Consider the following 109,024-nt stretch of genomic DNA (forward strand, 5'->3'; position numbering starts at 1 on the left):
CACTTCAAAAATCTTTACCTATTCTATGCATTTTTATGTTCTGCTTTTTTAAAACAGAGTAATTGTGCTTTAAATGTATTATTTATTTGTAGTAGTACATTGATAACATTCACTTTATAATTACCCTCATATGTATCTAAAGAAATCTTGCCGGCATAGTCCATGTTATTGATTTTTTAAAATAACTTATTTTGGTTAAGTGTATCTACCAGATAGGCATTATAGCAGTCACAGCAGTGTTTGAAAAATGTAAATTTAGAAGACTTTTTATTAAATTGGAATGTATTTTTTTAAACTTTTATACCCACAGAACATGTAATTTTAAAATTATAAATAAAATTTGAATTACCAACTTAAAGATGTAGCAGCCAGTAGAAAACACTTCTTGATGTTTTTCTAAATATTAAAGTATTTAACTATTTCTATGTTAAATATACACTGATAAACAGAACACCTTGTTATTTAATTTGAAAACTCAATTGTTAAAAAGCCAGATAAATAATTATTTTTATATGAAAATTTCATTTTTTAAAGCTTTGTATAACAATTCAGAAGAATACCAAAAGAATTTGTGACAGGTATATATCTAGAGTAAACAGTCAAAAGAAATGTACTTTAAATGTTTTATAGGAAGACTTTGTTTGCTATATCATGTATATTGTATGAATTGAATAAGTTGTTCCAGAAATGTAAAAGTTTTATTAAAGAATTATAACCTTGGTGTCATGCTATTAATTATCATCATGATTTTAAGGATCACTTATTTTAATGTCATTGTTTTTAAACATGTTAAAGTATTGGACAATCAGATGTTATCCATAAATCCATGTAACAAATCCTTTTTGTGCAGAATTGAATTTTCCAGAATCTGAAATACCTTAAAGGCCAGATTTATTTTGTTATATAAATTTGGATGGGAATAGTTTCATCTCTGCTGTCTTAAATAGAAAATACTAAGCATTTATTTTGTCTGGATCTCCGAGTCCTAACTGTAAATCTCTTTTGTTGACTTTGCTGTGTTTAGTAGTGCTCTGTAATTTACGCCTTTACTTTAAATGACCCTTAACTTCAAATCTTTTTTGGGTTTTCATACCTGCTTTTTATAAACTCCTGGGATCTCTCTACACAGACTACCAGCTGTCATTCCCTTCTAAGTCTACTTGCCCCAATGTTTTTTAGGATTAAAAACAATCTTAATTTTAGTGCATGTGCCTGAATAAAATTTCAAGCAATCCATATGGATAGAAAATAAAAAGTAAAAGTGTGCCTCCCTGCCATTCACACCAATCCTGCTTCTCAGAGGTAACAGCCACTTTTTATTCTTTAGGTAGCTACTATCTCTACCACTTGATCTAGGTTTACTGTGCCTGTTTCTCGATTTGTCATTTAAGTAGTATCTGTTGATTGTTCACTATGAATATTAAGGAATGTCCATTCCTCCTCCCCATTTTATATTCTTTTGGTTTCCTTTATAACTAGTAATCTTTATTTCTTGATCCATCTGTATTAAACATTGTCTTTTGGCTTGCTACCATTGTGGAAATGACCAACCCTATACTTTCCTTTCAGCTCATTACTGCTTTTTACCTCCTAACTTCTCTAAGTTACACAATTAGTTTATTAATCAGCATTAATAGATGTATATTATTTGGGGGAACTATATTTGACTTAGGTTTTTCCTTTATATGTTTCTAAAAACTACAAATCAATAACTAGCCATTATGTGCTGGATTATGCAAAAGCATTTACTAGTAAGTCAGGTGATTTTGTCTCCTACATATCCAATCTTATGTCCTCAGATCTATGCTGATATATGCAGAATATTCCAAGCTAAAGGTCAAATGAGTTATTTTATCTGCTAGCCATCAACTCCTCCAAATCATGCTGTGTATTATTTGCTTCAGAATTGGGTCATGCCTTGGGGCACCTGGGTGGCTCAGTTGGTTGAGCACCTGACTCTTGATTTCGGCTCAGATCATGATCTCACGGTTTCTTGAGTTCGAGCCTTGCGTAGGGCTCTGCGCTGGCAGTGTGAAGCCTGCTTGGGATTCTCTCTCTCTCCCTTCCTCTCTGCCCTTCCCCTACTTGTGCCATCTCTCCCAAAATAAATAAATAAACTTAAAAAAATAAGAATTAGGTAATGGATTTTGCAGATTTTTATTTTTTCCTGGAGTAATTGCTTTTTTTTTTTTTTGACCAAAGTAAAATGCTTTCTTTACTGTAACAATTATTTTATCATGGTATTGGATTACCAGATTTGTTCAGAATGCTTTTAGCTCTCATCGTGGGATTCTTAAAGTATATGCTTGCCTTTATTTATTTTTCTTTGACAGAAGAAAAATATCTTCACTCTAACCCTGAGATCATCTTAAGTTTTTAAATCAACTTTATCGAATTTGGACAAAGTGGTTTTTAGCTATCATCCTAGGATATGTTTTCCTTGCATTCCTGTATTTGATTTTGTTTTACATCTTTTTTTTTAATTTAGTGTTTTTGCTTGCTGAAATCTATAAGTACTTCCCCCCACATATACACCTCCTGCCACCCCTCATATCTCCCACACCCCCCCACCACACTCACCAACCCCACACACAAGAAGGGTGCTTGAGAGAGAAAGCTTTGAGTCCTTGCATGTCTGACAAGGCCTTCATTTTCCCTGTACTTCGTTTTGATTTGGATCTACAGTGCCAGGTTCTAACTCACTTTCCTCGAGAACGTTGAAGGCATTTCTCTATTACCTTCTTTTTTTTAATTTAATATTTATTTATTTAGTAAGTTTATCTTTGACAGAACGTGAGTGAAGGAGGTGCGGAGAGAGAGGGAGACAGAGGATCCAAAGTGGTCTCTGCGCTGACCGTGAGCCCGATGGGGGGCTCAAATCCATGAACCATGAGATCATGACCTGAACTGAAGTCAGATGCTTAACCAACTGAGCCACTCAGGCGCCCCATTTTTAAGTAATTTTTACACCTAACATGGGACTCAAACTCATGACTTCAGGATCAAGAATCGCATGCTCTACTGACTGAGCCAGCCAGGCACCCCCTTCTCTGTTACCTTCTTACATCCAGTTTTGCAGTAGTCCAGGCAAGAAAGATGGTAGTTTCAGATCAGGGAAGTCAAGCATTAGAGGTGGTGAGAACTGGTTGTATTCAGGCTATGTTTTGTAAGTAGGAGCCCAAAGAATTTGCCAGTGGACTGTGAGAGAGTCTGTGAGTGAGTGAGTAAGGCCTGAGCAGCTGAAGGATGTAGTTACCATCAAATGAGATTGTGGTGACTCTACTGTATTTTTTAAATGAGCTTCTTGTAGTGGAAGTTGCTATTATTAATGTAGTGTTTATAATGTCCAGTTTAACTGTAAGTACTAATGCTTTGGTACCTGGTAATGATGCTCATAGAGTCACTTTTAGGGACTTGGAAAGTGATAATGTTGTATTATGTTTAATAATAACAAGTTTTAATTTGAATCTTACAGACCTGAGGACTTTGGTATGAAGAGGAATGCTCTTTTGCTCTTTTCTCAGCCCAGTGCTCACTTACGTTTGATAAGTATTGAAGTACCAGAAATCAGAGTTCTTGGTTGCTTTCTGGCTCAGCTAAAAACTGAGACTGGCTAATTCAGGCAGAAATGGGACTAATTTTAAAAAGTTTCAGAGGGAAGACTTTTAGGATGCTAAAAATGTTTTATAATTGGATTTAGGTGGAGACTTCACAGGTGTTTACATACCAAGTTCCATACTTAAGATTTTTGCCCTTTATATGAGTCATACCTCAATATTTTTTTAATGAGGAATCTGGAGGAATAGACTTGTAAAATAAGCAGAGCTAAGAGAGGCTAGGTGATCAGAATGACAGCAACTAGGGCTATGACTGATTAGGGTGCTGCTGTTCTCACCACTGGCACCAAACAATCCCGTGCACACCACTGGAATTAGTTTTGGGTTTTTTTTTTTTAACTGTTAAAAAATGTTTGTTTGTTTTTGCGAAAGAGAGAAGACCGAGTGGGGGAGGAGCAGAGAGCGAGGGAGACAGAATCCGAAGCACGTTCCAGGCTCTGAGCTGTCAACACAGAGCCCGATGAGGGGCCCGATCTCGCAAACCCTGAGATCGTTATCTGAGCCAAAGTCCGACGCTTAACCAACTGAGCCACACAGGTGCCCCTGGAATTAGTTATAGTGCATCGTTCCTGATTCAAAGTCCCTGACAGAAGCATCAGACTGTGCCCAGCTTCCAGGTGTCAGGGAGGGAGCAACTAGCTAGCATCCTTTCCCTGGAATTTACACAACAGTAAATTCTATGAATTTAAGAAGGGGCTTCAGATGCCAGGCCGCCTGACAGTGACAAATATCACACTTTCCTGGCTTCATCTTACCCTATTGCCCCCAAACTGGAGTCTTTCTCTCACTCCCCTTACCCAACCCATCAACAGTTCTATGACATATCCTGAAACTGTGCACTTACTTGTGTCACTACTACACCCTAGACCCAAGCCACCATCATCTCTCAATCTCTTACTGCTTGTTTCTTCTCTTTGCTATCACTCTCCTCTCTCCACACTCACAATCCATCCTGTCCACAGAAGCCAAAGTCATCTTTAAAAAAAAAGATAAACTGCTATATAATTTCTTCAGCCTCTTCTCTCAGCCTGAATTTCTTCAGTTCTCTTCTCTAGCAACACTGAGGACTTGATTGCTGCCTTAGGATCTTTGCACTTGCCATTTTCTCTTTGTGGAGTGTTCCTCATCCATATTTGACTTGAGTGGTTATTTTTTTGTCATTTCACTTGTCTGCTCAAATGCCACTTCAGAGGCTGCCTCTGAAAACCCAATCAGTAGCCTGCCTTGAAAACTGGGGGAGGAAGAAGGTAGAGATTTGTCGCTTGGAACAAGTACCAAATAGTTATGGTACTATTTGATTAAACGATGGACAGTTATAACTTTAGAAAATGTTTACCTTTAAACCAAATTTAAGAAGAAAAACTAAAAAAAAGCATATCTGCACCCTTACATATCTAGTTCACTGCCATCTGCCTAAGATTTGTAACAGAAGATGTTCAGTTAATTATTAATAAATGAATGAATACAAAAGGATTCTCAGAGAATGGTTGCCCTTTTGTCAGGAAAAGATTAAGGGCCATGAGATGCAATGTGTATGTAATTATTCAAATATTTACTGCTGAGTAGTAATTATTTGTGGTTAAGAAAGTTATCTTTTTTTTTTTTTTATGACTGTGTTTCTTGTGGAAGGGGGAACAGCCTTGGGAAAATTAGTAACTTAAAAATTTAGTGGGTTGGTAAATTTTAGGCAATAGTGTTTTTTTTGTTTTGTTTTGTTTTGTTTTTTTTGCTGCAGAATTGCAATGTTTCAATAGAAACAATTGTTTAAATATTATGTATATGAAAAAAGTGTTTCTCACCATAAGGAAGGTTGGTCTCTGAGAGAGCTTTTGTTAAAATGGGTCATTTATTTGTTTACAGAAATCATGAGCAAAAAAACATCCTGATTCATTTTAGTGTGCACTTTTTGTTAGAACTGGAAAAACCTATTTTCCATTTTAGTAAAAGAAAATATTTTCATAAAGTTGAATGAACCCTATAAGTAAGACTCTTATTAGAAAGAGTCTGCTATTAGAATAGCAGAGACAATTTGGGGGGACAGACACTACATTTAATGTTTTTTATCTTTCTCAATGTCAGGTGTTTGTTTTAAGCAAGGGAGAAAAATTCCTACATACTTCCCCTGGATGGGGTTAACTTAATCCTTATCTGTTTGATAAGGCCACTGGCATGCTTTTAAGTCATTTGAGTTAATCTGGGTTTTTTGTTGTTGTTTTGCTTAACGGAGGTATTCATGAAGTGAAAACTTGGTGTTGGCCTCAACATTCTACATACTTCTTTGACTGGAAACTCCTCTAAGGAGAGTTTAAAATTCCAACTTCGGAAAAATACAATGACCATTAAATTCAGAAAAGGGAAAGTGCCTCACATTCAAGACATTTTTGTGAAAGTTAGGAGAGACCGCAAGCCTGCAGCTCACTTTTTCTCATAGCTGCAGATACTGAACAGTGACCCCTTGTTCTTGACCTTTGTTCAAGAAAAGGGCTGCAGGTTGCCAACATTTGCAGTCTCTTTTTGACTAACTTTCCCCTGCCCTGTAGCCATTGTAATGCTCACGTTTTAACCTAAGGGCAAATTTGAATCATTAGGTAAGTGACAACAGCTTGTCTAAACTGGTAGATAAGAAATGTCAAAGCATAAGGTGCCATCTGTCCCAGGTTATGAATCTATGTTTGAACTGTACTCAGTGTCAAAACTCACCTGTAAAGTCAACCAAACTATAAAGGAAGGCATGTTATTGTCTTTTTTCCATTGACATCATTCATTACGAACGTTTTCAAATGTAAAGAAAAGTTGAAAATTATGCAGTGAATGCCCATATATCTACCAGCTAGATTCTATAATTGTAAGCCTTTTGTTACATTAGTTTGATCATATATCCATCTATCCACCATTATCTGTCTTAATTTTTGATACATTTTAAAGTAAGTCACAGACTTCAGTTTACTTCACTGTAAGTGTCATTTTGGAAGCCAAAAAAAAAAAAAATGGAGATGAACTTGTGTGATTATAATTAACTCCTAAAAGAATCACAAAATATGTGAATTTACCACAAAACCTAGATTTCATCATGGTTAGAGAGATCTAACATGGCTATTAATAGCCTCTAAATTAATGTATATTTTGGGTATCTTTTGATCTTTTCCATATGACTTTTAGCTATCCCAGACTACTATCATTCACAGACAACCTTCAGAATTTCTATCATATTCAAGTACCATGTGTAATATTTTCTTATTCTCTCTAAAAAATTTTATTTTCAGTTAAATTTATTTTTAGAGTACAACTTCATATTGCTATCATAAATGGAAAACCAGTATGATTTGTCATAAACAAGTTGGCCATATTTTTTTTGTATACACAAAAGTAAGTTCATATTGTATACCTTGGCTTGCATACTAAGGGAAATACCAAGTTATAGCCCCCATCCTTCCCCCTTTCCTTTCACAAATATTGGGGCACAAGAAAAGTCAAATCTGCTTTGGAGATTAGACACACAGATGATATTAGGCTGTTCTCTTTTTAAGGGACAAAAACACTACATCTAGACTTGCCTAAGCCTCATCTTGAGCTGACAATGGCGAGAGAGAGCAGGGTGAGGAAGGGTCTGTCTGAAGCCCATCTGAGATTGTGTCCCGAGTGGAACACATTCCTCATGAGCCCTGTGTTTGTCAACCCCAGCTGCTCTGCAGACCCCACACTGGCAGGAACAGAGCCAAAGCCTAATCCTTGCAGCTTGAGGTTTGGGGACCTATCAGAGCCATGGCTCTGACCATATTTTCTTTTTCATTTTGTTTCCTCTTATTGTTTTAACCCTCTCCTACCAACCTATCTTCCCCAAACCCCCTCTATGTTAACATAGGTGTGGTAGGAGACCAACAACATACCTATTTTTCCTTCCTGAAATTAGAACCAAGACCTAGGAGCCAGACATATGGAGATCAAAATACCAGATTTACCACGGATGAAGGTAAGCTCTAGAATATAACTTGGGTCTGTGACCAATTAGGCTTCTTCCTACATTACCTGTGATCCGATCATTCCCACCCAATCACTGTAGAGTTAGTTAAAAACAAGCCTCTCCTGGCAGGGGTACAACTTTTCAGTGCTAAAAAACAAAAAACAATTCAAAAATGTACATATTACAGATAGGCTGGCCCTGTGGGTAAGAGAACACAGAAGGCTCCCAGGCAAGCAAGCTCAAGTCCTGCTCAGTTTACCAGTCAGATGAGTCAATCTTTGTGACTTGGAGAACAGTTAAGTCAGGGAGGCAGAGAAAAGCTGGAAGCGATCCTCTCATACTCCTTCCTCTTGAGAAATGAAGTTACCTCCCTTTTACGGAAACAGGAGAGGTACAGGATGTTATTCCCTAACAATTACCTTCTATTGCTTCCTCCTATAGTGACCAAATGTCACAGGATGAACTTTGGGATCCTTTGTCAAATGGAACAGGAAATAGAAGTGTGTATTGGCAGCCAAAACCAACATGCAAGGATTTTCCAGGTAATTGCTAAGCAATGGCTGCCATTGGGCATCCTGGTCAACGGGCAAAGTGGCCAAAATTGGGCATATTCTTGCTTCTCTTGATAAAATTTTTTCCTCCTCAATCTGCTGTGGACATGTGCCAGCTCTGGTGCCTTGAGCCTCAGGTACCACGACCAGTCTTGCCTTTTCCCACTGTGCCCAGTAGCAGAATCTGCCTCCTCCTCTGCCTATAAGTAAAATTTACCTTCCATTTGGTTCTGTATAAATACGCAGTCTTATCATCTGATTAAGACACTAGGGTGTCGGGGTGCCTGGGTGGCTCAATTGGTTAAGCCCTGACTCACACGGTTCAAGGGATTAAGCCCCACTTTAGGCTCCATGCTGACGGTGCAGAGCCTACTTGGGATTCTCTCTCTCCCTCTCTCTCTGCCCCTCCCCTGCTCATGCTCTCTCTCTCTCTCTCTCTCAAAATAAATAAATAAATAAATAAATAAATAAATAAATAAATAAATAACATAAAAGCATTAATGATGGTAGGGTTTATTTATACTTTATTTTAAAATAGGAGTTTATTAAATGTAAAGAGTATGCATATGAAAATATTAGAGAAACTCTTTTGGTTTCTCTCTGTTTCTTCTGTTAACTCTCAGCTCCCTGGATGCTGCTGCTACAGTTGCATGTCATGTTTGCTTCCAAAAGACTGCCAGGTTTTTTATTAACCATCTCAGTTGCCCTCATCTGCTTAAATCCTCAGTCACCATGGAATATCAGTTAAGCCATTATCAGCTATATCCATAGTGCAATTACACAGGGCCTGAGTCACAATGGGGTTGAACTCTAGTAAATCACCTAGCGGAAACTTTATAAAAGTCAGAGTAAGTCAGAATTGCATGTGTAAATTAACATAAATATACATACAAAGGCCAAAGCAACCTTGAAAAAAAAATAATGACTTTGGAAGACCGACACTATCTGATTTTAAGATGTCTTTTAAAGCAACAGTAATCGCCCCGCGTCAGGCTCTGGGCTGATGGCTCAGAGCCTGGAGCCTGTTTCCGATTCTGTGTCTCCCTCTCTCTGTGACCCTCCTCCGTTCATGCTCTGTCTCTCTCTGTCCCAAAAATAAATGAACGTTGAAAAAAAAAAATTTTTTTAAATAATAAAAATAAAAAAAAAAATAAAGCAACAGTAATCAAGACAGTATGGTATTGGTGTCAGGATAGACAAATCTACAGAACATAGTGGAGTTCAGAAATAGACCCTACATATATGGTCCACTGACTTTTTAAAAAAATTTTATTGTTGAAGTATAATTGAAATGCAGTGTTATATTAGTTTCAGCTGTACAACATATTGATTTGACAATTCTGTATATTACTCAGAACTCACCACAATAAGTGTAGTCACCATCTGTCACCAGTGTTATTTACAATATTGTTGACTATATTTCCTATGCTGTACTTTATATCGCCGTGATTATATTTATTTTATAACTGAAAGTTTGTATCTCTTAATCCCCATCATCTGTTGTGCCCATCCTCACCGACCCACCTCGTCTCTGGCAACCACCAGTTTGTTCTCTGTATTTGAGTCATTTATTTGTTTGTTTTGTTTTTTAGATTCCACAGATAAGTGAAATCATATGGTATCTGTCTTTCTCTGATACACAACTGATTTTTTACTAAGGCAATACAGTGGAAAAAGGACAGTCTTTTTGAGAAATAGTGCTGGAATAATTGGATATTTATATGCAAACTCCCCCCACACCAAAAAAACATTGATCCATATATAAAAATTATACCATACGTGAAAATCAATGTGAAATGGATCATAGACTTAAACGTAAAGTCTGGAAGTATAAAACTTCTAGAAGAAAACCTCGGTTATGCAAAGATTTCTTAGAGAAGTCAACAAAACATAAACTATAAAAAACCAAATTGATAAATTGAACTTCATCAAAATTAAAAATTTCTGCCCTTTGAAAGACACTATTAAGAGAATGAGAAGATAAACCACAGACCAAAAGTAAATATTTGCATGTATCTGGTAAAAGATTTGCATCCAGAATATATAAGGAACTCTGAAATCTCAATTACTAAAAAAGCAAAAACAAAGAAAACCCTTCAAGAATAATGAACAACATATGTGAATAAATACTTCATGAAAGAAGACATGTGGATGGAAATAAACACATGAAAATAAGCTCAACATCATTAGTCATTAGGGAAATGCTAATTAAAACTGCAATGAGATACCACTGCACACCAACTAGAATTGCTAAATTTTAAAAGAGTGATCATACTAGTGAGAATGAGGAGGAACTAGAACTTTCGTACACTGTTGGTGGAAATATAAAATAGCATACCTACTTTGGAAACATTTGGCGATATCTTAAAAAGTTGAACACATATACACCATATGAGCCAGACATTCTACTCCTAGATATTTATCCAAGAAAAATGAAAACATATGTTCATAAAACAACTTGCACAGAAATGATCATAGAAGATTAGTTTATAGTAGCCCCAAGCTGGAAACCATGAACCCAAATGTCTACCAAACAAATTGTGGTATGTCCCTACAATGGAATACTATTTAGCAATAAAAGGTAATAGAATATTAATACACAAAACAAGAACGGATCTCAAAAGTGAAAAAATAAGACAAAAATAAGTTCATACCGTATGATTCCATTTATATGAAGTTATAGAAAATGCAAACTAATCTATAGTAATAGAAAGTTCTGATTGAACTAATATAATGCATGTTTGGATAATGGTTATATGGTTACATGGGTGTATACATAATTAAAAATTAAGTTAGCTGCACACTTAAAATGTGTGCTCTTCACTGTTTGTAAGTAATAGTTCAATAAAAAGAAGGATAATAAGAAATAACGAAATGCATGTTTCCTGTAGTAATTCCAACAATACAGAAGAGCGTGTAGTTGAAAGCCCATTCTTCCAAGCTCCTCTTGTCTTCTCCTCATCTCGTACTTAAATGCAATCCCACTCACCAGAGGTTTCCAAAATTCACAGTGTGATATTTATTAAAGACTTGTATCAAATTTTAAGATACATTTTTACTAATTTTACTGTGTTTTATATTGTAATAATTTGAATACATAGCTTATTGTCTTACTGGATTATATGCATTAAAAGCAGAAAATACAGTATGCTTCTTTATAATTCTTTTTTTCTTTTAATTTTTTAACATTTATTTATTTTTGAGAGACAGAGTGTGAGCAGGGGAGGGGCAGAGAGAGAGGAAGATGCAGAAACTGAAGCAGGCTCCAGGCTCTGAGCTGTCAGCACAGAGCCCAACGCGGGGCTCCAACCCACAAACCATGAGATCATGACCTGAGCCAAAGTCGGATGCTCAACTGACTGGGCCACTCAGGCACCCCTGCTTCTTTATAATTCTTAAACAAAGTAGGGATAGAAATAAATAAATATCCTATTTTGAGGTAATTGCCATAGTTATGGACACATTATAGGTAACTAACATTCACTGTGTTTCAGACAATCCATAGGGAGTTTTCTATGATGTATTTCACTTAATCCTCACGAGAACCAAAATGAGGTGGTTTTTCCAGTTACCTGCTGCTGCATAACAAACCATACCAAAACTTAATGGCTTTAAATAATGACAAAATTTACTTTGCTGACATGTTCACAAACCTGAGTTTAGACAGGTCTTGGCAGGAATAGCTCATGTCCGCTCCAATCAGCAACAGCCGGGGGAGCTTGACAGCTCAGGCCTGGAATTATCTGAAGGCTTGTTCATGCCACATGTACGGTGGTTGGTGCTGGTCACTGGCTGAAATCTTACTTGGGGTTGTCAACCAGAACACCTCCATGTGCCCTGTCCATGTAGCCTGGGCTTCCTCACAACATGGTAGCTGGGTTCCTAGGGTGAGTTTCCAATGAGAGAGCCAGGCAGAAGCTGTATCTGTGTCGCCCTTTATGACCTGAGTTCAGAAGTCATTCAGTGTCATTTCTGCTGCATTCTATTCTTTGAAGAAACCGCAAAGTCACAATTTCAAGGAGAGGGGAAATAGAGGCTATCTCTTGATGGGGCTATGGCAATGTGGGATGGGAAATTTCGCTGTGGCCATTTTTGAGAATTTATTTTGCCACAGCAGAAACTTGTCAAGGTTAAATTACTAAAGCTTGTAAGGGACTGAGTGCTCAGAATTGTCTCTAATTCCAAAGCTCTGATTAGGATCCAGATAGTTGTCTTACTTTGTGACTTTGAAAACTGTTAGTATCACATTGTCAATTCCTGTTATAGTCTCTAAAACAAATTCTTATGAGCACTGTTCATTTCCTATAGGAGGAATACATAGAAATCATTTTTTTAATGTATGTGGATATTGTTGCACTGCATTAGATGTTAATTCATTTTAGGGCATTTTGAAAATTCTTGGTAGCTTTATTTACTCATGGAACAGGAATAGCATCTTCCAGGAAGCAGAGGTGAGAGAGAGCATAGAATGTGTGGAAAACAGTGTGGACTGAAATGTCTGAAGGGGAAGTAGAGAAGCCAAACCTGTAAAAGAAGGGCTTAAAAAGCAAGCAGGGCTATGTTATCAATAAAGAACTTGCACCCTATCCGGAGGGCAAAAAGGGCCAGTTGAAACGTTTTAAGGAGGGAAATGATGGGGTCCAGATTTGATTTTTAAATGACCACTCTAGCGTTAGTATTGACTATTTAATAAAAGCATGGGATTTGGAGTGATATGCCAATCTCAATTCACCTGCTTACTGAACAAGCTGGAATTTGCTTGGAATCTAGTGTATGGTTTATAGATAGAGGTATTTTCCAATATAAGAAAGTTGTGTTTTCTTTTGATATCTTTAGTTATGTTTCTAGGGTCTTATTAGATGTGCACAGATTTAAGTCCAATTCCTGATTTCCAACTAACTGTTGTGCACATGCGTTCTAATGAGGCTGAGTATTCTCTAATCCACCTGCATTCATCATGATGGGCTCGGCTATAGAGTGGTGACAAATAAACCCTGATACATCAGTTGTTTAATACAATAAAGGTTTATTGACTGCTTGTGTAAAGTCTGAAACAAGTTGAGAAACTTTACATTATAAACATGGCGTCTGAAACACATAACAGTTGGATCCATTCAGTCCAGAAACTTCATTAAAAGTGAAAAATAATTATAGATCTAACTAATTTACTAAAGCCAAAATAAAGCAGACACTTGCTGTATATTAGATTTGACTTGGTGCTGTTTTCTTTCCTTTTTTTTTTTTTTTTTTTTTGAAAAAATTTTTAAAAGGATAATTATTCTTAAAAACATGGCTTCAGGGGTGCCTGGGTGGGTCAGTCGGTTAAGCGTCTGACTTTGGCTCAGGTCATGATCTCACAGTCCATTGAGTTCCAGCCCCGCATCGGGCTCTGGTCTGATGGCTCAGAGCCTGGAGCCTGCTTCCGATTCTGTGTCTCCCTCTCTCTCTGCCCCTCCCCCGTTCATCCTCTGTCTCTCTCTGTCTCAAAAAAAAATAAATGTTAAAAAAAAAATTTTAGGGGCGCCTGGGTGGCGCAGTCGGTTAAGCGTCCGACTTCAGCCAGGTCACCATCTCGCAGTCCGTGAGTTCGAGCCCCGCGTCAGGCTCTGGGCTGATGGCTCAGAGCCTGGAGCCTATTTCCGATTCTGTGTCTCCCTCTCTCTCTGCCCCTCCCCCGTTCATGCTCTGTCTCTCTCTGTCCCAAAAATAAATAAACGTTGAAAAAAAAAAAAAAACTTAAAAAAAAAAATGTTTTAAAAAATGGCTTCAGGGGGCGCCTGGGTGGCGCAGTCGGTTAAGCGTCCGACTTCAGCCAGGTCACGATCTCGCGGTCCGTGAGTTCGAGCCCCGCGTCAGGCTCTGGGCTGATGGCTCGGAGCCTGGAGCCTGTTTCCAATTCTGTGTCTCCCTCTCTCTCTGCCCCTCCCCCGTTCATGCTCTGTCTCTCTCTGTCCCAAAAATAAATAAACGTTGGAAAAAAAAAAATTAAAAAAAAAAATGGCTTCAGGGGACACGTGGGTGGCTCAGTCTCTTAAGGTCTGACACTTGATTTTGGTTGAGGTCATAATCTCACGGTTGTGAAATTAAGCCCCACATCAGACTCCATGCTGGGCAGGAAGCCTGCTTAAGATAAAATATTCTCTCTCTCTCTCTCTCTCTCTCTCCCTCCCTCCCCCGCCCCCGATCCTCCCCTCTCTCAAAATAAATACATAAATAAAATTTAAAAAAATATATGGCTTCAGGCTGGAAGAACTATTTTGAATTGACAGGGAAGAATGTGAAATCTCCTATTTTACATTTTCTTCCCTTCTCTTCTTTAAGAAAAAAGAATAAAAACAGCCCAGAATATTGCATGTACAAGTGACTTAGAGAAATCTTATCTTCTGTCCTTTTAAGTTTGGAATATTGGTATTATTGCAGGGAAACACAATCAGTTACCATACTGCATATATTTTCAATGTCATACTTGTGAATAAGAGAGCATTTGGAAGCAGTTACACTTATTTATTTTTTTTTTTAACCATCATTTCCCCAATAAACCTTTAAGGTTAGTTTCTTTGGTGTTTGGGATTCTACTCTGATGGTGTGCAGTTGTTTTACATGGCCTGTGACCCTCAAACAGCTCATCAGCCATGGAAGGAATGAATTCATCACACAGGGTTTAATTTGCCCTTCACTAAGATATTTAATTTCCGCCCTGGGAGCCTTGCTCAGTTACATGGTATCTAACCTGGTGATGGCAACCTAGCAACTGGGTGGAACGTGGCCTACCCCAAGCAACGCTCAGGGGTAGAGGGCACAGGGAAATGTTAATTATTTACAGTGGTGGATTAGTGAAGCTGTGGGAGTTTACCCAGGCCACTGACCACCATCTACTGGAGCCAATAGCTTTTTCATCTGAAGTGCACCCAGATGATATGGTTATGAGGACCCAAAAAATATGCTCGTTTAATTATACAACATTTCTGAGTGGGCAAAAAGCAGCTTATAAAGCTGAATGGTAATTAAATTTAACCTAAAAAATCAAGTATTATTAGAATGGTTAATTATCTAAGTAGCCATAGCATTTTAAGTTGTGCAAAAAATAGAGCTGCTGTTTAAATTTTAAATAGTATGTCCAACCTGTCTGGTCTCATATTAAAATGGTCAAGGCTAATACTGGACTAGGTGTGCAGAATCACTGCTTACAGCATATTTGAGTGTGAGAGACATTAGCATTATTGTTAACAATAATAAAATCAGAGATTATTACATAGGACCAAGAAGAAACACTATGTTTTCTCTGGGGTGTGTGTGTATGTGTGTGTGTGTGTGTCTGTGAGACAGAGTACCTGAGGCTAAACAAGAAAAGGAGGCAACACTTATTAAGCACCCACTGAGTGCCAGTTATTTTATACACATCACCTTTGGGTGAGGTAGCTATAATTATCCCCTATTTGCAGGTGGTATAACTAAGACTTAGGGGACAGTGCAGTTTGCCTAGGGTGATGAGGCTGGATCCCAAAGCCCTTTTTATTTTCACTACAACGCATGTCAGATCAAAAGACTGAAGTGCAGAAACAGAAGACTTACCACAGGGCAGTTAGGAAAGAGTGGGCAGCCGGGGAAAGGACTGGAGCCATGGGAACTGGAAGGAGGCACACCAGTTATCTCCATTTTCATTCATACCTAGTATTCCCACATCTTCTATTATAGGAGGTTAACTTCTCAGCTTGAGCCCCAGTGTGAACTGAAGAGCCCTCGGAGAGAACTCATCCCAGAAAAGGGGGAGACAGCACACTGCATTGGCCTGAGTTCCAAAGCCTCGGAGTCCGAGAAAGGTGAGCATTCTGAGTAGTCTGACCCATCCCATCCGAACCTTTTTCCTTCCCTCTCTCCTTCCATACACATCAGACTTGCAGTGAGGTCTAAAGGCTCTCCCTGGTTTCTTTCGTTCTCTTTACCAATAAATATCCTGTACATGTAGTCTTACCTTGGCATTAGCTTCATGCTGAACCTGAACTGACACAGAGTCATTGTCCCATCCCCTTTCTGCCATGGTACGGGCCATTAGGCAGCTCTAGTATATTGAGAGAAGGGAGCCTTGAGTGCCTGCTGGTTGTAGGCTTGTTTTTGAACATATGTGAGTCCTTCATCCCAGGAACTACAGGACACACCTGGGGACACTTTGAGATACCAGATAAGTGGGTGGGGCAAGATGCCATGAAACTTGGGCTGTGGCTGTTTGTGTGACCCCATTGGTGGCCATAGGCTGGTGAGATGATGAGGAAAATTAAGGTTATAAACACACAATAAAAATATCATACTGAACTGATGATAACTGCTATTATAAGCAAGATAAACATGAACCCCATGTTTAGTTTCTATAGCAAGAATATTATAATCATGTTGTACATGTAAATTAGGTAAAGTAGAGGCAAAAATTTACTGCTTGCTGTATGCTAGGCACTATACTAAGCTCTTTATTTGATAACCCTAAGGCAGACGCTTATTCAATATCCATTACCCCCTTCTTCTATGCTAATAAAACCCTCTTTTGTTTGAGAAAACAATGAACCAGCCCCAGCTAATGGCTTATGTCACACAATCATGACACTCCTGTTTTCCATGGTCCCAGCTTCTTCTGCCCTAAGAGGTGTCCACACAACTCAGTTCTGTCCAGGAGACCTGAGCAGAAGTCTGCTGGGGTGGAGACAGAGGACTGAGTCATGAAAATGCTTCTCCTAGAAGACTACAGTAGCAAATCCCTCACCCTCTTCAGATCTTTGCTCAAATGTCACCTTCCCAGTGACACCTACCCTGAACACCTGTTTAAAATTGTAGAGCCAGGCACAGCGTAGGACTCAAAACATTATGTTTTTCTTTGGGGCAAGACATGGAAAAAAAATAGGGAAAATTGCCAGAGAAAGTGCAGAATAGCAAGCACAAATGCCCCGGGACAGGAACATGCCTTGTATATTTGGGGAATTGGAGGGGGCTGGCATGACTGGGGTGCTGTGACGTAGGTGAGGAGAGAGAGATGAAACCAGAGTGACAACGGACAGCTTGATCGATCACACGAGGGCTTGCCGGTCCCAGTAAAGCCTTTGGCTCATGCTCTGAGTGAGCTGGGAAGCCAAGGAGGAGTTGAGAGGAAGAATGACAGCCTCTGCCTTTCATTTAAAAGTGCTGTGTGGCTGCTGTTGAGACAGATTGGAGGGGGCAAGGGTGGAAGCAAGGAGAACAGTTAGGAAGCTACTGCGAAAAGCCAAGCTGGTGATGGTGGTAGCTTGGATCAAGGTGGTAGCAAGGAAGAAGGAGAGAAGTGACCAGGTTCTAGATGTATTTTGAAGCTGTTGTCAACAGGATTTGCTCACGGATTGGGTATGGATTGAGAGAGGAGAAAAATGATGGATGATGTCTAGGTTTTTGCCTGAGCAACTGAAAGCAAGGTAATTAGGAAGACTACAGTGAGAATGGGTTTTGAAGGGAAATCTAGGCCCTCAATTTTGGACATGTTTAAATTTGAGATGTCTATTATATATCCAAGTGGAGACATTAAATAGTCAAACGGATATACAGTTCTTGCTTTTGTGGGAGAAGTTCATGCCAGGGATATAAGCAGTATCGGAAGCTATGAGATTGGATGGATTTACATAAGACATAAGTGTGGGTCAGAAAGCAAGCAAGCAAGCAAGCAAAGAAAAAAAGGGAGGAGTGTTGGGAGGGAGGGAAGGAGGGAGGGAGGAAGGAAGGAAGGAAGAAACAAAGAAACAAAGAAAAAAAAGAAAGAAGGACAGGGAGAGAGAGGAGGGTTGGGAGGGAGGGAGGAAGGAAGGAAGGAAGGAAGGAAGGAAGGAAGGATACATGAAAGAGAAAGAAATATAGTTCAAGTGCAAGGATGAGCCTTGGGACATTCCAATAATAATGATACTAACATGTGCTGGGTACCATCACCTTATCTGCAGGTCCTCATTTACCCCTTGTAAAAATGTTGCAAAGTAAATACCCTCACCTGACTGGATAGTAGGGGAATCTGTTTCTCAGAGATAAGTCATCTGTCCAAAGGCACACAGACGGTTAAGTGCTATTATCTACCTGACTTTGGAGATAAATAAATTTGAGTTTAATGTCCTCCAGTAACTTAAATACTTTGGCATCATCCTTTGTCTTGTATTCCCCATCCACCCAGCCTTTCAGGTCTATTTTCACAGTAAGCTTCCGTACAGCATGTGCTAATCCCTTACCTGGAACCACCACTTATGCCTCCTAATAGGATTTCCTGCCATTCACTTCTCCCCACCCTAATCCATCCCTTATCTTCCTAAAAATAAAGCTGATTGTGTCACCTTCCTGCTTAGCCCTTCTATTAATTCCCCATTATTTGCAAACTATAATTCAGCCTCTTGAGTTTAGGTCCTGGGAACCTTCACAATCTGCCTCCAAGCTACTTTTCCAGTCTCATCTCCTGCTACCCTCCCTGCAAACTCACCTCCCATGCCAGTTACTTTCCTGTGACATTGAACCTCTGGTTGAGACACACCAAGCTCTTTTGCAACTCTGTTTCACATGCTGTCTCCTTTTTGTGCCCATACTGGTTAACCATCCCCCCCCCCCCCCAGTACAACATTGACTGGAGGACAGACCGTGGGCACTGTGTCTTGTTCCACATCGTGGAAGAAAACTTTCAGTTTTTTGCCTTTAAGGACGATGTTACTGTAGGATTGTTTTAGATTCCCCCTTCTTTTTGTAACTGCTAGGAATTTATTGTTGTTTTGTCATGAACAGATGTTGAATTTTATCACGTGTTTTTCTGTGTCCATTTGGTATCATAAATTCTCTCCTTTAATCAGTCACTGACTTATTTTCTACTGTTAAATTAACCTTATATTCTTCGGGTAAACCCAACATGATCTTTATGTAGTATCCTTTCTTTTACATATATTTCTAGATTCCATTTGCTAATACTTTATTTAGCACATAGCCCTCCCATCTGTCAGGGGCCTGGGGAGAGCAGTGTTTGGAGGGGCAACCAAACCAACTTGATAATTGGGAGCAAAGTTTGATTTCCATTTCTCTCTGGGATCAGGGGCTCTAAATGGATGTCAAGGCCTGGGGGTGAAGGGGATGTCTGAAGCTCTGTGTTACTAGGGGAAAATGAAACTTTCATTATTGGTAACCTTCATATTCAGTACAAAGTTCGGTACACATTCAATCCAAAAATCAAAACAGATCTTGTTGTGATAAATCAAGTTTTAATTTTAGTGAAATAAAAGGCTAATACTTACAAATAAACCTATTCAATGTTTAATTTCCTAGCTCACCTTACATAAAAAATAATGAATAAAAAGAAAACAAAGTCCTACCAAGGCCCCAAACACCCCTGCAGAAAGCCTTTCTACATCAAGTCCATGAATGACATCGTCTCTGGCACTTTGATGAGGCCAAGGTTGATGAGGGTGTTCTTTTCCAGTTCTAAGTAATTGTCATAGTCTGCTTTCAATTCAGCCTCCATCTGTTCTTTTGACTTCTGATATGTTTTCTAGGGTGAAAAACCAAATCATGCCAATAAAACATTGACAGCTAGAAATACCAAAGGAAAGAAGGGGCTAGTTTTGAGCAGTTGGCATAGCCGCTGCTCTCTGGGAGGGGTTTGTGGGAGGGCATCTGTGGCACAGTAGGGAGAGTAGCTGCTGGCTCCCAAGGGGGAGTGGCAGAGATAGAGTGGAGAAGTGTGTGCACATTTCCGTGGCTCAGGAAGCCTCCTGCTGGAGGCCAGTTCTCCATCGTGGCCTGCAACTCTTCTCTAGCAGTGCTCCCATGAAGGTCTCCTCATGGAGAACTGAGAAGTGGGTAACACGTGGCCCTTTGACACCTCTCTCCAAAAATAAAAACAAAAACCCCTTTTCTAGTCTTCTTCCTCATGACTCTTGGGTCCCTTGTGTAGCCTGGAGTGTGGGTAATTGACTAGAGGTTGCAGAAGTCTTTTGAATTCCTCCCACTACCAAGTCCTGTGTAGGTGGCATAGCTTATGGATCACATGGAAACTGCTACTTTTTCCAGCTTTGGGTCTCCAGCTGAAATTTCAGTTAGAAAAATTCCCATTTTATGTGCTGTTAGAGCTGTGATTGCTATTATTTTTCAAGAGGTGAGCTGTATTCAGACTCGGTGTTTGCAAAGAGATAGGTGTATGGTTTTCCTCAGATTTGTGGATCAATGTGTACAACCCAATCCCTGGCAACGGCAGAGCATTCATTCAGACAAGCCTTGCTGGATGGATGTGTGTTCTTCCCGTGCCTTCTGCAATAATAGCAGCGAATGCTTACTACCGTTTTCTCTGTGCCGGTTCCTGGCTAAGTGCTATAAACATTTTAACTCATTTAATCTCTGCTACAGTCCTCTGAGGTTGTTACAGTTTGTTCCCATTTTCCCTTTTATCAGCAGTTGCTCCTTAGAAGATATTTCTCACAACATTAGTTGTTTTTCCTTGGTGACAATTTTCATGTTCTAAATGTAACAGAGGAGCCCTTTTAAACCCATTCACTTATCCCCAATCTAGTTCCAGAGAAAATTTGACAAGTGGTAGCTCTACTTAAAAGAAGGTACCATGGGGGTGCCTGGGGGTGGCTCAGTCAGTTAAGCGTCCAACTCTTGATTTCAGCTCAGGTCACAATCTCACCATTTATGCGTTTGAGCCCCTCATCAGACTCTGTGCTGATGGTGCAAAGCCTGCTTCAGATCCTCTGTCTCCCTCTCTCTCTGCCCCTCCCGTGCTCTTGCCCACGCTCTCTCTCAAAATAAATAAACTTAAAAAAAAAAAAAAAAGAGGGTAATATGTCAAATGGAAATGAACTCAGTTACAAGAAGTTGGAGAGGTTTTGGAAACTCAAGCACATCATTATACAATTTCAAGATATGATTATTATAATATTTAGGTGTTTTACAAGTATTTTATATGCAAATTAATTTTGGATTATCCACCAGTCTACTTGCTTCCACTGATGTGGATAATTAGGAGCTGTCGCTATGGTATTTAAACACTGACAATAATCATGGATAATTGCTGGCGTAAAGGAAGGTTGTCAGGTTATTTTACACAACAGAATTTCAATCGGTATTTGTGAGTGTGCAAAAGAACAGAAGAAGGCCAATTTTCTGTAGCAAGGGAAACAAGGGAAAGTTAATTAGTTGGTATTCTTTCATGCCTTGTGACCACTAAACCATGTTTTTGAAATGAGGCCCCCTGTTTTTATTACACTAACATGTGTCTAGCAATAAGTGATAACGTTAACATTAAAATTTCCACATGCTCATGCTTTTAATTGAGACCCAAGGTCTCACATGAATAACAGTGTTGGAGGAGGTTATATATTTGGCTATAAGGAATCTATAAATGGGATCAGTGGTGAAATTGCTGGTGACAAAAGGCCTAGGAAGGGAAGGAGCAAGAGAGAAGTAGAAATACAGACTGACATGACCCCTCGTGACAAAGAGAGAAGAGCTGAATTCACAGACTATTTCAAGGCCCCACTCCCAGTGGGTGAGGGGAGACCAATGGAGTGACAGAATTCATATCAAACAGAGGCTGGGAAACAGGAAGGTGAGGGGCTTCAGAGCTTCGGTTTCCTTTCTGGTAGAAGGATGTGTCCTCTACCAAATTCTCCTCTATCTCAAACTTTGTAGCTCCCATATATTGTATTATAGTAAAATTCATATCTATCTGTCTATATACTGGTTCCCATTTACTGAAAGTCTACTATTTGTCAGGTTCCTGAACTGAAAGCCTAATCCTAAAAGGTGGTTATCAGTATTCCCATTTTAAAAAGTTTATTTTATTTTATTTTTTCAATATATGAAGTTTATTGTCAAATTGGTTTCCATACAACACCCAGTGCTCATCCCAACAGGTACCCTCCTCAATACCCATCACCCACCCTGCCCTCCCTCCCACCCCCATCAACCCTCAGTTTGTTCTCAGTTTTTAAGAGTCTCTTATGCTTTGGCTCTCTCCCACTCTAACCTCCTTTTTTTTTTTTCCTTCCCCTCCCCCATGGGTTTCTGTTAAGTTTCTCAGGATCCACGTAAGAGTGAGAACATATGGTATCTGTCTTTCTCTGTATGACTTATTTCACTTAGCATCACACTCTCCAGTTCCATCCATGTTGCTACAAAGGGCCATATTTCATTCTTTCTCGTTGCCACATACTACTCCATTGTACTAAACCACTTGTACTAAACCACTAGTACTCCAATGTACTAAACCATTGTACATAAACCACAATTTCTTTATCCATTCATCAGTTGATGGACATTTAGGCTCTTTCCATAATTTGGCTATTGTTGAGAGTGCTGCTATAAACATTGGGGTACAAGTGCCCCTATGCATCAGCACTCCTGTATCCCTTGGGTCAATTCCTAGTAGTGCTATTGCTGGGTCATAGGGTAGGTCTATTTTTAATTTAAAAAAGTTTTTTTTTAATGTTTATTTATTTTTGAAAGAGCACGCGTGAGAGAAAGCATGTGCACGAGTGGGGGAGGGACAGAAAGAGGGGGGACAGAGGATCCGACATGCTGACAGCTCTGACAGCAGAGAGCCCTATGCAGGGCCCGAACTCACGAACTGCAAGATCATGACCTGAGCTGAAGTTGGATGCTCAACCAACTGAGCCACTCAGGCGCCCCGATACTCCCATTTTCAAGACAAGAACTGAAGCCTGGCAATGATACGAGCCTTGCTCCAGATCTCATAGCTGGTGGAACTGGGATTTGAGTAGTGGTGGAACTGGGATTTGAGCCCACGTGTCTTGATTCTTTCTGTATTCCACTCTTTTTGCGCTACCTGTTTTTCTTTTTATTATTTTTTTAAAGTAATCTCTGCACCCAGTGTGGGACTCGAACTCACTACCTGAGATCAAGAATCTGATGCTCTACTGACTGAGCCAGCCAAGTGTCCCATGTAGGACCTGTTTAATGTATTATTAACCAGATGTTGAAATTCTATATAATGAAAGATGCCAAATTTTGAATCATTATATCTATAAATCATATTAGGTGCCTTTGTATCTAAAGGACTTGGAAATAATGGAAAATTTCAGAAACTTAAGTTGAATAGAATCTAGGTAGTTGTTCAGTTGATAGCTATCATTCCTGGAAAACTAGGAAATCAGAGAAATACCCTCTTGACTCTCAAGAGAACAAGAGAAGAATGTGAAGAGGCATAATTTTCCTACTGAAACTGTGGAATAAGCCAAACGTACATATTTCCACTGGGGTTAGAGGATGGCAATGACTTTTGTTTCTGAAATTTCACTTACGGTTTTTTTCTTCTCAAGTTCCAGCTCCATTTCCTTCTTTTCTTGTTCGCGAATTTTCTTGCGCTGTTCTACATATTCCAGATGCTTGACTTCTCTTTCAAAGTAGTAGCTCATACTTGATGCCTGTTAGAAGCACAGGCCCGTGAGAGGGGAGCCCACATGGAAGTCCCCATATTCTTCACAGGCCTCTAGAAGAATTCCTGCTACTTTTAATTCATTAGGTGGCTTGCCTGCTTTGGGATACCACCCATAGGCCCATTGCCAGAAGAGCGAGCTCAATGTGGGGGCTACTGTGCTTGGGTTCAGGGCCCTGCAAATCGGAGGATTCCATGAAAGGAGTGGGGTGAGAAAGAGAGAGCAACAAAAAAATTACTATTTTGTAAAAGAAATACTCGGGGATTGATCTTTTCCCTTTTCTTGCTTCTCACTTCTAAACCTGAGGAAAGGTTCATATCGTCAACCAAACTTGGAAAACCCAGATGAGGTTATCAGTATAAACCCTAAGGGGACTGGAAGCAGAGCTGAGTTCCTGGTCCCCTGGAGGACTTAGTGTGTGCACATTAAGTACAGAAGCAGCAAAGTCAGGAAAGAGACCTTGGGCAAGGAGGCCAAGGGAGGGAAACTTTCTGCTTGCCAGGAACTAGGCTGATGTTGGGACTTGTAATGGATTGCAATCTCTATATTTAATGTTGGCTGTATATATATTTATGTATTTCTATTCTCTGATTTTCTTTTTATCTCCCAGTATTAACGTTACTTGAAACCTTTGGGTGGTGCCTATAGAGGGGTAGAAGACTGCCCCCTCAGCCATGCTGCCTGCAGTACAACAAGTTGGGGGGAGATGGGGTAGAGGTGGATGATGGAGAGATGTGTCAAAATGTTAACTGGGCCTCCAGGAAGGGATCACTAAAATAGGAGTCCCGTGCTTCAGTTACAACCTGAAAATGATATCTTATGAATCCCCAAATCAATTCTTTGCTTTAAAAATGTTTTTAATGTTTTTATTTATGAGAGAGAGAGAGAGAGAGAGAGCAAGGGAACATGATCAGGGGAGGAGCAGAAAGAGAGAGAGAGAGCCAGAGGATCTGAAGCGGGTTCTGTGCTGACAGCAGAGAGCCCACTGTGGGGCTCAAACTCATGAACTATGAGATCATGACCTGAGCCGAAGTCAGACGCTTAACTGACTGAACCACCCAGGTGCCCCAAATCAATTCTTTTCTGAATCTGGGCTTCATTTACTTGCCTTCTCTTTCAGCACATTTGTTTTTTTGTGGTTCCAAGCTATGTAATTCATACAACAGAAATACATCCCCTTATTTTGGATTGTACACTTCTTTTGTTTTCTCACAGAGCAAAAATGCTGTCATTTCTAAACACTTCTAAAACGTGCCTCAGCAATATCTGGTCACATAAATCCTCAGAGCCAAAAGTTACTAACCTCATTGGTGGAAGGGTGACTTAATGTCCAAGGAATTTCCAATATATGCAGGGTTCCATAATAATCAGCTACGGCTATAAATTGCTGCTTAGCTGAAAGATCCAGAAAATGGGGGAGAAAACAACTCAGCAGTCAGAAATCCATACTGGAGGTTAAACGGGAAATGTGTTTTGGTGTTGTGGTCTTCCAAATGACCTGCTGTGGTTACAGTAATCTTGGCATCTTCATCAGACATTCATGACTGAGGACCATATTAACGTATAAAAATCATCTTTTCCAGTTGATGAAATGAAAGTGGAGACCCTGAGCCTTTGTCGGCCACCCTGCCCACTTCAAATCTTGTCTTCTTGGTGCTTATGTAAGGAGTGTGGCTCCTCACTGAGGTTGACCTCTGTGTGGCTGGGCCACTGGGCAGACTTGAGAAGTGGAGATAACACAGGGAAAGATTTTCAAAGAAAAATCATGAAGCCAATTTTCACCAAAGACTCAGTAAGGGCTAAAGGATACCACTATAAACACAAAGAATGTTTTCAAGAATTTTAATTTTCTATCTTATCATATGTTTTTTTTTTCTTTTTCTCATTCTCAGAAGGTTTGGTTTAAATTGTTAAATCCTAGACTCATAATCCCTGGATATGTACAAAAGCAATGTTTTGTAGCAAAGATGAAAAAAAAAATACTCTGATGACACATATGACTAAGCAATAGCTGGACTGTGACATTCTAGAAATTTTGAAGACTGAATTTTTAATGTAATATTTCAAAGAGAGAAATGGATGGAAAGACAATTTTATGCCTGTACACCTTTGGAAACAAAGGGAAACTTTTATTTTTTTATTTTAGAGAAAGAGAGAGAGAGCATGCTAGTGGTTGTGAGGGGCAGAGGGATAGAGAGAGAGAACCCCAAGCAGGCTCCATACTCAGTGCGGAGCCTGATGCTGGGCTCTTTCCCATGATCCTGGGATCATGACCTGAGCCGAAATCAAGAGTTGGATACTCAAATGACTGAGCCACACAGGTGCCCTGAAACTTTTTTTAAAAGTGGCAAATATATTGGGTTTACATAGAAAGTAGTGCTTGGGTAAAACAAAGAAATTAGGACAAAGGATATCAATTCCAGCTTTCCAAGGAAACATCCTCGAATTTCTGCTTGCTTTGTTATACATGTTTTTTCCTCATAATTAGTTTAAAGTTGAAGTTTAAATAGATAAATGACCCCAGAGAGTCATTTGATCTCATGAAAAGAATTGCTTGATATTGTCTAGGGAAAAGCCCCCAAAATTATAAAATATTGAAAATTTATGGCATGATGAGAAAACAAAGATACAAGAATGATTCCATTTGGGAAAAAAAGCAGCAAAAGGTAGCAAAGATTTATGGATCATCCTGTCTCACCTGGAGAAGATAAGGATGCTCTTCATTATGTGGTTCAAAATCAGCCTCTGCTTGTCATACTAAATATGCCTCAGAAATAATCATTGATGAAGAAAACAATGAGAGAAACTCAGGTTGTATCCAAAGTTTGAGTGCAAGAGGAAAGGGGAAGGAAGGGAGGAGAAAGGATGGGGTGGGATGGACAGAAAAACAAAAACCTGAGAAAAAAAGATCGGAGACTTTCCAGATGAATGTCAAAATGTTCCTGAGTTACCCCCCAAGAAACAAAATAACTTAGGCCATTTAATCAGAATTAACATACCAGTAAAAGTCCAGGGTTTGATGTAGGTGATCATGGTTATGCAGATGTTTTGTGACTGGGCTGGCTCATGGGTTTTCTCCAGAAGGTCCCAGATATCGATGTATCCATCTTCTCGGCCAATATAGAAGACTCCAGGCCTTGTCAGGGACCAGTGGCCTGCTGTGTACCTTTTTGGTGCACAGCATGACTGAAGGAGGGGTCCAGTCTTTAAACAAATTTTTAAAAAGACACATGAAAGCTTTTGTTATTACCTAATGTGTATTCATAATGATTTCCTTTAAGTACACTCAGATGACTATGATCATAGAATAGCAGAAATTATGCCCACTCAGAACTCTCATTTCTTTTTCTTGTAGGGTTTTACATAATGCCAACTCTTTTCCTTCCTGTGTATTTTTTGATGATTTTTTTTTTTTTTCTTATTTGAGTTGCTTTTTAGAAAAGATCAAACCTTCCAGTCGAGCCGGAGATTGGTGGATGTTAGATAAATAAAGGTTATAAGGAAATTTTGCTTATGCCTTTATTTTGCTGTTGGGTGTCTGTTTCCCATGGAAACAACTTTGGCAGCAAGAAAAAGAGCAAATAGAAAGTCAGTTCCAGCTGTGCGCTGCATCCAATGCCTTATAAATCCTATTTGGAAAAGACTTTAGACCAGCAAAGCATTACAAGATCATCTTCTCTTTTCTTTACCATGGACAATTTGTCCTCTTTGGGGGGGTTTCATACAGAGAAAAAATCAGAATGTGCTTTCTTCCCACTGTCCTGCTCCACTTGGCGATTAAGTGTACCCATTTACCTCCTTATATCTGAAGAGACTAAACTAAACCGTGGGGCTGTTTCCTCCCGTCCAAGACATGTATAAGAAACTTTCTTGTGGAGAATGAAGAATGTCTCAGATTCATGGACTCCTTAGAGGTGACACTCCAATTCTGTTCTTGCCCACCTCGCCCAGCTCCTTCCATTTCTGTGGGTAACCAGTTCCTGACCCCTGAATAGTCTATGGACAATCTTGCCTAAATTTTCTTTTTCTTTAATTACAAAACTGATACTTTGTCACTGTAAAAAAAAAAAAAATTGAACATATGGAAGTACATTGGTATAAAGTAGAAGTCCTTTTGTGGATGGTTGCTTTAAGTAGTTTACAATTATTTCAACGACAAACTGATACATATGTTCACACAGTTATTTGTGTAAGTTAGAGTTTGAGAAGTGAAAGAGTTAGGTCAAAGAATATGTATATGTATATTTTATCACTTTATGTAAAGAACATATATATTCTTGGGGCTCCTGGGTGGCTCAGTCGGTTAAGCATCCAACTTCAGCTCAGATCATGATCTCGCAGTTTGTGAGTTTGAACCCCGCACTGGGCTCTGTGCTGACAGCTCAGAGCCTGGAGCCTGCTTTGGATTCTCTGTCTCCCTCTCTGTCTGCTCCTCCCCCACTCATGCTCTGTCTATCTCTGTCTCAAAAATAAATAAACATTAAAAAAATTTTTTAAATAAATAAAAAAATAAAAAAGAATTTACATATATTCTTTATTAAAGAATATATGGATATTTTTATTCATTTTATTCAAAGAATATATATTCTTTGCTAAAGAATATTTGTATAAATATAAATTTATTATTATGTATGTGGTTATTTTTCAAAGAATATATATATATTACAGCTATGAAATAAAAAATATATATTTCAAATTTTGATAATCTTTTTTTTAAGTTTACTTATTTATTTTGAGAGAGAGAGCATGAGAGGAGAAAGGGCAGAGAGAGGGAGAGAGGGAATCCCAAGCAGGCTTTGTGGTGTCATTGCAGAACCTGACTTGGGGCTTGAACCCATGAGTCATGAGATCATGACCTGAGCTGAAATCAAGAGATGGATGCTTAACCGACTGAGCCACCCAGGCACCCCAGATTTTGATAAATCTTCTTAAATTGCACACTGAAGGGACATGCCATACTGATTTTCACACACCCTTGCTTCACTGGATTTTATCAGTCTTTCCGGTTTTTGGCAATTTAATTTCTATTTGCCTGGAACCAGGCCCTCTCCTAATCCTGGCTGCCAGAGTTCTGGCACTGGCCCACTGTGGCCCATGCATGTGTCTGGTCTCCCGGCAACAGACAGACACCTTAGCTTGCTTACTCCCACTTTCTAAACCTGTGGACGTATTCCTGGTGCAGAAGCAAAATTGACAGACCCAATGCTTCTCCTTGGACTTCAGACAGTAACTAGCATTCCACTGTGTATTTTAAGGGGGAGGAAAACCATAAAGCCAATCAACCGCCCACAATACATATTGTGAAGAAAAGACTGTTAGATCTTAGCAAAAGACGTAAATATTGTTTCCTTCCCTCAGGAAAGAAAGGCAAATTGTTGTGTTTTCAAAGGGCTTACAGTGGTTCTGTTGACAAGCTGGACCCCAAGCCATCTGTTCTAATTTCTCTAAAAAGTATCCCCAGGGCTCTGTTATGTCAGAACAGTCTGTTGTTCCCATTGTCTTTCTCAGTAACAAAGGACCTCACACCCACTCTTCCATTTTTCAGGCAACTTACCGTAATACCTTCTTTCCAGATGGCCAGGTTCCATCCTCCAATGGTGAGAATAATGTCCTTGTAAAAAGGTGACCTCTGAACAGTGTGGACAGCTCCATCATGGACAGCGTAAAGGTTCACTGGCTTCTTTGCTGTTGGTGTGAAAAAGGCCATTTCATCGTTAATAATAGTGTTTACATTCCCGCATGATGGATGGTCAGGCCTCCAGTAGACGGACAGGTCCTGATTAATGGGCTCCAAGAGTAGATAACCAGAGGTCAGTTGGTGTAAATGAATCTGTCAAGGGACAGCTCTTCCTCTTTTTATGGAAAGTCCAGAGAATTTCCATCAAGGTCATTTTTCCAGTTCAAAGGAATACTTCATGTTCTTATTTATTTATTCATTCATTCATTTAGTTGCTCAAAATATATTTGTGGATTGCCTATATGTACCTATAGGTACTGTAGATGGCTGGGTAAACAATGGTTAATAAATGAACGTGATACCGCCAGCATGGATCTTACAGTCTAATGGAAAAGACAGATACTCAATAAACAATATCCAATATCCAATAAACAAATCCCAAAGTATATAATAAAAATACGTTAAAAGTGTTATGGGGGGTGGGGGGGAAATTACAAGATAGATAACAAGGGACATCCATAATTTGAACTGAATGATCAGAAAAGACTTCTCTGAAGATGAGTCCTTTAGTCCTTTGTAGCACTTTGGTGTGGGAACATTTTAATGTAGAGGAATATTCCAGACTGGGGGAACAACACACACTGAAGTCCTGTGGAGAGAAGTGCTTAGTGCCTTTATAAATTTGAGGAAGACAGTAAGACTGAAGTCTGGTAATCCCAGCATGAGACATATGAAACAGACAGGAACCAGGAGGGTCCAGACCATGCAGGCCCTTGTAGGACAGGAGTTTAGATTATATTCTAAGCATAATGTGTTTCAAAAAAGGCCTTTAGGCCCAGAAGACAGTCTGACTGATTTCCAAAGATTCTCTGACTGCTGTGAAGAGAATGGATTAACAACAGGTAGAAGAAAAGAGGAGACCCCATAGAAAGTAGTTCTGGTGAGAGAGCATGGTGGCTTGATGAAGGTACATGGAGAAGAGTGGATGATCAAGAAATATTTGCAAGCTGGAACTGACAAGACTTAGAGATGGCTTGAGCAGGATGGCTGAGAATGACTGGTTTCTGGCAGGAGCAACCAGCTCAGTGGAGTTTCCATTTATTGCCACTAAGAAGACTAAAGGGGAAGCAGGTTTGGACATTAAGATCAAGAGTTCCAGGGGCGCCTGGGTGGCTCAGTTGGTTAAGTGGCCGACTTCGCCTCAGATTATGATCTCGAGGTCTGTGAGTTCGAGCCCCATGTCTGGCTCTTTGCTGACAGCTCAGAGCCTGGAGCCTGTTTCAGATTCTGTGTCTCCCTCTCTCTGACCCTCCCCCATTCAGGCTCTGTCTCTCTCTGTCTCAAAAATAAATAAACGTTAAAAAAAAATTTAAAAAAAAAAGATCGAGAGTTCCCTTTAGTTTCTGCTCCAACCCGGGGGTCCTCCTTTCCCCTCGGGTGTCTACCCCACCATTGCTTGGGTCTCCTCTCCCCCAGGCCTGGCTGCAGAGCTGGCTCCTCCCCACTCCTTGCTGCCCACACCCACCACAGGGATGGCCACAAAGATAAGAGCCTATCTAGGCCAAACCATGATGTCTGACTACTTTATATCCAAATCATGAACTTATTGTGAATCCCATCATATTGATAGCTATGTGAAAGCTGGATTTTTTTTTTCTCAGAACCCCATGGAAACATTAAGCAGAAACACACACACACACACACCTACTGAATCTTGCTCATAAAGTAGAATTTCAAAGAGATATTTGTCCACTCATATTCATAGCAGCATTATTTGCAATAGCCGAAATGTGGAAGCAACCCAAGTGTCCGTAAACAGATGAGGGACTAAACAAAATATGACACACACATACAATGGAATATTATTCATCCTTCCAAAGGAAGGACATTCCAACATATGCTACAACATGGGTAAAACTTGAGGATATTCTGTTTAGGGAAAGAAGCCAGTCACAAAGATACTGCACGATTCCACTGACGTGAGGTATCTACAGTAACCACACTCATAGAGACAAAACATAAATGGTGGCTGCCAGAGGCTGAGGGGAGAGGGGAATAGGAGCTAGTGTTTCACTGGTGCAGAGTTTTAGTTTTACAAAATGGAAACAGTCCTGGAGATTGGTTGCACAACAATGTGAACGTACTCAATAGTACATTATAAACTTAAAAATAGTTAAGATGGTAAATTTCACATTTATGTATATTTTGCCACAGTCTAAAAATTATTATATTATTATTATATCTTTTCCTTCCCTTTGTCCTTTTAAGGACCTTTAGTTCCATTTAGCAATGAATAGAGCTGTCCTTAAGTTATTAACTGGAGTACCAGCGGCCCCAGGCCAAGTTGCTATGAGGAAATTACAATAAACAAAGAAGTAGTTTCCAGAATCATTATCTAATGCAGGATTCAGGACAGTGATGTGATCAAGAGCATAGAGCGCCTAGGTTCAAACCCTGGCGATGCTACCCCATAGGGTTGCTGTGAGGATTAAGTGAACTAATCCATGGAAGGTACTTGGAAGAGTGCCTGAAACATGGCATGTGCCCATTTGTGAGTAGAGCACATGAAACAATTATGTCAATTGTCATCATTCACCTGCATTTTTTTTTTTTCTGGCTTGTCACTTAGATCATCTGGAAATTTTGTTTGATTTGGACTTCTTTATCACACTTATCTCATTCAGGGTAATATATCTTTCAGAACCTTTTTCTTAGAAGAGGAAATTCTCCTTCCTGCCTTGTTGATAAGAACATGGGGTTCCTAGCAAATCAAGAAGGACTGGGTCCCAGTAACGGCCTCATCTTTACTCAGGTATACTCCACGGTGTTTACGAAAAACATTAGGCTGGTAGCTCCTAAGGAAAACACTGCCAGCTCACAGAATGTAATTAGGAAAGCAGTGCACAATTTAGAGAGTCTATACATTGAATTTCTCTGAATCTAACCATTATTCAATGGGAACAACAGTGTTGTTTGGCTTTCCATGTTACAAAATGCTTGACTGATGATTTTAAAGTATTTTAAAATATTGTGATGATTTTAAAGTAGACTTCAAGTAAGTGTTTAAAGCTATTTCCCGCTTTGTTGTTGTTGTTTGTTTTTGCAGTGAACTATATGTCAAGAAATTAAAAGCAACTCTTCTTCTTCTTTACTAACCCACATCCCATTGGTCACAAAATCCTGCCATGGTGACTGCTAACTCTCTCTTATATTTCCTCTGCTGCACATCCCTGTTACCATGCCTGTACTTAGTCCTCTCTATCTCTCATCTAAATTATTGCTCGTGGTCATCCTACTTCTACTGTAAGTCACACCAATAAATTAATCCAGCTTATGCTTTCCTGCCAGAGTGATTTTCTGATTATACTGGTGGCACCAGGATAAGGTTCAGAGCTTATTAGGCACTCAAGGCTCTTAGCCATTTGGACCCAATTGTCCTTCCTGGTACCTCTCCTGCTGCCCTCTCTATGGGCTATGCTTTGGCTAGAACATCACCCTGTTTCCTAATTGTCCACTGCTCTTTTGGGCTTCCATGTTTTTGCATTTATTATTCCTTCTACTTAGCATGTCTTTCTCCAACTGGAAAATTGCAATCCACCCTTTAAGATCCAGTTCAACTATCTCTCTTCAGTGGAGCCCTTTCTTAATAGCACAAAAGAGTTGGTCCCTTTCTGGGTTCCCATATCACTCTGTGTTTGCTTCTAACCATAGCACTGACAGTGTAATGTCATCATTTGTTTATATTTTTGGCTTTTCTAATAGATCATGGAACTCCTCTGGGAGAGGATAATATCTTGTTCATCTTTTTTTTTTAATGTTTATTTCTTTTGAGAGAGAGAGAGAGAGAGTGAGTGCTCACACACCTGGGCAGAGGAGGGGCAGAGAGAGAGAGGGAGAGAGAATCCTACACACCATGAGATTATGACCTGAGCCAAAATCAAGAGTTGGATGGTTAACCAACTGAGCCACACAGGCGCCTTGCTATCTTGTTCATCTTTGCATCCCCAGTGTCTGGCACAGATTAGGTTATCATTAATGAATTGATGAATGAATGAAAGTAAGAAAGAAAGAAAAAACAACATCAGTAAGTTTCAAACATAAACTCTTGGGTTTCTAAGTTTATTATCATTGGTTATTCTATAAATGGAATAAAATCCATTTGAAATAAATAACTAGCACTTTTTGTCAGGGTTCACCTCCAAAGCAGTTTAAGAATCTGACTCTATGGTAAGACCCCAAGAAACTCTCTGAGATCAGATAGAACACCAGTGCATAACCAATTCATGGCATCAGGGTCTCGATTTGTGTCCCAGCAGGGCAGTAGAGACAATTGCTATGTGCATGCAATACGTGCACAATTAATATTCATTACTTATTGAATAAACAGGTACATGAATAAGCATACAAGTAGCTGAATGTAATTCATTACATCTGATATATAATTTTGAGTTCAACTTTTAAATCATGGAATTCAAAATGAATAGAAAGTGGAAAATCAATCTCAGTTCTACAAGCATTTGACCTTTCCTTGGGGCACATCTGATTCTCTCTCAATGCCCCACTCTTACCACTGACACACATTTGGGTTTCTGGCCGGAAGTTCTAGGTCAGAAAACTGGGAGTACTTTTGTTTCCAGGTTAATATGGCTACCCTGGAGGCAGTGCTGGGAAAGCAAGCCTTCCCAGGTCTAAGGCAGACTCCACTCTGCCGAGCCAGACTCAGTAGATAGAAGTGGAGGGAGTGAAGTTTGAGGCAGAGACCTGAGACCCAGCAGTTGTCCCCTGCAGGCTGTATCTCTGACCTCCGACTCCTTTCAGTCACTCACATGCCCACTGTCCTAACCTCCGGTAGGACTGACCAGTACCCCTTGTGCAAACCTAGCCTGGCTGCTCCACCTCACTGCTCCATGGTAGTCTAGCAGTCCCAGCAGCTGCCTCTTCCTGTGCTTATGGTTATTCCACATTTTGAAGTGTGGCTCGAATAAGTTTTCATGCCAAGGAAAAATCCAAGCCTTTAAATAAGTAGTTGTAATTGTAGCAAACCTCAAGGCTCTGAGCTTTGACAGGGAGCTTAGCTTATTGGGGAGCCTGAACTCTTGATTCCTGCTCAGAACTATGCGTGGCCCCCATATGTCTGCTCAGCTGCCCAGAGTGTGGGGCCCTGGGAACGGAGGAACACATGGACAGCACCAGTCCCGGCCTGAGAGCAGAGTCCTACTGCTGCTTCTTCATACTGTTCTGAAGTTGTCAAGATCATTGTAAACTTAGCTTATAATTTCACATCGGTTAGTATTTTTCATGTAGATGAGCTACCAAATTGTGGAATTAAGACGGCAATTAATTAAAAATTAAGATATTTTAAATTATCTTAGTCATTTAAGCATCAATAGATCAGTACTCCTCAAATTTAGAGGTGAAAACAAATTACATGGTGAATCTTATTAAGAATCTATATTTAGGGGCATCTGGTTTGTTCAGTCAGTTGAGTGTCGGACTCCTGATTTCGGCCTCAGGTCATGATCTCCTGGTTGGTGGGGTTGAGCCCTGTGTCGCCCCTGCACTGACAGTGCCTGTTTGGGATTCTGTCTCTCTCTCTCTCTCTCTGTACCCCTCATCTCTCTCTGTCAAAATAAATAAATAAAAACTTTAAAAAAATCTGTATTCAGTTCTAGCAGGCGTAGGGTAGGGTCCAAGTTTGTGCGTTTCTAACAGACTTCCCAGTGAGAAAAGTGCTGCTATCGGAGGCCCTCGCTTAAGTAACAAGTCCAGAGACAGGACCTCAGGTGCCTGCCCTTCTCCCATTAGCAAGGCCAGGGTTACTCAGCACTTTGTTCAAAGGAATAACTTATTCATAACACAGGAATCATCAAAACTTACCCATCAATCGGCCAGTTTCAGGGTCTCTTTCCATTTTCCAATCTGTATATATCACTCCACCTTCCTAAAAATATTACAGGTTCCTGATGAGTACAAAGACAACCGAAGGGACTAAAGATCTCTTATTCATGTGCTAAGGTGGACTGTGACCCAAACAAAAACAAAGCTGCAGGCTAACATAATCAAATGATAATTTGACACAGTGCAGGGAAGGCTTAAACATTTTTTACATTGAACAAAAAAAGGAATTTGTTACATTTTTATTTACACATAGTGAAATGGAGAACACAGGCATTTATGGAGATAATCTATGTACACAAGTTCCAACTACTGAGTTCTTAAACTTTTGTTAATTGGAAATTGTCCACTGGACTGAAAGCTCCAGGAAGGGATCTGGTGTGACTTATTCAATGATTTGTTCTCAGCATGATACAAAGTCAGTATTTTAAAAGTTTTGTGGAGTAAGAGGAAAAAGGAAATATAAATTCATAATATGGTGTCATTACCTTTTAAAATTGAGAACAGGAAGCGAAGTTCCACTTAAGTAACATAACTAGTAATAATATATATTCCAGCTCTACTTATGGCCATTTTAAGGAGTGGGGAAGTCATAAGAACCTGGTGTAAAGAAGGGACAGAAACAACCACACAAATGGAAAAGATGCAGCACTAGTGAATGGCAGAGGTGGGAGAGGTTTAGAGAAAAACATTTAGTCTCATGCCTTTTCTTATAGAAGGAGCACAGAGACTCAGAGAGGTGAAACAATATAGTCAAGGTCGCCCAGATGCAGTTTCCTAATTCCAGTGTTTTTCTCACTGGATAGTAAGAGGAAAACACAGAGAAAGGTGTATAAAAAGAGGGGTTGAGAGGACTCGAAGGATGGCTTGGGACGTGTAGGCGAGGGAGAGGAGAGGGGAAAACACTGGAGTACGCAAAGTGAAGTATGCTCCCTGGGGCCAGGGTCTACTCATTCACTCCTCTGTGCTTTTGTTCACTAACTCATGTAACAAACAAGGACTGTGCTTCGTGTTGCAAATTCAGAGTCAAAAGATAAGTCTTCCTTCCATTCATGCTGCTCAGAGTCTGAGGGAGCAGAGACCGGCAGACGTCTGGTGCACACGCCTAGCCTGTTGCCCGTGGCACATCACCCGCAGTTACCATTGATTGAGTGCATAGTGCTTGCCAGAGTTGTTAGGAGCTTTCTGTATATGACCCAGCCCTTGCCAGAGTCCTATAGGAGAGTTATGAGTACCTCCTGGGTCTCACAACTGATACATGGAACACTGAAACCGAACCAAGTCAAAGAGGAATAGAATAACTTGGATCAGGTTAATAAATTGATGTTAAATGCCCATTATATCATTAGCCACCTCGCTGGGAACCTTCACGTCCTTCTCCATCCAGTTACCTGGTTCTGAGAATTCTACTCCTCCTACCCCTGTGTTGACATTCTTGGCCCACTGCTCATGCCCTCTTCATCTCTGGTTGACCCACTTGAAATCACTGCCTCTCTGGCCTCTGCACCTCCCTGGCTCCATTTCCTCCTGCTTCAGCCCTGTCCTGGCCAGTCTAGATCCCAGAGGGGTCTACCTCATTCTCTCTAACCAAAATCAGCCACGTCAAGAGTTGGTAGAAGAGCATTCTACTGGAATGTCAGCCCATGAGGTAGGGAATTTTGTCTGTCTTCCCACAGATATATTCCCGGGGCCAAGAACAGTGCCTGGCATATAGTAAATGCTTAATAAATATCTGCTGAATGATGGGTGAAGTTAATCCTTTCAAGGACAAGGGCTTGAAAGGCAGGGAAGAGTTTGGCATAGAAAAAGAGAAAAATCAGAGCAGCTGGAGAGAGAGAGGGAGAATGGTGCAGACGGGGGTGTAGAGATAGGAAGGAGCTAAGTTATGCAGAATCTTGTAGGCCACAGTGTGAAGAGTTTGGATTTTATTCATGGTTGAATGAGTTGTCACCGAATGGTTTAAGCAGAGGATATCATATTTTAATTTCTATTTTAAGATCTCGTGGTCATTCGTTTTTCTAAAGCTGTCATCGCCCTGCTTTAAAAACTCTGGTGTGCACAGAGATAATTCTATGATTCTACTTACATGAGGTGTCTGGAATAGTCAAATTCATAGAGCCAGAAAGTACAATGGGGGTTGCCGTGGGCTGGAGACAGGAGTGAATGGTGAGTTATTGTTTTAATGGGTACAGAATTTCAGTTTGGGATGATGAAAACATTCTGGAGATAGACGGATGCTCAATGATATGAATGTATCTAATAGCACTGAATTAAACACTTCAAATTTATTAAGATGGTAACTTGTTACTTATATTTTTCCAGAATTAAAAAAAATTAGAAGCCCAAGTTATAAAAATTGACAGCCCAAGTTATAAAACAAGTATTTGTTTGGTAAGTGCCCCATTGCTTACCAAATGAAATTCAAATTCCCTAACATGGCAGAAAAGGCTCTTTGACTGGATCCCAACCTAGCATTCGAGGTATAGCATTCCCTCTTGCACAAATGATTCCACTGTCTCCAGACAAACCCCAGACTCCCATAATTCCAAAGCACTGTTTAGGCTGTTACTTCTGCTGGGAATTGTATTCTCATCCTGGTATTTCAGATGCCTCCTCAACCTGCAAAGTCCTAGCTAACAGTCTGGATTCCCCAACCTCCCCTGTCCTCTTCCCGTGGCTTCTGGATGGGCACTGACATGGGTAATGCTATTAATGTGTCTGCTCCATAACTAGGCAGTGAGTGCCCGGTGGACAGGGACTATGCTATTGATTCATGTCTGACCCAGGGCCTAATGCTGTGCCTGGTGGGCATTATGCTTCTGAGAACTGGTGTAATCTAATCTTCTCATGATACTAAAGTGTGAGCTCAGACTGCATTCCAGCGAGACTGACCTATGGCATCTTTCCATGGTTTAGGAGAAAAACCCTTTATTTCAGAGAAATAGAGTCATGAATGAAGATTATTAGGACTAAGTGAGATATACTTTGGAAAATACCTGGCACAGACCCTGCTATATAGAAAATGTCCAATAAATGTAAGCTCACTTTGGCTATTATAATAAGTGCCAAAAAATGGCAGCCATTATCATTATTATATCCGGTTGTTACTTTTGAATTGAGTGAGTTTTGCACTGTTTTTCCTGCTACATTTTGCTAGCTAACAAAGCAATAAATTTTCTTAGTAAATCTCTAACACTTAGCATGGTTTCTTCCATATGGTGTAGGTGTTCAATAAATATTTGCAGGTTGATCAATAAATCATTAGTAAAGAAGGTCATGCTGGGGCGCCTGGGTGGCGCAGTTGGTTAAGCGTCCAACTTCAGCCAGGTCACGATCTCGCGGTCCGGGAGTTCGAGCCCCGCGTCAGGCTCTGGGCTGATGGCTCAGAGCCTGGAGCCTGTTTCCGATTCTGTGTCTCCCTCTCTCTCTGCCCCTCCCCCGTTCATGCTCTGTCTCTCTCTGTCCCAAAAATAAATAAACGTTGAAGAAGGTCATGCTGAATTTTATAGATTTTTTTCACATTTGTCAGAAACATTTTAAATATGAATTTATGAAGCATGAAGATTTTAAAAATTCAGTGCAAATAAGTATATTAAAATATGAAAATGTTATAGATATTGTAAGCCTTCATAAAGCAAATGTACAATAGAGGTTATAATGAAACAGAGTAGACAAGTGGTTGCCAGGGTCTGGGGGGTGGGAGAAACAGGAAGAGGTTGGTAAAAGGGTACAAACTTCCAGCTGTAAGGTTAGTGAGTTCTGAGGATATAAGGTAAAACATGGTGACCACAGTATAACACTGTATTATATAATTGAAATCTGCTAAGAGAATATAACTTAAATGTCATCACACACACACACACACACACACAGGCACAAAGATAAATATGTGAGGTGATGGATATGTTAATTAACTAGATGGGGAGGGAAGGCTTTCACAATGTATATGTACATCAAATCACTATGATGTACACTTTAAATATCTTACAATTTCATGTCAGTTATGCCTCAATAAAACTGAAATTAAGGCTATAAGAACATATATATACACATACACACATATATATACATATATACATACATGTAAATATACATATATATAACATGTATAAATAAGAGAGCAGATAATTCTAACTCACCTCTGTTCCAACAAAGAACTTTGTGCAGAAGTCCTCTATAGGCTTGAGATTGTTGGCCAACGCACCTTCCAGATTGTGGTATGGGTTCATCTCTCCTGCCTTCACTACTTTGCTCTGGGCTAATATTTTATCTTTCAGAGGAGTATGAATAGAAGGAGCACATATTTACAGTGAAAGACCTTTTAAAATATAGTTAGTTTATATTTTATGCCCCTTGCCACACACATCTGCCCCATTCTCTCCCCAGTGTGGCGGGCATAAGTATGAGCATCTTTAGACTTCTAATTTAGCAGTGGAATGTGTCTTTCAAACCAAAGCATATGCAGGAACCCTTGCATGTGAAATCTGTCAAAACCTGCATTGCTGTGATTAAAGGGTTTCCTGGTGGGAAGGAGGAGACCCCTCCACCTACTTTCAGGGGCTCTAAAAAGTTCCACAGCACCCAGTTTAAAAAACAGTTCTACATTATTTATATCATTTCAGAATAATTTACAGTAAAAATTGGACATAAAATATATCCTCTGGATTACATTACTTTTGATACTCTCAGTAAAACTCTCTACTGAGAAACTCATGTCATTTTTATTCATTTGGCGTTGTATGGAATTTTTTCAAATAACTCATGATTAGACTTTTAAGTATCAAAAATGATCTAACTTCAAAAAATAAATCCATCTAAATGTATTACTTGTTTTCACAAGCACAGCACATGCATGGAACATAATTTAAAGTTTTCTGGTTAGCTCATGTTTATTACTTAAGAACACCAGGGATTGTACCTCATTATCGCTGTAACTACACATGCAAACAGAGCATAGTTAATCTGGAGGCTAGGGGCGCCTGGGTGGCTTGGTCGGTTAAGCGTCCGACTTCGGCTCAGGTCATGATCTCACGGTCCGTGAGTTCGAACCCCGTGTAGGGCTCTGTGCTGACAGCTCAGAGCCTGGAGCCTGTTTCAGATTCTGTGTCTCCCTCTCTCTCTGCCCCTCCCCTGTTCATGCTCTGTCTCTCTCTCTCTCTCAAAAATAAATAAACGTTAAAAAAAATTAAAAAAAAATCTGGAGGCTAAAATTCCAACACCATCTGGGCCTTCTTTCTTTTTAAAACAAAAGTCTTTTTTAAAAAACAAACATGTCATCTTGTTTTAAAACAAAAGTCTTTTTATGAGCTAAAATTAATAAATGTTATTTACCGAAGCTTTGGAAAACAGAGGAAAGCATGAGGAAAATAAGAAAAACCATCCATTATCATATTTTCCAGAGATAACCACCATTAAAATGTCTCCCTACAATTACATTTCTGTGAATATATATATTCTGTGAATATATAAAGGATTTTCTTTTAATTGGGCATTTTAGCGTTTATCCTGTTTTTCTATTCTCTTAAAGATATTATCTTGGGCATATTCCCAGGTCACTTATTAGTTTTTTTAAAATGTGACATTAAATTTCTAGGAGAGGTGGTAGAGAAATATATCCTCATCCTACCCTACTCCCCACATCTTAATACATCATCATCTGGATTATATCAACCATGGGAATACTAACAAATGAACATAAGAACCAACCAACAAACATATAAATGAAAACTAAAATAGAAGAAAACCTCAGCTACACTAAAAATATATATAACATTAAAAAAACCTATGACATAATTCTGGACAAAAGTGAGAAACAATTATGATTTTGTTGGTACAATCAACCAGTGCTTCCTTTGTTAGGGATCTACATGCTTTGGGCAGTCTCCCTTCCCAAAAGATAAGACATCAAAAACAAGTAACAATGTAAGCCAAACATGAAACCGGACTTGTAAATAGCTGTATTACAAAGTGCCAATCAACATGTCAAGAAATAACTAGGTACATTTAATCACATTGTTCTTACTAAAAGATATTATTCATATACATTTAACATGAGGAAAAAGGCATTTTGTATCCATTTAATGTATAAAATTAAAATCATTAAAATATTTCAAATTCGTCACTCTCATTTCAATGTCTGTTTTTCTCTTTCTAAATAATACACATTAATATATTAGTAGAGTAGAACGTGTATATAATTGGTAAGTAAATACATGTTTGTTGGCAATATGTGCTCAAAAATTTTTCCTGATGGGATGCAAGATGGAAAAGTCTGGAGCCCTCTGGTCTAACAAGGAGAGCCTGATCCAGGGGTCACTACCAGTAACACAAAGGAAGAGGCAAAGGTGAGATATGCTATAACGGAAGATCTAATTCTCCTAAGTGAGAGACTGGATGTAGGGACCGGAGGAGAGAGACAGGGATGACTCAAGTTGTGTTCTGGACACACGGACATTGAGGGAGTAGTTTGGGTTTAAGCCCAAGAGATAGCAAGAAGCAAAGTGGGGGATTCTCAGCAGATTAAGAGTAGACCCAGTTACTGAAAGGAGTGAGGAACGTGGAAAGCATACCGCTGAAATTTGAGTTTGAGGCATATCCACGCTGAGAGGGCAGCAGAGAAAGAGGGCAGAGGAGAGAAACTGAAGAAGTATTAGGAAAACCACAAAAAAGGCAGGAGCTCTGAGAAAAGGGGCTACGTTGATAGTGTTTAATGTGGTGGAGTTAAAGAGAATGAAGCCAGACAAAAATGTTGTCATCAACTGTGTTTACTCAGACTTGACTGGAATAACTTGCATATTTATTAAAATCAACATCATCCCCGTGGATTTTCCATCCATGGATTTCCATCACCAGGGCCCAGCATAACAGTAGCAGCTAACACTTACTGAATGCTTACTACATGATTACATGCCAGGTACTGAACTGTGTGCTCTACATGCACCATTTCATTCAATTCTCGCAATAACTCCTAAGGTAGTTAAGAATTAATTCTCCTTCAAGGATGATAAAGTGAGGCTCAGAGAGATTAAGTAGCTTGCCCAGGCCTCATATACAGTGGCTTACATTTATTGTGGGTTGACAAAGAGCTGTTCTTAGAGCTGTATATATATTAACTCATTTTATCTTCTCAATACTACATGAAGTCGTTACCTTCATTATTTGCTTCCGTTATCTTCATGTATCTCTTTTCAAATAAGTTTTTTTTGTTGTTTGTTTGTTTGTTTGTTTTAAAATAAGGCACAGAGAGGTATAGTAATTTGACCTGGTCAAATAATAAATTGTGGCTTTGGGGTTTAAACCCAAACTCCGGAATCTACATCCTTAACCACTATGCCACAGTGCTTAGGAGAATATAACGGAGGCTCTGAAGGCAATTACAGAGTAGGAATTCCAAAAACTTTTAGAGCAAAGTCTTCCGCAAGAGAATAAACAAAAAGAACATCTTAAAGTGACTACTCAGAAGGGCAGACTACTAAGGATCTAATATGGCAGGCAAAAGCCAAGTAGCCTACAGCCACTAGGTGGCAACAGAGTACCAGACAATGCTCCTGAGAGTGCTCCCCAGGGTGTGCCAGTGGAATAGCTGAACTTGTGATTCTTGGTGGAAAGGAGGGGGAGGAGAACCAATATAGACAATACACAGAACATGGTCAAGAAGCATATGACCATGTGTATTCTAGTCAATAGGTTCAAGTCTGGCCAGAGTAGGTGGATAGTTGACAGTGTGTCGTAAGGAAATTCAAAATACCATAATGAGATCTCAAGTCAAGTTCTGAGAGCTGGCCATCTACACAAGAGGCCAGTCACAACCCACGGTAACTGCCTTTAGTGATAAGAGGAGTGTGTTAGTAAGATCCATTGAGACTACCAAGTGAAATTTAATTTTCTCCAGGATTTGTGGTACTGCCTGCCAACACAGACTTCTGAATACACGTAAAGGGACACAGCCAATTAAAGTCTCAGCTGAGAATTGAAAAACATGTTTGTCCGTTCCCTTTATGAACTGATTTAGCCAAATTTATCAGGTTAAATATATTCTAAGAAAGAGAGATATATTTCTCTAAGACATATCCACAAAAAAAAAAAAAAAAAAAAGAAAGAAAGAAAGAAAGAAGAAATATCCACCAAGTGACTTTGTCTGTAAAGAGAACATTCATTTGATGGGGAGAATTTCTGTTTGATGACATTGGGGGCATGTTTCAGGATTTGTTTTAAATAGGTCGTTTCTTAAGTGGATGTAGATATGTATCTATCCCCCCAGAATGTAAGCTCCATGGAAGCAGGGAATTGGCTTTTCCCAGCTATATCCTCAGAGCCTGTCACTTTGCAAAAGTTTAATAAATGTTTTGAATAAACACAGATATAAATATAGAGATAACAGTGTAAAAATTGTTCTTTAAAAAATTAAGGTATTACAATTACTAAATCACAGCCAAGTGGAGTTTATCCCAGGAATGCAGGGCTAGTTTAACATTCGGATATTAAAATAATTTACCATATTAATAAGCTTAAAAAGAAAAAAAGCATGATCATCTGCAAAAATGCAGAAAAATCTTTTGACAAAATCCAACATTAACTTGTGTATAAAAGGGAACTTCTTTAACCTGATAAAGGCTTCTACAAAAACCCTACAGTTAACATCATACTTACTTGTGAAAGACTAAATGCTTTCTCCCTGAGATCTGGATTAAAACAAGAACGCTCTCCCCTAGAGGTTCTAGCCAGTGTAATCAGGTAAGGAAAAAAAAATCATACAAATCAGAAAAGAAGAAGTAAAACTGTCCTTATTTACAGATGACATTATCATCTATATAGCGAAAATCCAAATGATATTATCATCTAGAGAACCTAAATAAATCCTCTACAAATAAGCCATGATAACTAATGTGATTTTAGGAAGACTGCAGGATACAAAATCAATACTCAAACATTAATTGTATTTTTATACACTGGTAATGAACCATCAAAAATTAAAAATTTGAAAGTAATATTTACTAGAACACCAAAAAATGTGAAAGACTTAGAGACACCTATCACAAGAAGCAAAAGCCCTGTACACTGAAAGGTATAAAATATCAGTGAGAAATTAATGACCTAAATAGATGGAGAGATATACTGTACTTATGAGGTAAAAGGCTTTATATGGCAGACACCAAATTCTCATAATACTGATTTACAGTTTTGACACAATTCCAATCAAAGTCAGAGCAGGCTTATCCAAGACAAAAGATACAATATCCACATGGGAAAGAAAAACCTATAATGGTCAAAAACTATTTTGAAAAAGAAAAAAAAAAGTTGAAAGCACTAATTTCAAGGCTAATTACAAAGCTACAGTAATCAAGACAATGTGGTATTGGTGTAAAGATAAGTCATACAGATCAATAGAACAAAATAGAGAGTTCAGAAATGGACTCACACATATTAGGACAGGTGATCTTTGACAAAGGTGCAAAAACCATCCAGTGGAGAAAGGACAGTGTCTTCAACAAATGGCACTGGAACACTACACGCAAATGAACTCCAATCCATACTTTGTGCAGAGAAAAAAATTATCTCAAAAAAGATCATCAACTTAGTTATAAAACTCCTGGAAAAAAAGTAGCCCAAACTTGGGTTAAATTCAAAACCAAAATCATGACCCACAAAAGAACAAACTGATAAACTGGACTTCCTCAAAATTAAAAACTTCTGCTTTTCTAAACACAGTGTTAAGAGAATAACACTTAATATTTCACAGACTGGGAGAAAATATTTGCAAATCACATATCTGATAAAGGACTAGTATGCAGAATATATTAAGAGCTCTGAAAACTCTGAAATAAGAAAACAAACAGCACAACTAAAAATAGATCAAAGATATGGACACTTCACCAAAGAAGATAGGTATACAAATGGAAAAAAATACATGCAAATATACTCAACATCTTCAGTCATTAGGTAAACGCAAATGAGATATCACCACACATGTTTTAGAATGGTTAAGGTAAAAAGACTAGCCATATCATCTATCCATGAGGATGTGGAAAAACTGGAACTTTCCCTCACTGCTCGTTGGAATGTAAAATGGTGCAACCACTTTGTAAAACACTGTGGCAGTTTCTTAAAAAGTTAAACATACACCTGCCATATTATTTAATCATCCCATTCCTAGGTATTTACCCAAGCAAATAAAATCATATGTCCATACAAAGGCTTGTATATGTATATGTATACGTATACGTATATGTATATGTATATGTAATAGCCCTACACTGAAAAAGACCCAAATGCCCATCAACAGGTGAATGGATAAACATGTGCAGTATATCCATATGATGAAATATTACTCTGGAATAAAAGGGAATTAACTATTGATGTATACAACAACATAGATGAATTCCAAAATCATTATACTGACTGAAAGAAGTCAGACTCCCCCCAAAACGCATGCAGTCTTTGAATTACATAAAGTTCTAGAAAATTGCAAACTGATATAGTGAGAGAAAGCAGATCGGTGGTGGTCTGGTAGGTGGAGGTGGGGGAGGTGCTGGAGGGAGGTGTTAAAAAATGCATCTTTATGTGAGTCACCTTTAGGAAGTGATGGATATGTTCATTATCTTGATTATAGTGATGGTTCCATGGATTTTTAATTTGTCAATACATATCAAATTGAATAATTTAACATGTACATTTTATTGTATGTCAGTTATACCTCAATAAACTTGTTAAAAGTGAGTAAGAAAAAAAGCACACTTTAAAAGATACAGTAATGTCCTTACTAGTAGTTGGATAAAAGCAGTAACATCCTCATGATCATCTTTTTTCATTAATTTAAAGAGTAAGGTATTTAATGAGTTACTCTTTACAAGTTACATTAACCTCTCTCAGTTTTGGTTTCCTTAATTATAAAATGGTAATGAAAACTCCCAGTTTGCAGGATTGTCATGATCATTGGCATCTGTTTTACTCATTGTTACACTCCTGGGGCCTGGCATAAAATGAGAATTTTATAAATAACTGTTAAATGAATGAAACCATGTGCAATATTAGCTAGCACACTACCTGACTCACGGCTGAAATTCAATAAATTATAGCCAATAGCTGAATACAAAGAAGTGGAGAAGAGAACCCAACTTCGATTCCCTCTGGAATCTGGAATTTGGGCCTTTGCAGGCCCAAATACATAAAAATATGAGATGTTTTAATACTGCTTAGAAAATGTCCATAAAAATATAATGATTCCTTTGTTTGTTGGTTGGTTGGTTTTTAGCATGAGGTCTTGAGTTGTATCTATGAAACACACAGCTTCAAAGTGAGTTTTGCCCAAGCTGGGTATTAGATATATATTTTTCTGAGATATTCTATCATTTAACTGAACATTCAACAACTTATAAATGGAAATCCTTTTGATAAGGCAAATATTTGGAAAGTACTTCAGTTTCTAGTGATTCTTGTACATTTCCATTATGCATTGCTCTCAGGGTGGGATATTCATGCATACCTTTATTTTAATAGCTTTGACATTTATATGTGTACCCTTCAATTATTTCAGCAAAGGTGTATGGGTTGAGATAGGTTAAAAAGTCAATTGTTATTTCTCTACTCTGTTTTATGGTGGTGCTGTACAAATATTAATTTTTCTATTATGTTCTGATTGGGAATGGTAATTTATTTCTTACATTTCATAACTTACTTTGCTAGACTTGAGATATGTTCCATTTTATACAACTATTCTTTGAGCACATGCATACTTATTAAGACAGTTTTGTAAAAATTTTTTAATGAGTTTTCAAACATATATAAGTGTACTCAACAAATGTTTATGAAACTAAGCTGAACTGAATCATGTGAAATCTTTGTGTGTATATAGGCAATTTTAATGTGTTGGCTGTAGTTATTAGAGCCATTATAAAGTTCCATATTGGAGAGTTTGAGTTTCTGTATTCTTTTTACAAATCAGACTATCTTGGCAACCGTCTAACTCACTGTAGACATAAGGAACCACTAATACTCAAACTATTACATGCCTTTTTAAAAATGTTTTTTAATTTATTTATTTTGAGAGAGGGAGGGAGAGAGAGAATGAGCGGGGGAGGGGCAGAGAGAGGGAGGCAGAGAGGATCCTAGCAGGCTCCACACTGTCAGTGCAGAGCCCATCTCGACTTAAACTCACCAACCCAACCCTGAAGTCATGACCTGAGCTGAAACGAGGAGTCAGCCACTCAACTGACTGAGCCACCCAGGGACGCCCTCATGCCTTTTTAATAAGCAAAGGCAGTTACCTTGTGCTTTGTAAAGGAGATGGTCCTCACTCAGGCTGATCTTGGTTGGGCAGTGGTCTAAACTTGTTTCACCTTTAGACAGCCTTATCTTTTGGGAGAACATATAAGAAAGATTATTTCTATATATCCTGTGGGTGATTTATTCTTGCTTTTCCCTTCTGCCCCCAGATGGCTGTTTTCCACCTCCCTCCCCTTGTCCCTTTTCCATTCTCTTTCAGATTTCTGGTTGCTTTTCCCCAGGGATAGTGTCTAAACCACAGTTTCTAAAACCTTGTGACCCAAGGGTGCTTGTCCAGGAGCTCCTTTCCAAATCCCAGGCTCGTGTGTTTAATTTCTGAAAATATTGTGCATTCTGTTTCATAATATATCCTTTTTGGTTTTAATATAAAATAAGGGCTTATTCTCCTGTTTCCTAAATCTTTCAGTTAAACGAACCTCCAGAAGGTTGTGTGGGGTCTTTTCATCTGCCTGGCACTGCTGAGTCCATTTGGGGACACACATGCCCCTGAGCTCCAGAAGTGGCCCTGAGTCTGCACCAGAACAGGATATTTTTCCCTCACAGCATCTGCCCCACGTTTCTCCATCATGATGTTTGTCTACATGCTTACAATGACTCAGGTGAGTCTTTGTTTGCACATTTCTTTTAAAACTATTTAGAGTTCAAGTAAATCCTACCACAGAAAATTCCTAACCCTCTCTTTCTAATTTCTAATCCCTAATCCCAGCTACTTCAGGAATATTCTCACCCCTCTGTGCTCTCTCTTCCATTTGGAGCAAATATATAATAATGTAATGTAATGTAATGTAATGTAATGTAATAATGACACTTGTACAACAAAGGGAAAAAAGTATTAAGTTTGGAATTAGAACTACACATTCTAAAAAAGGAAAGTCATCAATATCGGAAGCTCATTCATACTTTCCATACATATTCCATCCACAGCCATATCTTTCTCAAATTAAAATTGCTTTTCTTCAAACTCTGCTTTTCAAGAAAAGTGCAAGCAATTTCTCTTTCAATTACTTTCAGTTTTGTTTGCTCATGGGTATTAAAATACTGTTTCCTACTAGATGCGAAACATGCATAATTTTGCCTACATTAGGGGCAAAATTAGCATTTCTAGCTAACGGGAGAGCCTACTGATTTACAGAGAACTGCTCATGCACATGAATAGTTATTATACAAATCATTGATAAGTTGCAGCTTGCTAATACATGAACAAATGTCAATCTTGAGTTCACAAAAATTGTGATTTTGGGCTTGACCTAAGCAGGCATCATAATAATCCTCAGTGAAAGAATCAGTTGGTTAAATGAATACGTAAATTATAAAGTCTTATGCTAATTTGAGCTCCTCCACTTTTAGAGTGTGTGTATATATGTATGCAAATGCATGTACACAATACGAAGTATATATAAGCTAATAGAATGGACTAAACTGTGTGTTACTCACCTTAATGAGGGGTTTCCAGGAGAGATCTAGATGCAAAAAAGTAGATGGCACATCAAAAGGAATTTCAATACTTTCTTCTTTCTTTTTCTCTATTGGTGGTGGGGTTAAAGCTTTCTGTGATCTGATATCCCAAAAACATATTGTGCTTTAAAAAAAATTCACATGTTATTTAATATAAATAAGAGGTATAGCCTGAGAACTACCATACTTCCTGCTGTTACACATTAGCAATGTAATCATGGCTGTATTATAATACTTCTGAAAGTAAGATTTTTATGAAATGCCACTGTTTTGCATCTTATAGAAAATTATACAGTTTATAAGGTTATTTCATGACTTTGCTAGTATTAACACAAATATTATAGGAGAATTGAGTTTGGAGACTGACACCATCTTTTTTTTAACATAACAACTTTATTGAAATCTAACTCATATAGCACAAAATTCACCTATTTAAAGTACACAATTCAGTGGTTTTCAATTTTTCACAGTCAATTTTACAAGATTTTTGTCACCCCAAAAAGAATCTTGTACAGATTGGCAGTCACTCCTCATTGCCCCCAGCCCCTCCCACCAGCCCTAGACAACTACTCATCCACCTCTTGTCTGTATAGACTTGTCTCTTCTGGACATTTCACATAAATGGAATCAGAATATGTGGGCTTTTGTGACTGGCTTCTGTCATTTAGCAGATTTTCGAAGTTCATGTCAGCACACCATTTCTTTGTATTGCCAAATAATATCCCATTGTATGGAATATACCAGTTTATTTATCCATTCACCAGTTGATGGACTATTATGAAGAATGCTGCTCTGAACATTTGTGTATAAGTTTTGTGTGGATTCCTGGTTGCATTTCTCTTAGGTATACACTGAGGAGTGTAATTGCTATGTTATATGCTAACTTCTGGGTTTGATCTTTTGAGGAACTGCTAGATTATTTTCCAAAGCAACTGCATCAGTTTTACGTTCCCATCAGCAATGTGTGAGGATTCAAGTTACTCCACATCCTTGCCAACACTTGCTACTTTTAGTCTTTTTTATTATGGCCATCCTAGTGGGGGAAGTGGTGTCTCATAAAAATTAATTTAGATTTGGGGCACCTGGGTGCCTCAGTCGGTTGAACCTCTGACTTCAGCTCAGGTCATGATCTCACAGTTCGTGGGTTCCAGCCCCATGTTGGACTTTGTGCTGACAGCACAGAGCCTGCTTTAGATTCTCTGTCTCCCTCTCTCTCTCTGCAACACCCCCCCCCAATAAATAAACATTGAAAAAAAATTTTTAATTGATTTAGATTTACATTTGCATGTGCTTTGGAAGTAATATGTAGGAAATCACTCTCTAATCCAAGGTCATGAACATTTATGCTTATGTTCGTTAATGTTTTCTTCTAAAAGCTGCATGGTTTCACATCTTACATTTAGATCTTTGTTCAGCTAATTTTTGTATAAGGTGTGAGGTAAGGGTCCAACTTCATTCTTTTGCTTGCACATATTCAGCCAAATGTCTCAGCACCATTTGTTGAAAAGATTAGTCTTTTTCCATTAAATTGTCTCAGTACTCTTGTTGAAAATCAGTCATCCATAGACATATGGGTTTATTTCTGTACTCTATGATTTCTGTGTCTGTCTTTATGCCAGTGTCAGTACATCTGTCTCTATAGTTATAACTTTGAAGAAAGTTCAGAGATCAGGAAGTGTGAGTCCTCCAACTTTGTTTTTTATCAAGATTGTCACTTTGGCTATTTTAGGTCTCGTTGTGTTTTGTTTTGTTTTGTTTTTGCAATCTTTTTTTTTATTTTTAATTTTATTTATTTATTTATTTTTAAATTTACATCCAAATTAGTTAGCATATAGTGCAACAATGATTTCAGGAGTAGATTCCTTAGTGCCCCTTACCCATTTAGCCCATCCCCCCTCCCACACCCCCTCCCCTAACCCTCTATTTGTTCTCCATATTTATGAGTCTCTTATGTTTTATCCCTCTCCCTGTTTTTATATTATTTTTGTTTCCCTTCCCTTATGTTCATCTGTTTTGTCTCTTAAAGTCCTCATACAAGTGAAGTCATATGATATTTGTCTTTGACTGACTAATTTCACTTAGCTTAATACCCTCCAGTTCCCTCCACGTAGTTGCAAATGGCAAAATTTCATTCTTTTTGATTGCCAAGTAATAATCCATTGTATATATATATATATATATACCACATCTTCTTTATCCATTTATCCATTGATGGACATTTGGGCTCTTTCCATACTTTGGCTATTGTTGATAGTGCTGCTATAAACATGGGGGTGCATGTATCCCTTCAAAACAGCACACCTGTATCCCTTGGTTAAATACCTAGTAGTACAATTGCTGGGTCGTAGGGCAGTTCTATTTTTAGTTTTTTGAGGAACCTCCATACTATTTTCCACAGTGGCTGCACCAGCTTGCATTCCCACCAACAATGCAAAAGAGATCCTCTGTCTCCGCATCCTCACCAACATCTGTTGTTGCCTGAGTAGTTCATGTTAGCCATTCTGACAGGTGTAAGGTGGTATCTTATTGTGGTTTTCATTTGTATTTCCCTGATGATAAGTGAAGTTGAGCATTTTTTCATGTGTCAGTTGGCCATCTGGATGTCTTTGGAGAAGTGTCTATTCATGTCTTTTGCCCATTTCTTCACTGGATTATTTGTTTTTTGGGTGTTGAGTTTGATAAGTTCTTTATAGATTTTAGATACTAACCCTTTATCTGATATGTCGTTTACGAATATCTTCTCCCCTTCTGTCCGTTGCCTTTTAGTTTTGCTGATTGTTTCCTTCGCTGTGCAGAAGCTTTTTATTTTGATGAGGTCCCAGTATTTCATTTTTGCTTTTGTTTCCCTGGCCTCTGGAGACGTGTTGAATAAGAAGTTGCTGCGGCCAAGATAAAAGAGGTTTTTGCCTGCTTTCTCCTTGAGGATTTTGATGGCTTCCTGTCTTACATTTAGGTCTTTCATCCATTTTGAGTTTATTTTTGTGCATGGTGTAAGAAAGTGGTCCAGGTTCATTCTTTTGCATGTCGCTGTCCAGCACCACTTGCTGAAGAGACTGTCTTTATTCCATTGGATATTCTTTCCTGCTTTGTCAAAGATTAGTTGGCCATACATTTGTGGGTCCATTTCTGGGTTCTCTATTCTGTTCCATTGATCTGAGTGTCTGTTCTTGTGCCAGTACCATGCTGTCTTGATGATTACAGCTTTGCAGTATAGCTTGAAGTCTGGGATTGTGATGCCTCCTGCTTTGGTTTTCTTTTTCAAGATTGCTTTGGCTATTCGGGGTCTTTTCTGGTTCCATACAAATTTTAGGATTATTTGTTTTAGCTCTGTGAAGAATGCTGGTGTTATTTTGATAGGGATTGCATTGAATGTGTAGAGTGCCTCGGGTAGTATTGACATTTTAACAATATTTGTTCTTCCTATCCAGCAGCATGGAATCTTTTTCCATTTTTTTGTGTCTTCTTCAATTTCTTTCATAAGCTTTCTATAGTTTTCAGTGTATAGGTTTTTTACCTCTTTGGTTGGATTTATTCCTAGGTATTTTATGGTTTTTTGTGCAACTGTAAATGGGATCGATTCCTTGATTTCTCTTTCTGTCGCTTCATTGTTGGTGTATAGGAATGCAACCAATTTCTGCACATCGATTTTATATCCTGCAACTTTGCTGAATTCATGATTCAGTTCTAGCAGTGTTTTTGTGGAATCTTTAGGGTTTTCCATATAGAGTATCATGTCATCTGCGAAGAGTGAAAGTTTGACCTCCTCCTGGCCAATTTGGAGTGAAAGTTTGACCTCCTCTTGCCTTTTATTTCTTTGTGTTGTCTGAGTGCAGAGGCGAAGACTTCCAATACTATGTTGAATAACGGTGGCGAGAGTGGACATCCCTGTCTTGTTCCTGACCTTAGGGGAAATCTCTCAGTTTTTCCCCATTGAGGATGATATTAGCATTGGGTCATTCATATATGGCTTTTATGATCTCGAGGTATGATCCTTCTATCCCTACTTTCTTGAGGGTTTTTATCAAGAAAGGATGCTGTATTTTGTCAAATGCTTTCTCTGCATCTACTGAAAGGATCATATGGTTCTTGTCCTTTCTTTTATTGATGTGATGCATCACGTTAATTGTTTTGCAGATATTGAACCAGCCCTGCATCCCAGGTATAAATCCCACTTGGTCGTGGTGAATAGTTTTTTTAATGTATCGTTGGATCCGGTTGGCTAATATCTTGTTGAGGATTTTTGCATCCATGTTCATCAGGGATATTGGTCTATAGTTCTACTTTTTAGTGGGGTCTCTGTCTGATTTTGGTATCAAGGTAATACTGGCTTCATAGAATGAGTTTGGAAGTTTTCCTTCCATTTCTATTTTTTGGAACAGCTTCAAAAGAATAGGTGTTAACTCTTCCTTAAATGTTTGGTAGAATTCGTCTGGAAAGCCATCTGGCCCTGGACTCTTGTTTTTTGGGAGATTTTTGATTACTAATTCAATTTCCTTATAGGTTATGGGTCTGTTCAAATTTTCTATTTCTTCCTGTTTCAATTTTGGTAGTGTATATGTTTCTAGGAATTTGTCCATTTCTTCCAGATTGCCCATTTTATTGGCATATAATTGCTCATAATATTCTCTTATTATTGTTTTTATTTCTGCTGTGTTGGTTGTGGTCTCTCCTCTTTCATTCTTGATTTTATTTATTTGGGTCATTTCCTTTTTCTTTTTGATCAAACTGACTCATTGTGGTTTTAATTTGCATTTCCCTCATAGGTAATGTTGAACACCTTTTCATGTGTTTATTGGCCATTTGCTATTTTGGGAGGAGAAATGTCTATTGGTAATCTGCTCACTTTTACATTGGGTTTTTTGACTTTTTGTTGTTGAGTTGTAAGAATTTTTCATATTCTGGATAGAAATTTCTAATCAGATATATGATTTGCAAATATGTTCTTCCATTCTGTGGGCTGTCTTTTTTAACTTTTCAATAGTGCCTTTTGAAGCACAAAAATTTTGGTGAATTTCCATTTATCTTTTTTCTTTTATTGCTTATGTTTTTGGTGTCATGTACAAGAGATATGATATATAAATATATATTATAAACATATAATATATAATGTAAATTAATATATCATATAAATATATGTATATTTACACAGGCAATGTTGGATTTAATGTGCTTTGTGCATAGTAAGCATCCAATAAAGGTTATTTCTCATCTTTTTTCTCCTTCCTTACAGATTGACTATAAAAATCAAATGAGATAATGTATGCGAAAATTCTTTATAATGTTCCACACATTATATATAAAGTATTATTTTTAGTGTAATGAACTTGGTAACACATTTATAATGATACTTGTACACTATTTTAGTATAAAAGTGCCTTTGTGTTAATTATGTGAAAACGTGTTGAGGATGGCAAAGAATATTCTGTATTAGCTCCCTGATTTCTATCACTGAGGTTATGAAGAAACTGATTAATAAATTTAAGACATTATTAAAGAATTTAGATGTGTAAGTTAAAGTATTTAGATAAACAGATAGTAATTCAAGTAAGACTAACAAAACATATTCATTTATGTGACTTAATATTAATCATTTATTCATCTTAATAATGAACAGTTAAAATTCATGAAAGTATTAATCATTTTTATGTTGTCAAAATATAAATCCTTGGAGAACACCACAAATGACACAAAAAAATCTGCTTTAAACTATAACTATAGTTGTTTTAAAACTGTTTTTCCAAATTACAAAGATCTTCTTAAATCTCATTTATAGCATTAATTTGCATTATCCATGAAATGATTTTGCTAAATACATGTAACTTCAGTTGGACTTTCTGCATGAATCAGTCACATATTCTTTTTCTTTTATTAATTTATTTTTTAAATTCCAACATAATTAATATACAGCGTTATATTAGGTTCATGTGTACAAAGTAGTGATTCAACAATTCTATACATTACTCAAGGCTCACTAGGATCAGTGTGTTCTTAATCCCCTTCACCTAGTTCATCCATCCCCTCTCCCTCCTCCGCTCTGGTAACCATCAGTTTTTCTCTATAGTTAAGAGTGGTTTTTTGGTCTGTTTGTTTATTTGTTTGTCTCTTTTTTTCTTTGTTTTGTTTCTTAAATTCCACACGAGTGAAATCATATGATAATTGGCTTTCTCTGACTGACTTATTTCACTTAACATTACACCTTCTAGATCCATCCATGTTGTTGCAAATGGCAAGATTTCATTTTTTTCTAGTGGCTGTGTAATATCCCATTGTTTAGCCATATTTTTTATTAATGGAACCTTATTTTATTTTTTTAAAGTTTATTTATTTATTTTGAGAGAGCGAGAGTGAGTGTGAGTAGGGAAGGGACAGAGAGAAGGAGAGAGACAGAGTTCCAAGCAGGCTGTGTACTGTCAACACAGAACCCAACTTGGGACTTGGTCTCATGAATCCTAAGATCATGACCTGAGCTGAAATCAAGAGTCAGATGCTTAACTGACTGAGCCACTCAGGCATCCTGGGACCTTATTTTCTCTTATTCTATATTATAAGACCTTGGCATGGCTGAAGTATAAAGATTAGAACTGGTAAGTTTTCCAAATAACTAAAAGTTAGCTTTTCTAAATGCATAAACTTTTTAAAAACAACTTTTGAAGGAATTATTCCTAGACTCTTCTAGAATATTTCCAAATTCAAGGGCCATCATTATAACCAACAATCAAGGACCTGTGTCTTAAATATAAAACGTGTAATATTTTAAGTCTGTTCAGTGCTTCTAGATGTTTTCCAAGGCTACCGAACAACAGTATAGCTTTGCATTTTGTTGTTTATAATCAATATCATACCATAAACACTTCTCCATGAAATCATAACAATTTTAATTGTTGTGTAAATATTCCATATGATCCTACTGGTGGCCCTTTTGGGCAATAATCCCCCCACCCCCATGCCCTTTTACTTTTTAGCAGGAACATTCTAATGGTCCTTTGGGGAACTGCCCTTCCCCATTGCATGCGGTCAGGTTGGAGTTGTCACTCAAGGTGCCCTACCATTACCTCCCTGGCCAAAGGGGTGAATTTGATGGAAAAGAAGCCAAGTTAGAACAATCAGATGGAAGGAGCTAGGCATTCATTCCAGCTACCCAAATCCATGGGGTTTTTTCTGAGGCCTGAGTCTGCTCTTTTTTTGATTCCGCAGTATCATTACTGACTACCTATATATAGTATAGGATATTGGTGTATGTACACCTCACTATATGTATAGTGAGTTACTGGTAGATAATGTGTTTGCCTTCAAAGTCTCATTTTCTCTATCCATAAGTATTTTTCAGGGTAGTTGTAAATATAAAAATAGTTAACTTATTAGTATTGACATAAACTTCCAATAAATTGATTTTATCCCCTTAAGTTAGCCATAGTCAATTTCTTTTGCCTGCAGTCACAGAACCTTACCCAATATGTGTCCATAGGATTAATCATGTCTCCCTGACCCTTTGCCCATGGCTGCTGTTAATGTTACATATACCTTCATCTTCCACTGCATAGCTGTCAACTTCTATGCCTTAAAGTGTCATTTATTCTATTGGGGTTAAAGCTTTTTGGAATGGACAAGTTTTGCCAGTATTTGGATGCTAGATAAATAATATCACTCTTCATATTTCCTATTTCATTGTGAATTTTTAGTTTCAGAAATTGGGAGATGTGATTTTATTTAAATGAACATTCTCCGGCATAGTTATCAAATTGTTTATTAAAAAAAAAACTTTTATAAATATGCAATAAAAATGTAAAACTTCTGGGGTGCCTGGGTGGCTCAGTTGGCTGAGCGTCCAATATCAGCTCAGGTCATGATCTCATGGTTCATGGGTTTGAGCCCCACATCAAGCTCTGTGCTGACAGCTCAGAGCTTGGAGCTTACTTGGGGTTTTGTGTCTCCCTCTCTCTCTGTTCCTCCCCTGCTTGCACTCTGTCTCTCTCTCTCTCTCAAAAATAAATAAAGATTGGGGCGCCTGGGTGGCTCAGTCGGTTGAGCGTCCGACTTCGGCTCAGGTCATGATCTCACCAGTCCGTGGGTTCGAGCCCCGCGTCGGGCTCTGTGCTGACAGCTCGGAGCCTGGAGCCTGTTTCAGATTCTGTGTCTCCCTCTCTCTCTGCCCCTCCCCCACTTGCACTCTGTCTCTCTCTGTCTCAAAAATAAATAAACATTTAAAAAATAAATAAATAAATAAATAAAGATTAAAAAAAAATTTTTTTTAACGTAAAACTTTTCCACTTTCAAAAAGAAGCTTTCCCAATTAACTGTTGTAATCTTTGTGAGATAAAATTGAATGTAAATTTACAAATATGAGAATATAAAGAAGCAGCATAACTATGGATAATGTTATACAACATTAACAACCATGAAGCCTCGTTAATTCTTTTTACAACATATTTGTATCTATAAAAATATTTTTTCAACCAGCAATAATCTCTTCTGTCCTGTTATTATATCAGGTTTAATTGCTACAATAAAGATTATTTAAGGAACAGAAGAAGATAATGATTTTAGAAGCATCTAGGGAAAAAAAGGATATATAGTATGAAAACATTTTAGGTAATGTTTAAAATAAGACTGTGATACTGTGAATTGTAAGATACATAAATTTGATCTTCCTCCAGGATTCTAGCAGAGAGCTTCTAAAACCCTTGGAATTTCCTAGATGTTTGAGGGTAGTAAAGGTGCCTTTTGTTATGTTAATGAGGTGACCTTTGGAAAACACCTAAGGATGGAGGCTGGTTGCCAGTGGAGGCAACCTTGCAATTAGAGAGTTGGAATTTTCAGTTCACCCCCTGACTTCCGGGGCGGAGAGAGGTGCGGGAGTTCAGTCACCAATGGCCAATTATTCTATCAATGGTATCTGTGTAATGATGCCTCCGTAAAACCCCAAGAGGACAGGCTTCAGAGTTTCCTGTTGGTGAACACATGGAGACTGGGGACAGTGAGCACCAGAGAGGGCATGGCAGCTCCTAGCTTTTTCCCCATACCTTGCCCTAAGCATCTCTTCCATCTGACTGTTCCTGAATTACATCCTTTTATAATAAGCCAGTAATCTAGTAAGTAAATTGTTTCTCTGAGTTCTGTGACCTGCTCTAGCATATTAATCCAACCTGAAGAGGGAATCTTGGGAACTTCCAATCTACAGCAAGTCAGTCAGAAGTACAGGTAACAACCTGGGCTTGTGACAGGGGGTGGCGAGGGTGGGGGGTGGAGAGAGCAGTCAGGTAGGACTGAACCTTAACCTGTGAATCCGGGCAGATAGTGTCAGAAGTGAATTGAGTTGTAAGACACCCAGCTGGTGTCCAGAGCATTGCTTGCTAGAACTGTGGGGAAACCTTCCTCCCCACCCCCACCCCCCCATGTTGAATTGACCCATGAACACTAACAAAGACCTACCAATCAGCCGAACATGTGACAAGTTGACAGCATATTCCACTTCGATTCTCAAAGACAGAACCCATTCTGTTAATCTGTTTTTTAAAAACATAAGAAGTAAATTCCGTGTACCTAGAACAGTAATGACTTTTCTCATAGCTTTTTACTTTTTAAATAATTTCAGGTTTTAATTTTTATTAAAGCAATATAACACTGTCACAGAAATATGGAGAATAGATTTTAAAATAAAATATAATTCTGCCATACATTTTTTCCAGTCTTTTTTCACAGAAACATTTTTACGTAGTTTTAATTAGCATGCGTAAAAATTTCTGTCCTTAGATTTTTCAGTTGATATCATTTGAACATTTTCCTATGTACTCATAAATCATTTTAATAGTCTTATAACATATAGATGGTGTATCATAATTTGATGATCCATTATAATTAGAATCGTAGGTTCTTTTGTTTTTTACTATTAATGGTGGAATGAAACAGGAGGTTTTATGAGATTGTTAAGCAGATAAGGTCAGTGGAGAAGAAACTTAGTGTTACATTAGATACCCACAGCCACCTAGCACAGTTAATGGCTCCTCAGGGTCCTAGAAGGTCCCAAATTCCAAGCAGCTAGCTTTGAAACGAGGTGAAAGGTTGTGTGGCAATCTATGAAAGTGCTGCTCTTGAATCCATAGGGAAACATGACTTTCCCCGGTTCCCTACTTTCCTGATGAGCAAAAAGTAAACAAAGGCAGGGGCTCTAACAGCAAATAAGCAGTGAGAGTAGGGGTGGGAGGAGGGAGACAGGTGCTGTATTGCTGCGGCCGGTAGACGGCACAGGAATTTAGACCCTGGAAAGCTGGCTGAGGCCCCCACGGTCTGAACCCTCTCAGGTTCCCAACTGCTGCCAACTTCTACTCAGATCTGATAAGCAACCCAGAGTCTGTGCGCCTCTCCCTCTGCTGAACTTTCGCTGCGGTATGAAGTACAGGGCGAGAGCCCAGAAGCGTGCTTGCCTGGGCTTTTATGTTTTAATGATTTTAAAAACAGCAACAACAGGGGCGCCTGGGTGGCGCAGTCGGTTAAGCGTCCGACTTCAGCCAGGTCACGATCTCGCGGTCCGTGAGTTCGAGCCCCGCGTCGGGCTCTGGGCTGATGGCTCAGAGCCTGGAGCCTGTTTCCGGTTCTGTGTCTCCCTCTCTCTCTGCCCCTCCCCCATTCATGCTCTGTCTCTCTCTGTCCCAAAAATAAATAAACGTTGAAAAAAAAAATTTAAAAAAAATAAAAATAAAAAAAATAAATAAAAACAGCAACAACATAGTATAATATTATAGACATTTGGAAAGTAGGTTTTAAAATCAAATATAATTCTAACTATATTCTTTTCCCGTCTCTTTTCATGAATACATTTTGACACAGTTTGTTAAGATGTGCGTATAATTTTGTATCTTGAGGCACGAGTTGGATTATTTCTTTTTTAAAAAAATATTTTTAATGTTTATTTTTGAGAGAGAGAGAGAGAGGGACAGAGCATGAGTGGGGGAGAGGCAAAGAGAGAGGGAGACACAGAATGTGAAGAAGGCTCCAGGCTTGGAGCTGTCAGCACAGAGCCTGATGCGGGGCTGGAACCCACGAACCATGAGATCATGACCTGAGCCGAAGTTGGACACTTAACTGACTGAGCCACCCTCAGGCGCCCCTGAGTTGGATTATTTCTTATGAATATGAATTCCCACAATTTGAATTACTGTTCAAAACGTTGAAAATTTGGATGATTTAAGAACCACATTGACTAATTGTATTCCAAAAGTTTTATGTTGGAACCAGCAATGTTAGAGTTTACTGGTTTCACCATTGTATCCTTTTAATTTTTTTTTTATTTTTTTATTTTTTTTTTCAACGTTTATTTATTTTTGAGACAGAGAGAGACAGAGCATGAATGGGGGAGGGTCAGAGAGAGAGAGGGAGACACAGAATCAGAAACAGGCTCCAGGCTCTGAGCTGTCAGCACAGAGCCCGATGCGGGGCTCAAACTCATGAACCGTGAGATCATGACCTGAGCTGAAGTCGGACGCTTAACCGACTGAGCCATCCAGGCGCCCCTCACCATTGCATCCTTTTTAACACAGGGTATTATTATTTATTAAATTTATTATTTATTATTTATTACTTATTAAATTTTTATTGAAAAATAAATAGGTCCAGAATAGTATATTATTGTTGCCTTATAATTAATTTCTTTGATATTAAAAAGCCTGAATGATTTTTGTGTTTATCTACTAATTGTATACAGTTAGTATACAGTATATTGTATATAGTTATATTGTATAGTATACAGTATATATTTTATTTACTGGAAATTTTGTATTTACCATATTTGAGACCAATATTTTCCATTTTGTTGTTTGCTTTTTATTTTTTAATTTAGAAATTTACACGTGTATGTTTTGAATTTCTTTCAACATTAATTAGCTTAGAAAACTGTCCTCGATCTAGAAATATGCTATTCTATGATATTCTATTTTGATGTATTACATTTTTCCTGTGATTTACTATTTTTATTTAACTTTATAATCATCTGAATTAATTTGTGTATATGGTGTGAGCTGAAATGAAGTTGGGGCCGAGAGTTCCTTCCATTACCATATGTTAAACTTCTATAGGTAATAGAAACTATCTGGGCTGTTTGTTTTGGTCCATTATGAGTCTTAAAAGTATTGTTTGTTTGCATAATCCATTTGAATACATTGAAAGGCGAATTGCCTTTTATAACTTTACTTTCTCATCATATGCTTTGATATTCTGAAAGTACATGGGAGACCCTCAGGGTCTCCGAGGGAGACATCTGGGGAGCTTACCAGTTTCCAAATTCACTGACACCAGACTTGGTGAGTCAGGTACAGAACTACGAAACCAAACTGCACTGCGGATGCTGGGCAGTCAGCTGGACTCACTCACTGCATGACCAGTTCTCACCCACCAGTTCAAAGGTGCCTTGGCAAAATAGCACATTATTATATGTCACAGCGCTTCAGAGTCGCCTGCTCCAACTAGCTGAAATCGTCACTTATTTTTTTATTAAAAAAATTTTTTTTAATGTTTATTTATATTTGAGAGAGAGAGACAGACAGACAGAGCTTGAGCAGGGGAGGCGCAGAGAGCCAGAGACAGAATCCGAAGCAGGCTCCAGGCTCCAAGCTGTCAGCACAAGAGCCCGACAAGGGGCTCGAACTCACAAACGGTGAGATCATGACCTGAGCCGAACTCGGATGCCCAACTGACTGAGCCACCCAGAGGCCCCTGAAATCATGACTTTTAAACCCACAAAGGCTAAGGGTATAAAATATTTGCACTCTATTTGTACGTATCAAACTCTTATCTTCTCCACTATTGTATATCAGTGTTGACCCCATCTACATCATTCAGTGGTTTATAAACCATTGAAGTTGAAACTTTGGCCTTATTCTGATCTCCAAGTCAGGTATTGGCCAGGCAACACTGACACAACCATTTGACGCCTGCTTCCCGGTTATTTCATGATTTAAATGTAAATGAATTGTTGACTTGAATAAAATCTTTGAATGAAGATCTTCCGAGAATGTACAATCCAGCAGGAGAGAACTATGAAACCATCAAGACTCACCTCAAATGTGTCAGACAGCCAGTGTATATCTGTAATTACTTTCTTATGACCATTTTCTATCGAGGAGACTGCGCAGTGTCTGATATACATCGCTTCTTTATTACTGTCTGGTTCAAGGAGAAACATGGGCTGGAAAAACGTCAAGAGAACGTTACCTGCTACTTTCACAGAGCTGATGAGTGAATTCATACTTTACTAGTTATTCCATCTACAACTAGTTAACTTGGAGAAATACTAGTTCAAAGAAAAACATAAATTAGTGTTTCTGCATATCCTATATTAAGGTAATAAGATTATGTACTTTCCCTTCAGCTTAATCTTAAGCTTTCAAACTTAACAAGAATTATTGACCCACCCCCTACAGAATCAGTGAGACCCCATTTCCGAAGGAGTGTTTCGTGCACGCACAGAAGGCCACGTCCCGCCGTGTCTTGGTGAGAGGCCTGTTGCTGCTCAGGCTGAAGAGCTGGGGTAGAGCTGTGCAATATGGTGGGTCCGTACTGTGTCAGGAGCCGAGGAATCTTTCCTCAACCCTCGTGGCAGCATCCACAGCTTCGCAAAATCACAGGATATTATTATCAGAAAGACTGTAACCCCTTCGTTTCACACATGAGAAAATCGATGCTTGCTGGGGTGAGAGGGCCTGTCTGAACTCACACGACTATCATCCGGAGCCTAGATGCATGGCCCTTCTGTCCCGTGCTCTCTCCATGACATCATTGTGGGCAAGTCACCTGGTCCCTTTATTTTATTTGACAACAAAAATAACCTACCATCCTCAGATAGACCAAGAGACTTGTTTTACTGACTTCTTAAACAAGGGCCTACATAAAGGTGATTCAGAACATGTCCACAAACGGATGTGAAGGCGTGGGAAATAATACTTTTTCCTCCCGCTCTGCTGAGACTTCGTTTAGCTTGGCAGTTCTGTTATGTGCTTTTTGATGAACTCCTGAATCGGAAAAACTTGTGAGGGAAAAGTTCTAAAAAGCTAACCTTGAGCGTGGCTTTTTTGCTTCTGCTACCTCCTGTCTTGATGTTTTCTATGCGATCTGCATGTGCAGTAATATCCCACAGGACAATCTAAAACGGAAGTAAATGTTATTACAACATATTTCCAGGAAATAGCTAATTGGGTTTTAAGATTTTTTTAAGACCTATTGGTATTGGCATACAATCCGATAAATCAATGACCCTGAAGGATAATCAAATTTAGCCTCTATCCTTAGTAAGTCAGCAACTTTTAATAGGGAAAAGAATGTTTTCTCCTCTAAAAAGTATTTTTAGGGGCACCTGGGTGGCGCAGTCGGTTAAGCGTCCGACTTCAGCCAGGTCACGATCTCGCGGTCCGTGAGTTCGAGCCCCGCGTCGGGCTCTGGGCTGATGGCCCAGAGCCTGGAGCCTGTTTCCGATTCTGTGTCTCCCTCTCTCTCTGCCCCTCCCCCGTTCATGCTCTGTCTCTCTCTCTGTCCCAAAAATAAATAAACGTTGAAAAAAAAAATTTTTTTAAGTATTTTTAGCACTTTGATTTTGGTGCTTCTGCTTGTGTTAATAAAGGCTAGTAGTTTTTTTTTTTTTAACTCCAAGATGAACGGTATGTAATTTCCTCTGCTTTGGGAAGACTTCTTCCTCTGTCTTTGGGAAAGTGCTGTAATTGTGGGGAGAGATGTTTTACCTGTTCTTCAGAAGCACAGATACCCGATTGTCCAAAAAGGCTGGAAAATGATGATTTCTACTTAATTGAATATTCTAGCCAACTCCAAATTTGCGTATACACGGTTCATCATTTTTGGAAAAATGAGAATAAACTGGAATGTGCAACACTAAATTAGAATAATTTTCCATGATTAAAAGTCATTTCAACACACTAAAATGTTAAAATGTCAGGATTACAGAATTGCGGGTTATTTTATTTTCATCATTTGCTTTTCTAAAATATTCTCTTTTTAAAAAGTTTTTATTTATTTCTTTAATCTCTATAATCTCTACACCCAACCTGGGACTCAAACTCAGAATCCTGAGATCAGGAGTCCAGTACTCTTCTGACTGAGCCAGCCAGGCGCCCCTTTTCTAAAATATTCTTAAACAAAGTCGTATCACCTTCATAATGAGCAACTGAAAGCATTTCAGGATTGACAGGGCTATGGGTCATCATTCCGACCACCAATTATTGTTGAACAAAACTGAGGGGGAAATTTTATTTTCCGGTTGTTTTGGTTTTGGATAAATGGTCATGGATGTTGTAGACATTTAAATTTTCAATCACAAGGAAGTTTTCCTAGCCACACAACAGAAGACCATATGCCCTTAATGGTCACACTCACTGGGTCACAGTGAATTTAAATTATGATCATAAAACAACTTTAAGATTATTGTTTTGCTTTATTAGAGAAACAGGCAATTGGAAGACAGGATCTAAATTTCGTATAACTTAGATAACTTGAAAGGAAAAGAAGAGAGGCTCCTAGGTGGCTCAGTCAGTTAAGTGTAGGACTTCAGCTCAGGTCACGATCCTATGGTTCGTGAGTTTGAGCCCTGCGTCAGGCTCTCTGCTGTCAGCACGGAGCCCGCTCCAGATCCTCAGTCCCCCTCTCTCTCTGCTCCTCTCCCCGCTCCTCTCTCTCAAACAATAAATTAAAATATTTTTTAAAGAAAGGAAAAGAAGAAAAAAGCAAATATGGTATCAAATTATATATATGTCAGTTCAGTAATAAATATATGTTTTTCCAGTGAATTTCTGTTCAAATTCTGGACCAGTGCCTGACTGCTATCACCAGGGAAATGTTAGAAGAGGACTCATAACCAAGAGGTATTAATATTAGCTTGTGTTTTTTGGTCTTCTGTGGAATCTTGTACAATGTTCAGTTCTATTCCAACAATACAAACAGATTTGACCCGATTTTGTTACAGTTATAAGTAGATTATCCGGGACACTGAGAGCCCTGATACCATGTCTAACACATCTGTATACCCCAGTTCTTGGCACAATATTGGCATGCTTTCCTTCTGCTAAATTGGCTCCTTATGTTTAAAAAAAAAAAACCTACCAATATTATCTAAATTAACAAATAGCTGGGGAAAAAATCCATAAATACCTGCCCATTTATGCAGCCTCCAGCAATGATATTAGGGTCACTCGGACAGAACTTGAAGCAGAAGATGTCATCTGGGCTCTCCAGCATTAACTAAAGTAAACCCCCCAAATTCAAGAGAGAGTGAGAAAACCTATTAAGATCATAGTGAGAAAATAATATTGAGACAATCAAAAGTTGAATTTTATAGCTATCTATAAGAAATGTGGACATAGAGTCTATTCCCAGAATCCTACCTCTGGACGGGAAACTGCTTTTGCTAAATTGTATTGTGCATGTTGGCTACGTGTATGAGAGAGCTATATTCTCAAGGGGCCCAGGTCTCCCCTTCCTCCACCTTCCATGGGTCATTGCTGGGAGATGTTTTAATTTTTTTATAAACAAAAAGACTAAGCTTAGTGTTTCTGAGAAGTATGAAGGTAAGCTCTGTGAGGACAAGATATTTGTCTGTTTTGTTCCCCGCTGTCTAGCTGGCCTGGCACAGAGTGAGCACTCAAAAAGAAAATTCGTTGAATGAGAAAAAATAAAGGTGTTGGCCACTGATAATAGTTCAAATTTTAAAATAATACCAAACACAGAAGGTGAACAAACTCAAGTGCCTGGAGGGTAAGAAGGAGGCCCTGTAAGGAATAGGTATATTAAATCTCTTTGGCACCTGTGTTAATATGTTACCACCAAGCAAAATCCTTGCATGGTTACTGTTCTTCTTTAAACAAAACCATCAGAAATATGGGGCCCTGGGGTGCCTGGGTGGCTCAGTCAGTTGAGTGTCCAACTTCTGCTCAGGTCATGATCTTGCAGTTCGTGAGTTCGGGCCCCATGTCAGGCTCCGTGCTGACAGCTCAGAGCCTGGAGCCTGCTTTGGATTCTGTGTCTTCCTCTCTCTACCCTTTCCCTGCTCATGCTCTGTCTCTGTCTCTCAAAAATGAATAAACGTTAAAAAAAATTTTTAATAAAAAAGTTAAAAAAAAAGAAAGAAGGGGCCCAGAGGCCATTGGTTTGCCACCCCTGAGCTAAAGGTTTCAGACTGGAATTGGAGCTAATCATCTTTGTTTATTTGACACTCTGTGGATTCTAGAGAAAACTCTACTTCCAAAATAAATTAAAAAAAAAATTCTCCTATAGTTTTGATAGAACAAAACAAAAGAAATCATTTGTATTATTTCTTTAATAAATAATTTGCTTGTTTTTTAAAAAGCTAGTCTTTAAAATAGAGGAAAAGGTCCTTCTTTCCTCCTTTTTGCCTGAAAGTTCAGCCACACTTCCACATTGTGGACTGGTGAGTAATTCTACTCCACTAGAAAATGTTAGAAAACCCCAGTGAGAGAATGGCATCATTTTTGTGGTAAGTAGGCTGACAAGAAAGAACCAGGGATCTGCTATTTTGACCTCTAGGTCTATAATAATTAAAGTACCCCAATCTATTATAGTAAAACTGCCTGAATTCAGATGAATTAGGGAAGAAGGAAGGGAGGAAGGCTAGGTTTTATTAGGGAAAGACTTAGTTATATAATACTTTATAGAAACAAAATATTATATTTAAGTACATTAAAAAAAACTTAATCTAACACTATAAAGCACCCTAAATAAAACTGTTTTTGACCAGATGACGGAAACAGAACCCTGTGGGGCAAACCCAGGCCTCAGCCTTATTTGGGTTGATTTGTGCGTTTGGTTTGGTTTTAGTTGAACTATTTAAAAGTTGGGAGATTTCACTCAAAATTTCTGATCTGGATTCCTTTGACAAGTTCAACACCTGGCAACAAGAGAGCTGAAGAGTCGCTGTGCCCACAGATGGGCTGTAAGCTTTCTGGGGCCATGGTCCCCACCCCCGCCCCGCCCCCCTGTGTTTCCCACACAGGTGTCTGTACTCATTACCATCACCTACTGGTGACCCTCAGAACTGAGGAAATTCATGTGAAATTAACATTTATTTGCATTTGAACAAATAGTGTTTAAAGGAAGCCCATAAAAGAGTTTGCTTTTTAAGAATGGTTTAACGTTCCTCTTAAAATCTTTTTTGAAAATAACATACTGATTTGTTCAATAAACTGTAAACTTTAGTCTTGCTCAAATTGATGACAAATTCTGAATCGAAGAAAGCCTAACTTCATAAGGGCTTACCATATTAAGTAACTATAAAGTACTTTGCAATTAAAACTGCTAAAGATAAACGTGAACATAGTATTTGATATTTTTAGACTATGTGGGCAACTCTCCTCAATTACCTGAGGATGTATGGGATCGGAGAAACTCCAGAAAAGAATTAGTGATGGCTGCAGCAATAATTTACCAGAAAAGTGGACTCTGTCTTCAAGGGAGAGTCTTACAGCCACTGACACAGCTATTAGCCCTGATTGAGACACAATTAGAAGTTAAAACCTGCAGCAACTGTACATGGAGAAGTGTTTGTAGGTTTTATTGCTCTACATGGTCACTATTCATTTCCACTTTGATGAAACAAATATATTCAATAAGAGACCAAGAGTCTCTTTGAGCTCTACTGTGTAATACGGTGGCCAGTAGCCACATGTTGCTAATTTAGCACTTGAAAGGTGGCCAGTCCAAATTGAGATGTACTGTTAGTGTAAAATAAACAGTAAACTTCAAAGATTTAGTAAGAAAAAATTTTTGTGTGTGAGAAAAAGGCCAATGTGGGAAGAGGAAAAAAGAGGGAAAAGACATTTTTCTCTGCTTAGTTGCATTTGCACATGAGGCTACCCCCCTTGGCTGCTGAGTGATTTAAAGGAGGTGTGTTTGGGGTGCCTGGGTGGCTCAGTTGGTTCAGCAACCTACTTTGTAGCTCAGGTCATGATCTCAAGGTTCATGAGTTCAAGCCCCACATCGACTGGCTGCTGTCAGTGCAGAGCAGGCTTTGGATCCTCTGCCCCGCCCTCTCTGTCCCTCCCCTGTTTGCACTCTCTCAAAAATAAGTAAACATAAAAAAAATAACAAAGGAGGTGTGTTTCCTCTCTTGCCCTGTAATCAGAGAGGAAGAGTATCAGGAGGAATGGAGCTAGCCTTGGGAGTCCCAAGAGGCTGAGGCAAATCCAGATTCAGCATTTCACCAGCTGGGTGACCTGAGACAGTCACTTCCCTGGCGTGAGCTTGGTTCTGTCCTTGTAGAGGCCACAGTGAGGTGCTGGGAGAACACAGGACTGCAGGATGCCAAGAAAGATCCCGGCAGGTGCACTCAGCAATTGGAAGTTGTCTTACTGAAACTGAGATACTTAGGTAGTGTGTAATTTTACATAGAAAAGCAAAAGACTTTCCTTGCCCTCACCAAAGAGAACCACAGTCACGGTCATCTCACCATAGATAGTCGGATGCCATGAGATGGAAGTGACCATATTCTCTGTTAGGTTATGAAGGTCGGTAAAGGACTGGTACTCTTTCAGGTGGGTATCAGTTTTGTCTCCAAAGGTGCCTTCTTCTTCTGCCAGGCACTTCCAGTCATCAATAAATGTGTTCATGATTTCATTTTGCTGCAGGGCTATTTCAACACTATTTTGTTAGGACAAAACACACACACACACAAGATGTTGGATTATAGTATTCAATGATAGGTCTTTCGGCAGCTCCTCCTACTTCATTCATACGGAAAAAAACCAAAATATCCTCAATTATACTTGGTAACTAATGATTACCCCATGTGAAATATGTGGCTTAAGAGAAAGAAACCTCCTGTCTGTGTGTTACTCAAAACTTCTAGTGCCAGGATGTTGTTGGCTGATGGCCTGGAACACCTTCGCCATCTGCAGACGCTTCCCAGCCAAGGCTGTGCTCTCCCGGGCCAATGACTGAGCTGACAGCTGCAGGGACACCGTGCCTGCCAAGCTCTGCTTCCTGCAGGACTTCTCCAACAGGCTGGTTCCCTCTGGAGCTTCCTGCTGGGGTGGGCTACGACTTGGCTGAAGCTTTCCTTGCCCAATCCTGCTAACTTTATTTATTATTACTTTTTAAAGTTTACTTATTTTTGAGAGAGAGGGAGAGACAGACTGTGAGCAGGGGAGGGGCAGAGGGAGAGAGAAACCAAAGCAGGCTCCCAGCTCTGAGCTGTCGGCACAGAGCCTGATGTGGGACTCGAACCCACGAACCTCGAGATCATGACCCGAGCTGAAGTCAGACACTTAACCAACTGAGCCACCCAGGGGCCCAACCAATCCTGCTAACTTAAAAAAATTTTTTTGTTTTTTACACAGTGGGACCCTCAGTAAACCTCTGTTTTACACTCGGTCTCATTTGCTTCCTGAAAAACCCAAACTGACAGAAAATGCCATTTTCTTAGCCATATTTGGTACCAAATGATCATATGTACTAATTTGTATACAAATATATTATTAGGATTTTATATATATATTTAGGATTATACATTAATCAGGATTATAATATATACATATTGTATATATATTGTACATATATTGTACACATATATAATGTATATAAAATGTAAAACAAGTAAGATTCTCAAGGGAAGCTTTGGAATTTAGAAGTATGCTGTATGTGCATCTGTGGTGGTGGTTTTAGTTATCACAAAGTCCTGGAGGCACAAATGTGTTTCATTCCATTGCTAAACCCGCAATACAGGAGACAAGCCCTAAAACAAAGACCTATCCTGCTAACAATGCTAATATTGACCCTTTAAGAACATTCTGAGTGCCAGGCTCATATCTTTTTTGTTTTTTCAATGTTTATTCGAACTGTGAGATCATGAGCTGAACCCAAACTGGAGGCTTAACTGACTGAGCCACCCAGGCGCCTTTAGGCCCATCTTTTAATAGCCTAGGGCCCTGGCTTGACAGGCTCCTGTCTTAAAAGTTATAGGAGCTCCCAAGTTGGCGAAGGCAAGAAAGTGCGGGGAGGTTGGCAGGCCCCCCCTCCCCCCCTCCCACCCAGACCCCCCCTCCCACCCCTGATAACTTGTCCTATGCAACTCTTCCATTTGGCCACTCCTGAGTCGCATCCTTTACAATAAACTGGTGATGGTAAGTGAAGCGCTTTCCTGAGTTAGATGAGTCATTCTGGAGAAGTATCAAACTCATTATAGCTGGCTGGTCAGAACTATGTGTAGCACTCCTGGGACTTGAGACTGGCAGGCGGTGAGACTAAGCCCCTTAACTTGGGGAGACTGCACTAACTCCGGAGAGTTAGTGGGTATCAGTTTTGTCTCCAAAGGTGCACAGTATATATGAGCACAGTATGAGTTCGAGAGTTGGTGTTGGAAAAGATACCATGTATTTGGTGTTGGGGGAAAATAAAACCCTTGTTCGGTGCCAGAGGTGGTGTCAGGAAGAACCCTAGAGTCCCTTTTTCCTACTTCTTCACATGTTTAGTGACTTTACATATTTAACGAAACTGGACATTATAAATGATGTATTGTAGAGACTCTGGGTTCTCTTTTGTTCCTCTGAAAAGTGGAGTTTGTTCTATAATGTAGTTAACTTGGCTGGACTCAAACTCTAAATTTTGTCCTCTCTGTGTAGAATAGTAGCTGAAATCTCTGCTTAATTTTTCAGCTTCTAGATGCTGGTAGTTCCTTCTGGACTCTCCTGGGGTTTCCCCTAAAAATGAGTGTGTTAGTCTGCAGCCTAGGATCTTGTTAGACTTTTTATGTGGAACTGGGGTCTCAGCTTGTCTGAGGCTACCCCCTTTCCATGACTTCCCCCTGACCATTTGGTTATTCTGTCACCAACAGACCTGTATAAGCCTGGGTTTCTGTCACTTGAGCCTCCTGTGGATTAGGCAATACTTAAAGAAAAAACACTGCAAATGTGCACATCTCATCCTTCTCCCCTCCAGTTTCTGCTTACTTTAGGTCACTTTCTTGAGCCTTCAAATAGTTGTGTGTGTGTTTCTGTGTAACTCTTGTTTTCTAGATCTTATAATTATTTTCTGTGAGTTTGACCAACTTATCCCACCATTACTTAGTCACTTGTTTTTTTATTTTTAATTTTTTTAACGTTTATTTATTTTTGAGACAGAGAGAGACAGAGCATGAATGGGGGAGGGGCAGAGAGAGAGGGAGACACAGAATCGGAAGCAGGCTACAGGCTCTGAGCCATCAGCCCAGAGCCCGAGGCGGGGCTCGAACTCTCGTACCGCGAGATCGTGACCTGAGCTGAAGTCGGACGCTTAACCAACTGAGCCACCCAGGCGCCCCTAGTCACTTGTTTATAATATGAAACTGAGGTATGTTCTTGAAAGAAGTAGTATTATAAACAAACAAAAAACGAAACCAAAAAACAGTTACTATAAGTTTCTGTCATGTTTATTGCTCCTGCATATGCTTAGGTTTGAAAACCCAGCTCATTCACATGACCTCTGGGACTCCCACAATTAGAATGCCACCAGAGGTTTTACCTAATGACTGATAGTCCAAATAGCTTGTTTTTTTTAATAGGTGTGGTAAGCTGAAAGAGTGGCTCTTGAATATGAATGTTCCAAAATAAGAAAAAAAAAAAAAAAAAAAACTCTCCTGGGGTGCCTGGGTGGCTCAGTGGGTTAAGTGTCCAACTTCGACTCAGGTCATGATCTCGCAGTTCGGGAGTTCAAGGTTCATGTTGGGCTCTGTGCTGACAGCTCGGAGCCTGGAGCCTGCTTCGGATTCTGTGTCTCCTTCTCTCTTTGACCCTCCCTTGCTCACGCTCTGTCTCCCTCTCAAAAATAAAAAATGAACACTAAAAAAAAGAAAGAAAATCCCCTCCTTTATTTAGACAATTAAATATAAACTCTAAATATTATAATAGATTCTCCTAAAAATGTAATTAAGCAGGACAACCATTTAATACCCCTGCCGTTAAGAATTAACACTACTGTTCACTGCTCAATTGAATACTCTTGGTTAAACTCATCTTCCCAATGATGCTACCGGCATCATCATGATCACCTGGAGTTTGCTGAAAGTGCAGTCACAGACACCACCTTGAATTTACAGAGACAGAGCCTGCAGTCTAACAAGATCCCCAGGTGATTCATATACGCATTAACGTTGAAACACCCTAGGTAGGGTAGGTTCACAGCCTGGAGCTTCAAGTAGAAGCGTTTGTTAGCATCTTCAAAATCTTGGGTTTGGTTTTGTTTTTTGTTTTTTGTTTTTTTTTCTCTGTTTCAGGCTGAATGAGAAAGGAATTTCCAAGAGAGGAGCTACAAACAGGGGCCTTTGCTCTGGCTTCCTGATTCTTCCCTCTTAGCTCAAGTTAGGAAGTAATTCACAAGGGAGAAGTGAAGACAGCATCTTTTCGCTGGTTTCGTTTCTTGATTTCCCTGCACCCCAGTACGTGGTTTCTGAGGGTGATGCAGTGAAGGCTGGCAAAACCGTTGTCTGAGTTAAAGCCTGTAAGTACTTTTCTTTTAAAGGGTTTCTCTCTCTCCCCGCCCCCACCCCCAAATGAGCTGTTTCCCAGTTGCTTGAGAATTCTTCTGTCTCCTTTCTTATCATTTCTTTCTTTTGCAAAATACTGTTTCCCTCAGGTTTGTTATGAGTAAAATTCAGAAAGAACTCATTTCTAAAAGGGCACTCTTCCCAGAACAAAACCAGGCTTATATTAGCCTTTAAAAAACTGAATAAACCTTAAACAGTTTTAGAGTGGGAAACCTGACAGTGATATATGTACATGGGTTTATTTATTCTTGACCAGGACTACTGTAATTCCTATGCCAATTTTCCTCTTTTTTCTTATGGTTCCGGCTTCTCCTTCCCACGTCTCAGGGAGGGAATCATGAAGCTGTTCACTATCCCTCTCTAAGCATGGCAACTGAAATAAAAGAATAAAGGGTCTAAAGATAATACACAATGTGGATAATTGAGAATTGGCTATAGGCCACTTATACCCTTGAGATGGATTGTACATAGACTTCTCATTTTTAATATTCTTAGCTGGAAAAAATTTAATCACTAAAATTTGAAATGGGGAAAGAGAGACCTTAGGTTTTCTTGTTTGTTTCTCATTGTCCCATAGGAAAAGTACAGCATGCTTCCCATAAATGAATGAGTGGCAAATAGTTAATGCACTCTCTGTTCTTTTGTTTTTGTTGTTTTGTTTTGTAGCTGAGCAGAAATACATTTAATTATGTTGCTAGACAAGAAAAGGAGGCTTACTTCAAAGTCAGGCATAGCCGCACCTGATTTTCATTTCCCCTCATCAAGCAACAGAGTCCTCAAAACAGCAACCCCCTTTTAAAAGCATTGAGCCCCTGGCAATTTCGGGAGGTTTCATGGAATTATGCCTGTAGTGTGTCCCCCTAGCCTTGCCATGAGATATACAGGATGTAATTCTACCAGTTTTTCTGTATCTTTAATATCTTCTCCAGAGACCTGCTAGAACTGAAATTCTGTGAGGAGAAACTGTGTTCGTGCCTCTGGGTTTCTGGCTCTTTGTTAAAAGGCATTGTATTTGCTTTGCTGTCCTTAGCTTTGATTCCATAGTCCTTCTGGTGGCTGGCACAATGACACAGCAGGCGAGCCAGCTAAAGTGTATGACGAGTTAGCAAGGGACAGCCTGTCAAACAGCTGTTAGTCGTTAGGCATTGATGGAACATCTCTCTTTCTCTCTTTGCTCCACCTTTTAACAAACTTCACAAGAAGCCTTGACCCAGAGTAAACATAGCTATACATATATATTTTGTCTAGTTTAATGCACTCTCTTTGCATCATTGGGGAATTTTTGAACCAAACTCCCCCTAGACATAGGACACAATTTTTGAGAGTTGTTGGAATTTTCAGGATATTTAAACAGTGGGAAAATTAATGCTGTTTTCTTAAAAGTGAAAAAGCGAAACATGGGCTGTGTATGAACTTGACCAACAAATTTTTAATTTTGGAAAGAAACGGAAACCAACCTACAGGGTACCACTGGCAGACCTGTCCACCACTGGTTCCGCTCCTCTGAACTCCAATATTGACTTGAGAACTTGTCAAGCTCTTTCTCTCATTTAGAAATCCCAGGTTCCTAGTAAGTGTGTGTGTGTGGGGGGAGGGGCTTTCTGAAGACACCTCTCTCAGATCCACTAAGAGTGGAATCAATGCAGGAATTAGGGGTGAGGAATAAGATGTACAAGGATACATCTGAATCGACTTCAGGTTATTAACAAAGATCAGCATCGTCATGAACAGTATATGTCTCCTCATCTTTGTAATCATACAAAAGTAAATGAAGCAAAGAAGGGGAGTAAGGAGGAGAGAAAAAAGACTTAAATAAAAGAACCATGGTATGGGGTGCCTGGGTGGCTCAGTCGGTTGAGTGTCTGACTTCAGCTCAGGTCATGATCTCGTGGTTTGTGGATTCAAGCCCCGTCCGTGTTGGGCTCCGTGCTGACAGCTCACAGCTGGAGCCTGCTTCAGATTCTGTGTCTCCCTCTCTCTCTGCCCCTCCCCTGCTCATGCTCTGTCTCTCTTTCAAAACTAAACATTGAAAAAAAAACTATGGTAAATAAATAATTGTTAATTTTCTGTTAGGAAAACATCCTCACACACCCAACTGTATACATCTCCTAGGTCCACACTGGTGACAACAGAAAGGAAGGAAAGACTGAGGATTTGTCATATGCCCATGCATATCTGATAACTTCATATTTTCTATCGAGACACCATGTATGGAGTTGCTTTTAAGACCTATCACTATAAGTACACATACACATTTTATGTCTTATTTTAAAATTTTAAGGTACAATTTTTACCTTATAGATGCATTATTAAGAAATTCAATCAAAGGCTTGGATTGTCCGAATATCTCTTTTTCCTCCTCTGAAAATTCTCTTGGATAATATTGTGTACTGGCATTTTTGGGATATGTCCTAATACATTAAAAGATGATAGAATACCAAAAATTAGATCAAAGAAAAGTAAATATAGGTTGTGACATGTCAAAGGTTTCTTTCTGTGACAATAATAAGATACTATTTTATATTTAAATTCTATATATTGAACTTTTTCTTTATCCTAGACAGTGGATATTGACTGCCTTTTTGAAATACTTTGAATATTTATGTATTTGTTTCCAACATAATCAAGAAGTGTTTATTTTTTAAAATCTTTATTTAGATATTTTTAACTTATAGAAAAGTTGTAAGAAGGATCTAAGGAAGTCCCAAACACTCTTCACCCAGATTCATCAGTTAACAATTTGCCACATTTGTTTATCATTCTCTCCCGATTTGGTTCATTAGATCAGTGTTTCTTAACCAGTACAGTCCTACCCCAACCCCACCCCATGGGAACATTTGGTCACATCCAGAAACATTTTTGGTTGTCACAACTGGGATGTGCTACCTGCATATAGTGGGTAGACTCCAGAGATGCTGTTTAATACCCTACAATGCACAAGACAGCCTCCCACAAAAGAGATTTATCCAGCCCAAAATGTCAGTAGTGTTTGAGACTCAGAAATTCTGCTCTAAATATACAAAACTAGAAACAATTTGCATTCCAGAAATGATGGTGACATGATCTTCCTCCAGTCTGCCCTCAGTGCTCACCTCCACCCTTGAACATATCATGCTATTGCATTTGGGCACTGGCAGTCTCACCCACTAGAGTGGGTGAGCTCCTTGATCTTTTGGTATGGGGTTATAGAAAGGTCGGATGGTACAGTCATTGAGAGTGTGCACTCTGGTGATAGGCTGCCTGGTTTTGAAGCTTGGGTTTATCACTTACAAGCTTTGTGACCCTGAGCTAATTATTTAACCTCTCTGTGTCTGTTTATTCATCTCTACATGAAACTTTTAAAGTACATAGCACATAGAAGCATTGTAAATTGAATGTGTTAATACATGCAAAGTTTTTAAAATAGTGCCTAGCACATTTTAAGTGTCCAAAAAAACATTAGGTTATATTTAATCTGTGTTGAACAAATGTCAGTGAAACATCTCTGTGAGAGGCAAATATATTAAGTGAAGAGTAATCAAACAAGGAATAAAGACAGTTTTGCTTATGTTGAATAAATCATTTTTTCCCCTCCTAGTTAGCTCAGTATCAGTAGCAGAAGGCAGAGTGATAGAAAGAAAGAATGTTGGTATTGGAGCCAGAGAGACTTGGGTTCATATCTTAACTTCACCTTTTTTAATTTAAGTTTATTTATGTGTTTTGAGAGAGAAAGAGTGTGTGTGTGTGTGTGTGTGAGAGAGAGAGAGAGAGAGAGAGAAAGGGAAAGAGAGACATAGCACAAGCAGGGGAAGGGCAGAAAGAGGAGAGAGAATCCCAAGCAGGTTCCAGCATTCAGCGCAGAGCCCCATTTGGGGCTCAATCCCACTGGGATCATGACCTGAACTGAAATCAAGAGTTGGACACTAAACAGATTGAGCCACCCAGGTGACCCTTAGCTTCACCTTTTCATTTCTAGCACATATTAGTATCTTCTGGATAGGATTAAGTAAGAAATTTTATGGCACCTGTTGATCTCAGCAAAGAGGCACCCTAAGAGTCGCTCTTACTTTAACATGTGATTTGTTTTGTTATTTCTCAGCAGATCTGTTTGTGATTGCTTCAGATTTAAATTATGTCCCAAACATTGAACTTTCATTTCTCACCTCACTTTGCCTCGGCTTCTTGATTTGTAAAATGGGGATAGTGCCTACTTTAGAGGGCAGCTGTGAGAACTCAGTTGCTGTATGCCAAGCGCTTAGAAGAATACCCAGAACACTATGAACATTTGCTTTCACTGTAATTCCTCTTTGAACCTCACCATTGACCTTTCTTTACTTCTATCACAATCCTTTATCTCATCCTCTCCACCCCAAACCAGCTACCCTTCCTCATTTCCTGATCTTCCTAAGGAGAACCAGCATTCTCCCAGCCACCTAAATTGAACATTTTGATTCTTTTTTTTTTTTCATCTTATTGGTCAAGACCTTCCCTTACTTCTCATTTATTTACTCCATCTGTATCACTATAGCTGTCTGCTTGTATCGGTCTACATTCAGTGAGCGCCTGCTAAGTCTCAAGTCCTATGATGGGGTTCCTGTTGTTGGAAGTTCACTGTCCTTTCCTGAATCTGCCTCCTGAGTCTACCTCGGCTGACTCATTCTTGTCACTTTTCTGTTCCCTGGCAGAAACATAGAAGTCTCTGGCTGGCTTGGCTTAGTGTATCACCACTCTCCTTCCTGTCTCACCCCCACATCTTGGTATTTATGAATCTCTGGTGTCCTAATTCTCTGCCCAGACTTGACTACTGATCCTGTCTTTATTTTTACCTCCTTTAATTCTGACCTGTCTCTTTACCTGACTGCCTTGTTTCTGGCCCATTTCTTATTCAGACCCCTGGGATCTATGTATATGTGCCCTGACTTTACCAGTGCATTTTTATGGCTTCTGACTTGGTTTATATAAATTTGAAAAGCGTGTTTTTTAGTTCACTCTACACTCCTGATTCCTGATTCTCCTCGTCATATATTTCATATAGGATTTCAGCATATTTCACGGCTCTCCTCTTAACACTGAACTCATCAGGCATCTGTTCTGTACATTCTTCTTTAACTTGATCCATCTCTTCCCCCTTCTTCCATTCCCTGTTTCCCTCCATCTGATAAATGGGTTTTGGGAAATATCCTAGGAGTTGAGGATGTGGAAATAAATAAATCGGACAAAGTTCCTGTCTCATGGAGCTTGAATTTTAAGGCAGGGGCAGGAGGGAAGGTGAGAGAAGAATGACAATGACAAACACATATCAAGTGGTGATAATAACGTGAAGAGAAATAGAGTTAGGGGGTGGATAGTAATGGCGGTAGTTGCTTTTATAGATGGCCCCCAACTTATGCTTCCTTCCACGTGTGATTTTTCTTTCCTACAGGATGGTGTGAAAGCAATATGCATTCAGTAGAAACTGTACTTTGAATTTTGAATTTGATATTTTCCTGGGCTAGTGATATGCTGTATGATCCTCTCTCGTGATGCTGGGCAGTGGCAGCGAGCCTCAGCCCCCGGTCAGCCACAGGGTCACGAGGGTAAGCAACCCATACACTGACAGCCATTGTGTACCCACACAATCATCCTGGTTTTCACTTTCAGTATTTAATAAATTACGTGAGATAGTCAACACTTTATTATAAAATAGGTTTGTGTCAGGTGATTTTACCCAAATGTAGCCTAATGTAAGTGTTCTGAGCACATTTAAAGTAGGCAAAGCTATGACGTTTGGTAGGTTAGATGTGTTAAATAAATTTTCAACTTAGGATATTTTCAACTTACCATGGGTTTGTTGGGACATAACCTCATCATCTGTCATGGAAGATCTGTATATAGGAATTTCAGAGAATGCCTCATTCAAGCAGAAATCTGGATGGAGGAGGGAATGAGCCCTAAGGATGTCTGGGAAAAGAGTAGCCTGGAAGCTATGAGTATGATTGGTGAATTGAAGGAACAAGGAAGCCAGTGTGGCTGGAATAGATGAGGGAAAACAGGCAGAGAGAATCTAGACCATGTGCAGCCTTGTAGGTTCCTGTAGGATGGGAAGCCATTGAAGGGTTTTGATCAGTGACGTTATCTTACATTTTAAGAGGATTACTCTGGCTCTCTATGGAGAATAGAATGCAGAAGGGAAAGAGTGGATAGAAGTAAGCCAGTTAGGAGGCATTACAATAACCTAGGCAAGTGGTGAAGATGGCTTAGTCCAAGGTGATAGCAGTGGATATATTTTGAAGATAGACCCAAGAAAATCCAAAGTTTTGGGTCTGAGTAATTACAAGAATATCATTGTCATTTACTGGGATGAGGGAAATTCAGTGAATCTCAGTTTTAGAGTTAAAAGGAAAACATTTGTTGTTGGGCATGTTAAACTCAAGAGACATATTAGAAATTCAAGTAAGTAGATAAGTAAATGAGTTCAGGTAAGAAATTGGGGCTGAAGGCATAGACCTGGGAGTCCTTAGCAATAACAGACAATAGATTAATATCATAGGACTCTATAAATTCACCCAGGGATTAAGTATAGTTAGAGAAAAAAAAAAAACATCAAAAGGAGTAAGCCTTCGGGTCCCCTAATATTTACAGGCTGGGAGGAAGGGATCCAGTAAAAGAGATTGGGAAGGAGCTGCCAATAAGTTAGAATGGGTACAATGAGTGTCATCCATAACACTTACTGGAAAGCTGTGCTTTAAGGAGAAATGGTCAACCACGTTAAGTAGTGCTGAGAAGTGGAGAAAAAGAAGGTCTGAACATTGGATTAGGCAATCAGACAAGTGGAAGTCTTTGGTGACCTTGTGAAGACTGGCATGGGCTCAAAACAAAATGGCTGAAGAGAGAGTGGAACTAGAGAATACGGACAAGGAAGAGTTTTGTTATAAAGAAAAGCAAAGACCTTGGAATAGCTAGAGACGTCAAAAAAGTTGGGTTTTGTTTGTTTTAATGATGGGAGTTATGGCATTTTGTATTTACACATGTCTCCTTTCCACCCTTTCTTCCGTGCCTACTGCCACCATCTTAATTTAGACACTGGCCACATTTTGCCTGTTTAACTACAATGGTCTCCTACTTGGCCAATGTTCTCAACTCCAGGCTTTTTTTCCCTCTGCTCTCATCTTATGCTTGACTCATCTTATTTAAATAGCCCTATCATCCTGCCTCTCCCTTGCTTCAGAACTTTCCAAAGTTCCTTACTGTATGCCACAGGGAATCCACTTCTCTGTCTGCCTCTGCTACTCACTCTACTCTCCCCAGGCTGGTGTCCTTGTTGTCCCATGCAGACTCTGGTCTTCCCACCCCCTTGAACTGTTCAAGTCTTTTTAAAAATTTGGGCTGTTTTTCCTTTCCCCATATCTCTAAACCATATTCAGCATCTGTGGCTTATCTTCCATAAATCTAAAATTATTTTAAAATAAACAGTATTTTTTAAATCCTAAAAAAAAAAAATGCATGGTTTAGCTAAGTATATTTTCAGACTTATACAACCTTCAAAGACTAACTCAAGTCCCCAAAGCATTCTTTCAGCAATCCATTTCACATCAGTTCACTCACTGGATTAATTTTAATGAAGAGTTTGATGTGTGAAATGATCTGGGTAGTCTCAAAGTGCTCTGGATCCAAGGCAGGCAGACAGGGAAGCAGAGGAGTACAGTGTGTGTCATCAGCGCTACAGTAAAGATCCCTCTAAACTCTAGCGGGGACCCAGAGGAGGGAGAGATCAACTCTACCAGATGTTTCCAGGAAATCACAGAGGAAGGGGCACCGAAGTGGACCTTGAAGGGTAGAGAGGTGTTCTCCAGGTTCGCCATTTTATACAGAGGAGCAGCATGGGCAAAGGCAGGGAGATATGGAAGAGCAGATATTCTGGGAGCTGGAAGCAGCTCATGGAGGCAGAGCATAAAGAGCTTGTTTCAGAACAGGGGACAAGGCTGGAGTGGCAGGCAATGCCTTGTAATGGAGGAAGGAGGACCTAATGCCATCCTAAGGGCTCTGGATGTGGTGGGGTGCTAAAGAAGAGATTTAGGCAGTGACATAACACAATCTGATTTGATATGTAAGAATGACCACTTAGGTGGTGGAATAGAGCAGTGAGGAGGAGAAGGCGAGAGAAAACCAGGGCCCTTCTCTGGTTGTCTGGTTGTTGATTATTAACAACATTAGTTATTTTCCCACTCCATAGTGGTTACAGTCTTATATACTTGTATCTCATTTTCCTATTGAGATTTTAAAAGGTGTTGATGAGTAGATCTTCCTGAATTGAGTCACTCTGTGAAGACCTAGGTCATCACTGTCAAGCCATTTCTATTTATGATAAAGTCTTTCAAAAATAATCACAGATGTTGCTAGATTTTACTGTACTTGCCTTTGAAAATATACAACCCCATCACATACTTACCATCTTGTTTGAGTACTTGTGTCCTTGACTTTGGGGACGACTTGCATGCCAACATCTTTCTCAAGTTGCTTAACGATAAAATTTTTATCTGGGTAGGCTGTACATTCAATATAGGCATCTTTTACGCTGGAAGCATTTTGGTCCCTGAACTTAACTGGCGCACCAAATTCACTTCGTTTTCGAGAAATCATATATGTAATCTGCAACACGTGTAAACAGTAAAAGGAACATAATCAAGTCCCTGGAAAAATGGATGTGGGGTAGACAATACTGGTGCTCTGCTCAGATCCTCTAAAATCTCTCCCTCTACTTTCTGTTTACCTCTCCACTTCTGTGTTTTCCATTTCCAGGGCCACCACCTACTGTTCTTCTGCAGAGCACTGCTCTGGGGCTACTGGGACCACGTTGGTACAAAGGTACAAAGAATAGAGACTGCCAGTTTACATCTTGACCACTGTTGGACTGGCAGGAGACATATGGAAGCCCATCTCCTTTACTTGTGTTTGGGACAATTCAGGTGTAATTTACACCCAGAGTTCCCTGAGGGGTTCAAGCTAAAGCCTTTCCTCTACTGGACTTTTGCCTGAGATAGCATCCTTTGTAGGACTTCTGCTATGTCCGTGTCCTGCTGCTTTTCCTATTCTTCTATGGAACTTTCATAATAAATCACCCACACGCAAATGTTCTTTTCAGGGGCTGCTCTGGGTATGCGTAGGGCTGCCATAACCAAGTGCCACAGTCTGGGTGGCTTAAAACAACAGGAATTTATTTTAACTATTTTCATAGGTGTGGAGGCTGAAAGTCTGAGATCAAGGTGTTGAGGGGTTGGCTCCTCTTAAGGGCTCTGAGGGAGAATCTGTTCCTTGCCTCTCTCCTAGCTTCTGAAGATGGCCAGAAATCCTTGCTGTTCTCTGGTTTGTGGATATATCACTCCGGTTTCTGCTCCCTTCTTCATGTGGTGTTCTCTCTGTGTCTTTGCATAGCCATCTTTTTAATAAAGACTCCAGCCATATTGGATTAGCATCCCCCGGTTCCTAAATAGGGTAATATTCTGAGATAGTGGACATTAGGACTTCAGCATATCTGTTTTGGGGACTACAATTCAACCCATAATACCCACATATCCAAAACAATAACCATTCTTCTATCAAAGGAAAAGCCACATCCGTGCTGGCAAACATAGCAAACCTTCCAGATCCCTCAGGAATAAGTGTTGTTGAGCATTACAGAGAGGTAATGCACTGAAGATCATATCAGCCCTCTGACCTGCTTTGCAGATTCCTTAACCGATTCTTCATCAATTTCTTTTTCACTGCCCAAAGAAACCCATGGTTTAGAGATAGGTGGTTTATAAATATATAAATCTTCAGAAGTATGCTCTTTATATTCTTCCTGTTCTTCTGGTACTTCTGGGCGCTAGAGTAAAATAAATAGCACTCTAAAATACATGACCCAAAGTAGATTATAGCTGCATGCACCTATTCTGCAATAAACTTTACACTTGTATAAATTCATTAAGCACTTACTTATTTTCTTTTGTATTTGTTCATGTTTTTCAATTAGGAGAAGAAAATTAAACAAAAGGGAAAAAGCCCATTTAATCTTCACAACAGCCCTGGAAATAGATCCTGTTGGTGCCACCACTTTGTGGACTAGTGGTTCAGTAACTTACCCAAAGTCATGGAGATGGCAAAAGGAGAGCCAGAAATACGGGTCAAAGAGTAGCCAAGAGCAATATTACTCCAGATTCATTGTTTCTACTCTCATTGGGTCAATGAAGGGCACATAAGTGGAGTACATGTTACTCTGAGATATTTGATTTAGTTCATCTGACATTTACTGCTTACCTACTCCAGGTACCTACTCTAGGCCCCAGGGAAAGAGAGCAGAACAAGAATAATCATAACCATGTATAGATCTCCCCCAGAGGTATTTCTTTCTTCTGACAATCAACAAAATGCAAGGACTGGGGGTTTGCTTACATTTAAATAGTTTTCTTTGCCTTCTTCTGTTCCAATAAGATAAAAGTTAAGTCCATATCTGAAGTCTTTGTCATAAACAACCAGAAGCTCATCTCCAGGATATTCCTACAGGAATATAATCAAAAGGGAAGGTCAGTTTTCATTCAGGTTATTCATACACAAAACTGTTATTTTTCTAATCAATCATGAAAGATAGCCAGAGTGCTAATCTATGGCTCATAATCCCAGATTGCACACTTATTTTATATAAATTAACAAAGCTCTTAAAACTAAGTGGTTCTAGGGAAATTTACCATGCAATTTTATTTCTAATGGGGAAAAAAAAGCATTCCTTGTATTTGGTATTGATACTCTGTATGTTTGGAGACATATCAGGACTAAGATTATGAATAAAAAATTAAAGCAACACCTGGGTGGCTTAGCTGGTTAAGCATCTAACTCTTGATTTCGGTTCAGGTCATGATCTCATGATTTGTGGGATTGAGCCCCGCTTTGGGCTCCATGCTGAGTGTGAGGCTGCTTAAGATTTTCTCTCCCTCTCCCTCTGCCCCTCCACTGCTTGTGCTCTCTTTCTCTCTCAAATAAAAAAAAAATTAAATCTGTATGGGAAAATAAGGGTAGATTCCTATTCTAGTTGAAATTGGGAAGGATGAACTTTTCTGGGTGTAAAGTAATAATCAGTCACTGATAGGTGTTTGCTTTTCACAGATCATTGAGCAGGATCCCAAAGGAGGTATGGACAACCTAGCATTTGCTCAAAGTAATGGAGGTGGGGAATACCAGATTTGAACTCAACAAGCTCTCTAACTTTTATTATTATGTATCAGAAGCCTCTTGGGTGGGACTGAAAAATAAAGAGAGATGTTGTACTTACCTGGATAACTTTTTTGACTGGGTAGAAATCAGACACTGCAGCTCTGTTTTTAAAGTCTGCTAAAATATCTTCTTTTTTGATAAGTTTATAAGGTTTTTCATCTGTGACATCTTCATCTATTCGGCAGTTAAATATTTCCTGGGTCTGGGTAGTTAACACTAAAGGATAAATTTCTGGATGACCTGGGGAAGGAAAAGTAGACTTGGGACATTAAATATTACCACTTAAGATATTAAGAGGCAACATGCAATTGTTTGCTTTAAATAATTGTCTTGGCCAAAATTTTGAAAGGCTTTTTTTTAATGTTTATTTATTTATTCTGACAGGGGGCAGAGGGGCAGAGAGAAAGGGAGAGAGAAAATCTGACAGTGCAGAGCCTGACGTGGGACTTGATCCCACAAAATTCGAGATCATGACCTGAGCTTAAATCAAGAGTTGGATGCTCAACTGACTGAGCCACCCAGGTACCCCTCATTGTTCTTTTTTTCTTTAAGTAAGTATGTCCATTACAGAAAATGTAAAATAAATAAATAAATGAAAAGAAGAAACTAACAATTACCCGGAATTACTACCTCTCAAGTGAGAACGTCTGTTAAGAGTTTGCTCTTTTTCCCCTCTCTCAATCCGTCTTCTCATTGTCTTATCCTTCTTATCACCATCAGCTTCCACAGTCCTAGTCTCAGCTCTGCATCTACCCCCAAAACTCCTTCCCCCACAGGGTCCCAGAGCCCACCCCCTTCTTCTCCAGATCCTACACACTTGGGTGTCCTGACATCTTTTCTCCTACTGTTCAACAGATGTGCCAACAAGGGGAGAAATGCATGTGGCCTCTAAAATGGAGTTTGGGGCTTACTTTCCCATAGAAATATTTATCGCCCTGACCAAAAGAAATACTTACCTCCCATCCTAGTGGCTCTATGATACAATTATCCAGGTAATTTAGGAGGGTTTTAATGACTGTGTGCATAACATTGATGATATGTGGAAATATATTCCAAATAGCAATCAGTTGGTACAATAAACATTTGGAATACAAATTGTTCACAAATTAGGAACAAACTGCCATTTTTATCTCCCTGAGAGTTGGAAATGGGGGAAGCTGGGATCCAAAGTAAGGTCCCTGCACTCTTAGTACGATGCTATACTTTCTCTGTGTGAACACAGAGCACTGGAGAGGGTCCTGCTCCTTCCTCCACACCGTCAGGGAGGTAACAGAGATTATATTCCATAGGATGCAGTGAGCGGCATTTATTTCCCTAGAAGCCTGATAGAGCAGGAGCCAAAGACAGACTTCAGCTCTATGTAACTCACTCCTCAGAGTCTTACTGTGTGTACAGGGAAGAGCCCTAACAACACAGACCATAGCTGATACATCAATTGCCCTACATATTGAAACACAGGTAATTTAAATAACTACCATGTATTGTTTTTTTTTACATTTTGGTTGCTGTTTACTTTTTAAAAAGCAGTTTTATTGAGATATAATTGGCAAACAATAAACTGTATATGTTTAAAGTCTACAATTTGATAAATATATGCATATACCCATGAAACTACCACCACAATTGAGCTAAATATACCCATAATCCCTAAAAGTTTCTTCCTGTCCCTCCCTCTGTACCCCTCCCCCTTACCCCTAGGCAATCACTGATTTGTTTTCTATTACTATAGCTGAGTTTGCTTTTTATGGAATATTATAAATATAATTACACAGTATGTATTGTTTTGTTTTGTTTTATACAGAGCGCAAGTAGGGAAGAGGGGCAGAGGGAGAGAGAGAGAGAGAGAAGAGCGAGAGAATCTTAAGCAGGCTCCACACTGAGCATGGAGCCCCATGTGGAGCTTGATCCCACTACCCTGGGATCATGAGCTGAGCCAAAACCAAGAGTTGGACGTGGGGTGCCTGGGTGGTTCAGATGGTTAAGTGTCTGACTTAGGCTCAGGTCATGATCTCGTGGTTTGTGGGTTCCAGCCCCACATCGGGCTCTGTGCTGAGAGCTCAGAGCCTGGATCCTGCTTCGGATTCCGTGTCTCCCTCTCTCTCTGCCCCTCCCCTGCTCACACTCTGTGTGTGTGTGTCTCTCTCTCTCTCTCAAAAATAAACATTAAAAAAAAAAAAGAGTTGGATGCTTAACTGACTGAGCTACCCAGGCATCCCTACATAGTGTGTAATTTTGTTTATCTTCTTTTATTCAGCATAATTATTTTGAGTTTCATTCATGTTGGTGCATTTAGAAATGGTTCATTCCTTTACATTTCTGACTGGCGTGCCATAAAAGAAAAGATCAACTAGGCAAAGATTTCTTAAGATTTATGGCTTTGGATGTTGTATCTAGGATATCTTTGCCTAATCTGAGGTCACAAAGATTTTCTCCTATATTTTCTTCTAGAAGTTTTATAATACCTGGTTTTATAGTAAGGTCTATGATCCATTTTAAGTTAATTTTTGTATATGGTATGAGGTACAGATTAAAGATCTTTTTTTTTTTTAAGTGTAGATATATAGGTGTTCCAGCATCATTTGTTGAAAAGACTATCCTTTCTCCACTGAATTGCCTTTGCACTTTTTTTTGAAAATCTGTTGACCGTATATATGTCAGCCTACTTTGGGAGTCTTCATTCTCATTCATCGATCTATTTCTTTATCTTTATGGCATCTTTTAAAAATAGCAGCAACAGTTAACATGAACCTTCTTTGCAACATCCCCATAAAAGGAAGTGTGTGGGTACCACCTAATTTAAGTTCTGTAACCATCTCCAAAGTATTGCTACCTTGTTTTTCAGATGAGAAAGCAGAGGCTCAGAGAGGGGAAGTCATTTGTGACCACCCAGTTATTAAGTGGAAGAATTATGAATTGAGACAGGTCTGATTCCAAAACCTGTACTATTAATCACTAGTGGTAAACAGAATAGAGCCGCCCCCCTGCCCCACCCCCTAAAGATGTCCATGTCCTAATCCCCGAAACCTGTGAATATGTTACCTTATATGACAAAAGGGACTTCCAGATGTGATTAAGTTAAGGAACTTGAGATGAGGAGACCACTGGGCCCCTGAGAGGGACCCAAGGTAACCACAAGGGTCCTTATAAGAAGAAGGCAGGGGGACCAAAGTCAAGGAAGGAGATGTGACAAAGAGGCAGAGGTCAAAGAGATAGAAAGATTAGGAAATGCTATCCTGCTGGTTTTGAAAGTAGTGGAAAGTGGCAACAGTCGATGAATGCAGGGGGCTTTTAGCTGAAAAAGGCAAGGAAGTGGATCCTCCCCTCAAAGCCTCCAGAAGGAACCAATCCTGTTAATACGTTTCCTTTAACCCAGTGACAGTAATGTCAGACTCCTGGTTTCCAAAACTGTAAGATAATAAGCCATTTAAATATTCAGTGTTTTAAGTCAATACATTTGTGGTAGTTATAGCAGCTATAGACAACTAAGACACCACTGATACTCTAACCTGTATTAAAAAGCATGACTTATAATTTGGGGTAAATTATTTAACTTCTGGGAATCACAGCATCTCTGTCTCTGTAATGGCCATAAACAATGCTTACTTCACAGAGATAAACGGATGAGAGGGGTGTGCCTGGCACAGAGCTGTTGTTCTGTAAATGTTAGCTCCATGTAAAAACTACATTTATTCTCCAGGAACCTCTAGACATTGCCCTGTAGACCCTTAGACAACAGTTTTTTAGTCTGTCTGTTGATCCTTGGTTCTTAGAAGGAAAGGGAATCCTAATTCCCTGAGGCATGAGCCACAAGCGCTGAGTGACAGTTGACAATGTCAGGACCCCACAGCAAGGAATTCAGAGGGATCCTTATGTTTCCCTGAGGAAGATCTGGGGGAAGAAGAGAGATGTTCTAGTATAAGGTAAATCAAAACCTATCCTCAGGTCTCACTGCTGTGTACTGAGGTGTTGTTTTTTTTTTCCTCCTTAAATAAATCCATTTTTTCTCCTTAAATAATCTATTTTTTAGTCCATTTACTTTCTGCTGAAACCCTGTCATACCCCATTCTCATGTTTGTGGACTTCCTTACCAGTTAATTCATGTAGTCAAGAAATATTTACTGGGCAACTACTATGTGAAAAGCACGGTGTTGGTAGTAGGGTTGGACTATCTAGAGGAAGGGACAGAAATTAGGCAGATATACTCAGAAATACTTAAGTACAGATTGTGACAAGTGCTATTTAGGAGAAAACAGGGTGAAAGTAGAACTTAGAATGAAGAGAATGGGAGTGGTGGTGGTCTATTTAGATGAGAAGAATAGAGAAAGCCACTTATTCAACAAATCAGCAAATATTTGTCGAATGGTTATTATGTGTCAAGATCTGCTGAGCAAGAGCGTTTCTGTTCTCCTGGAGTACTTGTGTTCGTGTGTGTGTGTGTGTGTGTGTGTGTGTGTGTGTGTGAGAGAGAGAGAGAGAGAGAGAGAGTGAGTGAGTATACCCCAGGGCCAGCCAGGTGTGTGTGAAAATAGGTTATAAATGCATAAACAAATAAATACAGCCCATCTTCATTATTCACAGATTTTATATTTGCAGATTCACTTGCTAAAACTTATTTGTAACCCCAACATCAACAGTCACAGTACTTTTTGCCATCATTAGCGGCCATGCTTATAGTGGCAAAAACTTTGAGTTGCCTTATGTGCACGGTCCCAGCCGAGGTCAAACACGGTGATGCTCTGCCATCTTGTGTCAGCTGTCAAACAGTAAACAGATGTCCTTCCCGCTGTCTATTTAGTGCCACATTCTTCCTATTTTTGTGCCTTTTTAATTGGCAATTTTTGCCAGTTAAAATATCTCCCAAGCGTAGTGGTAAAGTGCTGTTCAGCATTCCTAAATGCAAGAAGGCTGGGATATGCCTTGTGGAGAAAATACGTATATTAGATAAGCATTGCTCAGGCACGGGCTATAGTGCTGTTGGCTGTGAGTCCCATGTTAACGAATCAACAATATACATTTAATGAGGTGTCTTTAAACAGAAACACACATAAAACAAGGTTATGTATTGACTGGCTAATGAGAATGTTGTGACCAGAGGCTGACAGGAACCTCTCTGTATTTACCCTAGGAGCACTAGCTCAGTATTTGCTAATTCAGTATTCGCAGCAACTGTGCAGAACTTCCAAGAAAAACAAGACTCAGCTGTACTTTAATTTCAGCCTTAGGCTAAGTGCTAAGAAGGCAATAACATGGTGCTAAGTGAAGAAGAGGACAAGAAAGGCCTCTGGCAGGAGTGGGATTGGAGTCTAGATCTGAATGATGAAAAGGAGAGAGTTGCATAAAGATCTGGCAAAAGATCTATCCAGGTATCAGGAGCAGCAAGAACAAAGGGCCTGAGGCAGGAATAATTTTGGTATGCTCTGTGCTAAGCAAGGCTGGTGGGCTGTAGGCAGGCAGGTGTGGTGGTTGGGAGTGGGGAGAGGATGGAGTAATGGTCAGAGAGGAAGGTGGAGCCAGGACCACTATAATGATAGAGTAAAGCCATGGGAGAGTTTAAGCAGGAAAGAGACCTGGCCACGTGGTGTGCAGAATGGATTGAAGGAGGCTGAGTGGAGGCAGTAATAGCAGTTAGGGGCTAGGGAAACAATTGGAGTGAGAGATGTGGGGGTCTGGACTAAGGTTGCAGAGGTGGAGATAATTTGAAGTGGATGGGATATACTTTAGAGGCGGAATTGACAGAAGGAGAATGTTTAGATGGGAAAGTGTTAAGGGGGAGAAAGGCGTCAAAGATGACTTCCAAGTGTCTGGGTGGTACATTCATTAATTCAGTAAGTCATTTATTGGGCAGTGTGCCCTGTTCCAGTGCCATTTACTGTCAGCTGACATCCTCTCACCATCTCCCCACCTCCACCCCTCTACCAACCTGGCTCAAGTCTCCACCATCTCTTTCCTAGATTGCTGCAAAAGCTTCCTGACTGCCCTCTGCTTCTGTCCCTGACGTTCTCAGCTGAGTAGCCAGGGTGACACTTTAAAAACAAGTCAGATTAGGGGCGCCTGGTTGGTTCAGTCGGTTAAGCGGCTCAGGTCATGATCTCACAGTTTGTGAGTTCGAGCCCCACATCAGTCTCTGTGCTGACAGCTCAGAGCCTGGAGCCTGCTTCAGATTCTGTGTGTGTCTCTTTCTCTGCTCCTCTCCAGCTTGCACTCTGTCTCTCAGAAAGAAGTAAACATTAAAAAACTTTTTTAAATAAATTAAAAAAAAAAAACAACAACAAGTCAGATCCCACCACTCCTCTGCTTAAATACCGCCAATAGCTCCTACCCTACTTGACTAAAAGAACCCTCAGAACAGCCTTCAAGGCTTTTAGATCTTCCTTCTCCCTAACCCTCACTGTTTCCTCTCTGTTTCTAAACATGAAGTGCATCACCCAAGTCAAAACTAAGAGGAAAGTTTCAATAGCAACAACCAATACAAAAGGTCCTACTGGAATAAGATTATTTAGCCTCTGAAAGAAGGGATGGCATTAATTTGGTTGGCTAAGTTCTAGTTTATTTGCTTAAAAACCAGCCTCTTTACTTGAAATAGTGGAATCTTACCATGAAGTGCAGATAAATATTGCCCATGAGCCAGAGTCTTAAAAAATATTATTCTAATAAAAGCAATAGCTTGCAGACTCACAACAGTTTAGAGTCTCTTTAGTAACCACACCATATTCGATTTGTAAGAGACTGCTAGGCTCAAGTCTATTTCTGTTTGAAATTCTCTCTTCCACTCTTACTGTTTATTCTTTCTGTAACATTTTTCATTTTAGATTCTAAATTACATAATATAATTTTAGCCCATGTGTATCTTCAACACGTCGATTTGTATTTTTGTTTGCTTATTGCATTTTAAAATATCATAAAACTAGGAGCATAAATTCTAAATTATACTTCCACTTACCCATGCTCTCCATAGTAACAGGTTCCACTTCTTCTCTGTCTAGAATATAATGAAATGATGTCAAATTTACATTTTTGACACAGAAGCGTCTTAATTTATCACAATCTTTTACCAAGCCTCAAAGCACAAAACATAAACACAAGTACACAATGAAGTTTTAAACTATTTTATAAATGCTTAAATAGAATTTGAATAATTATCTTTTTTCACAGAATTATGTCTTCATGAAATGCTATGGCATATAATGGATGTTGCAATGAAATGAATTAAAAGAATAAATGTCTATACTCTAAATTCCACATGTGTTTGACTTTATGGCAGCGAACATATTTCCTTATTTGATACAGAAAACCACAATCATTTTAGCTGCTAAGATATATACATATTCTAAATCCATAAAAAATCCCATTAATGAAAAAACAACCCTACCAGGTAATATCTGTTTGGTTTTGCTCCGTTTTGTGTTTTTGTGGCCACCAGCACTCTTTTGTTTTTGAGATTTTGGAGCCATGGTTCTGACTTAGGCTGTATAAAGAGATAATGTCATTAGTAAATTCTGTTTTACAGTTTCAAATAGTCAGCATTACCATTTAGTAAAACATGAGAAGAATATGTTTTCTAAGCTTTACCTTTAGCTAAATCAACGTGTATCTTCATAGGATGGGTGTTCTGTGACCAAAGGTTTATCGCAACAACAATCTTACTGGTAAGGTCTTGCCATTCCAAGGGAGCCATTCAGCTGAAGCAAATGGAAGTGACCTGCCAGCCCTTCAAGGCTTCAGGGCCCGCCTCTCGCTGCTGTTCCCATTCCAGGGAGTTAGTGTCTGCTGCCCTCTGCCCAGCTCCCCACGGGCCTCAGCAACGAAGGCAGTCTCAAAGTCCACGGGCCCACAACATACATACATGTTCATAATTTTTAAAATTTGTATCATTTAAGCAGTACTTTTATCCTAGCATGTGGACCTCTACCCACTGTGTCCTTCTTTGTGCTGTCAGAGAGTGCCTCCAAAGGTTCTCTGTGGAACTGATCATCAGTTTTGGCTGAGGTCATTTGCTATCACATCAAATCCTTGTCATCTCAATGGTCACCGCTGTCTCATCTTGTTAGATGGTTAGGAGCACAATTTCAGGAGCCTAAGCAGCAAGGTTGAAAAATAGACTTTGCCTTTTAGCAGCTGTGTGATCCTTGGCAAACTAAATACCATCTGAGTCTCAGTTTATTCATGTTTGTTTGTTTTTTTCAAGTTTATTTATTTTGAGAGAGTACGTGCGCATGCGAGCTTGGTCAGGGGAGGGGCAGAGAGACAGGGAAGGAGAAAGAATCCCAAGCAGGCTCCTCCTGGTCAGCGCAGAGCCTGATGGAGGACTCAAACCCATGAACTGCGAGATCACGACCTTAGCTGAGATCAAGAGTCAGACGCTTAAGCAACTGAGCCAACCAGGCATCCCTTAGTTTATTCAGGTTTAATGGGGATGATGACAATAAAACCTACCTCATAAGGCAATTGTGAACATATAATGAAATAAAATTGCATTGACCTTGACTCAGTCATGTCAATCAGACTGGCTTGCCTTGTTTTATAAACAAACACAGACTGAAAATTATTTCATAAACCCCAGTCAGAATATCCTGAGTTTCATTTTCTTTCTAGCTCCTTGATTACTGAATCTGGTCCAAAGTGTGGGTTTGTGTTTGTGATATACATTTTTCACTTCAGACCCTTCACATGTATTTTTTCAAAAGGTAATAGTGATACCTCACGTTTGTTGAGTGCTTACTATGTGCCAGGCACAGTTCTAAGTACTTCACGTGTATTACTTATTTAATTTGAATCACCCTTTTAGGTAAGCATTTTATGAAAAGTGTTCTCTTCATCCTCATTTTATAAGATGACAACAGAGGCCGGGAAACTTGCCTGAAGGGATACACAGAGCGTGAGCGGTAGAGTCAGGGTGAGAGCACCCCCAGTGTGGTCCCAATGCCCCCAATTTTCATCTTTGCACAAGACTATCCCTTGGGTTTCAGTGGTAACTGTTTGCTGTGTTTCATCACAAATGAAATTCTTTAAAATCATTGCCTTTACCTAGAAAGGTGTGATGTTATGATTTAATCAGCATTTTATGATTCTGACAACTTGGGAATTCCTACTTTTTAAACCCCCTGCAATGAATGGTTCCGATCCAGCTTTTTAGACTGTCAGGTATCCTCAATCCCATTTCTCAGCCTCACTATAATTTCAAATCTTGGACCTAGTACTTTATTCAGAAAATTCTTTATCAGTGTACCCCTCTCCATATTTTATTCCAGCAGCATTTGACTTAGAATACTCAAGCACGCCTGGGTGGCTCAGTTGGTTAAGCATCTGCCGATTTCTGCTCAGGTCATGCTCTCACAGTTTTGTGAGTTTGAGCCCTGTATTTGGGCTTTGCACTGTCGGGGATTCTCTCTCTCCACCCCTCTCTCTGCCTGCCCCCCATCCCCCACCCCCGGGCTCAAGGTCTCTCACTTTCTCTGTCTCTCTCAAAACTAAATAAGTAAACTTTAAAAATAAGATGCTCAAAACTCTCCAGATACCAGCTGGACTCACCCTAAGCACATAGACAACACACATACCATCACCACCACCACCACCACTATTCATTCCACAAATATTTATTGAGCAATTTAGATGCACCAGATGCTGTCCTCGGTGTTAGGAATACAGCAGTGAACAAAATAGGCAAAACCCTTTTTCTGATAGAGCTTACATTCTAGAGGAAAGAGAGCAAACAAACGAGCAAAATCATCAGTATTTTATACGGTCGTAACTGTTACAGAGAGAAGTCAAGTAGTAAGGGGAGAGGAATTGTAGGAGTAGGGAACTTGCAATTTTATATTGGACTATCAGGGAAGACATCACTGAAGTGACATGGGAGCGAAGACCTAAGAAAAGGGGGGGTGGGGTGAGCCAGAAATGCAGATATCTGGGGACAAAGGGTGTTTCCAGGCAGAGGAAATAGTAAGTGCAAATGTTCTGGGGCAGGAATATGCTTGGCACATTTGGAAAACAGCAGGAAGGCCATAATGGCTGGAACGGAGTGAGTAAGGGAAGACCAGGAGATGAAGTTGGTCAGAGAGGTGATGAGGTAGGTACACAGTAGTCAGCTTTGCGATGGCCATAAGTCTCAGTAACAAGCAGCCACAAATTTCTTCTTTGGCTCTGTGTTGTGGCTGTGGGTCAGCTGCTGCTTCAAGTCTTATTCTGGGACTCGGGCTGGAGGAGCGGCCCCTGTGTGACAGCCTCTACTTTCACGGCAGAGTAGAAGGCAAGAGAGCTCCCTGAGCTGTGTAATGCCTCCCGAATCTTCCCCGTGGCACTGGCACACTGTCCTCTCTGCTTATATTCCACTGGTCCAAGCAAGTCACACAGCTAATCCCGATAATGGGGAGGAATGCACACATGATCCTTGTGCAGGGGAGGGAGGTAAGAATTGGCGCCAAAATAGTTGTGGACAAGTATGTAACATGCCACAAGGGGTCTGGGTCATGTGTAAGGACTTTGCTTTTACTCTGAACGGGGGGGGGGGGGCGGGGAGCTATTGGATGGTTTTGAGCTGAGTTTCTTTACCTGATCTGAGTCACATTTTAACAGCCCTGTGGCTGCTGTGTTGTGAGGACTGCAGCGAAGAAAGAGTTGAAGCAGGGAATCCAATTAAGGAACAGTCAGCAATCCAGGGGAGAAGTGATGGCAGCTTAGATCAGGGAGGTGAGTGTGGAATGCAAAGTGGTTGGGCTCCGCACATATTTTGTAAGTAGAGCCAATGGGATTTGCTGACGACTTGGATATAGAGTCTAAGAGAATAAACAGGACCAAGGATGCCTGCTACAAGTTTGACCCAAAGGATTGAAAGCATGGGACTGCTGTTTATTGAGATGGGGATCCCAGGGGAGGAGTAGATTTGAAAGGGAAAGTCAAAAACTCAATTTAAGGCATGTGAAGTTAGTCTGTAGACTGCGAACTCCATAACTGGCACAGCGGACATTCTAAAAAAATGCTGGACTAATGATTCCTTGGTGTCCCCTTTCCTTCTGCCATCTTAGCATATGGATTTCCAGTCTGGACAAAAGGCTTTTGCCTGAGATCTGTGGAATCACCTGTATGCATGCTGTTTTAGTTTTCTATTGCTGCTCTAACAAATTATCAGAAACTTAGTGTCTTAACACAAAACTCATTACCTAACAGTTCTGTAGCTCAGAAGTCTGACATGGCTCTCACTGGGCTAAAATCAAGGTGTCACAAGACTGTGTTCCATTCATTCTAGCATCTTATGGGAGAATCTGTTTCCTTGCCTTTTCTGACTCAAGAGGCCATTGGTATTTCTTGGCTTGTGGGCCCTCTTCCTCCATCTTCAAAGCCAGCAACGGTGGGTTAGATTTCTCTCACATAGCATACTCTGACCTTTTCTTCTCCCACTTCCACTTATTTATTTTTTTAGTGTTTATTTATTTTTGAGAGACAGAGACAGAGCATGAGTGGGGGAGGGGCAGAGAGAGAGGGAGACACAGAATCTGAAGCAGGCCCCAAGCTCTGAGCTTGAACTCACAAACCATGAGATCATGACCTGAGCTGAAGTCAGACGTTTAACTGACTGAGTCACCCAGGTGCCCCTCCCACTTCCACTTTTTTTAAAAAAAGTTTATTTATATATTTTGAGGGAGAGAGAGAGACACACAGAGAGAGCGAGCAGGGGAAGGGCAAAGAGAAAGGGAGAGAGAGAATCCCAAACAGGCTCCGTGCTATCAATGCGGAGCCCAATGCTATGCTCGAACTCATGAACAGTGAGATAATGACTTGAGCTGAAACCAAGAGTCAGATGCTTAACCTACTGAGCCACCCAGGTGTCCCCCCACTTCTACTTTTTTAAGGACCCTTGTGATTACACTGTGCCCATCGAGTTAATATACTTTATTTTGTGGTCAGCTAATTAGCAGTTTTAATTTCATCTGCAACTTTAATTCCTGTTTGCTATGTATGTTAAAATATTCACTGTTTCCAGGGATTAGGAGATGCCGCGTTGGCATTAAGCTTGAATATATAGGTATCAATCTAACACAATCATCCCAAGAAATAGTCTAAGTAATCATATGTGCCCACTTTTTTCAAAGGCTGCTATTAAACGAACTGTGGGTAATCTGGTTCAGTTTCCAATATGCAGGGGAAAACAAAGTCAATTTCCCAGCAGTACATTAGGTAACAAAACTGGGTTAAACAGTAAATGTGTGTGCTTCCTTACCAGAATAGCTCATTTACTATTTTCACAAATATTAACTCCTGTGTCTAACATATTGTCTAGTGACCAAGGAAAAAGGAAGACCAGGTTGTTCTATAGGCTTTTAGGTCCTAATCATTCTTAATTAAAAGCACAGTATCTAAGCTGCATCATAGATGGAAAAATTCATTAGCTGAGGCCAGCCTGTTGAATATAGTCTAAACTGAAAAGAAAATTATTTACTTTGGGAGTAGCTACTTTACATTGTATTTGCGTCTCAGGCAAAATTTCATAGTTTATTTTAGTCACTTTAAATAATAGAAACCCTACCAATATTGTGTCAAGAAAACAAATCCATTTTAACTGAAGATCTCTAGATGAAATGTATGAAGTACTCTACGTCACTTCAAAAGAGACACTTATTTATTCGACGTTAATTTCTTATGCAGATTTTCTTTTAAAAAACAAATCCCAAATAAAAGACGTTACTTTAAGGATGCGCGACAGGACGGCGGCTCGCCGCCAGGGGGAGCCGGGACAGCCGTTGCGGGGCGCGCTCTCGAGCTGCAGCGGCCCAGGGTGTCCTGTCTGGGTGTCCCATTGGTGCCCACACGGGGAAGAGGCGGTGGCGGTTCGCGGTGGCCACGGAGCGCGTTTGAGCCGGGACCGGGCCGAGGTTCTCCGCCCACGGAAATGAGCCGCCAGGCTGCACCAGCATTCCCTGCTGGAACCTCCAAGTGTGCAGCGTCCCAGAGGGTGCCTGCCCTGACTGGCACAACTGCATCCAAGAATGACCGGGCGGGTCTTTTTGAGTGTCCTGTCTGCTGTGGCTACGCGCTACCACCCATTCTTCACTGTCAGAGTGGCCATCTCGTTTGTAGCAACTGTTGCCCAAAAGCTCACATGTTGTCCAACCTGCCGGGGCCGTTGGGATCCCCTCGCAACTTGGCCCTGGAGGAAGTGGCCAGTTCCCGTGCTTTCCCGCCGTAAATATGCCTCTCCTGGAGGAGCGATACCTCTGCCCCACACACAGAAAGCAGACCATGAAGAGCTCCGTGAGTTTAGGCCTTGTTTGTGTCCGTGCCCTGGTGCTTCCTGCAAATGGCAAGGCTCCTTGGATGCTGTCAAGCCCCTATGTGATGCATCGGCAAAGTCCATTACAGCCCTACAGGGAAAGAATATAGTTTTCCTTGCTACACTGGTGCTGTTGACGGGATGATGATGCAGTCCTGTTTTGGCTTTCACTTCATGTTAGTACTGGAGAAAAAGGAAAAGTCCGACGGCCACCAGCGGTTCTTTGCACTTGTATAGCTGATAGGAACACGCAAGTATGCTGAAATTTTTGCTTATCGACTTGAGCTAAACGGTCCTAGGCGGCGATTGACTTGGGAAGCGGCCCCGCGATCTATTCCTGAGGGAATTGCAACAGCCATTATGAATAGCGACTGCCTAGTCTTTTGACACCAGCATTGCACAGCTTTCTGCAGAAAATGGCAACTTCGACATCAATGTAACTATTTCCATGTGTTGAAGTGGCAACCAAACATGTTCTGGCCAGTGTTTAAAACCACTGCATTCAGTTTCACAGAGAATAAGGCACCCGTCTGCCTGCCAACCTGAAACTTTTGATAGGTGGAAGCTAGACATGTGAAGGTAAATAAAAAGGCTGTTAAATACAGGAAACAGTTGCATGTAATAACACTAATTAAAAATAAGTCTACAGTAAACCACTGAAAAAGTATGTGTGTGTGTGTGTATATATATATATATATATGTATATACACACACACACACACTCATACATACACACTCAAGATGGGTACCTTTGGATTAAGAAAGGAAGCACTGTAAAATAATTCTGAATTTGTGTTATAGATTGAGTGTACTGTACCGGGTTTTTGTTTTGTGTGTGGGCACCTGAGCTTGTGTGTGTTTCTTTATCTGACAAGCCCTGTTGAGTGCTCTTGGACCACTGCTTTTCCCTTTGTGAGTCAACACATAGTGCTGCTGTATGTGTATATATTTTGTGTGTGTATTTGCTAATTTTTTTCTAGTTCTTCATTATATTTGATTTCTGTAATTCAGGTTTTTCTCACCTTTTTTGTATCTTTTTAAAGTTAGTGTCTTTGATATGCATAATTGCTTATGGTAAAGTTTCTACATATGTGTTCAGTATGCATTTTCTTTTCCCCCATTAATCAGTTCATTAGAAATATTTATTTAATTTTTTTAATTTTTTTTAACGTTTACTTATTTTTTGAGACAGAGAGAGACAGAGCATGAACAGGGGAGGGCCAGAGAGAGAGGGAGACACAGAATCTGAAACAGGCTCCAGGCTTTGAGTGGTCAGCACAGAGCCCGACGCGGGGCTCGAACTCACGGACTGTGAGACCATGACCTGAGCTGAAGTTGGACGCCTAACCGACCGAGCCACCCAGGCGCCCCTCATTAGAAATATTTTAAATTCAACTCTTTTTTGAAGATACAAATTCCAGAAAGGAAAGGTAACATCAGAATAATTATCAGAAGGTATTTAAAGCAGTTATAAGATGGTCTCTGTCTCTTCTCTCTCTCTTTCTTTGTCTCCAGTCGAGTCATATCTTTGAACTTATTCCTTGAAAGGTTAGGGTATACTGATTTTTTTTTCATACTGGAAAAAAAATCGGGCTTTTTTTCCCTTCCAAATATCTTGGGCAAATCACATGCTTAAAATTTTTTCCTGTATTTATTGGTTTTGCAAAAGAAGGCATTATCTTACACAGTATTTGTAATCAAAAGCAAATCATTTGTTTAAAAAGAGGCAGTTTGCAAAAAATGTGGTCTTTTCTAGTTCTCATTAAAAGAATATCTGGCAAATTAAAAAAAGATGTTACTTTATTTTTTTAATGTTTATTTATTTTTGAGAGTGAGAGAGACAGCAGGAGTGGGGGAGAGGCAGAGAGAGAGGGAAACACAGAATCTGAAGCAGGCTCCAGGCTCTGAGCTGTCAGCACAGAGCCCAATGTAGGGCTTGAACTCGTAAACCATGAGATCATGACCTGAGCTGAAGCCAGTGTTTAACAAACTGAGCCACGCAGGCGCCCCCCCCCCAAAAAAAAGATGTTACTTTAAAATTACAGCAGGTCTTACTAAGAACTTTTTCATAAAATTGCATATTTCATGGAGTGAATATGCTATATTATATTTTCCAGCTTTTCACATTAAATTGACTACTAAAAGGTCATAAGAATTTTTCAATACAGATATTACTTTGTTAAGGTGACTCTGAAATGCTCACCACATTTAATTCTTGTTGAGAGATGCAGAAGAGATCCTTCATCTATTCCTAAAATAAAAGATTCACCTACTCCAGTAGCCTGTATCACATTTGGTTTCAAAGCCACTATAGCTGACAGAATTTCAAAACAGAACTTGTAAACTATAATACTTATAAATATTTAATCGTTCCATTTAAATATTTTTGATATTAAAACTGCTTATATGCTTTGTAAATTAATCCACCCATTCCAGAATATCATTTTGCTTCTTTTCCTTCTTTAATCTCCACACCCAACATGGGGCTCGAACTCACAACCCCAAAATCAAGAGTCACATGCTCTAGAGACTGAGGCAGCCAGCCAAGTGCCCCAAGGACACATTTCCTACCTTCCAGGTTAACAGCAAAGGCATTAGGGAGTGGCAAGCAAGTACTGGGTAAGTCCCCTGGGTAATAGCTGAAAACCTGTGATGGTGCTTTACTGACTCGGAGGAGCCTTGCATTTGGAGCGGTCTAGGACATGGTTCCAACTAACTTTCAAGACTTGTTCATGACTGTATCTTTTTATGATGCTTCTATTCAGGAAGATAATTACCGCAGATGAAGAGATAAGTGGCAAATTACAAATGATATAACGCAGCGATTTGAACAGTTATTAAGCTTCCTTTCTTTCTGTTCTGCTGAGACACATACACCTGTTTACACGTTCTCTTTTGTCACCTGTGTGTATGTGTGGCTTGCTCCCAGCTGTGAGATCTTTAATTCTGAGAAGACCTGTAGCACTGGCACCTTCTCACACCTTAGAAAGTATTACTTCCCCAGGTGTACTTCAATTAGCAATTAGCTGATCTTATCATCTGGGTGGTCATCGTCCTCTTTTCTCTTCCCAAACTATTTGTAAGCTCATCATATGCCTCCCCCTGCCCCCCTTTTTAAAGGGATTTAGAATGAGATCCAAGACTAACATCTTGGGAGGCTGGTAAATGTCTCCAAGAACTGCTGCTTCTTGGTCAGTCTCCACCAAGACCCTGACTTAGCTTTAAGGTTCTCCTAGGCTCATCACCATCTTCTGACAAGTTCACAACTTCCACCCTCCAGACATAACTGTTCCTACAGTGTTTCCCATTGGTCTACTACTCTTGTTCTGTCCTTCCAGCTTACTTCTACCTCTTTCCAAGACTGGATATTTACTTATTTAAGTAGACGCTCTCCCATCACTTCTGCCTTTGAAATTTCTCCTGAATTCTATGCCTTCCTTGCCACGGCCTCCTCTGGTTCAGGCCTTCCACGTGTCCTCTCATACCAGTAGTTCCTAACTAATTTGTGCCATCAACCCTTTTGGCAGCTTGGGGATGCCTATGCTTCAAACAAAAACATGAGATTACAAGGGAGACAGTTATCAAACTATTTTTAAAATTATGATATAATAACTCATGTGCTTCTTCATTAACACATTAAATAATAAGATCTAGCAGTGGTTCTAATTACTACCTTGACTTTGAAGAAGGGATGAGCATAAGTAATACATCTGTAACATCCATAATACAATATGAAAAGAGCCGTAATTTCTTTTGGTGACAAAGTCACATGTCATGCCAATACTGCTGTGGTTTGTTACCAACCGCATACTTTTCAATAAGTGGTTAGTAAATCGGTAATTTATTTTTAATCCACAGATTCCCCTCCTCCCACAGATTAGGAACATTTCACTTGCTTCAATGTCTCTGTTTCAGCCAGAACAGTTATTCTCAGGGCAGGCCTTCAGAGCTCTCTTTCTAAAACGCAGATCATAACCAGTCACTTCCCTGTGTACTGCGGAATACAATGTGGGTCCCAATTGTCCACAGTGGCATTCTCCTCCAGGAGTGTAGAAATGGAGCTCATTAAAAAAGCAAATTTTCTGGACCTACAGTGATTCTGCAGGTTGGGGTGAGCCTAGGACTCTGACTTTTAAACATGACTATAAAGTAGTCTTGCACTAGTGGTCTGCAGATAAGACTTTGCAAAGCAGGATCAAATCCAAACTTGTACGCATCACCTGCAACCCCCTTCACAGCCTGCCTCACCACATCCTCCTTCCAGTTTCTACTCACAGGATTATTCACGTTCTCCAAATAGCCCCCATACTTCCCATCTTCCTCTCTGGGGACCCCCTTCCCTCTTCATTCCTCCTGCTCCCCACCATGCATACATTTCTCTGCTTAAATCCTACTCATTCTTCAAGTCTCAACTCCAGTGTGACCTTCTCTCTGAAGCCTCCCCAGCTTTCTCAGACTGAAAGAATCTCGTTTTCCCTGACACTTTTTTTTTTAGTTTGTTTATTTTGAGAGAGACAGAGAGTCAGGGAGGGGCAGAGAGAGGGAGGGAAAAAGACTCCCACACAGGCTCCGCATTGTCAGCGAGGAGCTGGAAGCTGGGCTTGAACCCACCAACCTTGAGATCATGATCTGAGCTGAAATCAAGAGTCAGTTGACTGACTGAGCCACCCAGGCACCTCTCCCTGACACTTTCTAATCACATTCTATGTAATTATGCCAGGCCTCCACAAATGCAGAAGGCCTCAAACTCAGAGCTTCCTGAAAGATTGCTGTGAATTCATTCAGCAAGCAACATACACCATGGAGAAGGAGGGAGAAATTATTGAGCAGCAATTAGGCACAGGACGTCATAAGAGGAATCTGACAAGGCCCTTACTTTCAAAGGGTTAATGTTCTCCCATTCATCTTCTTTACTCTTCATCTACTCTAGCCTATTTGTAATAGTCCTGAAGTCACTTCTCTACGTCAGCCCACGCTAATCTTTTCTACTTTCATCTCTGTGCCAGAATCATGCTGTTTTCCTTTTTATCTATCTATCTATCTATCTAGCCAGCCACAGCGCTGCAATGTGCTAGACAATGTGATATACTACCTGTGAACAGCCCTAGTACCGGCCCCCACAGTTCTTAGAGTGTCGTTAACTGCTCTCTCACTGCCATTTTTGTCTCCTGGTTAGGCTGGAAGTTCTTTGAAATCAGGGAACGTTTTGTAGTTTTTTGCAGTCTTTACTGCATCAAGCACATCACTGGCCCAGCGAGTGTTCCAAAAGCCCAGGGAAGAGTGAGTAAAATACTTGTTTTCCACGCCTCCTTTCCCATTCAGATAGGAAAGCCTGATTTCCCATCAGAGTCCCTTACCTGATACTGCTAAACTGAAGGGGAAAAAGCCTCTTTGCCGTACCCTGGAGAAAGCTCCTTTGGGAGCTGGAGATGGAAGTTTGACTCTCCTCTCAGAAAAGCAAGTCCCAAGAGCACAAACAGCAGCTCCCGGCAAGCTGTTGCTATGACACATCCGTTGCTAAGAGAAAGAGGCGGTGCCTCTGCTGAGATTGACAAGACACCACCACCAATACAGTGTCCGCTCCCTGGCCCGCTCCTTAAGAGCAGACTTGTGATTGGTTGCCGTAATGTGGACGTCACGCATCTTGAACTAGGGCCAGCTCAGTTTTCCACCGGCCGGGAAGGAGTTGTGCGATGTGGCTTCCTGTATAGAGGGTGGTGGCTTGGCTTGACCCCAGGACGGACAGCCTTGCCCTCACCAGGTGCAACAGTACCCAAAGATGAATCCGTCTAGGGTGTGATCTCTAGCAGCAGGGAGTGAAGGCTGGGAGGAAGATTGAGGGCTCCAACCCCCTTAGGACAGCTCGGCTTCCCCCATCGGCGGTTGGGGCGGGGTAGCCGTCCCAGGAATCTGCCCTAGATTCCGATGTGAAAGATAAAATCTGGCTGGATCGGGTGTCGTGAGTGTCCCAGAATTCTGATGTGTTACATTTTCCTCTTGACAAATAGTTTTTGTATAGTTTGACTCATACTGGAAGTCTCAGGGGGAGAAGATTAAATCCCTTAGTAACTCTAAGGTTCATTTTATCTGTGGTTATGGGTCCTACGGGATTCACACAGTGAAGTTCCTCTCCCTGAACGTTGTTTCCCTCTTTCCGTTAAAAAATAATTAAAACTGCCTAATTTGTAAGCTGGCAGAATTTAATAAAGTAATACAATTGACTGCAGTAATTAGTCCAAATTGATTTCTTTAAAAAATACTCTTTAAAAAAATGTTTATTTATTTATTTTGAGAGAAAGTGGACATCCATATGTGAGTATGGGGGGGGGGCAGAGAGAGAGGAGACAGGGAATCCCAAGCAGGCTCCACACTGTCAGCACACACCCCCATGTGGGGCTCAATCCCATGAACCATGAGATCATGACCTGGGTCCAAATCAAGAGTCGGAGGCTTAACTGACTGAGCCTCCCAGGTGCCCCCAAATTAATTTTTTACACCCAATTTAAATGAAAATATTTAATTGAGAAGAGGCGTACAGATTCGTGACATTTGAGAAAATGATCCTATGACTTCACACGGTGTGTAGAAAGATCATATATATTCTTCCAAATTTCTGAAGAATTTGTTTTGTGAAATGCTAATAAATTTTACTAAGGAAATCATTTTTAAAAACTAGGAGGAGGACTTATCATGTTGACATTGTGACAACCTTTCCCCAGGCTCTTCTACACCCTGACACTGAAAGATTACTTTTCCTTGGGCTCAGGGTGAGTCTTCTTTTCTTACTCTGTACTCTCCTGTTGGCATATCTGGTCCCCTTAGCTTTTGCCATCCTGCAAAGCACATCAGTGACTTCCATTTCTGTATTTTCAGCCTTATACATCTTTTAAATTTCTTTCAGACCTGATTTTCCACTACCTACTGGACATTTTAAAATACATATCTAGCTTAGTTCATGGTGTTTAATAGTTGCTAGATGAAGATATTAAATGAATAATTTCTGTGCCACAGGCATCACAATTTAGCAGAGGCAAAAGTCAACTCATTGTCTTTCAGATATCTTTGAGGTACTTTTGGAAACTTTTTCCCCTCTATTTTCTACCTTAGGTAATAGTATCCATTGCTCATGGGTTTGCGAAGCTAGAAATCTGAGAATCACTCCTGACTCCCAGTACTCAACAGTAAACATGTCACTAAGTCCTGTCATTTTCCTTTCCTAAATTATCTCTCAAATAGTCTCTTCTTAGCCATCCTCACCGCCTCTGCCATATCTCAGGAAGGCCCCATTTCTCACCTAGATGGTAGTAATAGTCTCTTGATTTGTTCTGTTTCCTCCTCTCAAATTGATTTGCCAAGTTGCCACGGTGTTCTACAACAGAGATTCAATCTTGACATCACCTTACCTAAATATTCTCAATTTGGCATATGAAACCCACTACAAATATAGTCCTGAAAGATGCTTTAAAGATATCTAGGAGATAATGAGTTATTTTTCTAACCTCATTTCGTGTCTCTCTCTTCTGTTCGACCCATGTTTTAGTCCAGTGCTTCTCAAGTGAAACCCCTAAGAGCCAAGGGGCCTGAAACCACAGGGTTTGATGATGATAGGCCGATGATAAGAGTTACAGCTTGAAACAGACTTCTGAAATCGGGATGTATTTGTTTCATATAAAGAATGCATGAACTTTTTGTATTCTTCACAAATATATTCATGTTTATTTTCGTGCTTATTTTTTTATTTATGTAAATAATCTCTACACCCAACGTGGGACTTGAATTCACAACCCCGAGATCAAGAGTCTCATGCTCTTCTGACTCAGCCAGCTAGGTGCCCTTTTTTTTCATTTTTAAAATGTCTAAAATCTCTATTCAATGCTGTATGTCAGTCACATTTCAACAAAACTGGGGAAAATGTCTAAAATTACTATTAACTAAAATTGACATGAAGTTGAATAAACTCAGAGAAGCCCCAGGCAGCTGGGACACGCTTGTCTTGTGGTTTTCCATAGCCACTAGCATACTGCTGCACAGGCCCAGGGATTTGTCCCACGATGAGAGGCAGGGGGCTCTCTACTGCTCCCCCGTATGCCACGCCCTTTAATAACTGTGCATCCATTCATCCCACACCTCTATTTCTATCTCTACCTCAATCTGTAGTGCCTTTCTTCATCTTCATTACCTGGTAAACGCCTATTTATTTTTCAAGACCCAACTCAAATATCACCTTCTCTGTAAAGCCATCCAGGCATCCAACAGAATGAGTCACTCTTTTCTCTGTTTTTCCATTATAGCAAGTATGACTTGTTTATATGGATTCCTACCCCCCCCCCACTGGATTTCAGGGTAGGGATAGTATCTCATTCCTTTATATCTCTATTGTTTAGCATGGCAACATAAAATATACGTTGAATTATTTAATTGATTATTCTTGAGAACAAATCTAGAAAAAGCTATCTAACAAAAGACTATCAGACTGATCTAACAAAAGTGTCTTTGCATTCTTCCAAAAAATTTCCTTTTCTTAAAAAAAAAATTCATAATCCTTTGCAGTCAAATTTAAGGAAGTAAAGATCATAACCTTGTGATTTGGATGAGACATCAAGCCTTTTTGTCATGTTTTCTTTAGAGATACCCTAAGGGGATGACCATCGGAGGAATGAGTCATAACTCATGATACCCAGAAAGTTAGAAATTAAGTGGAAAATGTTTAGTAATTTCTTCACTTTACAAGTTTAAATTACAAATGATTGACTGAATATCTGTTCTTTCATGGTAGTGCTCAGAAATGAAGCATTCTTATGGTGACTAGTGAACACGGATATGCTCTCCAGGAGATGCTGAATTAAATTTGCCTAAAATGTGAAGATATTTAAAAATTAGTTTCAGGGGCGCCTGGGTGGCTCAGTCGGTTAAGCGTCCAACTTCGGCTCAGGTCATGATCTCGCGGTCCATGAGTTCAAGCCCCGCATTGGGCTCTGTGCTGACAGCTCAGAGCCTGGAGCCTGTTTCAGATTCTGTGTCTCCCTCTCTCTCTGGCCCTCCCCCGTTCATGCTCTCTCTCTGTCTCAAAAATAAAAAAATAAACAACAACAACAACAACAAATTAGTTTCAGTCTTACTAGTTGAGTAAAAATGTAATGAGTCAAGAATTTGTAGCTGAAAATACTTCTCTGATTATTTAAGTTCATTTTGATAAGTTTCAGATTGGATTTACCGAAGGGTAATCTGACAAATTAGATACAAGGCGTCTCTTTGCTAATTGTTATTTTAGTGAATGACCCTCCCACCCCCTTTTTAAGAATTTTTTAAAAAGAGCTCAGAAACTAGGGGTTGAAGACCCTGAATAGGAGTCATTATTATTATTATTTTTTTTTTCCTGCATCAGTGTGCCTGGGAGGGAGAGAGGGTGGGAGGGAAGGAAGGGGTCCTTGTTTGAACCCTAAACTGCTGGGATTCCAACCAAACCAAGTAGCCTCCAACTGATAGTCTGAGAAGCGCTTAGTAGACATCTCAGGCACACGTTCAAAACGCACTCCTATTTTCTCCCCACCGAGCTGCTCGTCCTGCAGTCTGCTTCACCTCAGTTGATGTCAATTCCATCTTTATGGCTGTGCAGGCAAAACCCAAGAGTTGTCCTTGACTCCTTTGCTTTCATCTCTCATCCTTTTGGATATATTTTTAACATTGCAGCCAGAGGGATACATCTTTAAAACATATGACAAAACACACCAGTCGTCTGCTTGAAACCCTCCAATGGCTCCCATTTCACGCTACGTGAAAGCCAAAGTCCTCACAGTGGCCTACAGTTGTGGTCCAGCATAACCCAGCCCCTGCGACTGGCCTCATTTCCCACGAGTCCTCTCTGTGGTTCACACTGCTGCAGACACACTGGCCTTCTTGGGGTTACCCGAACATACCAGGCACACGTCTGCTTTACGTTGACTGTTCCCTCTGCTGGAATACTTAAAGTAGGTATCTTTCAAATTTTTCGCGAAAATGTTAACTTCTCAATGAGGTCTATCTCCACGCTATCTGAAATGGCATCTTCTCAACATTCCTCATTGTCTTTCTGATTTATTTTTTTCCCACAGCATCTATCACCTTGTAACACACTCTATAATGTACTAATTATGGTCATTGACTGTTTTTGTCTACTTAAATGTAAACTTACAAGGGCAGAATTTTTTTTGTCTTTTTTACTGCAGCATCCCCCATGCCTGAATTTCTGCCTGGCATATAGAAGATACACCACATATGGGGCGCCTGGGTAGCTCAGTTGGTTAAGCGCCCAACTCTCTCTCTTGTTTTAAAAATAGGATTGAGGATATTTTCATTTTTTTAAATTATTTTATTTTATTTTTTTGAGATAGAGAACACATGAGCAGGGGAGAGGGGCAGAGGAAGAGAGAGAGAGACAGAGAGAGAGAGAATCTCCATGCACAGCGTGGAGCTGGACAGAGGTACTCAATCCCACGACCTGACCCTGGGATCATGACCTGAGCCAAAATCAAGAGTTGGAAGCTCAATTGACTGAGTGTCCAACTCTTGATTTCAGCTCAAGTCACGATCTCACAGTTGTGAGTGAGATCAAGTTCTGTGTAGGCTGTGTGCTGGGCAGGGAGTCTGCTTAGGATTCTCTTTCTCCCTGGGTGCCTGGGTGGCTCTGTGGGTTGAACGTCTGAGTCTTGGTTTCAGCTCAGGTCATGAAATCATGGCTTCGTGGGTTCGAGCCCCACATCGGGCTCCACACTGACAGTTCAGAGCCTGCTTGGGATTCTCTCTCTCTCCCTCTCTCTCTCTCTCTGCCCCTCCCCCACTCATACTGTCTCTGTCCCTCTTAAAATAAATACATAAACTTTAAAACAAAAAAGGTTCTTTCCTTGTCTCTATCCCTCCCTACTCATGTATGTGTGCCCGTGCATTCTGTTTCTCTGAAAAATAAATTTAAAAAATATATAAATAAATAAATAAATAAATAAGAAGATATACCATATAATATTCAATAAATTATTTGGAACAGCTACTTCGGAGAAAAATTTGAAAGTATCTATTAAAGCTGAGAATGTACATAGCCTATCATCTAGCAATTCTCCTGGATATTTACCCTAGAGGAACTCTTACATACATGAATGAGGAAATGGTACATCGATGTTTACTTCAGAATTTTGGTGTGATGGCCAAAGATAGAAATAACCTAAATGTCCTTTAGGTGGGAAATGGATACTGTTTTTATTTAGTCAATAAATTACCATAAAGCTGCTAAAATAAACAAACTTGCATGGACATAGCTTGGAACCAAAATGGAGAGGTAAACGTTGCAGACTACATACAGAGCAATGCCATCTTTGGGAACAAAAACACACAGGAGTGATTTCTATTTATTACGGGTATGTGTATGTGAGAAAATAACTATGGCGGTGATTTATACCAATTCGTGACAGAAGGTTACACCGGGGAGGGATGGTTAACTTTATAATGTTTTATTTCTTGTAAAATAGAAAGACTGGAAATAAATCAAATGACCTGTAAAATTTGTTGAATTTGGGGGCCATGAGTATTTTTATTATTTGTTGTACTTTTCTGCATTTGCAGTTTTCTTAAAATTAAAAAATCTTCTAGACTGTAAGATCTTTAAGAGCAGGAACTATGTTTTATTCATATTTCTATCCATAGGACCTAATATTCTTAATAGAATGTACAAGATTGTTGGGGCGCCTGGGTGGCTCAGTCAGTCAAGCGTCTGACTTCAGCTCCAGTCATGATCTCGTGGTCTGTGAGTTCAAGCCCCACATCAGGCTCTGTGCTGACAGCTCAGGGTCTGGAGCCTGCTTCAGATTCTGTATCTCCCTCTCTCTCTGTCCCTCCCCCACTCATGCTCTGTCTCTCTCTCAATAATAAACATTAATTTTTTTTTTAACGTTTATTTATTTTTGAGACAGAGAGAGACAGAGCATGAACAGGGGAGGGGCAGAGAGAGAGGGAGACACAGAATCTGAAACAGGCTCCAGGCTCTGAGCTGTCAGCACAGGGCCCGACACGGGGCTCGAACTCACGGACCGTGAGATCATGACCTGAGCCGAAGTCAGACGCTTAACCGACCAAACCACCCAGGCGCCCCTCAATAATAAACATTAAAAAAAATTAGAAAAAAGAATATAGAAGATTGTT

The 109,024-nt window shown here is 39.8% G+C and overlaps 1 protein-coding gene and 1 pseudogene across 1 annotated transcript; one reads left to right on the forward strand and one right to left on the reverse strand.

Annotated features, from left to right (window-relative positions):
* Positions 1–19,506: 19,506 nt before the first annotated feature.
* DNAI3 (dynein axonemal intermediate chain 3) lies at positions 19,507–91,043 on the reverse strand. Its single transcript, XM_047086037.1, has 22 exons — positions 90,962–91,043; positions 90,533–90,571; positions 83,651–83,832; positions 82,777–82,881; positions 82,061–82,210; positions 80,795–80,994; positions 74,682–74,798; positions 68,320–68,510; positions 67,235–67,359; positions 65,010–65,099; positions 62,911–62,997; positions 61,915–62,043; positions 58,296–58,369; positions 48,846–48,990; positions 47,393–47,480; positions 39,269–39,399; positions 35,112–35,175; positions 29,112–29,242; positions 26,557–26,761; positions 24,861–24,952; positions 23,423–23,545; positions 19,507–19,650 (listed from the first exon to the last, which is right to left on the reverse strand). The coding sequence occupies exons 1-22, from the start codon at positions 91,041–91,043 to the stop codon at positions 19,507–19,509; spliced, it is 2,694 nt and encodes an 897-aa protein (XP_046941993.1).
* Positions 91,044–96,475: 5,432 nt separating this feature from the next.
* On the forward strand, positions 96,476–97,313 carry LOC124516633 (E3 ubiquitin-protein ligase SIAH1-like; annotated as a pseudogene).
* The last annotated feature ends 11,711 nt before the right edge of the window (positions 97,314–109,024 follow it).

This window comes from Lynx rufus, unplaced genomic scaffold (assembly GCF_022079265.1).
Source record: "Lynx rufus isolate CCGP_SWC_20201006 ecotype Redwood Valley unplaced genomic scaffold, mLynRuf1.p SCAF_2, whole genome shotgun sequence".
In the NCBI taxonomy this organism is placed as follows: Eukaryota; Metazoa; Chordata; class Mammalia; order Carnivora; family Felidae; genus Lynx; species Lynx rufus.

Excerpts from the sequence above, each read along its gene's own strand:
- DNAI3 (XM_047086037.1), bottom strand. The coding sequence starts at position 91,043 with ATGGCTCCAAAATCTCAAAAACAAAAGAGTGCTGGTGGCCACAAAAAC. Across the intron at positions 74,799-80,794 it reads ACAAGTACTCAAACAAGATG|GACATATCCCAAAAATGCCA; the intron begins GTAAGTATGTGA and ends TTAATGTATTAG. Across the intron at positions 23,546-24,860 it reads GTCACCCTTCCACCAATGAG|GCATCAAGTATGAGCTACTA; the intron begins GTTAGTAACTTT and ends TGCTTCTAACAG.